At 65.3% G+C, this 136,560-nt stretch overlaps 3 protein-coding genes and 1 pseudogene across 20 annotated transcripts in view; 3 read left to right on the top strand and 1 right to left on the bottom strand.

The window, feature by feature from the left end:
- BRSK2 (BR serine/threonine kinase 2) overlaps positions 1-41,126 on the top strand; it is a 57,948-nt gene extending 16,822 nt beyond the window's left edge. The window contains exons 2-22 of one of the 14 annotated variants that reach the window (XR_004289184.1): positions 19,194-19,288; positions 20,323-20,408; positions 22,938-23,078; positions 23,682-23,798; positions 24,317-24,350; positions 24,535-24,603; positions 24,678-24,824; positions 25,831-25,862; positions 26,193-26,357; positions 26,454-26,551; positions 26,631-26,781; positions 28,447-28,512; positions 30,366-30,426; positions 31,182-31,389; positions 31,987-32,035; positions 35,419-35,542; positions 36,622-36,802; positions 36,873-36,962; positions 37,141-37,235; positions 39,433-39,480; positions 40,957-41,126. Coding sequence is in view for 11 of the 14 variants with exons in the window: in XM_032358287.1 (XP_032214178.1) it covers positions 19,194-19,288; positions 20,323-20,408; positions 22,938-23,078; positions 23,682-23,798; positions 24,317-24,350; positions 24,535-24,603; positions 24,678-24,824; positions 25,831-25,862; positions 26,193-26,357; positions 26,454-26,551; positions 26,631-26,781; positions 28,447-28,512; positions 30,366-30,426; positions 31,182-31,389; positions 31,987-32,035; positions 35,419-35,542; positions 36,622-36,802; positions 36,873-36,962; positions 39,433-39,480; positions 40,580-40,803 (2,186 nt within the window). In the remaining 3 variants the exon portion in view is untranslated. Of the gene's footprint in view, positions 1-19,193; positions 19,289-20,322; positions 20,409-22,937; positions 23,079-23,681; positions 23,799-24,316; positions 24,351-24,534; positions 24,604-24,677; positions 24,825-25,830; positions 25,863-26,192; positions 26,358-26,453; positions 26,552-26,630; positions 26,782-28,446; positions 28,513-30,365; positions 30,427-31,181; positions 31,390-31,986; positions 32,036-35,418; positions 35,543-36,621; positions 36,803-36,872; positions 36,963-37,140; positions 37,236-39,432; positions 39,481-40,579 lie in introns of all 14 variants that reach the window. The other 13 variants (XR_004289185.1, XR_004289186.1, XM_032358288.1 and 10 more) reach the window with 13 other exon arrangements.
- Positions 41,127-49,740: 8,614 nt separating this feature from the next.
- Positions 49,741-120,336, bottom strand: MOB2 (MOB kinase activator 2). 5 transcript variants are annotated; one of them, XM_032358303.1, is made up of 5 exons: positions 120,219-120,336; positions 59,487-59,647; positions 58,840-58,933; positions 51,522-51,646; positions 49,741-50,816 (listed from the first exon to the last, which is right to left on the bottom strand). In XM_032358303.1, the coding sequence occupies exons 1-5, from the start codon at positions 120,233-120,235 to the stop codon at positions 50,506-50,508; spliced, it is 708 nt and encodes a 235-aa protein (XP_032214194.1). In that variant the 5' UTR covers positions 120,236-120,336; the 3' UTR covers positions 49,741-50,505. The 5 variants fall into 5 exon arrangements, with proteins under 5 accessions (XP_032214194.1, XP_032214193.1, XP_032214192.1 ...); XM_032358302.1 differs by having other exon boundaries at positions 59,487-59,674; positions 120,219-120,316; XM_032358301.1 differs by lacking the exon at positions 120,219-120,336 and adding an exon at positions 77,991-78,607.
- On the top strand, positions 61,481-72,726 carry LOC116598886. The gene is made up of 2 exons (XM_032358299.1): positions 61,481-63,979; positions 72,324-72,726. The coding sequence occupies exon 1, from the start codon at positions 62,623-62,625 to the stop codon at positions 63,895-63,897; it is 1,275 nt and encodes a 424-aa protein (XP_032214190.1). The 5' UTR covers positions 61,481-62,622; the 3' UTR covers positions 63,898-63,979; positions 72,324-72,726.
- Positions 120,337-120,484: 148 nt separating the features above from the next.
- On the top strand, positions 120,485-122,560 carry LOC116599995 (annotated as a pseudogene).
- The last annotated feature ends 14,000 nt before the right edge of the window (positions 122,561-136,560 follow it).

The following is a 136,560-nucleotide window of genomic DNA, read 5'->3' as shown; positions in this document are numbered from 1 at the left end:
GGGCAGCCCGGGGGAGAGGCGGGCTTCGGCGGTAGCCCGGACGAGCCTGAGGGCAGCCTCCATCCCGCACGCCGGGCGCTCGCCTGAGTCTGCGGCTCGTGGGCCTTCGGGCAGGTCGAGGAACCCGAGCGGGGCCTTGTGGAGAAAGGCGCCCGCCCGCGTGCCGTCGGCCTGCCAGGGGTGTGAGAACACACCAGGGCGCCCGCAGGCCGCTGCTGCTCTGGGCCGCCTCCACCCTGCACCCGCCCCGCGCCCTCGGGCCCCTGTAGCTGCCCTGGACAGCAGAGCCTGGGGGCCGCCGTGATTCTGGGCCGTGTCCTTGGCCGGCCCGGGTTCGGCTGCGGCTGGCTCACCTGCGGGGCGCACCCACGCGCTAGCCGGGACCCTCCTGAGCCGCCTCAGCAGAGTCTCCGCATCCCTCAGGGTGGGCCGTCGGGGAGGGGCTGGCCCCCCCGGGTGCTTCTGGGCTTGAGCACTGGGGGGCAGGAGGGGCAGGGACCAGACAGGCCACCAGCCATTCCCCAGTGCAAGACGGGCGGGCGCTGCCCGGGGCAGGGTGTTCCGGGGCGGGGCTTGGGGGGGCACCGAGTGGGTGGTGGAGCGGGTGTTCGTGAGCTGAAGCCAGGCCCGCGTGCTGGGGGCGGGGAGGCCGGGTGTCCGCTGGGTGCTGCCCGGCCGAGGAGCCCGGACAGCAGGGGGCGGGGTGGGGGGGGAGCCTTCGGGCCGCCTGCCTTTTCCGCTCTCGTTGCCATGGCAACAGATGGCGGTTTGGCAGGAGAGAGGAGGGGAGGGCTTTGTATGAGGTTTGGAGACCAGCCGGGGTCCTTCAGGGTTTGGAGACCAGCCGGGGGTCCTTCAGGGCTGCGGTGGGAGCGCCCGCCACCAGGCTGAGCAGGCTCCCCAACCTGGCCTCCAGAGTGGCCCGACTGCCCCGGGGGGCGGAGGTAACCCCACTGGCAGCCTCACCCCTGCTCACCGTGGGGCCCTCTGGCCTGCTTCTCCCTGTTTCGCCCTCGCTCCTGGGCCAGAGCCCCCACCTGGACCTCCCAGCCCGAGTCAGCGGGCAGAGTCGGGGCGGGGAGGGGCCTGCAGCTGCCCCGTGGGCAGGGCTCTCCCCCCGGCCCTGGACAGGCTTCTGACCCCACGACCCCAGCCAGCTCTGGGGACACGCCCTTTCCCCTGCCTGTGCTCCTCTGCTGCTGAGAGGCGGGGCCCGGGCCCCCCTGGGAAACCACCTGGGCCCCCTGGAGCCCGCACCCCCAGCTCTCAAAGCCAGGCTGGCCCTGACCCCAGAGGCACCTTCCACCCGCGGGCTCAGCCCAGACCGCCTTATTCCCCACACGAGGGTGAGTCCGTGCGGGCGCGTGTGGGTCCGAGTGGGACAGAGCCACCCATGGGAAGGGCTCCGTGTCTCCCCTGGGCCACGCGGGCCCCAGCTGTCAGGTTCCCAGGTGGGAAGGTGTGCACCTGAGCCGAGTCCTTGGGCCTGCCACTGCCCACCCCGTGGCTGAGGAGGCCGCTGGCCGCCCGCTGAGGCTGGGGTCCCCTGGCTGGGCCACTTCAGGGGCGGGCTCTCCCACCCGATTCAGTGTCAGAGGCCCTGTCCTGCACACCCCCACCACCCCACTAGCTCCTCCCCAGAACTAGCTGTGGGTGGGGCTTGCGGGCAGGAGCTCTCTCTTCCCTGGGGTTTATCCCTTGGCCCCTCCCCTGCCCCCACCCAGAGGTCCCCCCATGGCTCTTGGGCTCGTGGGAGCAGCTTCTATGCCTTCTGCCCTGTGGGCCTTGTTGGGAAGGACCAGGGCACGTTGCAGACCTCAGGGCTGGGAGAGAAGCCAGGGTCAGAGGGGGCCGGTGGCATCCCAGGACCTGTCCTGGAGCTGCTGTGCTGACCCCAGCAGCCCATGGCCCCCCTGGGGGCATATGACCCATCAGCTGTGCCCGGCAATGTCCCCCCCCACCCCCACCGCAGCCTTCAGCCTGATGCCTCCGAAGGCTCCCTTGGGACCTCCAAGGACGGACCCATGCCCCTGGTCTGTGCCTCAGCCTGGCTGCCCTCTCATCCGCCCAGGGGACCCCGCCCCTGCCCACCTGCTGTTACCGGCCCTGCAGGCCCAGTGCTGACCCTTGGGGGCGCTCCAAGGGCGCTTCCCCAGGACTGGATTTCTCCATCAGGGGCCCTGAGCAGGCGGCTGTGGGAGACTGGCCGCTGTGGGGGGCCTCGGGCCTGGGCAGTCCCCTGGTGGCAGAGGGTTCAGAAGGCCCAGGCTGCGGGCCGGCTTCTCGATCCTTCCTTAGGAAGGAGGCGTTCGGTGATGGGAAGCACGTCACACTTGGACCGCGGAGCGCATGCGTGTGTATGTGGGTGTGAGTGTGCTTCTCCGGCCCCTCCCGCGCTCCCTGCCCGGCACTAACCAGAGGGAGTGCAGTGGGCGGTTGGAGGGGCAGAGCTGGCGTGTGTGGTGGGCTTGCCTCCCCATGCCCGGCCCCTGCAGCTGCCCTCCCCTTTGGGGTGAGGAGGGTCCCTCCGGGGACATGGCCTCAGAGCAGAGAAGCTGACCTATTCCCGGGGGCAGGGAGGGTCCCAGGAAAGCCACTGGTGGGGGCCTTCGGCTGCTGGCTCTGGGGGAGCTCCCCTGTTCCCCTGCCCTCATGACCCTGTGGGGTCTCTGTCTACTTCCAAGGCTGGGGTCCTGGCCCCGGGCGGATGCAGCCTCCCTCCCCTCTGGCTGAGGGCCTGGGGTAGGAGCACACAGGCCTCTGAGAGCAGGTGGGAAGCAGGAAGAAGGCCTTGGGTCAGCCCTGGGAGCAGCTTCCTGTCCCTTTTCTGAGGGGTCGTTTTCAGAGTTGGAGCTATACCTGCCGTGCTTGCTCCCCTGAGAAGCCGTTGGGCGGCAAAGAGGTGTCCGCTGCTCCTGGCACTGGACAAGCAGACAGATTTCAGAGCCGGTTTGGTAAAATGCTCGCTTTTTTTTTGTTGGACTTAATTTGACTGTTTCCAGTCTAAGAAAAGTATTCCTGGGAGGCGGGGGAGGGGCAGCCCGAGCAGACGAAGTTGGGGTGAGCCCACTGAGTGAGGCGACATGGGCGCCGGCCAGGCTGGGCTGGGGCCCAGGGGCCTGTGCAGGGCTGTGGGTTTGGCCGCACCCGCCCTCGGGGTCCCCCAAAGGCCGCCCAGGGCAGGAGGGGAGCGGACCTGGAGCGCCGGGGCTTGTGGAGCTGGGGCTGAGCCCTGGCTTGGCTTCCCACGCGGTTGCTGTGCCCTGCCCCCGTGTATCCCAGAGCTTACGGGAGCCTGGAGAAGGGGTCCTGAGCTCAGCTCCACAGCTGGAGGGACGAGCTGCCACCCACCCGCACCGCACCAGTGACGCGTGCTGTCTTTGGTGACACTGGTGGTCCAGGGGCCGGTGAACCTGGCAGTGGCTCTGGCCCCCCTGGGAAAGGGCAGGGATGCTCTGCTGGGCGTACTGGCTGCCGGCCCCGGCCTGGGTGGCCTGCAGTGAGATGGAGGTGGCCCTTGGAGTGGCTCAAGGACCAAGGCCAGGGGCGGCCCCGGTCAGCGCTGCAGGGCATGGGACTGGGGCCACCCCTGGGGTCGAGGCTTATCCGCAGAGCTTGGCACGGGAGTGGGGCTGCCCACCACGGCTTTGTCCGGATGCCCGTGGGGACGTGTGGGGAGCTGGCTGCAGCCCCACCGCACCCCCCCGGAGAAGGGACCCCTCCCAGGACCAGCACCTTTGTCCCACCCTGATGCCCAGAGTGGGCCGCCTAGGCCGTCCTTTGTATGGCCAGTGGGTGACTATTGAGTGCTGACCAGCGACGACTGCTTTCTCTTCATCTGGGCTTTAGTTCTCTTTTTTTTTCTTTTAATAAATTTTTTTTTTAAGATTTTTTTTTTTATTTGACAGAGGGAGAGAGATCATAAGTAAGCAGGCAGGCAGGCAGAGAGAGAGGGGGAAGCAGGCTCCCCACTGAGCAGAGAGCCCGATGTGGGGCTCGATCCCAGGACCCTGAGATCGTGACCCGAGTCCAAGGCAGAGGCTCAACCCACTGAGCCACCCAGATGCCCCCTGGGCTTTAGTTTTAGAACAACTAATGATTGTCAATTTGAAAAGAAGAATTTACTTCCATTTTCAAACAGTAAAATACCCCACGTAGGAACTGAGATTTGTACTGATCAAGAAAGTTGTGCCTGCAGTTCACCATGTGTCATTGGTTAAAGTTTTAAAGCGGAGCACAGTTCTGGGATTGGGGGGCCACGTGGGTCACCTGGTCACCTGCTGCCTGGTCACCCGCCCTGCCGCCCCCCTCCTGGTTGCACAGAGGCACCAGAACTCCTGGTCCCGGGGCCACCGTTGCTCTCAGGACTTCTGTGACTTAGCATTTACAGATCTGTGCAAGTCAGGAGTTCTGAAGTCCGTGGCCGGCGGGCACCCAGAACAAGATGGACAGAGTTCATTACTGGCCCCTGTGGCAACCCCGGGGCCCTTAGCACATGGGGTCCCTCCCCATGGCTGGGGGGGGCAACCTGGGGGGAGGAGCCGCTGGGAGGCCAGGCGGCAGGTGCAGGGAGTTCTCCTGGGAGGACTGCTTCCTGCCTGGGGTGGCCCAGAACTGTGTCCCGCATCGGTGTGGGACCGTCCCCTGTGCCTGCCGGGCTTTCTACAGGGCCTGAGAGCTCGCCGCTGGTCTCGCCAGCCCTAGAGACCCTGCGCTGGCTCTTCTTTATTCTGTACCAAGGCGCTGCCCGAGTGGCCGATCACACGTGGTCCGCACGGGCGCTGCGGCCCCTCCGCGGAGCGCTGACTTGTGTGATTCTCAGCTCCGGACGGGAGTGTGACGCGCGGAGGGGAGCGGTTGGGGGCGGAGGGAGGATCTCCGACGTCTGCACACGCGCCACACACCTTACCGGCTCCGACCCGGTCCTCTCCTGGGGGTCACAAGCGCGCGCCGGGGCCAGTCGCGGGCTGCGGGCTCCGCTTCGAGTGGTACGGCTGTGCGACAGCCCACGTGCAGCCCCCACGGCCACTCCCTGAGCCGTTCCCAGTCTTGGTGCTCCCGGAGGGGGCTCATCCCCGCATCCGGACTGGCACTCGAGGCAAAGCCCAGCGTCCCCTGCACCCCCGTGTCCCCGTGCTCGGCAGCGCGGCGCGTCCCCGGCGCCCTGGCGGGGTTTGGGTTTGTGACCAACACATTGGCCTGGCTCCAAGCGGCAGCAGCGTCTCTTCCTCCTGTCCCCGTGCCCCAGATCACACCCCGGTCTGTGCTTTAGCCGCTCCGCGTTGTCTGGCGGCCGTAGCTTGACTCTCAGAACGGACGTCACAAGGAGGGTCTCGTGATTGTCGACGTGGGGATGTCGCTCAGTGCTGGGCAGGGTCGCAGGCCCTAATTCTCTCCCTTGTCCGGCGGGATCGATGGGGCCACTGGGAGGAGGCCGCGCCTGTGCGCCTGCCCGAGGCCGGGCTGTTAGGATTTGGGAAAATCCGAGTTTTCAAAGTCCTTTGAGTGGATTCTCTTTCCTGATATCCCACGAATGTTTACATTTGTGACGCATTCCTTGTGCCACACAACTTGCTTGGAGTCCTTTGATTTTTCTAGAGTTACTAGTTGCCTTTTTTAAAAAAGTTGCACTATTTATCAGAAACTCACGTAAGCGTGTGTGAGAGAGAGTAAGAGAGAGACAAGCAGGAGGACGGGGACGGGCAGGGAAGGACGCGGACATTCATCTCCAGTTCTCCGTCTTCCTGGCGGCCCCCGAGAGTCCCTGACGTCCTTCAGGCGCCGTGTTTCTCTGCAGCAGCTGCCCTCAGGGCTGCGTGCGCGGCTCCGCTCGGTCCCGCTCTTGGTTCCGGCTCTGGTCATGAGCTCGGCCTTGTGAGGCTGGGCCCGCGTCAGGCTCCGGCTGTGGAGTCTGCTCAGGACTCTCTCTCTCTCTCTAGAAGCCACCTTCAGGGGGTTGCCCAGGAGCCCCCTCTGGGTGGGCTCCATTACGTCCTCCTCCTCTGCCGCTCACTTTGTCAGGTGACCTCCTCGGAGAAGGTACGTGGGCGAGCGGGCTTCTGTCGCGCAGCTGAGAGGACCCTCTCTGTGCACCCGGGCCCCCACGGGCAGTCCTTCGCCCCCGGCGCTTTGAGCGACTTTGGCTCCATTAACTCCTGACCTCAGGGGGACGGAGGAAAGGTGCCCGTCTGGCTCACCTGCCTTTCTCGTCTCCCCCGTGTACATTAAAGCTCTTGAGCCCACATCTGTCTCTCTTGACCCTGCCACCCTACGGAGTGACCTGTGCGGTACCACACCAGGGTCCCTTCTCAGCCCTTCCTCAACGAGCACGTGGCGCAGTTGGACGTTCTGTATTCCGCTCTGCACTTCACTGATGAAAATCCACATTTGTCCTGTCCCCACCCCACGCCCCCCCAGTGTGCCCAGCGGCTCCTCCTCGTCCAGGAGCACCCGGGTCAGCCCTCCCGCTCTCCGTCCGTGCTCGTCCTGGGGCATCCTGTCCTTGCCCGTGTGCTGAGGGTTGGCAGGGCCCGTCTTCCTCACCCTTTTGCTTACAACCTAGTGTGTCCTTTGATTTAAAGTGTGTCTCTCGTAAACAACATGCGGTCAGCCCCTGGGCTCCCCCCCCACGCAACAGTCTGTTATTACCGTAGCGTTTGGCCATTTACGTTTTGCGTAGATGTTCTATGTAGCTGCGGACACGGTGTGATTCGAGCGTGCCCTCCTCCCGTTTGTCCCGTCTTGCTACACGTGTTCCTCTTTCCCTGTCTTATTTTATGTCAAACGTGTCTTTTTTAAAGTTACTTTAATCTCTTTTTCATTCATATTTTTGCTATACGTCTTTCCACTTAGAATCTCATGAGGGGTTACTCGATGGATGTGATTCTCAGAATCTCGGGCCAGAGATCCCATGGGGAGGTCCTTACAAATGTCTTTATATCCCCTTACTTTTGAGGGCTATTTTTGCTGGATCTGGAGTTCGCACTGAGGTAGTGACCAAGCCACTGACTCCTGGCCGCAAGAAGACGGGCACGGCTGGCACTCCCCCGGGTGTGCTGTGCCTCCTTGTCGCTGGCTAGTTTTCAGATTTTTCTCTCTCTCTTTCCATTGTATCATGGTAGCAGGGGTGCGCTTGGCGTGGCGCTCCGTGTTTCTGTTCCGCTTTCACTTCGGTGAGCTTCCTGGATCTGTGGGCTGATCTATGTAATACCGTTAGGGGAAGATCATGGCTGTTATCTCTTAAAATATGTCTTCTGCTCTGTTTTCTTTCTCTCCTCTTTCCCTGGGGCTCCTGTTACAATGAGACTTTCTGTTGTCCCACAGGCCTCTGATGTGCTGTTATGCTTGGTTTTTCCTTCTTTGGCTTTCTCTGTTTCAGTCTGGGCACTTTCTGTTGCCCTGTCTTAGAGTTCATGAATCCTTTCTTTTGTGTCTGGTCTGCTCACAAGCCCATCCGGTGAGTTCTTTTAGTCTGTCCTTTACTGTGATTAAAAAATACATTTATGAGGGAAGAGGAGGGGGAGAGAGGAGAAAAAAAAATGTGTATTTATAATATTATCTTGAAATCCTTTTCTGAAAACTCTAATATTTGGGTTAGCGGTAGCCTGCTTCTAATGGCTGTTTTTTCTCTTGAGAATAGGTCACACTTTTCTGCTTCTTTATGGATGGCATCCTTCTTATTGTATGCTGGACACTGTCTATTTAAGAAGACAGTTCAACTGCAGTAGGGAGGGTTTGGGGCTTTTCCAGAATGGGCTCCACTTTTCCTCTCAGGCATTTAGGGCAGGGCGGGTCAGTTTAATCTGGGCAGGGCTCTGGCTGGGTTAAGACTGAGTGGTCACTTCTGGGAGTTTCTGGTCAGCTCTAGCTAAGTATATGGAGGGTGTGAACCCCACAGTGTGGACGTTGCTTCTTTTTATTCCCTGTTGTTTCGAATGCCTGTCACTCGTAGAAGCCCCGTGAATCCTCGCCGAGTCAGTGAGTGACTGAGGCAGTGAAACAAGCTCCTAGGATCTCACTGGCAAGGCTGTGCCCACATGTGGCTCTGCTTGCGTTCCGTGGCCGGGCAGGACTGTGGGGCCTTTCCCTGGGACGGTCTATGCCCACTGGGCCTGGGGTCTTGGGGACTTCTGCTGCCCACTCTCAGCTTCTTCCTTTGGTCAGCTGCCAGCTTCCCGGGTTATCAGCACCTCCTGGTCCACCATCCTTCCGGCCTCTGGGCAGACCCGCTGGCACTCTTCCATGGTGTGGTTCTTTCAGCTGCTGTTTTTTCCAGCAATGACTGTCGTTGATTTCCCAGAGCTCTTTCTTGTTTTCTAATCCTTCGTGTAGACTTCTTGTTTTATAGATGTAGCAACTTATTAAATCTGCGTCAATGCGGTAATCCGTAAAAGCCTTTCTGACTGCCTGTTTCTCCCAGGTCAGTTCTGTTTCTCCGTCTTGGACTCCCTCTGGTAACATCCAGTTGGCTGTTACCTACATGGAGGGGCCTGGGTGGGTGGTGAGGCTCCTTGTGTGAGAAGGAGGGATGTTTTCTTAACCGGGTCCCTCCGGGAGGGTACTCCTGCGTGCAGAGTGTGGTCAGTCTGAGGGGGGTGCGCCGCAGGGCGGGGACTGGGCAGTGAGACTGCCGGGAGAAGGAAGACTTGCTCAGGGCAGGCTTGTGGCCCCTAAAGTACAGGATTTTGTCCCAGTTTGTCCCAGTCTGTGTCCCGTTCTGGGCATGGAGAAGGGGGCGCCAGCCTGGGTTGCTCCCACATCTGCATCCTCAGTAAGTGGCACATCTGTCTCCGCAGCTCTACCCTCAGGCCTGCCCTGCGGTCCCTGGCTAAACCTGACACCTGGCACTTCTCTTGGGTCCCCTGGCAACTGGAGGCCCCATCCTTGCCCTGTCCCCCACACCTGCCCCCTGCCTTCTGTTTTTGGAGTGTTTCGAGATCTCCTTTCCACCACCATTTTTTAACCCAGAAGGTGGCACTGACAGCAGACAAACACAACGGACGCAGGTCTCTTGGACCGCAGGCTCTGGCAGCCTCGCCAGACACCTGTCCGCAGCGGGGCCTCTTCCCCACGCCCCCCCCCCCCCGCCCAGCATCTGCCGGGCTCCCTCTTTTCTCCAGAACTGCACCCAGCTCTGCCTCCTCTTCCAGCACCTGGGCCAGCGAAGTCCTCTGGGGGCCCATCTTCCTCCCTCCAGTCTCCTTGTCTCATTTGTCATGTGTCCCCAGTGGCAACACCTTTTGAATGGCACCTTATTGTGGCTTGCTGAGGAAATGCCTCTGGTGCTTCCTGAACACATGTCTGCCTCTGGGTGGGGTGGGGAGTGTCTTTGTCACTGAGCCTGGGTCTGGGGGCTTGACATGTCTGTGCTGTCTGGCAGAAGCCCAGCGTCTCCGCCCTTCTCAGCTCTGAACTTGGGAGGTCACATGGGGTGGGAGGGTCTGCGGTCCCAGGAGGGCCACACCCTCAACCCTCCAGCTGGGTCCTGGCAAACCAGTTCCTAATCCTGGGGTCCCAGTGGGTGGTCCCTGGCCACCCCCTCCAGGTGGGCGAAGAACCAAGAGGGAGCTTTTTTGGAGGAGGGGCACATGCAGTCCTCTTCGGATCTTCAGCTGGCTCTGTGCCCCAACCGTGCCAAGCCTCTGAAGGCTGACTTTGGGCTTTGGCGAGAGTGTGCCTGGCTCGACTGACTGGTCTCCAGCACAGAGAACCCCTGGCTGCCTGCATAGCTGAGCCATCCCGGCGCCAGGCCCAGACTGCTTCTGGGAGGGGCAGGGATCAGGGACAGGAGGCTCAGGACCGGCCACCTGGGGGGCCCTCATGCCGTCTTTACTTAGCACAGGCAGGAGAGGGTGTGAGGACACCCTCAAGGCTGAAGGGGCCACCGAAGCACCCACCCCACGAGGGGCGCAGGAGCCAGGTTTCAAAGCCGGTGCCCTGGCTCCGTGGCCCTTGCCCGCCGCCCGGGGCCCCCTCCTGCTCCACCTGCCAGGGCTTTTGGGCAGAAGAGCCCCGCTGTCGCGAGGGGACTGGAACCGGAACGGGGGAGGCGGGAAGGCGGGCGCGGGCGTGGGCGGAGGGCCGGCCTCTCCTCCCCTGGGTCAAGGGCAGCAGCGGGCGGGGCTCCGGTCCACGGAGCCGAGGGGGTGGCAGGCCCCCGCGTCGTGTTTGGGTGCTGTGGGTGGGAGGGCGGAGAGCTCCGCAGAGGCAGCAGCGGCTTCGGCGGGTGTGAAATATTCCAGGCCTTAATTAATTTAATTTGAGAGGTTCCTTTTCAGAGCGCGAACAGTTGTCTCCCAAGAGACGCGCGCCGCCCCCCGCGCCTGTGGGCGAAGGACACCGCGGAGTCTATATTGAGAGGAGCCGGCTGGGGCCCGCGCTCCCGCCCTGCCCCCTCCGGGCCCCCCATCGGGCCTCCTTTCCAACCTGGAAGAGCGTGCGTGGGGGCGGACCGGGACCGGCCGCGTGATGGCGGGTGCGGGGGTGTCGCGGGGAGCGGCGGCCGGCCCAGAAGCGGGGCGCGCGGGCCGATGCGGGCGGATGGGCGCCGCGCAGGTTGGGGGTGGGGCATGCGATCCGGGCCTCCCCGCCGCCCCAAACAGAGGAGGGGGTGGGGAAGCTCTGAGCCCCCAGAGGAGGCTGAGAGAACCAAGACGCCAGCCCCGCACCCCCTCCCTAGAGCTGGGGCAGGGGGCCCGCAGGCGGGAAAGGAGTTCGGGTGGGCGCACGGGAGGACCGCAGGCCCGGACGCCGCTGCTGCGGGGCGGGAGGCCACGAGTGCTCTTTGATGTCTGGACAACTTCAAAGGGGCCGCCCTCCCGGTCTGCGAGTCCGTGGAGCCCCTGGCGGTGCAGGGCTGGGGAGGGCGGGCTGGCGGCCCAACGTCTGCCAAGGCGGTGCGTTTGAAGCGAGTCGGCTGGGTCCAGGTGCCCCGGGCTAAGACCTGAGGCAACTGGGCGGGCAGAGGGTCTCCTGAAACCTGGGAACCAAACCCGCCCCCGCAGGCGCAGCTTCTGCCCTCTGCCTGCCCAGGATCGACCCTGGAAGCCAGATGTGAGTGTGGGCGGCCCTGGACCAGCCCCTGGAGAGGGGACAGGGGGGTGCTGAGGGCTTGGGGTGGGTGGCCCCCACCCTCTTCCTGGGCTCAGGTCTGATGACTGGATGTCCTTTTAGGGTGCGGGGGACAAGGGGTGCTGCCAGCAGGAGGGTGCGCGTGTGGCCCTTTATCCAAGGGAGTAAACACAGGGTGAGGGATCTAAGGTTGGATCTTCAGTCCCTGACCTTCCCCAGCCTGCCCACAAGCACCTCAGTCCGGGAGGAGGGGGAGGCTGGTGGGAATGGCGGTCAAGCAGCTGGTGAGGGACCCGTCCTGTGGCGGGAGGCAGCTGGGGTGGGGTGGAGGGGCCGCGGCTCAGCACGGCCCTGCCCGCATCTTTCACACGTGCCTGTGTGAACTCTCTCCCAGCACAGCTTCCCTGGGAGCACGAGTAACCCCCTCCCCCCTGCCTGGCCTGAAGAGGGGTCAACCCAGACCTGGTGGGACTTCCAGGCGGGGGGACTGCTCGTGGGGCCTGCACACTGATGTCATCACCCTGGAGGCCAGAGGGACCTTGCGTTCTCCCTGAGCATGGGGCTCGGAGCCTCTGGAGACTGGAGAGCAGGCAGCCGCTCCGCCCCCGGCTCCATCCTCATCCCACGCCGCTCCTGGGGGATTTTGTGAGCCAGCCCTGTGCCCCGCCGGGTCCTGGCCTCCTCAACTCTCCCCGGCTGCAGGTTGCCGCAAGCCGGGTGCTCTTCCCAGAGGGATGGGGGCTTGCTCCTCCCCACCCTGTGGAAGGAGGCGTTGTAGCCGCTGAGGGCTTACCCACACCCTGCGCCCGGTGCCCGGGACCTCGGGTGGGATCTCCTGAGATCGCTGCTGGCGCCACCCTAGTTGTCCCGAGAGCTCTATGTTCCCTGGTTTCCTGGGTTTAGAGGTTACCACAGGGCTGCGACCCCCAGAATGCGGTGCAGGCAGGCCTTGGCTCCAGGCTCAGAAAGGAGCAGGGGTGTGGCTGGAGGAGCTGCCCAGGGAGCGCTGACACCCCAGGGCACCCTGGCTCTGGTGTCCCGTGTCCCCCGCCCCCCCATCTGCCAGGTAGCCCTGAGCAGTCAGCTGTGAGTCAGGGCTGCGTTGAGCCCCGTCCATGGTGCTGAAGGGACCGGGCAGTGGCTGGGGGAGGGGCCCTGGGAACCTGGGTTCATTCCCATTAGTGTCTCCGTGGTTCATCCTGTGTCTTTGCCCAGCACCCGCCTACTAACTAAGCCTGTTGTGAGGTGGTGCTGGGGGTGGGGCTTGTGGCTGCACCTGCTGGGGAGGCCTAGGCATGGGTAGGCTTCACCCTGACCCCTTGGGCAGTGGCAGGAGAATGGGCCCTGGGATCAGGCAGGCCCGGCCTGTCTCCTCTTCTGAGAATGGAAGTGGACCATTGTAAGGATCAAGGCTTAAGAGGAGGATCCTTGGAAGCTTCCTTTCTGGGCAGTGGTCTGGCTGGAGCGGGCGGCCACATCCAGGCCTGACCATCCCTCAGAGCATGCCCTACCCCAGGGCCTTAGCACGGCCTTAGGTGACTAGATGCAGCTCATTGGGTGCCTCCCCACAGGGCTGTGCCTGGTGCAGGCAGAGCCGCTTAGGGAGGAAGCAGAATCCGCCCCCCCCACCCAGCCCCGCAGCAAATCCTGTCCTTAAATCCCTGGAGCCCTGCTGGGTTGAGAGACTGGGGGTGGGGGTGGGGCAGGCAGCAGGGCAGTTGGCTGAGTGTGGGCGTGCGGGGGGAGGGGCTCTGGTCACGGTGAGGGATCTGGAGCCCTGTGCTTAGCTGGGGTTGTGGCAGCAGGTGCAGAAAGCCCTTCTGAGTCACATCTCGTTTGAGAGGAAAGGAAACTCGAGGTAAACACTCCCATGAGTGCAGCAGGTCCTGCGCTGGGCTCCTGGGGCCGCTATGCCCCGGAAGGACGACGTCTCTTTCTCTGGGTTGTAGGGGCACATTCCAGGCTCCCGGTGTGCTGGCCACCCCGCGGAGCCCCGTCCCACGTTTGCCTTCATGTCCCCGCGACACTTCTCTGTGCCTCTAGTAAGAGCCCTGTCACTGCATTTAGGGGCTGCCCAAAACCCCGAGAATGCTCGTATCGAGATCTACAAATTTACTTCTGCAAAGGCTCCCCCCACCGAATTAAGGTCGCATTCATGGGGTCCAGGTATTAGGACATGGATGTGTCTCCTCGCGGCCACCACCCGTCCTTGCACAGTCTGTGTGTGGTCCCCAGGGGTCCCCACGTTGTCCTCGTTTGCACCGCAGTTTCCTGCCCGCGGGCTCAGGGGGGCTTCGGTTGGTGCCAGGAGCCCTCGGTGGTCACCTGGAAAGTCCCCTGTGATGCTCTTGAAAGTCTCACTGTGGCACCCCCAGGGCCCCCCACTGCCTCCGCGGGTGCCCCCGGCCCTGAATGAGGCTGAGTGTGGGGGTGAAGAGGGCATGGGGGAGAACCAGGAGGGCATGAAGGGCACCTTCACCTTGCCCCTGTCGGCGGCCTCCTGCCCAGCCTCGGGATTCCCTGCCTGCCCAGGCACACCGTGGAAGGGGCTCTGGGTCAGGCTAAGAGATAGGGCCAGTGTGAGGAGTTCCCTTTCCTCGGGGGACACCCAGTGGCAGGAACATCCCCGGCGCTGAAGGGAGAGGGGACAGACACCCCCAGGGACCAGGCGGCACTGTGTCCCAGCAGGAGCGGGACGGCCAGGTATCATCTGCTCCTCCCCCACCAGCGTCCATGCACCTGAGCGCCCCCCCCCAACCATGCACCCCACCCATGCACCACCTCCTGCCCGGGGCCCGGGGGCATTTGTTCTCAGACCCAGGGTCGGGAGCTGCCCAGCAGGCTGGGGGTCGAGACAGGCTAGCGGGGTGCCTCTCGCCATGGGAGGCCACCAGCAGGTCTCTGGGGCTGCCCACAGCAGACAGGGATGCAGAGAAAGAGGCAGACCAGACCTGCCCCCTTGTGTCCCCCGCCCCCTCCCCCGTCCCAGAGTCTGAGGGAGAGAGCTCCAGGGTGTCCAGAAGGGCCTGGGTGGGACAGGCTGTTCTCCGCACTTGCACAGGTGAGGTGAGGACACTGAGACTGTGTCTGGGCGCACCCGCCCGGGCTGCCCGGCTGTCCCTGCCTCTGGGAGGCCACCCCGCCAGTTGGTTCAGCTCCTAGCGAATGCCGGGCCGGCATCCACCTGGACCCAGGGGGTGGGAAGGCAGCGTCTTCATGTCCTGTGACCTAACAACGTCTCCCCAAAACTTGGGGGCCTGAGACTGCGAACATTGTCTCATGGCTCCCGAGGGTGAGGAATTGGGCAGCCAAGCTGGGCGGCCATGCCTGGGCTCCTCCCAGGCTCCCAGGGTGGGTCAGGCTGCACTGGCTGCAGGCCTGGTTCTTGGCCACAGGACGAGGCAGCAGGCTCCTCAGAGCAGGGATCCCAGGGAGCGGACCCCAAAAGCTCTGGTTACCACCCAGCCTGCAGGATGGCTGGTTGTTCCGCCACATCTCATGGCACACAGGCCGGCCTGGTGCGGTACGGGTGGGGCCACGTGGCTGGGAGGCTTCCAGGAGGGGGGGTCCCTAGGGGTCCTCTGGGAGGCTGTTGCAGTCCGGAGAGGCCAGTGACAGCGTGGCAGGAAGAGGCCGCAGGGGGCCCTGCAGACAGCCACTGGCCTGCACATGCGGCCTGTGCTCACCGCCTCTGCCCTCGAGCTGCTCCCAAGACCTGGGGGCGGGGCCTCTGCAGTCCCCACCTGAGTCCTGCTGTCCTCTGGGCTCAGTTCCATCTTCAGCTTCTCTGGGAAGCCCCCTGGGCCAGCTGGCTGTGGGGCCCACGGTCTCTGGCTGCCCACGCAGGTCCTGGGGGGAACACTGTGCCTGGGCCTTGCCGTTCTGGTTCCGCCTCCACACCTGGGCATGTGGGTCCTGGCCGTGGCATGGAGAGCTGCTCCATGTGAGGCCGGTGGCCAGGGCAGGACCACCTGCGATGTCTGTGGCTTACCCCAGTGCGGCTGCCGGGCTGGCTCTTGGGAGCAGAGCCTGGGAAGTTCAGGTCGCAGAGAAGGTCCAGGGCAGTGGCGGGGTGGGGGCTGCGCGGAGCAGGGGTCCAGGCGGCTCCCAAGAGGAGTCTGTGTGCTGATGTTGGGGGTGGGTGTTCCCAGTCCCTTTCCCCCTGCAATCCCATGTGCCCCTGCCTGCCCTCTCCCACCTTCTCCCGCTGCCCTGCTGTGGGCAGCCCAGCCCCGGGGAGCTAGGGCAGGCTCAGGGCCACCAGCCCTGCTGACTCATTTTCCCAACAACTGGTGTGGTGCCCCTTCCTCCCTCCTCCCAGGAGAGCCCAGACAGGAGGGGTGACAGGGCCTGTCCACTCCGGCAAGACTGTCATGTCCGCTGTGCCGGGCCCTGGAGCACCCCCCCTTACGTGCCTACAAATGGGGCCCCACAGTGACACTGGCCATGGAGGCAGAAAATGGGTCCCCTTGGGCTACGCTTGTGGTATTGGGAGCCGCTGCAGGGGCCCCAGAGGTGCGGCAGCTCATGACGGAGGAGGGACGATCTCCCATCCCCGGTGTTAGTGACCCTCGGCAAGGTCCCATGAGGGCCAGCGGCTGGACACTGTTTTCTCCTGAGATGCAGACAGAGCGTCACGCTGCCCTGCCCTTCCGTCCTGGCCCAGCAGAAGCATCCCCCTCCCCCCATCACAAGTCTCCCTTCCCAGAACCTGCAGTGGGAGCCCTCCCCCGGTCCCCTAAGTCCAAGGACCCGCTGACACAGCATGGGGGGGCCGATGTGAGCACACAGGCGGGGCCCTGCGAGGGCGCCCCAGGCTCAGTCAGCACCGTGGACAGTGGCCGTCCTTTTCCTGACCAGGCTCCTCCCCAGGGGACTCTGCTGCGTCCGGACCACAGCTCACTTACCCTCGAGCCTGCCCGCGTCCCACATCCGCTGCCCTCGGGGGCCTTCCTCACGGGCCCTGTGCGGGACACCAACTCCCACCCCCTCCCTGAATTCCCACCCTCTTCTGGGCGGGGGCAGCAGGTGGGCCTCTGGCAGAAACTCCTGGCCTCCTCGAGGGTGGGACCGTGCGGGCCGGAGAGGGCAGGGGCGATCGAAGGCCCGGGAGTCTGGACAGTAACCGACTGTGGGCAGCGGCCTTCCCAGGTCCCCACCTATGCAGGTGTTCCGTGATTTGGAGGAGAAATGGCAAAAACAGCCACTTCTCCCTTTGCTTCCCGCAGCCTCGAGCAGGAGCTGCAGGTGCCCTGTGTGCGTCCCTTTGCGGACTCTCTGGGGCCGGTGGTGTTCCCAGGTGCCTGCAGAGGCTGTGGCATTCATGTGGCCCCGGTCCACAGCCAGCTGGAGTGCGGTGGGGACAGGCGCAGCTGGCCGCGCACCTCGCAGGCTCCGGGCTCCTCTCTGCGGAGGGCCCTCGACACCCGGCCCGTGGCGGACACTCAGACTGTGGCTCTCCCTGATGGGACACCGTCACCTGCGCCCAGACCCCTGTCCAGACCAAAGGGAATTCGGGTCCTACTCTGGGGGGTCCCAGGACGCAGGGTGCTCCAGCAGGGGTTTTTTCTGAAGGGCCACGGCCAAGAAGGAGGGGAAGGTCAAGGACGAACCCCAGGAGGCCTCCACTCAGGACTGGCCCTGTAGCATCTGGGTCCCCGCTGCTCTGGGGCTGCCCTGCGCGGGGCTCGTTCAGCACGTCTCTTCCCCTGGGCAGCGGCTGGTGGTGCGGCCGCCGCATTCCCTGGCGTCCCACGGTGCCTGGCGTGGCGCTCGGTGGCGACACCAACGGAGCGACTTTCTGCTTCTGGACAGCATCCTGTCCCTTGGACGCCCGTTTATATTCCTTTTCTGGAAGCAGGATGACATTTCTCCCCACACGTCTGCGATTCCCGCCTCCCGAGGACCCGTGTGCACGGCTGTGTGAGGTGCGTCTGTGGGCGCGTCCTCCTGGCCGTGTGCCCACTACCCTGGTGCCCGAGCCACGGTTCCCGAAGTCCTTCTTGTCCAAAGACGCCCTGTCCCTCCCATTGGTCGGTGCGGGAACGGCCCGCAGAGCCGGCCCAGGGCTGTGCCCACCTGTGGTCGGGAATGGAGCCCGGCCTTTGGGCCTGGGGGGTCTCTGGGGCTCCTGTGCCAGCCGTCTCCGGCCTGTAGCTCTCTCCTCTGGGGGGGTGTCTGGCTGCCTCGTCCGGCGTCTGTCCCGGGCCCTTCCGGACTTGGAGGAGCTTGTCTTCCATGGGGTGGCCGCGTTTGCTGCTTGTCTCCCTGGCACCCCCGTCCCGTCAGCCTTGTCCCGGGGACCTGTCAGGCACGAGTTTTGCTTCTAACTCTGGCTGGTTCCTGTGGTCTGGGGGGCCGGGCTGGGGGCAGGGAGTCCTGGGCCTCCAGCCCTGAATTACAGACAGATGCCAGCAGCGCCCTCCTGCGGGGCTCTCTGTGCTCTTCCTGCTGCCCTGGAATCACAGGGCCCGGAGCAGATCAAAGACAGCTGGCAAGAGCCCTGGGGTCTGCAGGCCTCCCGGGGTCTGCGGGCCTCCCTGGGGTGGGAGCCGGGGGTGCGGGGGCTCGGTGGGCACACCGTGCCGAAGCCCAGGAGCCCATCTGTCGTTCCCTGAGTGTGCACACGACCCCTGGGCATCGCCCACGAAGGCCCACGCCCCCCCTCCTGCCCTCTGGGCGAGCACGGCGTCCTCCCTCGGCCAAGCTCCCCAAGCACACAGAGAGGCTGGCCAGCAGGCCCACCCACCCCAGCACGGGGCAGGGGCAAGAAGCCATGCTGGGAAGGGCAGCTGGGACCATGTTCCATGGAGGGACACAGAGGCCACGTAAAATTACGGACGTGTGGTCTGTGAAGGGAAGGTGTTTTCTGCACACATGACAAGGAATTCATTTCCCATAAAAATCGAGGGGCTCTTGCAGGTTGGTAAGAATCCCCCCGACCCAGGCGAAACCCAGCAGCCGGTGAGCATGACAAAGGGGTCAAGGTCACGGTTAAAGCAGCAACAGTGGGGGAGGCCGTGTCACCCCAGCACCACGGGGTGCGCATGCAGTCAGGGTCCCGACTTTGATGGAGTCTGGCTAACACAGCACGGTGCCCCTCAGTGTCCACAGGAAGGGCGTCCCAAGGTCGGGGTGCGATGCCAAGGTGAATGGGGTCCCCTGGCTCCCCTTGGGCCCCCAAGTGCTGGAGTGGGTCCAGCCATCGCGAGAGCTTTCACGTGCCTGCCTAGGAATGAAAGTCGCCCTGGGGAATGTCGCAGTCGGGGCCCAGGCTCGGGATGGAGATGGGTGTTCCTAGGCCGCAGGCCACAGAGCCGTCCACCCAGAGGTCTGGAGGGTGCTGGCAGCGGCCCGGGCGGCAGGAGGGGTGGGGCTGTGGTGGCCCCAGAGGGCCCTCCTGGCCGGCGAGGGGAGGCAGGAGAGGTGGAGGCGTGGGGCCGGCGGTCAGAACTGGAGCAGGGTGTTGGGCTCGGGCCCTGGAAGAGGGGCCACGAGAAAGAGTGAATTTGTGTTCTGCCCCGTGGGGGGCGGCCAGGGGTGGGGCGCGTGGGGCGTGGAAGGCTGGGGTGCTGCTGTCCGGGGAGCAGCCTTGGGCCCGTCCTGCTGTCCTGGAGACGGCAGTGACCAGACTCGGGGCTCCTCTGTCCAGAGACGTGCAGGCTGAAGGGAGGCTGGGGGTCGGGTGGCAGAGGCCGCGCATCCTGGGGGGAGGGGGCGCTAAGGGGGCGGGGTGGCCCTGAGCCCAAAGTCACCCTGCCTCCCCCACTGGGGATGGCTGGGCAGTGGCTGAAGTCCTGGCATGGGGGGACTCTGGGTTCCATGACCTCCAGAGCACGGGGGACTCAAGGAGGTCAGAGGGCTGGTTCCGAGGCGGGGGCTGTGCTGTGGGGCAGGGACACCGCAGGACCGACTTGTCCTGGCAGGGATCAAGGAGCGTGGGCTGGCAGACGGGGGCTGGGGGCGTCCAGCAGGAGGTGCACTGGGCCGATGGGGGTCGGGGCAGGGCTCAGAGCCCAAGTGAGGGGCCGGGGCGGGGCTGGGGTGGGGGTGTCGGTGGGAAGCAGGGAGGGCCGTGCGGGTTGGGTCCTGGCTGGGGTCTCAGGGGCTTCTCTACCCCGCAGGCCTGGTGAAGCTGGGGATCCACTGTGTCACGTGCCAGAAGGTGGCTATTAAAATCGTCAACCGAGAGAAGCTCAGCGAGTCTGTGCTGATGAAGGTGAGCCGGGGTGTCGGGAAGCCGGGCCAGCGGGTCCCCCGGACGCTGTGCCCACCCGCTGGGGCCTTGGCTTCCACGGCTTGACTCAGGAGGGGCCCCTGCCTCTGAGCGGGGAAAGAGAATGGGCGGGTTCCCGGGACCGAGCAGCCCCTCACCTGGTGGAGTCTGGGCCCCTTTGGTTCCGGATGCTCAGCAGGAAGGGCCTCAGTTCCCCCACCTGCCCGCGCGCCTGTGGGGGAGGAGCCGTCAGACCTGGCCGGCAGGGGGCATGCTGGGGGCGGGGCCCTGTCTCCACACCGGCCCCTGCCTCGAGGACTGTGCCTCCCACTGTGCCTCCCACACGCTCCCAGACATCCCCCGAGGGGGCGGGTGGGGCCCGCGTGCCAGGAGGGCGGTGACCGGCCCGGCCGCCTGCGGCTTGGAGGCTGCTGACGAGGAAGAGGACCTCGTCGGAGGGCGGGGGGGTCTCGTGTGGGCCCCACTGGGGAACCCTGAGGGCCACGCGTGGTGCAGTTGCAAGGGGAGGTGCTGCTTGCTTGGATGGGAGCAGGTCGACCCTGACCTTGCCTTGACAGCACCCGGGCCTCGTGTCCTCAACTGAGGACAGTGTTCTAGATGCCCGAAAGCGCTCCAAGCCAGAGAGTCGAGAGCTCCATGGCTGGGGCCTGGGGGTCCAACTGGGTCGCACTCTGCGGGAGGCCTGGCAGGGCCTGGGTGGAAGCACCGGGAGGCAGCCCCCTCGTGGGATGCCCCTGGGGGGGATGGGCCAGTCCACAGAGGTGCGGGCCCCATCGCTAGGCCGGCCCTCCTCCAAGCCTCCTGCTGCCCCCGTGACGCCGTCGAGGCATCCAGGGGGCATGGTCCGCTCGAGCCCCATGTCTCCCCACCAGCCAGAGACCCGTGGAGGGCAGGGCAGCGGGTGCTGGTGTCCCCCACAGCGCGGCCCCGGGGCTGCGGGTCAGGGGGGATGGGGCGGTGGGTGCGGGGAGCTGGGCAGCAAGCCCGCCCCCAGCCGGACCCCTTCTCCCGAGCAGGTGGAGAGGGAGATCGCCATCCTGAAGCTCATCGAACACCCCCACGTCCTAAAGCTACACGATGTTTATGAAAACAAAAAATATTTGTAGGTATTGCCGGGTCTGGAGAGCCGGGGTGGGGCCTCGGGGAGGGCACAGGCAGCCCCCTGGGGAGGGGGCCCCGGTGAGCAGGGAGCTCTCGGGAGGCTTCCACGCTCAGCGCTCCTGGCCCAGACCTCCTGGCCGAGCCATCGGCTTGAACCACCCAGGGGGTAGGGCTTCCTGGAGGCGGAGGCTGGCAGCCAGGGTCAAGCAGCAGGAGGCCCTTGGCCCCAGCGAGCTAATGCCACAAGCCCCGAGACTCTGCCGGGGCTCCTGGGGACTCTCCCATTCCCACTGAGCTCCCCGTCTGCTCATCCACGCGGCTGAGACCCCAGGCCGGCCGATGGCTCACCAGGCCCCTCGCCTGACCCGCTGTCCCGCCCTCCCCGGGATGCCCGGCTCCCATGCTGCTGAGCGCGGCTGACCTCAGAGGCCAGCGGAAATCTCGTGTCCCAGGCACACCTGGGTGGGAAAGCGGAGCACCCCCCCCCCGCCCCGATCGCCAGCTGTGTGGCCTCCCTGAGCTCACCTGGGCTGTGGGTGGCGGTACCCTGCCAGGGTCACAACAAGGGGGCGCCCAGCCCTGTCACTCCCGCTTGTGTGACCACAGGAGGCCCAGCCTGTGATGCCCAAGCCCTCGGGCGTGTTGGCCCTGAGTGGAGAAACGAGCAGGGGAGGGCTCAGCATCAAGCCCCAGCCCCGGGGAGGCCTGGGAGCCCGCTGGCCCAGGTGGCCGTCCGCAGCCCACTTGTCCTGGGCAATGGGGTTGGGGCACGAAGCTGGCCACAGAGGGCAGCCCCGGGGGAGCAGGGAGACTCGGGCACACGGGTCGAGGACGGGCCTTCGGTCCAAACCGCGGGCGCTCCGACAAGGGACTCACTCTCTGGGCCCCGTCGGCGGTGTCCCTGCTGTGCTAGCTGGGACCCCAGTGTTTGCGGGTGACAGGAGCCGGCTGGTCAGTACAAGTGTGAGGTGCTGGGTGGCAGGTCCCGGTCCTGGGGTCCCTGATGCTGTGGGCAGGAGGAACCCTGCCCCCTGAGACACGCTCCCGCACGACCCCCCACCGTCGGCCTGACTGGGGTCCCCTTGCAGTGTGCAGTGGCGTCCCATGAGTTTGGGGCCGGTGATGTTGGCCGCCTCCACACACAGCAGCAGATGCATCGCGTCTCACTACTGCGGGGATCCTCGTGAGGACAGACCTGGGGCGGGGGGTGACAGGCAGAGCCTCTGGCCCCAAGGAGGCCACCTAGGTGGGGGGGGGGGTCAGGAAGCCAGGGAGGGCCTGGTCAGCAGCCCAGTGCGGGGCGGGGAGGCACAGCCCAGGCAAAGGCCTGGTGACAGGGACACCACGCCCAGCACGAGGGGGATCGGGTGGCCCAGCTGGGACCTGGGGGTCCCTGCATGCTCCCTAGGACCCCCCAAGCCCAAGGCCGCCTGGGGAGCCTGCAGCTGGAGGGCAGTCGGGGGTCCCTGCCAGTGAGGCCAGCCCATGGCTTGTGCTTTGGTCGGACCCTCCCACTCAGGAGCAGGGTGGGACCCCCCGGATGGCCCCTTCGGCCTGAATCCCACCCGGTGCCCTGTCCACCTTTCCAGCCCCTGCACGCAGGCCCCCTGTACCCCCACCCCCACCGACCCCTCCCTTCCTGCACGCCCTGCTCTGGAGACGCCCCCTTCCCAGCACCTCCGCGGGGTCCTGCAGGTGTCCTCGCGTGCACGTCTCGGGCCGTGCTGTGCCCCCTGCCTCGGCGTCCCCCCCTCCCTGTAGCCGCCATCGCCCTGCGGCCCCCGTCAGCAGGCCGGACACGGAATGCCCTGCCCCCACCGTGGCCCTGGGCCCCCCTGCCAGTGACACGATGCGGCAGAGGGGAAGGCACGAAGGGGTGGCAGAGGGGAGTGGTGGGCCTCAAGGCCACTGGCCCACCGTACCCCGTCACAGCCCTTCTGGTGGCCCAGCCCCCAGCTCCTGCTCCAGTCCAGGCCACTAGGCTCTGGGGAGCTGAGACGGGGTAGTCGCACCCCCGCCACCGGCCAGCTGGGCCATGCCCACCTTTCCCGTCTGCTTTCCGAGGCCTGGTGTGAGGGCCACCCCTAGGGACCCCGGGCCCTGCCCTGTTCCAGCCCCTTGCTCACCCCATTTAGAGGTCCGGACTACTGGCCAGGCCTCCCTGAGGGCCCGAGTGTCTGAATCAGGGCCCCGCTCTGGGAGCCCGAGCTGGGTTAGCCTGGGAGGGCCTGGAACGGTCACGCGCGGGGGTCGTCCGCCACAGTGCCCCTCAGCCAGGGGCCCGGGGTGGCCCTGAGCCTGGAATTCTGCACAGCAGAGGGCTCCCCGCATGGCGGTGCCCGAAGCAGGCCTGCCAGGAGGTGGGGGGAGGGGGCTTGTGCTGAGGGTGATCGAGGCTGGGACAGGTGGGGGGTGGCGCTGGGGCGGGGTGCCGGCCTGCGGCCTCTGGCCAGTGCCGCCGTGGCTGAGTGGCCCCAGGGCAGGTGGGTCGGACCTCGTGCAGCCCCCGACGCCCACCTGTGCCCCGCAGATACCTGGTGCTAGAACACGTGTCTGGCGGGGAGCTCTTCGACTACCTTGTCAAGAAGGGGAGGCTGACCCCCAAAGAGGCCCGGAAGTTCTTCCGGCAGATCATCTCCGCGCTGGACTTCTGTCACAGCCACTCTATATGGTGCGTGCCCCGACCCCCGCCGGGTGTCCCCAGCCCCGGCAGGGTGCGCCTCCGTTCCCCACGAGGGACACCCTCATCCCCCACCAGGTCCCCCTACCCCCAGGTCCCCCCACTCCCTGCAGGTACCCCCACCCCCATCAGATAACCGCCCACCAGGTACCTCTGCCCCACCCTTGCGCCCCTCCTCTGCGCCTGGAGCGGGGGGCACGCGTTCTGTTGACCCACCCCCTCCGGGAGCGTCTGGAAGCTTCTGCTAGGTGTCCGCCCCAGGCTCCAGGAGCCCCTCCTCAGGCTTCTCGGGGGTCTTGGGGCCAGGCCACTCTGGATTGGGGGTCCCAGGTCGGCCCTGGCGCAGAGCATTAATGGTGGGGCGGCCCCAGGGAGTAGAGCAAAGCCGGCCCTGGGGCGGGGAGCATGTGGTGTGACCCCAGAGGGTCCCTGTGTCTCCGTTCCCGAGACCACAGCCACCAGGATGGTGACTTCCCATTGGCTGCCTGTGACATCACCAGGCTGGGCTGCCATTGGCCCCACACTGTGCCGATGGGCTTCTGGGGAGGGGCGGCAGCTGGGGGACTGCTCAGCCTCAACCCGGCCGCCTTCCAGCCACAGGGATCTGAAGCCGGAAAACCTCCTGCTGGACGAGAAGAACAACATCCGGGTCGCCGACTTCGGGATGGCGTCGCTGCAGGTTGGCGACAGTCTGCTGGAGACCAGCTGCGGGTGAGTGTCTGACCCCGAGGCCCCCGCGCGCCCTGTCCACGCTGCCCGTGGTCGCGGCTGCCCCGCCGGGACGGCCTGGAGCTCCAGGGCCTCTGGCTGTGCTCCCAGATTTCGCTGCCAAGGGCGATGCCGTGAAGGGACCACCTGGTGACCCTTCAGGCCAGCCCCCCCCCCGCTCCCCGGCCCGGGGAGGCGGGTCCTATCCCAGCGGCTGCCCACGCGCTCTGCGCGCTCAGCCGTGTGCTGCTTCCCGGGACGCTTCTCTCCTTTGACCGCCTGGAGTGTGGCGGAGCCCACAGCCTCCTGTGCCTCAGTCTCCCCTAGAAGCACGCAGTGGGGATTAGGTTGTGAGGGGCTCGGCCCTACCTTGAGCCTCCTGTCGGGCACCTCCTGCAGGCAGAGTGTGCCTCCGGCGTCTCCACTGGTCCTGGGGGGCAGCCCAGAGTGCGGGCGGGCTGGGGTGACCAGGGCCCACAGCCGGTCCGACCCCCGGGCCTGACGGCTGCTTTTGCCCGCAGATCCCCCCACTACGCCTGCCCCGAGGTGATCCGGGTGAGTAGCCGCCGCCCCGTCCCCCACCTCGTCACCGTCTATCCAGGGGGTTCGCCGCCGGAGCCTCGCAGCCCCCCATGCCCGGGCCCCGTCCGACCCCCGCCCCCGGCCCACCCCCCGCGCCCGGGGCCGCAGCGTCCCAGCGAGGCCGGCCGCTCACCGAGCCCCCCGCTGCCGCCCGCAGGGGGAGAAGTACGACGGCCGCAAGGCGGACGTGTGGAGCTGCGGCGTCATCCTCTTCGCCCTGCTGGTGGTGAGCCCCCCGCCCCCGCCCCGCCGCGCGCCCCGCGCGCCCCTCCCGCGGTGACCGCCGTCCCCTGCCCGCAGGGGGCTCTGCCCTTCGACGACGACAACCTGCGGCAGCTGCTGGAGAAGGTGAAGCGCGGCGTGTTCCACATGCCCCACTTCATCCCGCCCGACTGCCAGAGCCTGCTGCGCGGCATGATCGAGGTGGACGCCGCCCGGCGCCTCACGGTGCGTGCCGCGGCCTCCCGCTCCCTCCGACGCCGCCCCGCCCCCCGCGCGGGGCCCTGCCTGGGCTCCGTCCCCTCCGGGGGCAGGACGGGCGCACGCCGGGGGCCTCCCCCCTCCCCGTGCCCCTGCGGGGCGTGCGCGGTGCGCGAGCACTGGGTCAGCAGGCACGGTGTGCGCGTGCACGGGTGTGGGCAGGGCTGCTGTGCCTGGCAGGGGAGCACCGGCTAATGCCGGCCCCCGTGTCCTGGGCTCTCCGGGGCCTGGTCAGTGTGAAGGGCTCCGCGCAACCCCTGCTCCTGGCAGGTGGGCTGGGGAGGGTCCAGGGAAGCTGGTTCTCAAAGAAGCCCCCAGCTGGCCACCTCCTGCCTCCCTGGGGCTCAGTCACTGCCAGGAGGCCCGGTCCCCAGAGCATGCCGGCAAGACTCGTCTGGCTGTTCTCTCTGGGACAAGGGCGGCCCAGGGCCCAAGAGGCCACCCTCCCCCCGCCTCCCCAGCCAAGCTGTCCCCCGGGGAGCCGGGCAGAGAGCAGGGCCGGCCCCCAGCCTCCTGCTCACACCTGCACCCAGCCCCTTCCTGTGCACAGGAGGGCCGCCCTGGCCGCTTCCCCTGCCGTCCTGCCCTCCTCCCTTGACCTCCGTCCCAGAGCCCTGAGACCCCCGAGGCCACTCTGCTTTCGTGCTCAGTCCCTCTGCCGCCCAGGCCCCCCGCCTGCAGCCCCTCCGGCCCTGCCCACCTTCCTTCTCTCTCTCTGCGTCAGCATTTTCTCTTCCATCGGGGGTAGGCAGGGCCGGGGTGCTGGCCCGGAGCCTCCGGGAACACAGCCCCTCCCCACACTCTTCCCGGCCTGCACCCACATTGTCCCCATGCCCTGTCCCTGTCCCGCAGCCCCTTCCTCCCCTGCTGTCCTCTCTTGCACACTCCTGAGCTCCGTGCTCCCCACCCCGCCTCCTAACGTGGGCTCCTCGGTCCCTCCTCGTACTAACTCCCTGTTTCTCTTTCCTTGTAGCTAGAGCACATTCAGAAACACATATGGTATATGTAAGTAGCTCCTCCTCCCACACCACCTGCTTTGCCTGTCACCCGTCACTGTGGCCTGGAGGGCCTGCTAGGGAAGGCGGGGGGTGACCCAGCCCAGCGCAGGCCTGGCCCAAGCCTCAGCCGCTCCTGGCTCTCCAGGGTCCCGGGCCGGCCTGCGCTGGGCTCGGGCAGGACGCAGGAGGCGTGCAGGGGCTGGGCACAGGGAGAGCAGTAAGACTCGGAGCCCAGGAAGGGGTGGGCCCCGCCGTCCCGGCACCTCGGGGTGGGGGCGGAGGAGGCCCAGGCTGCGGAAGAGGTGGGGAGTGACCCCGCGGTGCCTGTCGTCCGCAGAGGGGGCAAGAACGAGCCGGAGCCAGAGCAGCCCATCCCCCGCAAGGTGCAGATCCGCTCGCTGCCCAGCCTGGAGGACATCGACCCCGACGTGCTGGACAGCATGCACTCGCTGGGCTGCTTCCGGGACCGCAACAAGCTTCTGCAGGACCTGCTGTCCGAGGAGTACGTCGGCGCTGGGGCGGCGCGGCCGCGGGGCGGGGCCCCCTCCGGGAACGGGCTTACCCATCCCTCTCGCTGCCTCCCCTCCCCACCCCACAGGGAGAACCAGGAGAAGATGATTTATTTCCTTCTCCTGGACCGGAAAGAAAGGTACCCGAGCCACGAGGACGAGGACCTGCCCCCCAGAAATGAAATAGGTACACGGTGGCAGGGCGGTCTGGCCCCATGCTGCCCCTCTCAGGCCCAGGCCGGGCCCTGACCCCTGTCTGCACACAGACCCTCCCCGGAAGCGTGTGGACTCCCCGATGCTGAACCGGCACGGCAAGCGGCGGCCTGAACGCAAGTCCATGGAGGTGCTCAGCGTGACGGACGGCGGCTCCCCGGTGCCCGCGCGGAGGGCCATCGAGATGGCCCAGCATGGCCAGAGGTGCGTGCCTTCCAGGAGCTTCCAGTGCTCTGCCTCCTGGTGGCCTTGCGGGCTGGGCTGGGCCTGGCCTGGCTCATCTCTGCCCCCTGGCCTTGGGGCTGCGCTAAGGCCACTGGGTGGGGCCCGACGATGCTGTGCCGGGCTGCTTGGGCTGGACTGCACTGAGCTGAACTGGGCTGGGCTGGACTGAGCCACTGGGCTGGACTAATCTGGTCTGGGGTGGGCTGAGCTGGACGGGGCTGGGCTGGACTGAGCTGGTATGGGTTAGACTGGGCTGGGCTGAGCTGGGCTGAACTGGGCTAGGCTGGGCTGAGCTGGACTGGGCTGTGCTCTGTTGGCCTGGGTTGTACGGGGCTGGTTGGGCTGGACTGGAGTGGACTGGACTTGGCTACAGTGGGGTCAGGCCGTGTTCAGAGCCACCCGGAAGGCCTGTCCCCACGTGATGCTGGCCCTGTGTTTGGGTCCCCTGTGGCAGTGTGGGGGTCAAGGACAAGGAAGGAGCCTGGACACCAGCAGGTCTGGGCTGTGCCAGCAGCGCCCCCTGGAGGAAGGAAGGGTGACCTGGTCCTGCAGAGCCTCGGCTCATTCTGGCTGGCCAGGCGGGGCCCTTGGCCAGTCCTCATCCTGGCCCTGGGCAGGGCCTGCGCGGGGAGGGACCCCGTGTTCCTGTCTAGGTGGGGGCTTGCGCCCTAGCCCTGGGACGTGGAGACCCCGCTGTGCGGGTCCCAGCTCTGAGGCTGCCCCTGGTCAGCTCAGGGTTGAGCGCTGGGGACAGCCGGGCCTCTCAAGGTATTTGCCAGCAAACGGCCACCATCGGGATAAAACTGGGCTGGTGGTTCTCAGCTCCCTTGGTGGTCCCAAGCCTCCCCTGGGGAAACAGGCTGGCTGTAGACCACCACGGCCCCTGCCCGTGGGATCTGGCACTGGAGGGGCTGGTGAGGGTGGTGGGGGCGAAGGTCTCTGCTAGCTGAGCCGCTGCCCTGACTGTGCCTCGGGTCCTGCCTGTTGTGGGCGCCCTTGTCCCCAGCAGGCCCCCAGGGCGAGAGGCTGCCTCTCCGCAGCCCACCTTTCCTGAGCCTCGCCCTGCTCTCCCGGTCGACCTCCCAGTGCGGCTGCGTGCCAACGGGGGGCCCACCGCATCTCGGCCACCCCACGTCTCTCCCTCCTCGTCCGCCTAGATCAGGGGCCGGGCACGGGAGGCCGCCAAGCCCAGTGTCTGCTCCGCCTTCCGGGCCTGGCCACCTTGGGGCCAGAGGAGCTGGGACAGGGTCCGCTGTGGACCATCCTGGCAGTCCCTGGCGAGTCCCTTCCTGCCGGCTGCCCCTGCACAGCCCTGCCGCCCCAGGCCCTGCTTCTTCTTCCGGCTTGGCCGCTTGACCCTGGGCCACAGCGGGCCGCTGGCCGGGGCTGGAGGGGTCCTCGGACTGGTGGTGGGTGCTGGGCACCTCCAAGGCCTGGCCAGGCCCCCCGCCAGCAGGTCACCAGGGTGGGGCGCGCCGTGGCCCCGGCACTCTCCTGCCCGACCTGCCCTCGTGTCCGCGTGCCTGGCCTCGGGCCGGGTAGGCCATGCCCAGCTCGTGTGGGGCTGCGCGGAGGCCCAGCCTCCCGGGCCGCTGAGTGGGGCTGCCTCAGTAACTCTGTTTTCTCACTTTGTTCCTGCTGTAGTAAAGCAGTGTTCAGTAAAAGCCTGGATATCGCTGAAGCCCACCCCCAATTCAGCAAAGAAGACAGGTATACACCCTGCCCGCCCATCCCCCACCCCCCAGCCCCAAGGACGACGCTGGGCCTGGTGGCAGGGCCGGGCCTGAGGCCCTGAGGAGGCGTGGGCTGCTGGGGCAAGGCCCGTGGCCAGCCTGACCGGGTGGGGAGACCCGCTGCGCTCTCCCTGCCCGGGGACCCCCGAGTGTCTGCGAGCTGCGAGGCCTCCTCTGCGTGGCTGCCCTCCCCTCCCCCACGCCGTGCTGCCCACAGGGGTCGGCAGGCCAGGGCGCGGCAGGCTCCCCAGGAGGCGGCAGGAAGCATGACGGTTTCTTGGGTCTCTGCATGGGGCCCGGCGTTCCCGAGCCCCCAGCCCTGTCCCTGCAGGACCCGCTGCCCGTGGGTGACGGTGGCCGGGCCTCACCTGTTTTCCCGCCTGCTCCCGTGCCTCTCCGTGCCCCTGCCTGCGCCCTGCTGGCCTCTCGCCGCCCACCTGCCCTGGCTGCTCTGCGCGCGGGCCCCTCCTTTCTGTCCCTGGCAGGTGCGGCCTGGTCAGACAGGACTGTGTGGAGGCGGCTCCCCAGCCCCCCCTTCCACTGCTGCTTTTCTGGTTTCCTTGTGCCGAGCGACGGGTGCATGGCTGGCTCAGGAGCAGGCAGGCCCCAGGCGCTGGGCCTTGCTCTTGGCGGCTGCCCGGCTGGCCTGTGGCTGCTGGGGTGGGCAGCAGCCGGGACCGATGGCCCCCAGTCCCTTCCAGCGTCTGAAAGCTTTGGACCCAGGCCTGGCTCTGGGCACTGTCCTGGCTGTGCGCAGGCGGGGCGGGTGGGGGGGCCTGGGACCAAGGTCAGCGCCACACCCTGGCTCCGTGGCTGCGTTAGGTGGTGCATTTGGAGGGTCCCTGCCATGGGGCCCCGGCCCGCAGATGCCGGAGCCCTGGTCGGAGTGGGCTCAGCGCCTCCCTGAGGCCCAGGGACTGGGCCGGGGTGTGAGTGGGTGGGCGCGGGCCCCCTTGGGGCTGGGCTGCCTGGGGCGGGCCTTCACTCTTCCTCTTCTCTCCTGGGGCTGCCTTGCCCCCCCGCCCCGCCCCATTTCCTTCCTCGAAGGGTGGCAGGTGCCAGCACCCAGGGCTGAGCGAGCATGGTGGGCCTTTCCTGAGGCCGTGTGGTGCGGTAGAGGGAGGCTCCTGCCTCGCAGGCGGCCTGGTTCCTGCCCCGCCAGGTCTGCGGGCCCAGTGGGGCCAGTGGTGGACCAGGCTCGTGGTCCCCGCCAGTGCTCACCCCAGCCTGGCCTGGCCCCAGCCCTCGGGGTGCCAGTGACGAGAGGGCTATGGGCTGGCATGCTGTGGGCAGCTCTGGGCCGGGCAGGTGGGCTGTGGGCATGGAGGACTGAGCCAGTGCCCACCCGGTGGCCCACACGCTAGGACGGGAGACTCTGTCGAGCACAGGACTCAGGGCCTGTGACAATTCAGCTTTGGGGGTTCTGGCCGGGTTCAGAGCACCAGAAGCTGGAGAGTGGACCTGACACAGGGGCTGGACGCAGCTCCCAGGAAGTACCTGTCTCCCCTCGTCCCTCCGTCCACCCAAGCCCCAGACAACACCCGTGCTGAGGGCTCCCTGGTGCCATCCCGGCCTGGGCCTCCCGCCTGGAGGAGACGAGCCTGAGACGGGCATCGAGCCACCCCACTGGGCTCTGACGGGGCCCTCCCCCGTCCTGGGAGAGGCGGGGCGGGGACAGCAGGACAGCCCTGCGTGTGGCCAGGTGTGCGCAGGCCAGGGCGGCCTCAAGGCTCTCGGCCGGGGCTCCCGGCCTCTCGGAGGGTCGGCCCGGGGGAGAGAAGCCGGGAGCTGCGGCCCCCCTGGCTGACCTGCCTGCACCGGTGTCCACAGGTCCAGGTCCATCAGTGGCGCTTCCTCGGGCCTGTCCACCAGCCCGCTGAGCAGCCCCCGGGTGAGCCCCCGCCCCGACCCCCAGCTCCCAGAGGCCCAGCGTGCACCGGCGGGGGGGGCAGGGAGGCTCCCAGAGCCCAGGCTGGGCCCGTGCCCCCCCACCTGCTGCCGGGCCCCGTGGTTGCTTCTGCTGTGGCTAACTGCACGTTCTTTTGTTTTGTTTGTTTGTTTTCTCGTCTGTTATTTGTTTTCTTTTATGGCAAATGCTCCCACCCCCCACGCCCGCCTGTCCCCGCCGGTCCTGCCTTGGGGTCCTGCTTGAACATTTCTTTCGGGTCCTCCTGGTGCTGTGTGTGTGCATGCGGTGGGGGGGGGGCGGGGGCGCTCGCATGGCGGACCCTTGGGGACCCTCGCGCTCTGCCCCCTGCCCTCCGCACCACCCTGTAGCCGGTTAGAAAGTTTGCCCTGCCCCCCCCAGCCCCCGAGAGCCCCTTCGTGGCCTGCCCCCTGGCCACGTCCGCGGAGCCGGAAGCTTGCCGGAGCGTCTCTCGGCCCGGACACGTCCTCCCTCTGCCGGCCGCCTCACGGCCCGACCCCAAGACCCAGACCTTGCCGAGCAAGGCCAAGCTGACCGACAAGCCGCTGCAGGGCACCAAGTCCAACCCGCTCCCAGCCGGCACCCAGGCCCGACACCCTGTCCCAGGGGGCCCAGGCCCCCAGCTTGCCCTGCCCCCGGGCCCGCCGGCCCTGCCGGCCTCCACCCGGCTCCTGGCCGCCGGGACTGAGCCAAACACCAAATCTGTCCCCACCATACAGGTGACCCCTCACCCCTCTCCAAGGGGTAGTCCCCTCCCCACCCCTAAGGGGACGCCCGTGCATACGCCCAAGGAGAGCCCGGCCGGCACGCCGAACCCCACGCCCCCGTCCAGCCCCAGCGTCGGAGGGGTGCCCTGGAGGACGCGGCTCAACTCCATCAAGAACAGCTTCCTGGGGTCGCCCCGCTTCCACCGCCGGAAACTGCAGGGTCAGTGGAGGGACGAGGGGTTGCCACTCTGCGCTGGGCCCCGGGCAGTAGTCTGTGTCCTCTAGGCCAGCACAGGCCCAGGCGGGGCCTCCAGATGGTGGCTCGCTCCCAGGCTTGCCCGCTGCACATCGGGGCCTGGTGGCCGTGGCCTCGGGGCCCCTCCCAGCTCCGGGGCTTCTCTTCAGCCCAGTGGTCACTTGAGGCCAGGCTCCTGGAGCCCTGGGAGGACATCCAGAGGCCAGAGTCCAGGCGGGTGGGCTGAGGGCCGTCCGCAGGCCTGTGGGACGGGGTTGTGGGGGGAGCCCGTTGCCGAGTGCCAGCTGCCAAAGCTCCATGGGCACTGCCAGGCCATCCGGGCCTGCGGCACAGCCAATGGGTGGGCGCGGGGGACCAGTGCCATCTGTCGGGGGACAGCAGGGACAGCTGGAGGCCAGAGCAGGCCTGGCCTGATTATAGCACCAGAGGCTGGGGCAGCCCCCTGGCCCTGGGCTCTGGCAGGGGCAGGAGCCCGTGGGCGTGTGGGACCGCGGGCACAGCGTTGGGGCGGGGGCGACAAGAGCGCGGCGGTCATGTCTTTTGTCCTTCCCACGTGCACAGTTCCGACACCCGAGGAGATGTCCAACCTGACCCCGGAGTCGTCTCCAGAGTAAGTGGCGGCTGCCCAAGGTTGATGGGGAGCCCCTGGCCGCCATCCCGGTGCCCAGACACCGAGGTGGCCGGGGGTCTGCGCTGGAGCCTCCCACACGGCAGGCCAGGGGGCCCTCAAGGGCTGCAGGGCGAAGCACCCCAGCCTCTCCAGGTCGTCCCTCCTCTCTCCCTGTGCCCCTGGGCTTGCCCAGGTCCCCCTCTACCTCCCGCCTGGGACGCCTCCTCTCCAGCACCCACAGCTCTGTCTCGGACACCCGGAATGCCAGGTTAGGGAGCAGGACTCTCAGTGCAGAGGGAGCTGGCTGGCCCCTCCTGGCTGGGCTCAAGCCACAGCCTGGGGCTGGCAGGAGGCAAGGGACGGCACGGCCATGCCTCGGCGGGGCTGGGGCTTGCCCGCTGAAGGCTCCGGCCTGCACGCTGGGGGAGCCGTGGGGACCAGAACCGCAGCCTCATGGCACCGGTGCTCACCCTGCTCTGGACACGGGCTCAGCCCCAGTACGGGGAGCCCGAGGAGGACCGGCCTGTGGGGTTTGCAGCCGGGCAGCCTCCAAGGAGGCCTGTGCTGGACACAACGGAGGCGGAATGTAGCCAGAAACTTGGGGGCTCGCGGGGACGGAGCGTCTCAAGGTGAAAACTTGGCGCCAGCCGAAGAGGACAAGCAAGAGCCGTGGACTGGCGTGGCGGGAGCTCGTGTCCAGGGGAGGGTGGCGTTGTTCAAGGCCAGGAGCAGCCAGGCGCTCTGCAGACCTTCGCCAAGAGGAGGGAGCTGCCGTGGGAGGCGGTGGGCGAGCAGAGCCACAGCTCAGCCCACAGCCAGTCTGGACCGAGAGGACTCGCTGGAGCAGCCCTGCCTGCTCTCCTCGCCGCGGCAGCGGCCTTGGTCCTGCAGCCCCGGGAAGACGATGCACACAGGAACCTGCTGCGGACGCGGGGCAGGGCTGGCGAGGGCACAGGCAGCCTCCGCAGAGGCCACAGTCTCGTCACCAGGCAGAAGTGCCACCACGTGGCTTGCTCTGCGTGAGGCCTGGGGATGCGGGCTGACTCTGGGCCGCAGCGTGTCGGGGTTAGGGAACCCATCCCACCGTTAGTGCCCCTCGGCCGAAACGTCCTGCTGTTGTCCCGGCGCTCGCAGACACCCTTGTAACGGGACTGTTGGGCGTTCAGGCTGGTTAGACCCCACGGCACCTGACGCGAGTCGGTGGCCCACAGCGTCCCTCCTTCCCCCTCCAGTCCCTCTGGAGGCCTCGCCGCCCCCACCCCCAGGGGTCCTGGCCAGCGCCCACTGCCTGGCGGCTGTGGCCGATGGGACGGAGCAGGTGCGCCGTGGCCCCAGAGGCCTGTGCAGCTAGTGCTTCGGCACCGCCTCCTACGGAGGGCGCGCTCGCCCGCGGCGTGTCGGGGTCCGCAGGGAAGCTCCCGGGACAGCGCGTGTGCATGAGTGTGCAGGTCTGGGGGCTGGCAGGTCTGAGACCGCAGATTCAGCAGGTGCAGGTTCCGGTTTGGGTGACGTCACAGCCCTGAGTGTGACATGTGCAGGTGGGGAATTCACGCCGTGGCGTTGAGCAGCACTTGGGGAAGCTGCAGCCTTTGCTCCGGAGGCCTTCACCTGCTTGGACGAGGCCCACCACGCCAGGAGAGTGGTCTGCTTTACTCCGAGATGCCCAGCAGCTGCCTGGATGGCCCAGCCCACACTGAAGTTGGTTGGCACTGCCTCTCTGGCTCCTTCAGGCTTCTTCCGGGCACGGGACTGCCTGTTCCACCTGGTGCCAAACTGCCAGCTCCCACACTGCAAACAAGTCGTGTTTTTGGTGCTGTTCTTTGTCAAGGGAGGAGAAGCAGGAACCCTGTATGCGGGTCCCAGAACTGCCCCTCTGCGTACTTGCTGGGCTGCAGGTGCTGGGCACGGCGGGGAGCAGCTGGACCTAGAGCGCACAGTGGGCAGGAAGGCAGGATGTGGGGGAGAAGACAGGAGGTCTGGCAGGACATGCCTGCCGTCATCCCCTCCGCGCTGTGGTTGGCCCGGGATCCCTGGGCCGAGAAGGGGCCAGCGGTGGAATCGGGCACGGAAAGGGAAATCACGTGCTTGGGAAAGCCACCGAGAGGTGCCGGAGAATCTGCCTTTACAGTTCCCCCTGCCAGCGCTGATGCCCATGCCGGGGCAAGATGATGGGCCGCGGCCCTGCTTGTGCCTCGTGGGCCGAATGGGTGTGTTCCATCGGCGGAGCCGCGGGACAGCAGTCAGGACACGTTGGCCCTGCCACCTGGCAGATGGCTCCGGGCTCAGCAGCTCTGACACCACACACTCCATGTCTCAGGTTCTGTGGGTCAGGCCCCAGGCCGGCCCAGGAGGTCCCTCCACCTTACAGAGTCCGTGGGCTGTGGTCATCTCCAGGCTCAGCTGGGTCAGGACCTGTGGCCAAGCTCCTGTAGTCGTCGGTGGGATTCAGGGCCTGTTGGCTTCTGGACCAAGGGCCGCTCCATCACCATGCAGTGGAGACCTGCTAGCAAGCAGGAGACATGGCCTTGAGTGCCATGTTCTTGGAGGTGACATCTGTCACTCATTCTGCTTAGAAGAAAGTACTGGCCTGTCCTCGCTTCAGGGAGGGGTGTGCAGGATCACGGGGCCATCTGAGGGTACCCATGCTAGTGTGCACGGCAGTGGGGGGGTTGCAGACAGCGCAGGTCAGATGCAGAGCTGGACAGGGTAACAAGGCCGGACGGAAGACAGGGCAGGAAGTGGAGCCCTGGGCACCAGTGAGGGAGGGGCTGTGCGCAGGAGGGTATACCGCTGACCTGCCCAGCACAGCACTGGGCTTTGGAACAGCCTTTGTGTCCCAGACTGACCTGGGCTGGGCAGCAGGCAGCTGAGTAGCCCCTGGTCCTCGAGGACGGGGTGGCTGGGGGGAGCCGAGGCTATCCCACCAGATGGGAGGGGCACGTAGCATCCCGAGCCCTCAGGCCCCACTGTCCATGCAGGGTCTCTCCTGTTCACTTGTCCTTATGGGTGCAGAGCTCCCCCACCAGCCCCGACCCCGTACCCTGGCCTTCCGCATTGCCCCCGCCCCCCATACAGTCCCAGGGTCAGGAGACACCTTCTTCCAGGTGGCTGCAGGACTGCTGCAAATTGCCCCAAAGCTTGGTGGCTGAAACAGAGAGGAGTAGGCCTGGGTGTCAGGGTGTGCTCTGCTGTCCTTTCTGGTGGGCACTGCCCAGGCCCAGGCAGGCCTGGGGGTACGGGGCCAGGCCGAGACCGTGGGATTAGCATTAGGACTGTAGGGTCAGGGCGGCAGGAGTCGGGGCAGTAAGCTGGCCCTGCCCGGGAGGCTTGGCTGACAGCACACCCTGACGCGAGCTGCCCTCTGCCCCCTCCCCCTCCCGCAGGCTCGCCAAGAAGTCCTGGTTCGGGAACTTTATCAACCTGGAGAAGGAGGAGCAGATCTTTGTGGTCATCAAGGACAAAGCCCTGAGCTCCATCAAAGCAGACATCGTGCACGCCTTCCTGTCGGTGAGCCTCCCGCCGGGCTGGGGACACCCGTCCCACATGGACACTGGCTGGAGCCAGACAGTCGCGGCACGGCCCCGGGCTGGGGAGGGAGGCCGGCTGTCATCGTGAGCAGCCCCGGCTGCGGGAGCAGCAGGTTGGGTGGGGACAGCTCACTGAGACAGGGAGTGAAGCACAGGCTGCTCACGGGGGCGGGGACCGGGGCCTGGACACAGAGGGACCTCTGCCGAGTCTGTCCCAGGGCCTGTCTCTGGCTCCCATGCGCGCTCCCCACCCCCCACTGGCTGCCGCCTTCTAGAGCCCCTCTGGCTCCACAGAGGCCAGGCTGTGCTCGGGCCCTGGGGGTGCTCCATTCGCGTCTGTGAGACCCTGAGCACGAGGAACAGAAAGCCCCGAATGTCTGCTTCCAGCGTCCTGCAGGGGGCCCGGCCCGGCGTGGGGTCCCCCGGGGATTCCCCCCCGCCCCCCCCGTTCAGGGCTGGGACCTGTCATGGGTTTCTTCAGCCTGGTGTGGCCTCAGCTCAGGTTCCCCAAGGGCTGGGGGCCCACGTGCCATGGCGGCCTGCTCTCTCCGTAGGGCCCCTGGTCCGGGCCGCCCCCTCCATCCCCCCGGCATGCGCCGGGCCTTCCAACTGCGAGGCCAGCACAGCACTCCTGGGCTGCAGAGCCCTGGCTGGGGTGACCCCTCCAGGGCCAGACGGCCTCCTGACTTGGTTTCAAGGGCATTTCCCCTGGCTGCTCCTATGCCAAGTGCTCAGGGGCCTCTCTGCCCATCCTGGGAGCGGCCCCTTTCCCGAGCCCACAGAGCAGTGGGTGCCAACCTCCGCAATGGCCGTGGGGCCCCTGCCTCGGAGGCCCTCACCCTGGTCCTGGCTGCTGCGTCGTGGGGTCTCCTTGACCCTGTCTCCCCCAGCCCGCTCCTCTTCCACTCTGCTCCCACGTCCCCAACCCGCACCCAAGCCGAGAGGCAGAGGTCCGGGCCCGGCCTGCGGCGGGTGCGGTGGTGCGGGCGGGTGCCCCGCACACCCCCGCCGCCCTCCAGCCCCCGCCCCCGCCCAACCACGCCGCCCTCCCGCCTGCAGATCCCCAGCCTCAGCCACAGCGTCATCTCCCAGACGAGCTTCCGGGCGGAGTATAAGGCGACGGGGGGCCCGGCCGTGTTCCAGAAGCCGGTCAAATTCCAAGTGGACATCACCTACACCGAGGGCGGGGCGGCGCACAAGGAGAACGGCATCTACTCCGTCACATTCACGCTCCTGTCAGGTGAGCCGTGGGCCGGGCGCGGGCTCCGGGCACCAGCCCTGTCCCGGCCGTGACGCCCTGTTTCCCCCAGGCCCCAGCCGCCGCTTCAAGAGGGTCGTGGAGACCATTCAGACCCAGTTACTGAGCACACATGACCAGCCCTCCGCCCAGCACTTGTCAGGTGAGCGGGGGCTCAGCTCGGGCCGCCCTGCGGGCTGGTGAGCAGGGTTGTGGCCCCTCTGATGTGGCCCCCCCAGGGGGCAGGGCCCTCCCCGGCGCAGTGGGCCGGCCCATCTCTGCACACCCAGGGAGGTAGGGCCCAGCACACCACACTGAAAGGCGCCTCTTGTCCACTGTAGAACCCCCCCCGCCAGCGCCAGGACTAAGCTGGGGTGCTGGGCTTAAGGGCCAGAAGGTGGCCACCAGCTACGAGAGTAGCCTCTGACGCTGGCAGGTAAGGTGTCTGGCCCCGCCACAGGGGCAGGGAGGGGGCTGCGGGCAGGTCCTCTGGCGAGAGCCAGACTGGCCCCTAGAAGGGCACCCCGTGCCCGCTCACACATCCAGCGGCCACTCCTGGGCCTGGAGAGGCCGCATAGGGCCCAGCACCTAGGCTGAGCAGCCAGTCATGGGCAGCCTGGCCCCGGGCCAGTGAGGGCAGGAGAGCAGTGGCCAAGGTCCTGCCTGGGAGCCAGCCGCCCTCGGGGCTCCCCCAGTGGTACCCTGCGAGGCTGTGGGCCCAGCGCTGGCTGACACACGGTGGGGCTGCCTGCTGCCCGCCTTCCCGGCGACAGGCCTGTGATGGTCTGGCCATGAGTTCCTAAAGGAGGGGCTCCCCAGCCGGGCCTATAGGGGGTCACACAGGGAAAGGGTCGGCCCAGGCCTGGACGTGCTGGGGCTCCGAGGGCCCGAGAGGGCCCACACCGCTCAGCATCTGACGGGGATTGGGCTACGTGCCCCCTGTGGGGGGGGGTGGTGGGCCTGTGCCTGGGCCGGGCAGGCACGTGCATGCGTCACTGTCCGTTAGCGAGGCCGTGGCGGCTGTCGGAATGTTGGGAAGGCACGGCTTGCCGGGAGGCCCGTGTCAGGGTCAGGGTCAGGGGCCCGGAGCACCCCATCCAGCCCGAGCCCCGTCTCTCTGAGCATCCCCGGCAGCTGGCTGGCGCCTCCGTGGGCCCCTCGTCCAGCCTGGCCCCCCCGTCCCTCACCCCCGCCATCCTCATTTCATTGTGTGTGTTACCCTGTTCTCTCCCGACATGTGCCTCGTCACCCCATGGGTAGGGCAGGGCAGGGCTGGCCCAGCAGCCTGGCCCCGGGAGCCGGGTTGGCATATGAGGCAGGCCGTGGGGCAGGGGTGGCTCCCTGAGCTTTGAAGGCGCCCATCTCAGAGCAGAGTAGGGGTGACAGAGGGAAACTGAGGCCAGGGAAGGACAGAGCTTGTCCAGTGAGGTGAGCAAAGGTCAGTGCCTGTTGCGCTGTCCAGCGGATGCCTGGGCCTGCAGCCACTGTCTGGGGGTCACAGTCTCTCTGCCCCTGGCTGGGCCATGGACAGTAACCTAAGAGGGGTCATCCTGCCCCTTAGCAGGCGTACCTCGTGCCAAGTCCCAGGCGCAGCAGTGAACGAGCTGGACACCACCCTTCCCCTGGGCTCTGCCCCGGTCCTAACCCCGTGCCAAAGCAGGGGCCTCTGTTAGCCCTGTCCCTGCAAACTCCTGGGTACCCAATCTGGGCCTCAAGCCCATCTCCCCTGCCCTCCTTCAGGGGCCTTAGACCTGGGAAGCCTAATCCAGGACGCCAGCCCATGCCCTGGCCCCCTCCCCAGGCCTTCTGAGGGTCTCCTTGGACTCTGGCCTTTCCCAGCACCCTCCTCCCCCCCCGGCCCCCCTGCTCTGGGTGCCCTCCTCTGGCGAGCTCAGTCCTAGAGCCGCTGGGAGCAGGGGGCAGAAGTGGGGGCCGCTCAGCTACCAGGGAAAGACATCTGGTGGCTGCTCCAACAGGGACAGGAGGCCAAGAGGTCACCTCCCACTCAGCGGGGGCCCCTGTGAGGGCCTTGAGGGAGAAGCCCCCAGCCTAGTCCCTGCTGGGGGCTAGGGTCAGAGACGGGAGACGGTCAGAGAAGGGCGAGTCCACTCGAGCTGAGGGCAGGTGGGAGCTGTGCAGCTGCCGGAGCCGCACAGTGGCAGAGGGAGGACACACAGGTGGCCAGGGCCTGACATTCTCGGCACCAGAACCTATGTCTGGGGCCCAGGGGAGGACAGAGGGAATGGAGGACCAGGCAGGCCCAGGACACCCGAGGGCAGGGCAAGGCCTGTGTTCTGGCTCTGGTGGCAGGACTTTTCCTCTGCCCTGAGAAGGCCCCCACTCAGTGCCCACGTTCTGGGCAGACCGCACCCCAGGCTCCACCCCCGGCCCCCCCCGCCCCCCCCCCCCCCCCCCCCCCGCCCTGCTCTGGGCTCCACCTCTCCCGGCGTTGCCCCTCCCTCTGGTGGGCCGGCCCCAGCAAACCCCCTACTCGGCTATGGCCCCGCCCCACGCCGGGCCCCGCCCCTCCCTGGGGGCCTGGCCAGAGGCTGAGGGCAGCGCCTGGCCAGGAGTCCAAGCGGGAAGACTTTTTCACACGTCTCCCTCCCTCCTTTCTCCATTCTGTGCTTCAGACACCACTAACTGTATGGAAATGATGACGGGGAGGCTTTCCAAATGTGGTAAGAACCCCCCACGCTCACCTGGGACCCCCCAGCCTATACCCCCACCTGCAGCCTGCTCCTGGCAGGGTGCTGCCCCCACCACCCTTAGGGCCATCCTGGGGTTCCTGTGTATACGCGGGGTCCAGACGTGCACACTCGTGCCTACCCAGTCCCCCACCTCTGCGAGGAGCAGCCTCGGTCACCCACCGCCCTAGGGCAGCCACAGGCCCTGCCCTAGGATCCAAGCAGGCCAGGAAGGAACCCCAAGGCTCAGAGCAGTAAAGGGTCCTCGTGCCCCAGAGCTGGCAAGGGTCCTGCGTGTGGGCTCTGGCCTGGGGTCTGGGTGGACTGCAGCTCTTGAGCAGGAGGCTGGTGTAACGCTCTCCGTGCCCTGGAGGGGGGTGACGGCGTGCGGTGCGAGCGCACCGCCGCTGGGGCCGCGGGAGTCAGGTCTGAGGATCAGAGCAGAGCAGAGGCCGCAGGACAGCGAGAACAGGCCCACCCAGGTGGGGGTGGTCAGACCATGTCTGCCCTCTTCCTCTTGCGCTCAGGACAGGCCCTCTGGGATCAGGGCTCCACTCTGGCTGCCTGCCCCCGGCCCTCCCACACCCAAGCCCTCCACGCCTGTCCACCCATCCGTCCATCTGTCTGTCTGCTGCTGACCTCTGTGTCCATGCGGTGCTGCCCGGGCTGGCCAGGGGCGGGGCTCCAAGGCTCCGGGGAGGAGCGTGGCGGGCGCGCTGGCTGCAGCCTCCCCGGCCCAGGGACGGCTCCCCGGCCGCACGCACGGAGCCGGCCTGGGGGGCCCAGGCTCCTGCTCAGCCCCGCGGCGTGCGGGCGCGGTGGTTCCTCCTCCGCCGCGGGGTCCGCCGAGGGACGGGCCGGCCCGGCCTGCCCGGCCTGCCCGGGGTGGGGGAGGGGAGGGGCCCGGCCCGGGGAGGGAGGAGGAGCGGGGGGGGGGTCCCTCCGCGCGCCCGCCCCGCCCGCCGCCCGCCGCCCGCCCGGCCGGCCGCGCCTCGCTGGTGGGCCCGGCCCCGGCGGCGACCGCGGGTTCACGCGTGTGTTCTCTCTCCCCTCCCCCCTCTTCTGTTTCTCTCCTTCTGTTCTGTGCACCCAGGCAGCCCATTGAGTAGCTTCTTTGACGTAATTAAACAACTTTTTTCAGACGAGAAGAACGGGCAGGCGGCCCCGGCCCCCAGCACGGCCGCCAAGCGGAGTGCCCACGGCCCCCTCGGTGACGCCGCGGCCGCCGGCCCGGGCCCTGGAGGGGACGCCGCGTGCCCGCCGGCCCCGGACCCGGCCCGGACGGCGCCGCCCGCCGCCCGCCGCGAGCAGCCTTAGCCCCGTAGCCGCTGCCCCCGCCGGCCGCCCGGGGAGGAGAGGAAAGGGGGCACGGGGGCCACCGCCCGCGCCGCCGCGCCCGCGCTTCCTCTCTCCCGCTGTCTCTGTCTCTGCCTGTCTCTGACGCGGCCACTGTTTCCGCTCTGATACCAGGAACTGTCCCGAAAACCTAACATGTCACCTCCACGAGGCCGTCCTCGGGGCTCCGCGCCGGACACCGGCTGACCGAAGGCAGCTGCCGCGGACCCGCCCTCCCTCGTCTCCTGCTGCCGCCGCCGCCCCGCCCCCCCGCGCCGAGGCCCCGCCCCTCCGCGCGCCGGCCCCGCCCCCGCGGCGAGGCCCCGCCCCCTCCGCGCGCCGGCCCCGCCCCCGCGGCGAGGCCCCGCCCCCCTCCGCGCGCCGGCCGGCGTGGCGGCTCCGCCCGGGCTCGGCTCCGGACCCGCGGGGAACACCGCCCCTCCCCCCCCGCCCCTCCGCCGCGCGGCAGGCCCAGGCCGGCGTCCGCCCCGCCCCACCCCGCCCCCGCCCCGCCGCCGCCCCTCCCGCCGCTCGCTCGCGTCCGCCGCCCCCGCCCCCCGCTCGCCCGGGGCTGCCGCGTGCGCTCGCGCTTGGCGACCCTTCCCGGCCCGGTGGACACGGACGCTGGAGGCCCCGGAGCCGCCGGCCTGCGCCACGGCCGGCCGAGACCAGTGTTATTTATTTGCTGCGTTAACTTATTGAGTCCCTTACTCCTCCGTCCAGGGAAGGGGCAGCGGCCGTCGGTCTGTCTGCGTGTCTGGGGCGGGGTGGGGGCCGCGGCGCCCGGAGGCTGGAGCCGGCAGAGCGCCCAAGGGGGGCGGCGGCGGGGGCAGGCCGGCGGGGGCAGCGCCCGCGAGCTACTGTAAACTTTAAAGAATTCCTGCAAGATATTTTTATAAACTTTTTTTCTTGGTTGTTTTTGGAAAAGGGTGTGGGGGTGGGGGGAGCCGCTGGGGCAGGGCCAGGTTTTGTGTTCGGGTCTTTCTATATACATGCACATATATATATATTTAAGGAACGGCGCGGTCCGCCCTGTCCCATGTTCTGTCCCGGCCCTGCGCAGAAACGACTCCAGCCCCACGGGGGCCCGGGGCGCCGTCGGGGGAGCGGGATGGCACCGCCCAGGGGCGCGCGGCCCGGCGCAGGCTGGGGACCATCTGGGTTTTGCGGCTGAGAGTGCGGGTAGCAGAAAGGCCCTGAGCTGGCCTCCCACACACAGGACAGCAGAGGCACCGCAGGGTTTTTTTTACTAAAATGACAAAAAGTTTTTAAAAAAAAGGAAAAAGTAAAAGAAAGTTAGCGGCACTCTCCGCAGTGTGTGTTCTCTGTACACAGCGAGGTGGTGGGATGCGGCCGCCTCGCTTCGTCCTGTCCCCAGCTTCTGCTGCTTTGTGTTGGTGGGCCCGGTCCCTCCAGGCCGGCGCCGAGCCCGCGTGTCGCGAGCGCCCAGGCGCCCGGCTGCCCTCGGGAGGCGCCGGGGGACAGGGCCGGCCGGCAGGTTCCGATTGCATGCCTTTGCGGTAAGGAGTCCACTTTGCTTTTGGTGTCTCCTCCGCCTCCCTCCCCCCCGCCCGCCTCCCCCCTTGTGGATCGCTCTTAGCGCTTCTGTTACGCCGCCCCCACCACCGCCCCCACCACCGCTGGGATCTCCGCACACAGACAGTCACACACCCACAGCAGCTACGCCTCGCGGCACGAGCGGGAGGGGCTTCTCCAGAGACAGAAGACACCGAAAGCAATACCTCTTGTCAGCCTTCCTCTTTTGTACTCGGGACACACGCAGACGTCACGGAAACGAGCCCCACCCAGTGTATCCCTGTCGAATAACTGTGAGCACCCTTAGTTCAAGAACAATAAATTCCTTCAGTAAAAACACCCGACGCCAGTCTCCGTCCAGGGGGGGTATGTGGGGCGAGCGGGAGCAGCTCCTGTCCCCAACACACTCCTCTGGGCTCTGCCGCTGTGGATGATACCCGACACCGCCTTCTGCCCCGGGTGAAGAGGACACACCCACCCCCGTGCAGGGTCAGGGGTCTGCCTCCACACTGCGTAGGCATCCCGGGCTGGGCTGGAGGCGGGGAAGGGCCCTGGGGAGGGGCACGGGGAGGCACTGCCCCGCCTGCTCCTGCGGGTCTGCTGTCGTCCCTCAAAGACCGTGTGGGGTCAGCCGGCATCTAGAGAATGAGCCTTCCTCCTGCCCTTGCTTGGCAAGAGGCGGATGGGGTGCTGGGACGCAGCCCTGGAGGTGATGGGCCAGAGAATTTGGGCCGGCCTCTTCCACAGAGGGAAAAGGTCCCAGCCTTGCCCACCGTGCCTGCCAGCCTTGTAGGCGGCACGACCGTGCACTGACCAGCCACTCCTCTGCTGCTGCAGCACGAAGGGCAAGTCCAGACCCCCAGGAGCCCCAGGGCCACCCAGCCCCAGGTCACACAGCAGCACCTGGGAGTCCGCCTCCCACACAGCCGTTGAGGACGGGCGAGCAGCAGCGAACCACGCCACCCACCTCCCTCACAGGCCCTGTCTCCCTGTGTGTGAAGGCGACCAGGCCCAGCGTGGCCACGGCTTGGTAGTAGGGCCTGACCGTACCCGGCTGTCTGTCTCGAGCAGGGTCCCGCCACCACAGCGCTGATCGGTGCGGCTGAATGGCTCTGGGGCAGGGGCCGACCTGCGCCCTGTAGGGCATCAGCAGCATCTCTGCGCGCCGCCCAACTACATGCCCATAGCGCCCCCAGCCCTACGTGACAACTATTCCCCATGTTGCCCTGGTGGACAGAACCCTCCCTAGAGTCCACACTCTCACCTCCTGTGCCATCTGGCTGGAGGACGGTGCTGCCCGGACTCACGCTAAGCTTGGCAGCTCGGTGGTGATGGCAGCGGCCTCCAGCTCTGCTCCAGGCCCAGGACGGGAGGAAGAGTCTGGGGACGTGGAACTGGGTGGGCTCTTCCAGGGCCGGCTATAGAGCAGCCCTCTGCTTCTGAGGGGGTGGGCGCCCAGAAGGTACTGCAGAGGGCAGAGGGGAGGGCATCCACTGTAGTCCCTGAACCGTGCGGTGCCCTGTGAGCTGGAGGAGGGGGTCTGGTGGCCTGGTCACAGGGCTGCTGGGGTCACAGAGCTGCTGGGGTCCTGGCTGCTGGCCGCGGGGGAGGTCTTCCTGACCAGTGGCTGTGCATCTGCGTCTGACACAGACCTCACCTTCTGCTGCTCGGCCTTCTGCAAACACTTGGCAACGTGTCAGCCTTAACGGGCCACACGGCAGGGATCCTCAGAGCATCTCGGTGTAGCCCACGACCTGCCAGACTCTACCTGTCGCCATCACGCCCCTTGGGCAGGAAGGGCCCGCCCGCAATCCCACTTCAGACACCGAGCTCTCTCTTGGTTGTAAGAAACAGAAACCAAGGCAAGTGAAGCCAAAATCTGCTGGTATTCCTAACACCCACTAACGTGTGTTATGTATAAAACCACCACCTGGAACTCCGTAACAGCCCCTGTCCTGAGCACTTGGCCCTGAGCCGGTCCTCACGGTATCTCTGTAAGGCAGAAACGGAAACGGGCACTTAAGTACCCAGACAGCATGCTGGCAGGTCTCGCGCCCGGTGAGGGACGGCTTCTGGGACTGACACGTTCTCAGGCCTGGCATGTTTCGGGTGCCACGGCCACGGCTGGCCTGGGGCACTGGTGAACACACCAGTGGCTGCGTGTCCACCAGCGTCACGGCGGAAGGCAGTGGAGGAAGGTGACGGCACGCGTGCCCACCCTGGGAGGCCGAGGGCCACAGGCGGCAGAGGCAGGGTGGAGACACACACGCGGGGCGCGTGCCCACGTTCTCAGCCGGCCGTGGAGGCCGAGGGCCCCGCCGGCTCTGAGCTGAGGAGCGACTGCCGGTGTCACAAGGCCGGCTTGGGGCAGGGCTGCGGCAGCCCCTGCCGCTCACGCATGTCCCGTGCCAGGGAGCTCAGCTCCGGAAGCGGCCTGGCCCTCGCTGGGTGGTGGTTCCGCCTCCCCATCCTGCCCTCCCCCCTCCCTGTGGCTCAGGGCCCAGTCTCCTCTGCCCTCACCCCAGGTCACCAGGGGTGGAATCACCAAGTCCAGTGCCCCCCCCCTCCCCTGGCTTCTCCTCCCCTCCTGCGTCCGGCCCACTCCCCACCACCAGCCCACACTTCTTCCGGTGCGATTCATCAAGGCTGGAGGTGAGCAGGGAGCAGAGGGGAGGGCTGGTGGCCCCGAGAGCGTCAGGGCAGTGACTCGGAGGAGAAGCAGCTGGGGCGAAGGCTCGCGAGGGAGGGAGCGCCTCCGGCCGGGAGCGGTCGGCCTCCGCTCAGGTGGGACTCCGAGTCTGTGCTGCTGGTCCCAGGCCCAGGAGCTGCTGCCGCTCGCCGAACCCCTCCTGGGGTCAGCCCCTGGGCTGAGTGTCTTGACGGTCATGTCCTGCGCCCCCAGAATCACCCCACAAGAGCTCTGTGGCTCATCCTCAAGACGTGTTCGCTTCCAGTTGCTGCTCTAACGAAGCAGACGTAACACACAGATTGTCCTCTTGAGTTCTGGCGGCCAAGGACTGGGTCTCACGGGGCTAAAGTCACTCTGTTGGCAGGGCCGGTTCTCTCTGGAGGCTCTGGGGGAGAACCCGCATCCTGGCCCTTCCCAGTCTCCGGAGGCACCCACGTTCCTTGGCGTGGGGCCTTCCTCCGACCTCACGGCCCGGGACGTTGGGCTGAGTCCTCCTGTGGCCTCTGGTTCTCTGGTTCCCCTTCTGCCCCTCCTCCGGCTTTAAGAACCTGGTGACGACACCCGCCCTGATCATTTGGCTTCCCAGTTAAACTGATGAGCAGCTTGGACTCCGCTCTGCGCGTCAGGTGCTGTGCTCGCAGATCCGGGGACGAGGGTGCGGACACTCGGAGGGGGGCGTGATTCTGGCCCGCGCGGACTGCCCTCTAGCAAGTTCCCATTCATCTTCCGTGGAAAAACACTCACGCCAAGCCGGGTTCCCCACACAGCAGCATCAGGTCAAGCCCCAGAGGTCACCTAAGTCACCTCAATCAGGTATGGGTGAGACTTCGAGTCCGATCCCTCGAGTGCAAAGTCCTTTCCTTTGACAGCAGAAGCGCCACACGCTTCCAGGATGCGACGGTTACAGACATTCCGGTGCCCCAAGGGAGACAAGCGAAGGAGGTGGGCACCACTGGACCCGGGCAACTTCACAGTCCAGCCCGGCAAGCGCCATGAGGGCCGCCACGGCCTGGGACGAACCGTGTGGCTGCGGGCTCGCCCCTCCGGGTCGTGCTTTCTTCTAAGGAAGTTCACCAAGGGACTCGGGTGTCCCAGCTGGCAGGGTCTCCGTTGGCGTGAGACCTCCAGGGACAGTGTGGGTCTCCTGTGTGTGTCATGGGGATTTGCTCTGTAAGAGCAAATTTGGCTTTTGCGAAAATGCACGGGGTGTCTCCTAGTCACACATGCCGTCCCCTCGGAGCATCTGCGCGACCGAGTGCACCGAGCTCGCGCGGCTTCCTCACCGCTGACGGCCTCGACCTGTTCTCTAGAGCACACTTTTTCTGACAGTGAACCTCCATTTTAGAGTTTTTGCCACTTGGGTTGGCCACGAAGCTCCCATGTCGCTCAGGGTCAGGTCCCTTTTGTTCCCAAGCTCTGTCTTCCCGCGGGCTGCCCTCGGCGAGCTCCTCGCCTGCGCACCCCGGCGACACTCCCGAGTCCTGCCCTCTGAGAACCGGACGCAGAGCTCCGCGATTTCCACCCCGTGACCCTGCACGTCAAGGGTCCCCTTTCCTCTGTGCCCACGGACACGGTCGTCACTCCCCTGGGCCCTGCCCACAGGGCCCGTCCCATTCCTGCTTCTGCAGACAGGCGCTGGCGACGGTTTCAGGCGTCCCTCAGGGGGCCTCTGCCAGGTCCCCTCCGCGCCGCCCCATGTCTGGGAGTCTTTGCTGGCGGCGTCACCAACAGCCCGGACTTCCTCCTCCCGATCGGCTGCTTCGGGAAACCTGCGCTTTTCCCGCCGTGCCCCTCGCCACTCTTCCGGTCTCCGCGTGCCTCACACCCAAGGCCACGTCTGTGTTTGCAGATGCTGGCTGTGGTGGCACCGCCCCCGCCCCCCTCCCGGGACCACAGTCTGCGTTCGTGTCCCGTCACCCCTGTGCAGGACGCCACAGAGGCAGCGGCTTAGCCCCCAGCTCCGGAAGTGGGAAGTGGGTCCCACGGGGCTCCACCCAAGTGTCAGCCGGGCGGGCTGCTCTTGAGGCTCAAGCGTGGGGACGAAATGTCCCTCCTTCCTCCAGCTTCTCAAGGTGCGGCACCCCGGCTCACGGCCCCTTCTCCCAGCTGTGGTGGCCAGGTCTTTCTCCCGCCACCCTCCTCTGCTGACCCTTGTGCTGTGTCTTGGCTGCCAGGACGGAGCTAACAACTTGGGGGGGAGGGTACAGGTCGTCTGGCTGCAGCGGAGACGCCTGAGGGTCTCACCGGAAGTTGAGTCTCAGCACTGAGCCCGGCTGCCAGCGGGACCCAGGAGCGCCACACGCAGCCACTGCACTGTGTGTGCCCAGAAGGCCTCGCCACGGCCCAAGCGGCCGGGATGCCCGGGCTCTTGCAGCAGAGGCAGCTGGCCGGTGGGGAGCACAGGGCATCGCCCTCCCCTCGGCGGCCTGCAGGCGGCTGCTCACCCTGGCTGCCTAGCCCTTCCCAGGAGACTCTCTGAGGCCCGGTGACCGGCGCTGTACCCATGGCCCCCATGTGCCTGGGGATCCCACAGCTCCTTCCCGAGTCAGAGAAACCCGACCACGGGCATCCGGGACAGCCTTCTGCAGACGCAGAGATCACGCGTGCACACGAGTGCACACTGCATCCAGACTCCATCAAGCAGCTCGAGCCAGAAGTGCCCGTGTCCTCCTGGCACCAGCAGTGCCCACCCCCACCCCCCGCCCCGGCCAGCCACAGAGCCCCTGACTGCTCTCAGGCCTACACACAGCAGCCAGACCCCACTCCTGGACACACACTGGACACGAGGCTGCCCGGCCTGCTCCCCACCCCTAGCCTGGGACTCTGGCCAGAAAGGCCAGTGGAGCCAGGCCCTGGCCTTCTGCCTTCCCCCAGGAGTGCTCCCTGGCGCCTCAGGTCATGGGGGACCCCTACCTTTGACTCCGACAGCCAGGCTTGTGGTCAAGTTCCGAGGCCTCTACTTTGGGCGCACATGCCTAGAGAAGCAGAAGGACCTGCGGGGGAGGCATGGGGAGGGGCCGGGGCCCACACAGCCCAGCAGGCTGAGGTCACAGTGAGACCCAGACAGCAGAGGGGGAGAGAGCATGACAGGGACGACAGGGCGACCTCAAGGTGGCGTCGGGCCCAGGCCTTGCTCAGGGAGGGGCTATGACCTCCCTGCAGCCCACAGAGCCGGCTGCAGCGTCTGGGGAAGCAGCGGGGCAGGGGGTCCACGCTCAGGTCAGAGGAGCCCACCCCTGTGGGAGTTAACATCTGCTGGCCTCAGCGGAGAGGTCTCCTACCCCTGGTCACAGATGCAGTGTAGATGCTGCGGACGTGTCCAGTGATTGGGGGACAGAGGGGTAGGATTCCCCATGACCCGGAACTCCTGACCAGACAAGGACAGAGGCATGAGCTCCAGTGAGATGGCAGCAGGCCCCAAGGGGTACAGTAGGGCCCAGGAGCCTTCTTGCAGGGCTCAGAGCACGAGTGAGTTCAGCAGACGATGTGGGTGGAAGCTTCTAGAATGGTGCACGTTAAAGTCACGATGAAACAACTCTGATGTCTGCCTTCCGGTCCAGGGCCTGAGTCAGTGGGGTGGAGACCGGCTGAAGCACCAGGGGATTTTAAAGTCACCCCCAGCACACCACTGTGCAGCCAATGGGGGAGGTACTCTGGGGCAGGGAGGCTCGGGGAGATGGTGCGGGACCCTGGGGGACAGGTGGGGGCCAGGACACGGAGACAAGGCACTGCAGGGCGCCTGCACTTCGTGGCTGGCGGCAGGACTGTCAGGGGCGGTTCTCAGGGCAGGAGGAGGAGGAACCATCACCAGGAGTGCAGAGAAGGTAGGCGGGTCAGGGGCCACCACAGGCTGGGAAGACCCCCATCGTGGGCAGCAGAGGTGGGGGGTGGGCTCTGGTCTCTGGCCAGGGCTGGGGCTGGTGATGGCCCGGGACGTGGAGGAAAGCCCCAAGCACGTCTGGCAGCAGCCGAACTTCAGGGCCAGATGAGCGGCGGGAGGACAGGAACAGGACCGACCTGGTGCGGTGACAGCGAGGGCGGAGGGCGTGGGAGCCGCGAGAGGAGGCAGAGATCAGGGCCCCCACCTTTTCGGGCTATGTGGGTGCTGGGGGGCGGTGAGCACGACAGCCACCGGCTGTCCCCGGGCAAGAAGTCAGGGCAGGAGGGCAGGACCCTGCCGGACGGAGCCTCTCGTGTCTGCGCCCGCACAGCGCCTAGAAAAGCCCTGGCTTCGGTTCAGGGGCCGCCCCACCCGGCCTCTGTACTGCCCCCGCCGCTCCCGAGCTTTCCTCTCTGCTCACCCCTCAGACCACAAGGCCCAGGCCAGGGCTGGCTCCTGCAGCAGAGCCCCCGGGGCCAGGCTGGCCAGGGCTCCCCCAGCCTGCTCCAGCACACACTCTAGGGTCCCTGCCACCTGCACGGGAGGGCACAGCACACGCAGAGTGGTCAAGGCTCCCTGGAACACGGGAAACAAGACAGGTGTCCCTTACCCTCAGCTTCCCAAGCCCCGCAGGCCACGTGAGGACACAGGTCAGCAGGGCAGCCTGCGGCTGACCCTGGCAGGAAGAGCCCAGCCCAGGGTGGCCAGGAGGCAGGCCATGGTCCCAGCTGTTCGGCCAGGCCACCCTCAGTCTCGCACCAGCCCTGGCGCCCTCAGCACAGACCACCGAGACGCTGAGCACACACGCAGGCACTAACCTGAGAGAATTCTTTTTATTACGCCCGGACAGGTGCGCCGAGCAGGGACACCCAGCCTCCCACCAACAGCCGCGTCTCCACACAGGCCACCCGCCCAGGCACCTCGGTCCTAGGCCCAGCTAGTCCAGGGGCCCTCGTGAGCAGCGGGCCAGGAGAGAGGGGAACACGGGCCACAGGGTCAGGGCCGCTAGGGGCACCCCTGGCCACTCTCTCCACCCGCTCAGAGCCGCCGCCAGCCAGGATCCAAGCAAGGCCAGGAGAGAGGAGGTCTGAGGGGGGCTGGGGAGGAACCTCTGAAACAGCTCCACCCTGGAAACCAACCAGACGGAACCCAAGTCCCTCCTGGGAAGGGGCCCCAGCTCTCACTGGCGTATTTCTCTCAAAACAGCAGAGTCCCCGGGGCAGGAGCGGGGCGGGGAGGCAGGGCGGGGGCCACACGGAAGACCAAGGAAAAGAAAGCCGCGCAGGAGAAGGAAACTCAGACCAGCAGTCCCATAAATGTTTGTTGAGCGAATGAATGAAATCCAAAGGTCCTTCTTGACAAGCGGCACTCATCCGTCCAACAGGAAAACCCCGGCGGGGAGCCAGTCCGACGTGCAGCCTGCCAGCATCTGGGGAGCCCGCTCTCGGCACGCCCAGGCCGGGTTGGGGGGCGCGACGACCTCTCAGGCCTCCCGCCGAGCGCACCCAGTGCGTACGCACACACGCAGCACACGCACCTCCGTCTCTCTGCACACGTGCGCGCCTGTCCAGCCGGGGGCTCACCTCTCCTTCCCGTGGTTCTGTGCCCCAGCGCCCCCGCCGCTGGCCCCGGCCCCCCCGCCCCCGCCGCGGCCCCCGCCGCTGCACAGCACCTCCGTGAGGTCGTCCATGACGGCGGTCTCTTTGGGGTCGAGCAAGTTGAACTCCCTGGCGAAGAGGATGAAGTGGGCGTAGAGCGTGTTCAAGTGTCCGTGCAGCTCGAGGGCCAGCGTCTCCTTGAAGTGGGACCAGTAGATGTGCGCCAGCACGTGGAACAGGTACTTGCAGATCTTCTTCACCAGAGCCTCGAACGAGCTGGGGAATTCTCTGCCTGGGGGGGAGAGCCCGCGGCGTCAGCCTGCCCTCCGCTCCGTCCCCCCCGCCCCTCGGGGCCCGGCTCCCACCGGCAGGAAGGGGAAGGCCGGCAGGACCGGCCGGAGGGTCCTGCAGCCACTCCCTCCCCACTCAGCAGCCCACTGGCAGGCAGTGAGTGACCTGTCCCCCGGGGCCCCGAGAGCCGGGTGTCTGCTGATCTGCACGGGCCACCTCTGCGTCGAGGGGCCCGTGACCCTGCCATGGGCCATCCGAAGCTCGGACTCGGCCCCAGGGTCACATGTGCTTCCCGGACAGACGCTCTTGGGCCTCTACACGGCTGGCCACAGACGAGGACGGAACCAAGGTGCACGGGTGCCTCCTGCTGGCCGAGCACCGTCCGTGAGCTCCGTACTGGCCTGGAGCCCCGGGCAGGACCCGCCCAGGTCGGGACGCGAGGCGGCTACTGCTTGCTGCCTGTCAGACCCCCGGTGAGGGCTGCAGCGGCCCCGCTGTACAGGGGCGGAGCTGGAGGCAGAGGCCAGAGGTCCCAGAGCCTGGCATGGGTGGGGTCTGGACCCAGCCTGCGCTAACCCCTGCCAGAGCCCACCTGCCTGGCTTCAGAGCCAAGGCCACACAGCCGCCCCGTCCCGGAGGTCTGGCCCTGTCGCGTCGGCAGCCGCAGCCGCCCAGCACGGAGGAGTGCAGCCGGGCAGAGACGTACCGTACTTCGTGGGGAACACGTCCTCGTCCGTCACCAGCTTCTGCACGGAGCTCATGACAAAGTCGACGTACTGGGGAGCGGTGCACTTGACCTTCTTCCCTCGCTCGTCGTACCAGTAGTACTGTCTGTGGGGCAGAGGGACCCGTCACGCTGTCCCTGCAGACTCCCGCGCCCCGCCTCCCCCGGCCACCAGCAGGGGAGGCGGAGCAGGTGCCCAGGCTCCCCCTCCCAGAGCCCCCAGGGGCAGACACACCGCTCCCCAGCACTGGAGACCCCCAGCTGCGTCCCACAAGGGGCTGCCTGCACCGACTCAGAGCAGCGTCCAGGTCAGAGCCTGCCGTACAGACACCAACAGCAGGCCTGTCCGTTCTCTCCCCGCGTGGCCGCACGCTTCCTTCTTGCAGAGGGACGCACGTTTGTAGGCCGTGGAGAGGCACGGGTGGCGCACTCTTCCCTGCTGTCCCTCCTCCTCTGGGGGTACCGCTCTGACCTGTCAGCTGGGCCTCGGCCCTTGGGAACCCCACGCCCTCCAATGGCCAGTCTTCAGGGAGGACAGCTGGACCACTCGTGCGCAGATACCCGGGAGCTCTCACGTGTGAGCGCCGAAGGCCCTCCTTGCCCAGCGCTTTTCTCTCCAGCAGAACGAACCCAAGCGCCTGGTGGGCACCCACCTGGCCACCCCTCTGCTCCTGCAGGCTGGCTCACCGAGGGCCGGACCCGGAGCCACAGGAGGGCGGAGAGCCAGGGCCGGGGGTGAGGGAGGCCGAGGGACGTGGTGCATGTGGGCGTGGGGCCGCACCGGGGAGTGACTGAGAGGCCTAGACCCCGACGCTCTCAGCCCCTGCCCCAGCCAGACGACAGACAGACATCCACACGGATGTCTCGCTCTGTCCGGCAGCGCCACAGCCCCCGCCCTTCCTGGCTTTACTTGGCCCCAGAGTCAGCTTGCACTAGGTTCCCCCAAACCTCCACAGCCCACCCCGCTCAGGAACCCCGTGCCGGCTCAGCGTACCCAGCCTGATTTCTTGAGTGGACCAAGTACCCCTGCCTGGCATGAGGGCCGGCCCATGCCCAGCACTCTGTCGGACCTGTCCCCAGGACAGTGGGGGTTCCCATTTCCCACGGTCAGCCTGACCCTGGCCAAGGCCCTTGGGACAGTCCACCACCGCCGCCGCCTCTGCTCCAGAAGCCCGCCTCTGTCTAGCAGGAGCAGGCGCTCTGCCTGGCCCCGGGCGGGGTGCAGGGCCCGCTGACGAGACCAGGAAAGCACAGCCTCCACACTAATGGACAGGCTCAGGGAGGAGGCCAGCCCTTCGTGAATAAGGGGATAAGCGGCCCAACTGCCACTCGGAGGCAGAAGGTCTGGGGTGTGACTTTGCAGAAGGCAGACCTTCCCGCTGGACCTGCTCTCGGGCTGCTTCTGGGCACTGCGGCGCACCTGCAGGGAGGCCGGGCTGCCCAAGAGCCCGGAGCCAGGTGCCGCACAAGGCCCAGGAATGTAAGTGGGCAATGGAGCTGAAAAGACAAAAGCCCTGAGAAGCGTGCCTGACTCCCGGCCTGCCCCCAGGAGGTGAAAAATCCATCAGCGTGCCCATCTGCTGGGACACCTGCCCCAGCACCCCCCACCCCACCACAAGGAGGCTCTGCCGGACCCTCCTCCTGCCCGCCCAGATATCAGCACAGGCCGGGTCAGATCACCTGAGGACACGAAGACAAAGCCCCTTTCTGTGTTTCTCTGGACAGCCCGAGGGGTCCCCGTGCCGGAGGCGGAGCCCGGTGTTTGGGGGCCGGGCTGAGGCCCACATCTGCTGTAAGGTCCGTGTCTGCGGCGGGCGCCAGACGCCTGCCCCACCGACCCCCCCGTACCGAGGACAGGTGCCGACACACCAGGCCACAGGGACCAGAGGGCCAGAAAACACAACCGCAGCCAGAAACTGGGACGCGTGTCCCTACCACGTGCAGCCCAGAGAGACTAGCTCCTGAGGGACAAGGACTGCCCCTTCTGTCTGAAAAACGAGACACTCTGCTGTCAACATCCCTCTTGTTTTCGTTTTTTGCGATGGCGCAGTACAGGGGCACTTGGGCAGGCAGTCCTTCCGCGTCACCCACCCAGGCCCAGGAACTCCGGCCCACCCCGACACAGCAGGGAGGGCCCCTGGGGAGCACCATGGGACATCCTGAGCCGGGCTCCGGCTCCAGCCGCGTCTCGGTGTGCGCCCCGAGGCCCTTCCTCCTCCAGCGCAGAGGGGCCGGTGTGCCCAGCCGTCCGCCGGCCGGAAGACACCGGGCTCACCGCCAGTCCGGGGCAGCCCTGGCTCAGGCGACTCTAAGTGCCCCTGGGCAGGGCTCTGTGTGAGCACAAGCTCTCGCCTCTCTCAGGCAAACGCTCCAGATCGGCAGTGCCGGGCCCCAAAGAGGCCGCCCGCCGCCGTCGGCCAGGCTCGCAGGTCACTCCGCCAGCACGGGGCACGCCGTCCGCCCGGGCCCTCTCTGCTGACCCGTGCGTCTAGCCCGGGCCCGCCGGCGACCACTGCTGCTGTTAGGGCTCCTCATCTGCGCTGGGCGCCCGTGCCCTCCCCGGTGTGTGACTGGCCTGCGGTCTGTCTTCCTCCTCCGAAGGCGCCCTCCTCAGAGCCGAAGTTCCGCGGACTGCGCCCAGCCCCCTGCTTCTTCCTCCTCGACGGCGGGCCTTGCGTCACGGCCGAGAGCTCCTCACCCAGCCGTAGGCCATGAAGATCTCCCCTTCTTTTCTTCCGAAAGTCTTCTGGTTTCACAATTTAGAATCCATCTGAAGCTAATTTTGGCATAAAGTGTGCGGTTTGGGTCAAGACTCACTCTTCTCTCCCTGGCGTCCGGAGGCCCGTCTTCCACCGCACTGGTTTGACAGACCAGCCTTCCTGCACCGGGGCTCTTTGGCATCTCCGTCAAAACCAGACGGCCGCCTTTGTGCGGGTCTGTCTGCGGAGCCTGCACGGCGCCCTGCTCCGTGTGTCCGTTCCCCACGCATCCCCGATCGCCGCGGCGTGCCCACGACGGCGGCCGGGGCGCGGAGGCCTGCAGCCTCACGGTTCTCTCCTCAGCACTGCTGCGGCCCTACCAGCGGCCGGGCCCGTCCGCGCACCGTCCGCGTCGACTGGTCCCCGCCTGCAAACGCTCTGCCGGGATTCGGACCGAGGAGGCAGGAAATGAGAAGACGGATCCCAGGGAGCTCACACTCGGTGCCCACAAGGGCCACGCGCCCCCCGGCTCTGCGGGCCTCCCCGCGGCTGCTCCCTGGCCCCTCGCCCACGGCGGCGCGTGGGTGCGTGCTGGCCCGGGTTTATCCCTGAGCACTTCGTCCTCTGTGGGGCTGTTGTAAATGGTGCAGTTCTCTTAGTTTGGGGCTCCAAGTGTGCACTGCTGGGGGTTTTCTACACAGACAACCGTGCCGTACACAGTAACGGGGGCACTTCTAGTTCTCCCCTGTGGATGCCTTCTACTCCTGGTTTCTTACTGGACAGCGCTGCCCATTTGAGTGAATTTTGCTATTTTGTTCTTACCAAGGAATCAGTCCATTTAAACTGCCCAACTTATGTATGCAGGTCCATTTTACGTATGTTGGTACGTTTTTTTTGGTACGTTTCCTTAATATCCGCTTAGTATCTGCGGAGTCTACAGTGACGTCCCCTTCATTCTCATCCTGACATCCTGCTCCGTTTCTACCCATCCGTCTTGCGAAAGACCCATCAAATTCCCTGAACTCTTCAAGAAATTGGCTACTGGTTTCACGGGTTTTCCTGTTTCCAGAGATCAATTTCAGGGACTCCTACTCTACTATTGCTTTCTTCCACTCTGGGTCTATTGTTCTTTTTCTAGTTTCTTAACGGAAGCTGAGGTTCCTGATTTGAGATCCTTCTCCTGTAACGAACACGTAACCCTACAGATCCCCTCAAAGCTCCGCCGTGTCTCACAAATTCGGGTGTGCTGCATCTCAGTTTAAAACATTTCTCATTCCCTGGGACGCCTGGGTGGCTCAGTTGGTTAAGCAGCTGCCTTCGGCTCAGGTCATGATCCCAGAGTCCTGGGATCGAGTCCCACATCGGGCTCCTTGCTCCGCAGGGAGCCTGCTTCTCCCTCTGCCTCTGACTCTGCCTTCCACTCTGTCTGCCTGTGCTCGCTCTCGCCCTCTCTCTGACAAATAAATAAATAAAATCTTAAAAAAAAAAAAAAAAAAGAAACATTTCTCATTCCCTCCGAGACCTCCATTCCGACCCGTGCGTCATTCCCAAGTCTCGGAGATCTTCCTGTGCCCTTCCCGTGACTGATTCTAGTTCACCCCCACGACGGCCAGGTAAGGAACGCAGTAGCACCCTGACCCGTTCGAGTTTGCACAGGGCTGTCCTGTGAGCCGGGATGCGATCTCCTTTGCGGACTACTCACGCCACGTGCGCTTGAGAAGGACACGGCCTTGGTGGTCAACAGTGAAATGCACCCAGCCCAGCCGGCCGACGGTGCGACTCCGTCCTGTATCCTTGCGGACTTGTGAGCGCTCTGCAGCGGCTCTGGGCAGACGTTCACTCCTGCAGAGCGGGGCCCCTCTGTCGGTGGTTTCACGTTCCTGGGTCCCAGTTCCTGGTGACAGGCGCCGTCCAGAAGCAGACCGGCCCCGCCTCCGGGCGCGGCAGCGGAGGCTCTGCGTGATGTGCGGGCGCGCCACGCCGCCACGCCACCCCCACCCACGTTTCACAGTGGCACACGGTCAGCGGGAGAAAGCGGGTACAGGCAGCAGGAGACCTTGAGAAAGACCGCACTCGCGTGACTGATGACGGCACGCTGCTGTAACCGTCCCGTTCTGTTACCGGTCGCGAGTGTTAACCTCTCTACCTGATTTACCGATGGAACTTGACCGCAGGCCACAGGGTTTGGTGTGGTCCGCAGAACCCGGCTCCCAGCGGGGGCCCTGGGCGCACGGCCCCGCGACCGGCAGCCGACTCGGCGACCTCTGCCTTGCACTCAGCACCTCTGTGCTGCTGACGTTTCCGGGAATTTCTGGTGTGCTTGAATTTTTTACCGTCCTTCATTTACTGTTTGGCCCCTTTGCTTCTCGTCCCTTGTAACGCCTCTTTCCTGCCTTCTTTTGGGTTATGTGCTCCTCTTCCCTTTCAGTTTACCGACTGCGACTCTGACTGCCCCTTCTACACAACTCGCCAGAGGCCGCTCCGGAGTCGGAATGCACACCCCACCTGCCTTCCCGCCACGCCAGCCCAGCCCGCCGCCATCTCCTCTGCTGTCACTCATCAGATGGCTCAAAGCACTCGAAAGGGACAGCCCCTACTTCCATCCCTGCTGCTCGTTCTGGACGGACGGTCCCGGTCCCCTTGCTTGGGGACCCCTTGCAGAAGCAGGTCTGCCACTGTGGATGCTTTAAGTCTTCCGCCATCGGAGCAATGTCCGTATTTCAGCCAAGCCCTGAAGGACATGTTTGCCGGAAGGAGGACCAGGCCTGATTGCTCTTTACTGGCAACACGTTAGAAATGTGGCAGAGCTTCCTTGTGGCCCAAGGGTTCCGATGAGCACAGCAGTCACTCACCCATGTCCTCGAGGGCTGGCTCTGCTCCGGGAAGGCCTTCTCTTTGCCCAGTTTTGTTATGACCCGCCTGTGCATGGAACTCAACAGTCCGTCCTACTTGGAGTTCACTCAGCTTCTTGAATTGTATGTTAGCGTCTGCCAAGCTTGGAAAGCTTCCAGCCATTATTTCTTCAAACACATTCTCCATGTAGCCCTTTCTTGTCACCTTCTGGGCCTCCCAACACAACCCTCTGGTTTCCAAGTCTAGGGCCCAGCAGGGTGGACACAGGTCTCAGCCCCGCTCCAGGCCCCAGGCACACATGTTGGTCCTGGGGCAGCTCGGGGACCTCTGGCAAACCTGACTTTTTCTCTTCACCTAATTTGACATCAAACAGCTGCTAGGAAGGCAGTAGAGCATGCCAGGCCCTGGAAGCCTCGAAGACCCTGTGAAGGCAGCTGCAGCCAAGAAGAACGAGAAGTGGGGGCTCAAGCTCCCCAGATTCCATCTCACACCGAGCTCTACGCACTTTCAAGGAGTGTCTTCTCAAGCCTGGAGATACTGAAGGACACTGGGAGCAGAGACAAGCTTCCCACTGCCTGCCCTACGGGCCACCTCGGACTCCGCTGGGTCGGGCACAGCCAGCAAGCGTCCTTCCGAGTGTGCCACACACAGGGCAGCTCTAGGACACGGTCGCCGCTGGCCTCCAGCATCTGCAGCGGGGCGCTCTGCTCTGCTCTGCCCTGCTGAGGGCACTTCCCTCCCCCAGGCTCACCTGCCCCGCCCTCCCGGGTCATCCCTGGCTGCGGCCAGTGGGGACACATGTAATGTCTGGGCTCCCATCAGTGGCCCTTTCTGGGTGACAGAGTGGAGTTGGCTCTCCAACCACTGTCTACATTTGCTCCCACAGGACCTGGCCCTGAGCTGTGACCTGCTGGGGCCACAAGAGTGCGGCCTGGCGGGGCTGAGACCTCCGCGTGCCTGAGCTGGAGCCGGGTCTACGCCTGGGGGCCTGGCCGGCAGCAGACTTTCTACGCAGCAGGGGCTAGCGGCTCCCGCGTGCTAGCATCAGCCCTAACGATAAGAGAAGGTGTGAGAAAAGGGCTCTCATGCCGTCGCCTCAGTCCCAACAGCCCCAGGCTGAGCCCCAGCAGCTGGCCTTCTGTCTGCAGCCGCCGTCCACCCCTTCTGCGATCAGAGGCCAGTGGCAAGCCCATGCCGTGCAGTGGCTCTCCCGCCCCCGCCCCGAGCAGCAGCTGCCGCCAATCCACCAGGGTGCCTCGAAGCCCCTGGGGTTCCTGCCTACTGAGGACACAAGTGTGCACAAGCTTCCAGAGGAAAACGAACGCATCTGGGCCCATGGAAAACTCACTGAGAAGGCATCCCAGCTCCAAAAAACCAGCCAATGGAGAAAGCAACGAGTGGCCTCTCCACCCAGTCCCTCGCTGTCCCCCTCCTCACTCCTTTGACACCGAGCAGGAGCTCTCGGGAAAAGCCATCCTGCAACCGGACAGCTAGCTGAAGCAGGGAAGCACCTGTAGCTTCCTGACGTGCCGTGGTCTTAGGAAACCCACTGAGGCACGTACTGCGGAAACACCCCCGCCCCAAGGAGCTCAGCCACCTGCCTCTGGCCGGCTGGCACCCCACACCCCAACAGACCCTATACCAGAGAGTGCCTCCCCTGTCTGGGCTCTTCCCCACAGGGACAGGAGGGGCCGCCGCAGCCAGGACCCTGCTGAGGAGACCCTGCGGGGGTGCCGTGAGTGACTCACGTGTTGCACACGGCCATCGTCTGGCACGCCTCTCCTGTGCAGAACTCTGAGATGGTGCTGTACTGGAGGTTGACGTGGTGGAAAAACGTGGTGGCTGCAAGAGAACAGAAGGCCTGGGCATGAGAAGCCAGCACTGCGGCACCGTTCTGCGTCCCAGTGCCCTGCGGACCCACGCGAAGCCGGCACACACCACAGACCAGAGACGCACGTCCCAGTGCAGAGCAGTGGCCCTGGACGCCGGCCACTGGCCGCTGTCGTGCGCGCCGGGCATGTGTCTGCGTAGCACCAAGCCGGGCAGAGAGCCAGCGGCCAACCGGAGTCCCCTCCGCGAGGGCTACGGCAGGCAGCCATGCTGTGAGCGCCGAGCCCCAGGCCTGCCCGGTGGCTGGAGTTCAGGTCCACTCTCCCCTCCCACAGGCCGCAGCCTTCCCACGAACTCGACACTGCCAGCCCTGCAGCCACACACCCGCTCCAGACACTCCCTGGCACCGGTGGCCCAGCCCTGGCCCGGCCAGGACCTGCAACGGGTCCTGGTGTTGGGGACCCTAAGCACACTGCAGGGCCGGCCACCGGCTCCAGGGAGTCCTCGGTCGGGTGACGGCCTGCGGCCCACTACGGTGCCCTCCCCGACCCGGCGCCCCACGCACTGTTGCTGGCCAGCCACTCGTTGAGGTCGATCTCGCGGGGCAGCACCACCAGCTCCTTGAAGCCGACGTCGGTGATCCTGGACCGGGCGTACTCTGGCTCCAGGTACATCTTCTTCTCCTCCGCGGCGGGCTTCTTTCCGTTGGGCTTTGCTTTAGACTTCCTGCCGGAGACAAGGCAGCGGGGGTCACTGCGTGGCAAAGACAGGCATGGAGGCCACGAGCTGGATCTCAGGACGTGAGCTGGGCTGTCCCTGCCAGTGGGACAACCGGGGCTCTTTCTGAGAGCCCAGGAGACTCTGCTCCCAGCGGGCCCCAGGAATGGAAAGGAAGCTGCTCTGCCCTCCCCCGCCATTGTCAGGGGCCCACGCCCCGACTGGCCGAGCTCCCCGCGCCACGACGGGATGTGGGATGCGGACACACATGCCAGAGGCCTGATGCCACAGGGCTACACACGGACGCCAGGACAGGCAGGTGGTTCGGGGCCCACTGAAGGGGGGGCTGGCAGCCGCACTAGTCAGGCTCCAGCCCCCACACGTGACACTGCAGACACCTTGGCCCGCAGGCTGCCAGGTGGGACACAGGGCCGAGCTCTCCAGGCCCAGGCTCCCCGCATCCTTCTGTGCAGCCGACCCCCCGCCCGGCCTCAGAGAGGCCTCGCTGTGTGCCCCTGTGCCTGGGACTCCCCTGCACGGCCCCATCCTGCTCACCTGGGCTCTGCCCCAAGCCCACAGGGCAGGATCCGGGCGGGGGCGGGGAGGTGGGCATGAACCAGGCATTACAGAGATCGCAAATGACCTCTTTGCACCAGAAGTTTTTTCTGCTTACAAAAATAGTTGTTTTCCACAAAAATACACTGTCATACAGAAACAGAATGGGCTCGTTATAGCTATTTTTACAGGACTAAATACATATTTCTGAAACGTCTGTTTTCCTTCAAATCCTGCAAACATCAGTACCTATGCCCCATCAACCAGAGTTCTCGGGGCTGAAGGGCCTCCCCGGCAGGGAGCCTTGGCCCCAGACTCGCCTCGTGCCAGCCGCTCAGAGGCCAGAGCCAGGGCCGCGGTGTGTGCAGCCTAGTTGCCCAAACAAGGTAGAACGTGTCCTAAGAGGGAAAAGTGGCCAGGACAGTGGCCCAGAGCCCACGGCTGGGAACACGGCCCAGGCTGGGTCTGTCATAAGTCACTGAACGTCACAATGGAGCCCACACTGGGAAAATGGGCCCAGACACTGGATCCCGTGGAGGGCCGTGTGTGGACATGGCCCTTCCCAGCAGCAACCGCCCAGTGTGAAGGAGCAGGGGGAGTCCTGCCATCTGGGGAGCAGCTCAGAGCAATGCTGTAACCCTCCTGTACCTGCAGGGACTCCCCCTACCGTCAAAGGGTTAGAATTCGGTTCCTGGGGGAAGTTCGAGAAACCGAAGGAACATGCCTAACAGCACGAGTCTCTTGGTTCTCCGTGGGACGACTCCGTTTTGAACGCGACAAGGGGACCCAGCGCGACTCGCAGAAACAAACCGCAGGTCAATACTGTCAGGACATCCTACTGACCAGAAATGCCACCTTTGGCTATAAATTCTCAAGGAGGTGTCCTCCCCGCCCCAGGAGCAGACGCTCCGGGGAAGCGTGTCCGTCTTCCCCCGGGGACAGGATGGGACAGATGGAGGCCTCGGAGTTCCAGCAGACGCGTCCTTCAGAGCCCCCTCGTGCTCCACGGCTAGGAGGGGCAGGAGTGAGCACGCCCGCCCCACAGCCCAGCCGCGCACACGACCGTCGGGATGGCCGTGAGGCCGCCCACACACCTGGCGGGCTATGGTCGGGGTGCTGGCTGGGCTGGGGGGCTGGGGGCAGGCAGGCTGAGGACCTGGCCTCGGGGCTGCCATACTTGGCCGGGCCCCACACGCTCACACCCTCGGGGTCTGCAGCGCCCGCGCAAGGAGAAGCAAACCGGCTCACCCCGGCCTCCGTCTCTGGCCCGGCGGCCCAAATGTGAATGCTCCGCGGGTCTCAGCTGGGGCGCAGCCCGCTGTGGCCGAGCCGGACACGGCCGTCCTAAGGACTCCGGGCACCCGGCTCCTTGTGCTCCTTCCCCGCCCTTGCTCCAGTGGGGCCAGAGGTCTCTGCGGCTCCCTGACCCTGTCCTTTTCGTCTGTTTGGAAATGTTGCTAGTGGTTTACTTAAGAGAAACAGGAAGGAAAAATGCTCCCCGAATGCCAGGGAAATGTTTTCCATCAGCTTCTCAGCAAATCTTCTCCTTAAAAGGCGACGTGTTCTCAGCCTCCTGGTGCACCACCGGGAGTGGCCAATGCCATGCAGGGCCACAGTGTCCTGGGGACAGGGAGGGGCCGCATGCGGCCTGGGCCGCGGGAGCAAGCGCAAGCGCGTGACCGTCGCTTCCGCGCTGTCACACACACCCGCAGTGAGGACACCGGGGTCCGTCCGGCTGGGCGGGACTTGCCACTGGGGACAAGAGAGGACACACGCCTCTCAGGGCCCTGTGGCCCCTTGGACAAGACAGCAAGGCTCCGACCCTCCCCAGAGCACGCAGAGGAAGACTGGGCCCTGAGAGGGCTCAGGAAGCCCGGGGGCTCTGCCATGCCCTCAGATGCTCCACCAGGAGGCTGGGCGGCCAGTTCACTCCCTGCCCCCTACCCTTCTCCTGACCCTGGTCTCTGCTACTGAGTCGCATGCCGCCCTGCCAGAAAGCCTGAAGTGGCCTGGAAAGACGATCTGTGCCCACAGCGCCAGGCACGAGGGACCAGCCCAAGGGATGCACCTGCAGCCTGCGCCGGTTCTGCCCTGCTCACCCCCCGCTGCGTCCAGGCCCCATCTGACCCCCGCCTCCCCACCTGTGCTCTAGGCGCACCCCTGCCTGTGCCTCCCCTCGACTCACACCTGGCTAGGACCAGCCCTGAGCTCGCCACACATGCTAGGCCTCGACTTCTGGGTCGAGAGGACTCTACTATCACACGTGTGGGGATGCGGCATGAGGGGGCCCGGGCTGAAGACGGCTGCCTGACCTCCTCTTCGTCCTGCTGTCCAGGAGCCGCGTCAGCAAGTGACGTGAGGACCACGCAGCAGAACCAGCCTATGGGCAGCTGGTGCCGGAGCAGCAGCGGGAACTGGCACAGGACAAGATGCCACTGAGGCCACACCAAGGCCCACTTGGGGACTCTGCCTCAGGAAGGGTGTGGCACCCTTGTGCTGGCAAGTCCATTTCCAGGAAGACTAGGAGCCCTGGAAGGGCGTGGGCTGCGACGTCTGTGATCAGAAGGCCTCCGTCTCCCCACCCTTCTCCCCCGCTGCTGTCCGTACCTGTTCTGCAAGCAACGGGGCAAACAGGCAGGTGCACACCAGGCCCACCAAGCTGGACTTTTCCAAGCTGCTTCCCCCAAGCTCCCCTGTCCCCATCATCCAGGGAGGGCCTGGGAGCCCTGGACCTCTGTGCAATCTGGAACGGGCCCCTCTCCCAGGCCAGCCAGTGCAGATTTCCGCACAGCCTGGTCACGGGGTCTTCTTTCCTTCAGTCCCACAGGCAGGCAGTGACGATGGGCACTGACGCAAAGTTACAGGCCCGGGCCCCTGTGTGGGAACGGTCTTGCAAACCCTGCCACACGGGGCCCTCCCACCCCAAGTTCTGCCCTGGCCGCGGCAAACCATTTGGCCCTTCTGAGGGCTGGAAGTGGCCCTGGCCCAGCCCCGTTCCTCTGCCCTCGGCAGCAACAGGCCATGTGATGCCTGTCCCTGTGGCCACATCGGGGGAGAACACAAGATCCCATGCACCCCACCCCACTGGCACTGAGCTCTGGAGCAGGCTCTGTCCAGCCACGGCCCAGACGGCTGTCTGGGGGCCGCACGGCCGGGCTCCTCCTCTCTGGCTCTCCCCCTATACTGCTCACTGGGACCCCCAGGGTGGCAGCGAAGGGACTGGATGGTGGACACAAGGCTGTGGCCTGCCACAGGGCCGGCTGGCACCCTGGGCGGGGGCGGGGAGAACATGGCCACAGGCACACATAGAGACCTCCCAACAGAACCCTGCGCGCCACTCCTGGTCGAACGGGTGGGCTCCGAGGCCAGACCAGCCATCTGGGAGGGGCCCAGGCTCCACGGAGAACATCTTTCTACTGTGTCCTCACCTCACCCTCCCCTCCTCCCAACACCTTTACCACCTCCGCAGCAGTCCCCACGGCCCACACGTGCTTGGCCTGACACATACCACCAGTCCCACCGGGAAGGCCCCTCGGGCTGTGAGCCGGCACCGCCACAGAACCCACCGTGTGAGCAAGGGGACACAAGGGCGCAGGAGTGACGCAGCCCGACAGCCACAGCAGGGGTCTCCCCTAGGGAGGCAGACACACCAGGAGAGAAGCACCTGCCAGGAGCGCCGGGAACACTCGAGGGCCCCGTGCTGACGCTCCCCACCGAGAGCCGGCCCCCACAGGCAGATGTGGGGTGCCCCGGACCCACGCTCCAGGAGCAATCGGTAACTGCCAGGTCTGGAACATGGGATGCCTCCTCAAGGTCTCGGCCACGGTGGGGCAAGGGGCTGGTGGTCCCCAGGCACAGAGCAGAGCCAACTGCGCCCAGCGGGGGGTGGGCCACACTGAACCAGGAGAACCCCCCTCCGCCCCGCCGCTGCCTTTCCTCAGAGTCCTGCTCGGCCTTCTGTCTCAATCTGGCCCCTGCGGTGCCCCCGGGACACTGGCATCCCAGGACAGCGGGGGTTCTGGCTGTAAAGGAGGCAGGGCAGACGTGGGAGGTCAAGGGAAGCACGGAGACGCCGCGTGGCAGGAGGTGGGCAGTGAGACGCGCAGCCCCGCAGCCGGTCTGGAGGCGGCCTCACTGGACGGAGACCAGAGACCCGGGGCGGGGGAGCAGGATGACGAGGGGCGCGCGGACGCAGGAACGGTGGACGCATGGTGTGCAAAGGCCTCAGAGACCGTGCTCCACGGCAGCAGAGCCCAAGCTGGCGGCAGCCTGGGAAAGGAGGGGCCCCCGGGGCGGGCGTCTGAGGACTGAGCACGAGCAGGGTCTCCACGGTCCTGGGCGCAGCCCGCCGCTCCCCACATCAGGCTAACACAGGAGGGAGCACCTAGGCCCGGTCCCGACCGGCGCGGCCGTCTGGGGTGGCAGGCTGGGTGGGGCAGGAGCTCCCCCGGGTCCTGTGCACAGGCCCATCTGCTCCCCATGGGGCTGCCGGGCCCGAAGTCCAGGCTCTGCAGGGACGTCAGACAGCCCTGTCACCCAGACGGTCAGGGCACACCCGGGGCCCTCACCAGGACCAGACATCACCCTCAGCCCCAGGCCGAGTGAAAACACCAGGGCTTGGCACCACTCCCGACCCCCAGGTTTCCGACGCAGTGGGCCTGAAAACCACTTCGGACACGTGGAGGTGCCCGCCTGTGTCGCGTCCTTGCCACTCTGGTGCCCTGGTGTCACTCTACTCCCTCCCGCTGCACAGCCTCGGAAACCAAAAGCTGGGAAGACACCCCCCATGGGACCCCCATCAAATCCCCACAGGCCACGGCCAGCGGGTGCTGTGGAGAGGGGCGCGCAGGTCATTTCTCGTCTTGGGTTAACTGCCTGGCGGTCAGCACCCCCAAACCACCAAGCTTTCATAAGCCCTTGTGTCCCTACACAACGAGACCCGTCGAGACGGAGGACGGCAAGGCAGACTGAGAAAGGTACACGGACACCGTGGACACAACGTGCACACCATCGGGTGCTGCGCGCCCCGTCTGACCCCCGGCCAGGGCCGCAGCGTGGCCACCAGCCTCAGACTTTCACTTCTCCATCGGCGAAGGACGCGGTCTTCCTCTGGCACCAGGCTGAAGCGTCACCCGCCCTGAGAAGTCCTCTCGGCACCCTGGTGAGAGTGGCCTGGGTCGTCCCCTGCAGCGACACGCCGACGCCCGGCCAGGTCAGTCTTGCCTCTGTCCTCTGCAGAGCCCGCTTTCGCATTCGCTCTCTCCCACCGTGCACATGCGCACAGGACACGCACCCACACCGGCACCCACGGTTCCAAAGCTCACAAGCTAACGTTACGGAAGGACAGCTCAGGGCTAACAGGTGGGGTCTCTGGTTTCTACTCGGAAGTCACTGTGAGTCCTCCCACGTGGCACGCAGGTGACCGGCTGTGGGGACGGATCCCGGGGAAGAGAAGGGTGAAAACCAGAGGTGCCCACGGTCAGGCGGAGGCTCATGGGTCGCCCCATGCCGACCACCAGCTGGGCTTGGCTTCCCCACTCAGACCGTCACCCAGAGGCCTGCCCAGCTTGGGTACAATCAAAGACAGAACTGGAACAGCAAGAGACATTCCCTTTCCATTTTAAAAATGATGACCCGCTGTTCTCAGGCCAACCTAAGAGGTTCGTACCGCAGGAAGCTGGGTCTGAGTCTACACCGTGACCCATTCCGGCACGGGCTCCTGTCAGCACGGGTGTCCGGCAGCCCCTCCGAGCGCCCCGGCACAGCACAGGACCGCCCCCTTCGAGGGTCAGGCCAGCCTGCTGCTGCCCGCCACCCCCACACACTCCCACCAGCAGGCCACGCTCGCTCCGCCAGCGCCCGAAGCAGCTTCCACCCAGACGCAGAACCAGCACTGGAGAGAGTGTCTCCAGACCCCTCCACAGGTCAGAAAAAGCAATTTAAAAAGCTGTCAGAAACGGCCCCTAGAGCAGACAGCTGTGTCCCATGGTCAGGTCTCTGGACAAGGCTACTCAGGGACAGTTTCCGGTCATCCCACCTGGGGACAACCGGACAGACACCACGCTGGTCTGGCAGGCCTGGGAGAGGGCAAGGCAGGACTGCCGTGGTCACAGACATGGCTAACCGCGAGGAGGGAGCCGGCTCACCGGCGGGCCCCTCGTCCTCCCCAGAGCCTGCAGGGCCGCACCCCCTCTGGGAGCACAAGCTCCGCCACGAGCGACAGGACACGAGCACGGGACGTGCCGGCACTCAGGGAAAGCCTGGCTCCAAACAAAGTTCCCGTCCAAATCCCAGGGCTCCCCCGCCCCGCCCCGCGGCTACACGCCGCCCGCAATTACAGCCACTGTTCCCCAGGCTGAGCCCGGGCCGGGACTAGGGACCCCCGACCGCCCCCGCCGCCCCCGCCCCGTTCACCTGAGCACTTTGCCAACAGCCTGAAGCACCATTTTGCAGCTGAGTCCGGCTTTGGCGGGCTGGCTGAGCAGAGCTCGGTCTGTGGGGAGACTGCTGGGATCTCCAAGCATGCTGGGGCAGCGCAGGGACCGGCAGGGCAAGTGGGAGCCGGGGCGGCGGACAGCCTCCCTCCTCCGGCTCCTCCCTCCTCCCCTCCAGGACACCAGCCAATGAGGACACGGCGGGGGGGGGGCGGGGGGGCAAGCAGCTGCTCCTTCTGCAGGCGAGGGCTGGCCAAGTCCGCTTAAATGAGGGAGTGTCTCAATGGCCTTTTCAAAGTGGCGCCTTGCGGGCACCATGTGGGATGAAGGCCACTGCCCAGGAGATGGCTGGGAAGGACCCATCGGCGAGGCCCAGGGTGGCACCACATGGCCCTTCTGACAGGGCAGGCAGCAGCTCTGCCCCAGGAGCTCGTGTGGCCGACACACACCCCTCGCCTGACCCCAGCCGAGCTGAGACAAGACAGCGGCGGGGCCGGGACGCCGGGCTGCAGACAGACAGGCTGGCCGCACGTCTGCGAGCACAGGCCAGGGCCCGCGGCCCACCGACACTCACAGGCCCTGGAAAGACAAGGCTGGCCGGCTCCCGGGGCGTCCCGAGGGGCAGTGAGTGGGCACTGGGCAGAGGCTACTTCTGAAGAGCAGGTCTCCACAGAATGCCCAGAGCGCCTTCCTGTGGGGCTGCCAAGAAGCCGAGTGCCCAAGGCCTTCTTTGCAGCCGTTCTCGACCCGGGAGACCGTAGAGCACAGGAGGGCCCGCATCTGGAAGAGGACGGCGCTCCGCTCAGCCCTGGCTTCAGTTCTGACCACAGACAGTGATGGCCCGGCCCCACGGGCTCCTCTGAGAAGCCGCACCCAGCACAGAGCATGGCCCAAGTCCGCCGGGCTCCTGCGCCCGTATGCCCAGCTTGGCTCTGCCCTCCATCCCACAAAGGGCCCTGCTGACCTTCTCATCTGTCCAAGTTCAACCCAACTCTGCAAGGGCCCCCAAAGCCACGGAAAGGACAGATCAACGTGTCACAGCAAAAGGCAGCCTCTGCCCGGCACAGCCGAGGACACCAGCAACAGAGCTCCAGTCACCGGGGAGGCAGGACAAGAGAGGCTCCTTCTGTCCCGGCAGGACACTGTCCCCAGGGCCAGCCTGGGAGTCTGCATGACCTCAGGCACCCCCTTCACTTGCTGCCGGCCCAGGGCAGACCCACTAATGGGATGGCCACACCTGCCCTGGCGAGACGGAGTCCCCCGGGAGGGGAGGACTAGCCTGGGGGGCCGCAGCAGAGCAGCAGCAGGTCGCCCGGGCTCACCGTGTTTCACGGCCTGCCCTGCGATCAGAACCAGCCATTTCTCCAGGGAGCCCTGGCCCCTTCTACTGCAGAAGATGAGAAGCTGACAGCCGGCTGCCGGGCGGTCCCCTCCTTGGTCCCCGGACAGCAGGGAGACGCGTGTGTGCTCACCTGCCGCCGCAACACGGTGTGCACACGCTCATCCCGACGCCCCCGACGGACCCATTACCCGCGGGTCACTCCCGCCGCCTCCCCCTGGCCTGTCTAGGGCCTCCCCCCTCCAACAGAGACACCTCTGAGGAGACACAGGGTCTGAATCACTTAGCCAAAACCAGTCACGGCAGAGGGAGCGCCACACGGTCAGGCAGGAAGGCAAACGGGCCCGGCACCCCGACGAGTGGCGCGGGAAAGCGCAGGCTTCACTGAGCAGCACATGGGAAGGGCTCTGTGGCGGAGTCCAACGACACAGAAGAAGACACGACAGGATGAGCAGCCCCCGACCGTCGAAACAGCCCGGAAAGACGCGCACAAGTGAGGCCGTCTCAGCAGTCAAGTAACTTAAGATCGGAAGAGAGGGGCGAAGAGCTCGCAGGCCGAACCAGAAATGAGCCCCTGAAATGCAGGCGCGGTCGGAAGGGACACAAAGCCAACGTGGCAGGGAACACAAGAGAGAAAGGAGTTCTTTGGATCAAAAAGGAATGAGGAGACATTCGGGTGCGTGACGGCAGGGCGGCGGGTCCCGGGCGGACCCCTCCATCACCAGCAGCTACAAACTGGGTGAATCACAAAGCAGTGGGCGTCAGATGCTGGACAGCACGCTGGTGGCTCGGGACGGCGCCCGAGAGCAGGCGACCCGAGGGTGAGCCGCGAGCCACCGTGTGCCGGAGGCTGGGGTGCGGGAAGGCGGAGCCATGCAGGCCCCGTGGCCTTGGACAGAGGCCAGGGTCAGAGCTGGGGCTGCTGGGACATGCAGGGCCGCGTACCAGACAGCTGGGCTGCTGGCCCGGAGAAGGGCCTCCAGAAAGAAGGACGGAGCCAGTTAAGCCTCTGACCAACCACTCCGACAAGGGCACGCAGGGCCCCCCACAGGGCCTGGCAAAGAGCAGGTACAGGCAATGGCAGGCCCTGCCGCCCCCAGAGCAGACACGGAGGGCATCCACAGAGGCGCCCGCCCGCTGCCCTGGAAGCCGCGTGAGGAGCAGGGCTGCGGCAGCCCGGAGGAAGGTCTCCCCAGAGCTGCCCTCGCCAGGCCTCACCCAGCCTCCAAGGGGCCTGCTGAGCCAGCCGCAGAGCAGCCGCAGGCCGGAGCGGCACGGCACTCTGCAAGGAAGGGTGAACAGCCGGAGCTCTGGCCACGCTTGCCGCCACCCATCTGACACGCGCGCACCCACGCACGCGCACAGGCACACAAAGCAGCAACGAACGTTACCATAACCGGGAGAAACGAGAGCCTGAGCAACAGACCCGACGCAAGAGCGACGCGGCACGTGGCAAGGCCTTTAGGCCACGCGACGATCCAGGGGCCCGCGGGCGGGGACCACCGAGTGTGGGCGGAAATGACACACACAAACTCTTGTACAAACGTAAGTTCCCCAAATGGACAAAAGAACAAATAGGAAGGCTGAATTTATAATTAAAAACCTTTCTACAAGGAAATGCCAGAAGCAGGCGGCTTTGTGAGTGAATTCTACCAAATACACAGAGGAGTAATACTGGGGGCGCCTGGGGGGCTCCGTCCGCTGACTCTTGGTTTCGGCTCAGGTCCTGACCTCGGGGTCGTGGGATCGAGTCCCATGTCGGGCTCTGCACTCAGTGCGGAGTCTGCTTGAGGGTCTCCCTCTGCCTCTCCCCCCACCACCTGGACAAAGACAGGGAGAGAACCATTCTTACACACACGTTCTCAGGAGACAGACGAGGAAACAGCACGCAGCCGGTCAGGGCGGCTGAGGAAGAACAGCACGAGGGAAGATCAGTTACAGACTGCCCCGCAGGAACGCGGGTAAAACTCCCTAAGAAAATACTAGCGGGTGCCTGGGGGGCTCAGTGCCCGAGCCTGAGCACTCAGCCGCTGCCTTCGGCTCAGGTCATGGTCTCAGGGTCCTGGGATCGAGCCCCGCATCGGGCTCTCAGCTCAGCAGGAACCTGCTTCCTCCTCTCTCTCTGCCTGCCTCTCTGCCTACTTGTGATCTGTCAAATAAATAAATGAAAACTTAGAAAAAAACCACTGGCAGAACCAATGCAGCGACGTATAAAGGAGGAGCATCAAAACCAGGAAAGCTCCGTGTCTGGAGTCTGAGCTCAGCTGGCACGTGAGGACCGGGGAATAGAACCCACCACATTTCCAGACTAAAGGAGGAAGAGATGACTCGACAGGACATGGCAAATCGTGCGCTTATGCTCCCAGCAGGACGGACGAGAAGGGAACCTTCTCAACGGGAAAAGGGCAACCACCAACAGCAACGACAACGTCGCAAGTTAAGGGGCGCCTGGTGACTCCGTGGGTTACGCGTCCGACTCTTGATCTCAGCTCAGGTTCTTGATCTCGGGGTCGTGCGCACAAGCCCCAAGGGGCAAAGCCCGGCACATGTCACCACGGAAGCTACCAGACTAGCAGACAAACACGAGAAACTGCGGGTCGGCAGAGAAGCGCAGGTGATCCACCCCCAACAAGACGGGCTGACATCAGACACACCCAGCCCCGAGCGCGGGTGAGAAGGCAGGGCACCCGCATGCTGCCACGCTGCGGCCGAGAGCAGGACCCGGCACAGCCGCCCAAGAGCACCGCTGGCAGCTGGCCCTAGAGCGGAACCCGCCATCCGCTCCAGACCGGCAGGCCCGAGCCCGAGCACTCAGCCAACGGCAACGAAGTGTGCTCACGAGGGCGCGCCGGGCGCTCGCGGCGGCGCCACCACGGCAGCCAGATGCCGCGAACAAGCGCGGAGTCCACCACCGGAGGAGCCGACGGATTCTGGGCTGTTCATTCCACAGACACGGCTCCGCCCCCAGACGCCGGACGTATCCAGTGAGACGCACCCCGCGCTCAACCTCAGACACCAGGTGAGGGAAGTGCCAGCAAGAAGACGGCAGGTCCACACGGCTCCATTCATACGAAGCTCTACAAAAGGTGCAGCTGATCTTCGCCGAAATCAATCCCTCTCAGGAGGGGGGCGGCAGGGACACCGGGAGGACAGAATGTTCCGGGCTGGGGGTTGAAGCACAGGGTGCTCGCATCTGTCAAGACTCAGCTAACGGCACACTTGACATCTGCCTGGAAATTATCCGCCAATTTGAAAAGACGAAGTTTTTTAAGAAGGGAAGAGAAGGCATTTTAGCGAAAGCAGCAGGTGACCTGAAGACAATGACACGGCGCAGGGAACGGGCGCACACGAAGGCACAGCTGCCCACGGGGGACTCACCGTCTACCAGTGCACTTGGGACACGGACAACTCCCTGCACAAGACAGCTAGCTGCGGGGGAAGCTGTATTTTCATCAGACTCCGAACAACACTTTCCATCAGGAGCCACTGTTACAGACGGAATGCGTGTGGCCAACCGTTCCTACCTGCCAGGGGCTGGTGTCTGGACTCGGGGCCTCTGGGAGGCGATGAGGGGCAGTGAGGCCGTGGGGTGGGCCCCACGATGGGATGGGTGACCTTGAAGGAGAGAAATTGATCTCCGCCCCCAAACCCCCAACACCTAAAGCAGCCAGGACCCCATGAGACTAAGGGTGCTGTCTACGCCGCCCATCCATGATGTCCCGTGCTGGCTGGTGGCCTGAGCGAGGTCGGCCAAGTTTGCTCAAAGAGAAAAGGTGAGCCGAAGACCCCAGACCCACCCCAAGTGTCTTCCAAGTGGAAGTTCTCAGCTGGGGGCGATACTGTCCTAGGGAACACTGGGTACCATCTGGAGACACGGGCTGAGGCCAGGCAGCCCCCCGCCCTCCCCGACCATCGCCGGCCGCACCTGCTGACCGTGTGGAGGTGAACAGGCCTGCTGTGGTGCGCACAAGGAGCTCGGGCCCGTGGAGGCTTCCCAAGCGCTCCCAGACTAGCAGCAGCATCTGGAAGCTGCCTGAAATGCCAGCTCTCAGGACCCCCAGCCCCACCAGCCTGCGCACTCTGCACTGAAGCCGGCATGTGGGTGAACAAGCTCTCCAGGCGCTTCTGCCACAGCCAACGGCGCTAAGGACGTCCACGGAGCCGACGACACCACAGCAGCACTCCGACTCAGGCGTACGAGGAAGGGGAACGGGAAGACGCTCTGGCCTAACTTAACACGTCTCCCGTGAAGACGTGGGACTGGGGGCTACACGAAGCTACCTGCAGAAAAATATCAACACTTAGAAATTACAATTTATCTTTTCTTCCTAATTTTTATTTAAATTCTCGTTCGCAGGCATACAGCGCAGTGCCGGGTTCCGGCGCGGAATTCGGGGATTCCGCACCGACAACAGCCAGTGCTCGGCGCAGCCGGTGCCCTCCCGGACGCCCACCGCAGCCAGCCCGGCCCCCGCCGCCTCCATCCGCCTCACGGAGAGTCTCCCGCGCTCGGCCTCCTCCTGTCTCTCTCCCGTGCCCTAAGCTCATCTGTCCCGCCCGTCGCGCTCCACACGAGTGAGCTCACACGATCGCGGGCTCTCTCCGGCGGACGTCCTTCCACGGAGCACACCCTCGGGCTCCATCGAGCCCCGGTTCGGGCGCTGTGCTCGGCTCGGCGTCCGCTCGTCCCTCGCCCTGCGCTCCTGCCCCCGCTCACGGCCGTGCGCCTCCTGTCTCAGACCGATCAATCGCTCGATCAATCAACAAGTAAAATCTTTATTTGAAAAGCCTCTCGGGCTCCACGCACGTCACCGCGAACGGCGAGCGGTCGTGCTTTCTGACGGCCGAGGGATGCCCCGGACATACGGACACACCCCGTCTGTACCCACTCGTCCGCGGAGACGGACGTGGACCGTCTCCCTCGTCCGGCTGCTGTCGACAGCGCTGCTGGGAACGCTGGGGCGCGCGAGCCCCTCACGGCTTCTCTCTGTATCCTTCGGGGGAGTCCCCAGCCCGCGACCGCGGGGGCGGCGGCAGCTCCATGTCCCCTCCCCGAGGACCCTCCCCGCCACGTCCCCGCGCGGCTGCCCCAGCTCGCGTCCCGCCCGCAGGGACGAGGCTCCCCTTTGTCCGCGTCCTCGCCGACGCCTGGCGTTTCCCGACTCGCTCCGGCCGTTCTGACAGGCGCCACGTGGCGTCTCGCTGCGGTTTCGATGCGTTTTCCGACGCTGAGTGAGGTTGAGCGTCTTTTCCGTCTCTGTGGGCCGTCGGGGGTCTTCTTGGGAAAGTGTTCGTGTCTCCTGCCCATTTCTTAACTGCACTGTCTGCTGTCTGAGGGCTGAGTTTGGGGAGTTCTTTACAGGTTGTGGACACGGACCCTTTACCGGGTGCGTCACTTGCAGACACGTCTCCCGCTCGGGAGACCCCTGTGGTCCTGGCCACTCTCCTCTGCTGCGCAGAAGCTCTGCATCCTGACGTCCCGGTGGTTCAGTTTTGCTTCTGTTTCCCTGGCCTCCGGGGACTCGTCCAGCAAGAAGCGGCTCGCGACCAAGAGGTCACGGAGGGAGGGTGCTGGGGCGGTCCTGCTAGGGCTGTGACGGTTTCCTGTCCACGTTTACGTCTTTCATCCATTTGTATTTAAAAGATCAACATTTCGAAACAGTCTTCTTTTTTATCATAGCAAAAATGCACAGAAATGTACCATCTTCACCAGATCAGATGCATTAAGCATGTTGTGAAGCCATCCTTACCAAGGGTCTCCAGAACTTTCCATCTTCCCAAACAGAAACCTTGTCCTCATGAAATACCACCCCCCAGGCCCCATCATCTACTCTCTGTCCCCCTGAGACACCGATCCCCATCCCTCCCCTGGCCCCTGGCACCACCGTCCACTCTCTGTCCCTGCGAATCTGGAGACACCAGGGACCCCATCGGGGTGGGATCCTGCAGTATTTGTCCCTCTGTGTCTGGCCTATTTCACTCCTCACCACGTCCCCCAAGTCCATCCAGCTGTGGCAGGTGTTCGTGTGTCCCTCCGTGGGACCGAGGGACAGACTGGTGGTGTGGATGGACCACGTATACCCACGTGTCCATTGATGGACGTGGGGGCTGCTCCCGTGGGTCAGCAGCTGTGAACACGGGCGTGCAAGCGTCCACACGCATCCCTGCTTTCGGTTCTCTGGGTGCATAACTAGAAGAGGAACTCCCCGATCACACGGTCATTCCATTCTCAACTTCTGCAGGAACCGCCACGACGTCTTCCAGCAGCTGCTGCCCGGCTTCCATTCCGCCGACCGTGCGGGGTGCGGGGTCCAGCCTGCACGCCCTCCCACACGCGGGGCTCCGTTCCTTGTGCTCCTCTTGTGGGTACGGTTGGTGTGGGATGGGCGTGGGGGGTGGGTACGGCCGAGAATGAGCCCTACGGCGTGGAGAGGCAGACGAAGAGGAGGTCCTGAAACACCCAGAAGACCTCCTGGGCTCTCCACACTCACACCTCTTCTACGTCGTCCACTGAGAAGGCCAAGGAAACGCGGCCAGCTCAGAAGTGGAGAGCCTGACGTGCAGGCTGCGGCCTCCACACGTCGCGGCCCTGCGCTAGCCAGGCGGGCTCTGGAGTTTGGGCTCCAGGGGTGCACCCTGCTCTCTGGGGAAAGGACGCAACGCTGTGTGCGGCCGGCCGGTCAGCATCACCGACTCAGAGCTAGCCTGGAGACATGCCCTGGCCAAGGGCGGGGCGGCTGACGACCTCGGGAAGGACAACCACCCCATGGCTTGGAACACAGCGGTGTGTGAGTCCCGATGCAACGCTACTTCCCACACAAACACTTCATGTTCACCCCTGGACGCCAGGGCGGCGCAGAAGCAAATCCGCATCGGAATTCTGAAGGCCGGCCAGTGGAAGGGCAGGCAGCATAGTCCTGCTCCTCCAGGGGCCTGGCTAGTTGGAAAGGGGCAGGTTTTCCTTCCGCGACTACTCCGTCGACCACCGGGGACAGGAGGCTGCCGCGTGGCCTTTGTAACGCCTAACAAAGGAGCGATTCTGGGCAGTGGTCGACAGTCCCCAAGCAGGTCACAGACGGCCTGAGAGCACAAGCCTCCCGCTGGAGAGACGCCGCCCCCCGTGAGGAGTCTTGCTCCCCGGATGAGAACTCCGTCCAGCTAGTGTCTTGGGACAGCCGACGACGGACAGGACACACGGGGGAACGTGCTGCACTGTGTCGCCGGCATGGCGGGAACAGCACAGACGCCGCCGGCTCTCCTCGGGGGGCCACAGCGGGAGAAGAGAAGGGCGTGCGGACTGAGGGACTCGCTGAGTCAAGTCTGCAACCGAGGGAACAGTGCTGTGCCAACGCCACCGTCTGACAACGCAGCTGCCCACAGTGTCACCACTCAAGGGCTGGCCGAATGGGACACCGGCTTCTCTGGGGCACCTTCTTGTGAGTTTATGATCATTTCAAAGTACAAAGCTACAAAAGAGAATTATAAAGCCCGTCAGCGAACTACAACACGTGGACCTCCTTGAATCCAAGCAGTGAAAGGCGTCGTAAGGAGCTAGAGAAACACGGATGCTGCCCGGCTGTGTGATGTCGTGGCAAGGCCTGCTTTGACCTGCGAGCCGCGCTCTGCTCAGGGAGAAGCGGCCCTATCCTGTCAGGGCACCCAGAGTCGGCTTCCGAGTAGCTCCGATGATGGGGGGGAGGACAGGCAGATTAGGGTCACACTGGGTGTGAATGCAGAGAGCGAGCCCAGGGCCCCTAGGTCCACTGAAACCTCGCCCTTAACCACACAGTCGTGTCTGGACGCAAATTCTGCCTGCAGCCCAGACCCAGGCCCACCTCGGACACGTGGGCTTGCGGCGTCCTTGGCAGCGCCCTTCCTCAGGGCACGGGGCTGCCCTGGAGCGGCTAATGCGGCAAAGGCATGACGACACGTATGGTGCCACACACGGTGTCGCAGAGCCCGTGTGAGTGTGACCTGTGCAGCAGAGTCAGGCCCCCAGGACACCCCGGCTACCCAACCGAGGCAGGGCTCAGCCAGGTCCGGAGCGCCACGCTCTCGTCCCCAGCGACGGCAAGCGCGTCCTCCTCCGTGCATCTCCACAGACGGCAAGGGCTCTGGCTCTGCACGCGGGCCTTCCGAGGGGACCTGGGACACACAGGCGCGCCCCAGGGTGAGGGTGCCCCCGGGCTCCTCCAGGCACCACGGGCTTTCACAACACACGCAAGGAGGGCTTGGCGGGGCACACGTGTACCTTCAGAGCGAAGTCTACGAACGAGGATGTGTCGGGACTTCTCCTGAACTACTGGGTGGCGGGGAGTGCTCTGCGGCTGAGACCGTGTCCCGCCTCCTCACACCCAGGCCCGCCTCTGCTTGGCCTGGGGAAGGACTTCCACTCCTCCAGAGGAGGCACGGGGGAGACAGGCGTCCTCGGGAGCTGTCCCTCTCACCCGGTGTGTCGCGGGTCTTCTCCTCACGTGTGCTCCGCCGCTGGCCCTGCACGGTGGCAGGCTGGAGCCCCACCGTCCCGCCAGGCCTGGTACTGTATCAGCAGGCTGGCCGGGGGCGTGTGGATGGAAGCTCCGTGGGGCCGCGGGGGCAGGCAGCGTGCACCCCACCCCTACACACGTCACACCGAAGGAGCGAGCAGAAGCAGGGCTTGCCCGACGTTAGGGCTGCCCTTCTCTGCCAACAAACGGGCCACCGCGATCACACACCGCAGAAAGCGAGCCGGGGGAAATCAGAGCAATTTCAAACCTCGCTTGGCTTTGCGAAGTGTCAGAGAAGCGTGCACAGAAGTTCAAAACAGAACTTCCAGTCGGGGCTTTCACCCTGGTCAAGGTGCAGTTAACAGGGACCGGATTTTACCTCCTGCTGAAAACAAGACACTGAATAACACCTGGGACAGCTTTCAGGACCCGAGACGCCAGACAGCAAAGCACAGCGAGCCTGGGGCAGGAGCACACAAGGTCAGTCCGCACCACGGGGAGAAGCCCAGCGGGGCCCTGAACTGACCAGTCTCCGCCAGGAAGCCGGGGAGGCCAGAGGCGGAGGCGCAGGGCACCCTAAGAAGAGAGCTGCGCGGTGTGCTGTGGGCCTCAGGGGGTCCTTGGCCAAGCACTGGCCGGGATGCGTGTGGGGGCGAACCACCTGGAAGGGGTAGAGGCACAGTCCTCGAGGCGCATGTGGTGCGGGAAGAACCCCTCTGCCACTAGCCAGAGTGGAACACCCAGAACCAGGCGTCACGCGTGATACTCGAGAAGGTCTGCGCTGCAGCGAGAAGAACCAGCTCCACGCGGAACCGCGCCGCAGCCCCGGGAAACCAACCACACAGACGAGAACCCAAGAGGAGCAGCCACTTCCACAGCCAGTGCACGGAACACGCCCGAGAGCAGCTACAAGCGTCCAAAACCATGCAGCACCAGCGAAGGCGGAGCTCACACGCCGCCGCGTCCAGCCGGAACCGCGCCTTCACGGGAGGACAGTGCGAGCCAGAGTGAAGCGACCAACCGAAAAGGACCCCAGCGTGGCCGGACAACAGGAGGTCAGCGCAGCGGTGCCCCCACCCGCTCCAGACCCCGCAGGGGACACTGAGCATGTCAGGGAGGCACAGGGAACTTGCTTTCAGACCCACATTGACCTTCCGGACGCACAATCTATAGCGCTTTGCGACGAAAAGCGCTTGGGGTGGGGCGACAGCCCAGCGAAGGCAGCAGGAGCGCGGATGAAGGGACCCGAAGACACGGCACACGGGGCTTCCCCAGATGGAACCGGGGGACCTGAAGCGAGCGGCAGCCCCCACCCCGTGAGCCCGCGCGGCCCGGCCGGCTGATGCTCGTGGGACACCCTCCGACAGCGTGTCCGACAAGGGACTTGCATCCGGAAGGTGTGATGCCCCCATGACTGAACGAGACCGAATCCCGTAGAAAACAGGCAAACGGCCCGAGCAGACCCTCCTCGCCGCAGAGCAGTCCGCACAAAAAAGGCGCTGGTGGCTGCTAGGCCCCGAGGAAAGGCGGTGTGAGACCCCACGAGCCAACGGGCTCGCTCCCTTAGAAGGGCGACCGCAGAGCCCGCGCGCCCAGGCTGACGAGGGCCAGACTCCAGGGCTCCCGCTTGCAGCCGGCACTGGTACTGGTGGGCGCACTGCCGCACGGCACGACCGACACATGTAAACACACACGTGTCGTCCGGCCCCGGCGCTGCGCTGAGGAGAAAGCGTGTCTGTGCACCCCTGCACACACACACGTTCCGCAGCTTCGTCCGCATCAGCCAACGTGGGGAAGCCGCCCTCACGGCCCCCGGCCGGGGGACAGATGGGCCAGCAGAGGCCTGCCCGGGGCACGGAGTCCCACCGGAGGACACGCGGGAACGACCTCCGACATACACAGCGGGGTGCGACCGCAGACCCGTGCGGAGGGGATTTCGCTACACGAGTGGCCGGAAAATGTCACTGATCCATACGGAGAGGGGCCGGCCGGGGTCACCTGGAAGGGGGTGACGGGGACGTTCACTTCCTGGACTGTGGAGAGGGCTCCGTGCGGTGGGGCACACACGTGTACACGTCCAGGACCGGCCCCGTCCCGTGCGCGGCCCGTGGGCGTCACGCACGGCAGACGCCGGCGACGCCCATCACACGTCCTCGCTCAACCCGTCCGAACGGCCACCTTAAACCCAGCCTGCACCTCCAGTGCGGCCGCTCCTGGGTCCTCCGGAGACGCACGCTCCCCGCCCCCACCCCCCCCCCCGCAGGTCCTGGATGCCATCCACAGCCCGTCGGCAGGGCCGCCCGCCCTCCGAGGGGAGGGACGCTCCCGTCGCTCACCGCAGGACCGCAGCGGCCGAGGGTCTCCCGCCCCCCGCCCTGTGCCCTCCAGTCTGTCTTCTCTGTCCCACGCTGCTGCCCCGGCGCTCACTCGCCCACACAAGGGCTGGGTGACAGCACAAAACCCACAGACCTGTGTGAAAGGGGCCACATCCCCTAAAACACCCTCCGACCCAGGAGAGAGCGGATGGTGGCAGGACACCCGTGGGCCACGGCGCCTGCCCGGGCCAGGGTCCTCAGGGGACATCAAAGTCAGCGGACTCCAGCCGAAGGCAGCAGCGGGCCCAGCGCCAGGTGGTGTCAGGGCCTGTGATGCCTGCTCCGGCTCGGGCTCTGGGACCTGGACGCAGCCCCAGCCCCAGCCCTGCCAGCACAGCTGCTCCTGCCTCCACCGAGTGCTCGCCCAGGAGCCCGGCTCCTCTCCTGGCTCCTGCAGGTGGCCTCTGCCCCCAGTGTCTCACCAGGACCGGGGGCGATGGGGCCCAGGTGCCCCAGGTGCACTGCCACGCCGAGCCTACGGCACGCAGATGTCCCCTGGCACAGCAGCCGGACCCCAGCCGGTGCCTGTGCACGTGCACGGCTCCCTCCGTGACGGGGCACACGGGGTGGCCACCACAGAACAGGGACTGTCTGCAGATGCGGTGGACACCAGGGGGCGGGCGGGTGCTGGGGGGGCGTGTGCCGGGAGCACCAGTCTGTGCAGGGCTGGGCTGGGCTGGGCTGCCCCGCAGGGCGTGGCGGCTCTCCCGGCTCCCGGGACATGCCGGCTCGGGGAGCTGGGACACGTGCTGCCTCCTGGGCGCTCTGTCCGAGCCTGCGGGGTGCGGCTGGCGCGGCGGGGGCACAAACACAGCGCGTGTGGAGAGAGGCGGGCCAAGGAGCCCGTGGTTAAATAAGGAAGTGAGGACAAAAATAGGTCTTTCTGACGCGGTCATCCCGGAGGAGACCCGCACCCCATCCGGGCTCTGCTGCCTGCCACCGGGAACCCCAATCCCCGCCCTGCACACAGACACACGCATGTGCATTCCGCTTGCCACCTGGCTGAGGCCCTGCTGGCCACCATGAAAGCCTGTCCTTTGCGGGACTGCCACAGCCAGGAGCCTTGGGTGACCACCACAGGCAGGAGGGCCTGACATCCAGCCCCGGGGGGTCTGGGAGCAAGCGGCGGCCTCCCAGGGGCCCGTCCGCACACCCCTCAGACTGCACAGCGACTTGGACGGGAAGGCATGGGTGCTGCTTGCCAGTGTGGGGCCAATGGCTTCAGCCCCCAGCCCCAACATGACCTGCAAGGTCCTGGGGACATCTGACCTTGAGGTGTGAACACTCCTGACGTGCTCTCCACGAGCCAACACCTACCACAGGCAGTGGACACGTGGCCAGGCTGAGGGCGCCCGAAGGCCGAGCAGCGTGTGACTGTGGAGGCCCCAGGCGTGCTGGGGTCCCCGGCTCCCACATACCTGCTACGCAGCCTCAGGCCAGAGTACTGCTCCCCGGGAAGCGGGACCACCTCCTCAAGGAGCCTGTCCGAGGAGCGTGCAACGGCTTCCAGGTGGTAGGTGTCGGGGGGGCACGGCCCACGCGCACAGGCTCCCTGCATCCGGGTCCCACACTCACTCAGCAAAGCGGCACCCGCGCCCGGTGGGGCTCTGAACACACGCGCGTCGACGCCAGCATGCCGGGGGGGGGGGGGGGGGGGTCCGGGTGTGTGAGGGCTGACGGAGGAGGGGTCGGGAGGGCCAGGGAAAGAAGCGTCTGTGCAGGAACAGCCCGTGCAGACGCCGGAAAGGAGCGTGCGGAGGAGAGGCCCGACCCCCAGGAGCGCCGTGTGGAGAGCACGGAAGAGCCGGGCCGTGAGGCTGAGGCCTGGACTGTGCCTGAGGCACATGGGAACCCCTGGAGGGTGGAAGAGCCGTGGGCAGAGGACTGACTTGTGTGGGCTGGGCGGGCAGGCGGCCGGGTCACGGCGACAGGACGAGAGGCAGGGGACAGGGGCTGTTCCGGACGGAGCGGAGGCACGTGCAGGGCTCAGCTAACAGCGCCGCCCCCTGCTGCCACGGAGCTGCCCAGAGGCCCTGGGTGACCACTGATGCTTGCACTATCACCTCGGGTGACATCTGTCACTGTGCGGAGAACTGAACCCTTAGCTTGGTCCAGCGTCCCTGACAAGAGCCCCGTCCCACCCTGAAGACGGGGAGGCAGCAGCCCCCACCCCAGGCCCATCCGGGCACTGACCGGCTGAGCGATGTCCCCAGAGCTCGACAGCGTGCTTGGCCAGCAGCGCCTCGACATGCCCAGCACTGCGCGGTTCCAAAGGCGGCCGAGCCCCTCCACGGGTGGCCTGACCCCCTAGTGCAGAGCCCGTGCCCCACGTACCTCCTTAGGCCCAGACAGCTCAGGCCACCCCGGCCGGGGGCCCCGAGCCACCAGAGCTGCCTCCCTGCTGTCCCACTGCTCTCTGCCGCACCCGGGTGAGCAGAGGCGGCGCCCGAGAGCCTGGCCGGCGAGGACCTGGCCAGCGTGTCGCAGCCATGCCTCACACACCTCGTGCCTGGAGGCAGCGCTCTCAGGAAGAAATCCAGAACGGGCTGCTGCCCACCTGGGCTCCACAAGAAGGAAGCGCCTGCTGAGCAGGACTTTGGGACAGGCGGCTCTCCCTCCTGGTCCTCGGAGAGCCTGTAGGGAAGGTGGCACCTCCCAGGCAGAGAGCAGAGCTGAGAACTTGAGCAAACAAACGTCCTGCCCTGGACCTCGGTTCTAAGGACCACAGAGGCCTTCGAAGCAGGCGGATCCCACCGTCGGCAGCCAGAGGCAGACACCACGGCACAGAGAGGTGCCGCAGGCAGGTCAGCAGTGCGGGCTCCTCCCCAGCCTCCCCCAGAGCACAGACCAGGCCGGCAGGAGGGAGCAGGATTCTGAGAAGAGCCGGCCCCGGAGAGCGGCTCCTCGGACATCCTCTCCCGCGGCCGCAGACCTGGGGCCCTGCTGCCTTCTCAGTAAATAAGGCAGACGCGCTCTTCAGTTTGGGCGCCGGCATCGTGGAGAGAACCTTCCCGGCACGAACAGTCAAGCTGGAACGCCCAAACCTCCCCAGGGGCCCGAAGGCCGGAGACAGGACGACGGTTGTTTTAAATCCAGATCAGCGGGCCCAGCGCTGGCTCGCAGACGGAGCCCCGGCAAAGCAGCGGAACGCCCCCATGCCAGAACTCTGCAGACGGCGCCCACGTGCGCGATCTCAGCAGGCCCTCCTCGCCCAGCCAGGTGACCAGAGCAGACACTCTCACGCCCCTTTCGCGTCCAGAAAACTGACGACTACGACGAGCCACACAGACCCTTAAAGACACACAGGGCAGACGCCGGGTGCACCAAAGCCAAAGTGTTTCCGCAGAGCCCCAGGCGAGCGGACGGAGAAAGCTGTCCAGCCGCCAGTCCACCCCCACGCCCACTGCTTCTCCCTGCCTGAGCCGGGCATCTGGACCGTCCGGCCCGCACACGGCCTCCTCCAGGGGCCACACGTTGCAAAGCCGAGTGTGTGTATACGTTTGCGTATGCGGGCACAGGTGTGTGCACTTGTGACTGTGCCTGCGCATGGGCTGTGTGTGTGTGCGTGTGAGAGTGCATGAGTGGTGCGTGTAGTATGTACGAACGTGAGTGTATGCAGCCGAGTGTGCATACGAGTGCGTGTGAGTCGTGTGAGTGTGCGTGCGTGTAGCTGTGTGCGCGTCTATGTTAGCTGCGTGTGCACACGTTGATGAGTGCACGTGTGTGTGCGCGTGTGCCTGCATCGGACCACTCGGCAACCGTGCTTTCTTCCTAAGGCTCACCCCTCACCTCCACAGCCCGTGCCCCCTGCACTGCCGGGCCACGCCAGCCCCGACCACACTGTGAGAGCAGAAGCTCACGGCCACCTCGGGGCTACTGCCCACCTGCCGTCCCTCGACTCTTTCTCCTGACCTGTCGGGTTCTCACTCGCCAGCCCCGAGAGACGCCTCCCCGCGCCAGCACATCAGCCCCCACAGCTCATGCTCTCCGCTAGCACACGCAGCCTGGCACCTGGCTTACTGGTCACGTGCCCCGCGGCCACACCGGGACCCACGTCGGGAAAGCAGGGTGTCCCGATTTGTGAGTGGCCATGTCCCAGCACCCGGAGCGCGGCGAGGACCTTCCTCACTTCTCCCGTGAACTGTTTGAGTGGCTGTGACTCATCTTGCATCTTCCCAGGGAGCTCTTTACACAACCGCAGATAGAGTCCGATGGCGGACACAGCTCTGGCACCAGACGTGCTCCTGACGGCCTTCTGGCTGAGTGAAGGTCACTACATGCTAACCTCACCCTCTGTCGCCGCGCCTGGCACAAGCAACACAATTTCCTAAACACCGGAGGAGCTCTGATGTCTGGGCAAAGCTCAGGGGCCCGGCAACCAGGCTCCTGGTTGGCTCAAGGGTTTCCACTGGTGACGGCTCCACGTCCAAAAAGGGGTGCAAAGCAGTTTCAGGGAATGGAAAAGCACATGCAGGGAAACGGCTGGGGTCAGACCTCCTCTCCTCGCCTCCCGGCTCCGCCACGTGCACAGCTGCCAGCTCGAGAAGGACACAGAGACAGACGGGTGCTCGCGCCCACCCTGGATCACTGCCTGCCTGACCCCGGCCCCTCAGGAGCTCACATGACATACATACGCCAGCCCGGAAAGTCTTCTGGAAAGCAGCAGGAGCAGGACCTCAGTGTCCCACGTACAAAGGCCAGCTGCCGACAGGGCAGTCCTCGGAAGACAGTGACCAACGAGCAGGACGTCACCAAAAGAGAGGTTGAGCGCTGCCGGCGGAGCGGACGGGACGGGCACTTCCGGACCAACACAGTCCTCCCAGCTCAGGCGTGCACCACCTGCGCGCCCCAGAAGGTCTCCCGCCTCCGCGGGACAGACGAAGACCGATCCGGGACGGCTCACGGCATCGCTGTGGGAAACAACCCGAGCGCCCAGCGGCAGGCAGCTAAGCAAACGGTCTTGTCTGCGGAAGGGGCGCCAGCTCAGCCAGGACAAGGAACCGCGTACAGAACACACAACCGGGACGGACCCCAGAGCACCCGTGCCGTGACAGGGCAGAGCCCACGTGAGTCTGTGCTCCTGCGGGCACGAATCCCAGCAAGCACAAAACAACCGTGCTGGGGAGAAGGGCAGTGGTGGCCAGGGGTGTGGGACCCGGGGACATTGAGGGTTCTGGACCGTCACTCGGGGGGGGTCTGACAGCTGCACACGTCTGCTAGAACCCACCAAAGCGCACACTGTAGACCGGCGAATCCTGATGAGTGTGCGCACGTAGCCATCACGCTCATCGCACATGTGCAGAAAACATCCCGTGCCACCAAGGACGCAGGAGCTCCCGCCTGGGACACCAACCGCGGGTCCCACACACAGAAGGGAGACGGCAGGGAGCCACGCCCCAAAGAGGGGGCAGCGCTGTGGGGTCCCGACCGCCGGCGCATGACCTAGAGTCGGGGGGGCGGGCGGGAAGGGCTGCGAGGGCCTCTGCACGCTGCCCCTTTCCGGCCCCGGACGTCGTGGGCGGCATGTGGTCTGCTCATCTGAAAGCCACCTGCAGGCCACTCGCAACCACACTCGCCCCACGCGCTCTGTTGTGACCAACCGTTCACACGGAGTGTCTGGGACACCCTGTCTGCACACAGGGCGGCAGCTCCGTCTTCTCAGCCCTGTTCTGTGCGACCCCGCACAGGCACCAGAGCTTCTGCCCATGGAGGGGAAGGTCGCACTCGCCCAGCTGCCAGTGAGACCTGCAGAGAGAAGCCGCCAGCCAGCCGGACCCCCGTGAGACCCCTCCCCGGGGCCGCACCCAAGGGCCCAGCAGCCCCCGTGGGCACACACAGCCAGGCAGGGCCCACCCGCTGCATCAGGCTCCTCCCCTGGAATGAACGGGAACCTTCCGCGGCAGGGAGGCTGCTGCCCCCACTCGTGGAAGCAGCTGGGGCGGGTCCCGAAGAACGCTCCTTCTGTTCTTTCGGACAGCGGATGTCGTGGCGGTCACCACCCGCGTGGGGTCACAGAGCTAGCGTCGCCGCACAAGTAAAAGCAGGCTGTCACCCAGCAGCAACCACTCGGGGAGCCTCGTCAGCAGTGGGAGCCGCACGACTGACATAGCAGAGGAAGGGCTCTGGGTCGGGAGGTGGTGACTGGGTGTGGGGCAGGTTTTCTGTGGCCAGAGCTACTGGAGCAGGGGCTGACACAGTGTCCTGCGGCCAGAGGTCCCCACCCCACACTGTCCAGGACACAGAGGACGGAGTTGCCATCCTGCCCACAGCGGGCCAGGTCCACTGAGCCAGCTGGCCCTGCACACAAGTGGCCAGGGTCTGTGATGTGGTCAGCATGCACCAGGCCACCAGGTCCTAACTCTTCGTAGGCTGCCCTGAGACCTCCCTGTGCACACGAGAGGCGGAGGACAGAAAAGAACAAGCCACTGGAGTCCTGGGACTCGGCGTCCCCACCCCATCCCCATCCCTCTGCCACAAGGGGCTGGCGCTGGCTGGGAGGGACGCCTGCATGCAAGCCCACGGCCGAGCAGCGGCCCCCGCCCCAGCGCACCGCACTCCCCCTTCAGCTGTCTGCACAGCCCATGGCAGAGATCTGACACGGGGTCTGCTCCGGAGCCGTTGCTTTGAACGCGCCCCCCCACCCGCCAAGAGGGGATGGGCACATCCGGAAAGGGAAGCTTATGTCCCTGCTGGCCCAGAGCTCAGCTGTCCCGAGCAGAGAGCAGGCCCTGGACGGTCTTGCCGCCGCAGCCTTGCTTCCCTCCAGCCCCAGCAGCAGAGGGAGGAACCCGAGACGGGGGAAAGCCCCAAACCCATCCCGGCTGCACGCCAAAGGGGGCAAGGCCCAACACACGATACCCACCCCCTTTGCACTCTGGCCACGGAAAACAGGAGCAGTGACAGCCTGGCCCCCTTCTGAGGATCACCCTGGTACTGGCGTCGAGTGGGGGCCACAGCCGAAACAAAGACACGGGGGTGGATGAGGGCCAGGGCCGGGCCTGCGCCTGGGGCCAAGCGGGGCTCAGCCTGCATTCCTCACACACTTGCCCAACACCCCTGTAAACCAGGCTGCGGTGGCCAGGGAAGGACCTCTGGGTGGCAGATGAGGAAGACACGCAGGGGTCAGGCTAGAGGTCAAGCATCCTCCTGGAGCCCAGCACCAGGGCAGCCACGGATCACCAGGTCACCGGGAAGCAGGTCTGAGGTCAGGCCGCAAGAGCCGGCCGGATGGGCAGAGGAGGTAGGCTGTGGCCCACACGGGGCCGGACGCCAGGATATTAGCGCACATCCAGAAAGCAGAGAGACGCTCCACCACACCCCCAAAACCGCTCTGTTCCAAGTTCAAGTCAAGCCAAACTGCAAACAATGAAAGTGGCTGTTGAAGCCTGCCTAGTCATCCCACCTGGCCCCTGGCCACCGCTGGCCACAGAAGGGCAGGGGCGTCCAGACCGCGTGGCAGCCGCCTCCGGCAAGTCTTCCCTCCTGACCCCGACACTGGCACCTGCCAAGACAAGCACCGGCTGGCCGGGGCGTAAGCAAGGTGGCCTGCTCGCGGCAGGCTGCTGGGACCGCTGACTCGACAGCGCCCTCTGTTTAGGGCACCAGCCCTCCCCTGCCCACCTCAGGGCCCAGGTGAGTGCCAGATGGGCTGTTTACAAAGAAGGGGCAGGCGCAGCAGCACGGACTCCCCGGGACAGTGCGTGGGATCAGGAAGGCCGGCCGCTCCAGGCAGGTGGCCGCCTCTCTTCACCCAGTAGCCTCCCCAAGCCCAGGCTGCCTAAGAACAGTGCGCCGTGGGTCCCGCCACACCGCCCCGCCCTCCCTGCTGGTACAGAAGCCTGGGCTGCGAGATTTCGCCCAGGCTCAGTCCAGTTAGGAGACTCAGAGGCCACGTGGGAGGGAGCAGAGCCCAGTGAGATGCCGCCTGTGCTCCCCTCTCCCAGGGCCCTTACTCCCTCGCGCCCCTCCCCCCTCACTCCCCGCATTGCACTAGCCTCCCCCCTCCCTCCCGCAGGGACTGCAGCACAAATGCTGCCAAGCTGGCCCCCAACCCCAAACACGGAAACAGAAGCAAGAAACAGCCTTTCATGAGAAAAATACCAGAGAGAAACGGGGGCCCCTGTATATCACGGAAGGACGGAGAGAAGCTTCCGGAGATGGATGCACCCGGAGACAGGCATGGGCAAGGAGCCCAAGGGGGTGGGGACAAGCTCTCCCCCACAGCACCCCAGGCCCATGGTTGCCCCAGTTAGTGAGCCGAGGGTCAGCCTGCCCCTCACAGCCCTGCACAGCGCAGCCCGAGAGCACCGCACGCCAACAGTCTGGGGAGGATGCAGGGCACTGGGAGGCACCGACAGCTTCACGCGGCAAAGCCAGCAGCACCTGGAAGCAAGCGGCGCCTGGCTTACCCTTTTAATAGGAGCCTGAGGTCAGAAAGCCCCAGAACTCCACCCCTGCGAGGGCACTGCCAGCAGGCACCTTGCGGCCGAGCACCGGCCACGTCCCGTCGCGGACGTGGGGCCCGAGCCTGACTGCTGCAGAAAGGAAGACTGAGGCTGTGCTGCGCAAGGGGCCCGGGTCCCCTCCCCTGCTCCCGCTCCCCACAGCACGGTCCGCTCTGACTGCAAGCTCTGCTCTCTTCTCGGAGACGAGGAGGACAGCGTCAGGTGCGGGAGGGAAGCCAGAGCCGGACGCGCCGAGGCACAGGCTTCCCAGTCCGCAGGGGGAGGCTCAGAGAAGCCGTCGGGGAGACACTGGGCACAGCGAGCCGGCTTGGGGACGGAGAGTCCACACAGCAGCCTGGCCTCCTGCCCTGGTGCCGCCTCAGCCTTGCAGCCCCCCAGCCCCCCCGCTGGCCCTGCCCCAGTCCTCAGAGGGCTTGCCTGTTTGTCTCCCTTCTTCACGTGAAGCCCCCAGGACCCCAACTGCGGTGAAGGCTCATGGACTCTCAGGGGTCTTCGAGGCCCCACGGGAAGTGTGTCCCTGCCCAGTGCCCACCAGGCCAGCCTGGCTCTGGGACACACACAGACGGCCGCCTCATAAACCTTGTCTTGCTCCGTCCTCAGCAAGAAAGAGCCTCGGGAAAGACTCCTCGCTCCTAGCCTGAAGGTCACCTGAGACCCTCAGCCCTCCAAAACTCACGGCACCCCGTGGACCTCGCTGCGTCCACGTGAGCCCGGTGAGAGCGGGAAACGGGCCCGTCATCTTCCGCACCCACCGCGTGGACAGCACTTGGTTCATCACCAGGAGCGGTGCTAACACGTGCTCCTGCATGACCCGACTCCCGACGTGCAAATCAGAACCGGAAATCATCAAGAAAAGCACGGCCACCCTCCCCCCACCAGGGCAAGGAAAAAGCCATCCACAAGCGGAAAAAAACCCCCGATGAATGGTCAATAATCATCAGAAGAAAAGACCAAGTTCTCTAACGCGGAAGCAAACCCACCGAAGACAAGAGGAGGTTTCTGATCAAGGTCAAGGACAGCCGGTGCCAGGGAGGCCCACCCCCCACCACAGGCCGCCTGACAAAATGTTCCGGAACGCACGACGTGAAGACCCTGGGACCGGAAAGTCTACTTCCAGGAATTTATCACCGATACGCAAACCTCAGAACAGCTTACAAAGAAAGAAACACAAAGAAGCACCGCTCAAAACTAAGATGCTGGAAACTGCCTCCGCCCGCGGGGGCCCGGCGGGTAACACACGGTGGCCCGGCGGGTAACACACGGTGGCAACACGGCCGCGGTGCGTCTGTGCGGGGCGCGCACTGGCACGGGTGGGCCCCGGCACAGGGCAACTGGGCGGGGCCAGAGGTGCCACCCAGAACAGCTCCTTCGCGGCAAGGTGTGACGTGGATTTCACTTCTTTATAAATTAATGAATTATTAGAATTTCCCATATAATCAGAAGAAGAAAAAAGCTACTATAATTTTGGAAAAAGTCATACATGAAAACAGCAACAAGAGTGATTTTTCCCCATGTCTCCAAATATTCAGTTATCTTGCTTTTATGATGAAAAAAATGTCCCTATGTACATCCTAATAAAGAATTTTAATGAGACGCAGCTGAACATCTGGCAGGTTCCCATAAAGTGAAACCCGCACTGAGTGCCCCAGGACAATGCCCTTCCTAACTATCCCCAAGGGGCAGAAGTGACGGCCACAGGAGGACCTTGACAGCACTCAAAGGCGCTCTGGCCACAGTGGGAAGGCGACCCCGGGGCCACCAGCTGCAGAACGCCGAGAGGCTGCCACACCTTAGCCTGCTCAGCACTTGAGAGGAACCCCTAACCCTAACCCATCCCACGCACTCACTGCTACATGCACGCAGGGGACCCTGAGGCCCAAGGAGACCCGACCGGCAGCACCCAGGACAGGCTCTGTGGGTGTGACACAACAGGGGCGGCTGTGGAGGGCACAAGGAGGTGGTAGCCAAAGGGACAGAAATGCTGGCATCAACCCACGCCTTTGTCAGCTCTCATCCGACTGCCCTGGGAACCTGAGAAGTGGGCAGGTATGGATGCTGCGGCCCCACAGCGCCACCACCACACCATGGGACTCGTACACACATAGCTGGGCCTCCGGAGGGCTGACCCAACCCGCTGACCCGAGCGCAGAGCACACGGCAGCCCCCAGCGTCCGGGGGGCTTCTGTTATAAGCACCCTGCAGGGAACTCTGGGGTTGTGGGTGAGCCTCCGTCTGCTGTTCCTGCCTGTTCCTAAAACACGCCTTCGGAAACTACGCGGCACACACAGCGCAGGAGAGGGACAGGAGGGAAGGAGCGACAGGCGCCCCGACACCTCTCTCCCAGATCTAGGTCTGATGCCACTTTCTGGAAACCCGAAGCCAGGTATTATTCACGAGGGAAGCTAGGGGTAGAAGAATGGGGCCCACCAAGGTGCAGAACTGAATCAAGGCCCCCAAAGGGGCCCCAACTGCCCTACGTTCCCCATGGTTTCCTGCTGCCCTTCCCGGTGGCGAAGTCACGGCCCTGTCCTTCTGCCGTGGGCAGGTGTCCCGCCCCGGGGTGCCCGACTCGGACCACGCCTGCTCCCCAGCTGTCCACAGGGCTGCCCCTCCTCCCCTCAGCACCAGGTCTTCTCAGAAGCTTCCTAAAGGGGGGGGGGCTGGAAGTAGTCCTTTGCTTCCGAACCTGCGTGAGAAGGTCTGAGAAAACTCGCATCCGAACCCCGCAGATGACTGATGGCTTGTCTGATGCGAAGCCTGTGCTGGAAATCCTTTCTGGTGGTATCTTGAAGACTATCTTCTCATTTCCGGGTTGGAATTTGTGTTTGGATTCCTGGTGTTTTGTTCTGTCTCATTCTCTCTGCCAAGTTCTTGGGATCCTTTCTTTATCCCGGTGTTCTGAAATGTTGTGGGAATGGGGGACACTCCCTGAGTGGGGCACCGGGCCAGCCTATTCGATGTGGACTCACAGCCTGGAAACAGGCTGCGCTGCTTGGGTGACACCCTCCTTCTGCTTCCGCTCCTTCTGGAAGGCCCCTGTGGCCGCACGCCCCCTGCGCGGGCGTGGACGCAGACATCCTCACCTCGCACTCCCGGGGTCCAGCCCTGGCTCTCTCTCTACTTGCTGGGAAATGCGCCCAATCTTACCTCTTATCCCACGGCCTCTCGGTTGGCTCCTGCACTTCTAATATCCAAACATTCTTTTTAGTTCTTTGGATGTCCCTTTCCTGGGCCGTCTCCTCGCTCTGGGGCATGCAAGCTCTGGCCCGAGACGAGGGGTGCGCTGCCTCGTGCGCGCTCAGAGCGCGGCGCCTTCCCCTTCCCTCCCTCCTGGTCACGCCTCACTCCGCGTGTCTGCGCACCCCCAGCTGTCCGCTCCCACTCCACAGGAGGCACGGAAGAGCACAAAGATGGTCCCAAGGGCTTCACCGGGGCCACCTGGCTCCCTGCTGGGAGCACGAGGGGACGCGCCCACGTCAGGGTCGGCAGCTGCTCCTCTGTGGCCGCTTAGACTCCCCCTTCTTCCGCCTGGAGGGCAGCGTCCTGGAGACAGACCAGGAGTGAGGAGGGGGATCTTGACACCATGGCAGTAGGATGTCCTCAAGGCTTTCTGTGCCTAGTGGTGCCCAGGACAGGGCCTGTGACTCATGCCCTGAGCAGGGGTGCAGGTGTCCAGCTACTTCTGAAACACCTCTCCAGACCTCCAGCTACCTCTTGGGAGGTGCCTAGACTCCACCCATCAGGAACCATTCCGAGCTTCCTCAGGACGGCTGGCTCCCCGGCGGCCAGCTCTCCGCTCTACTGAGTCTGCACCCAATCTGCCCACCGTCGTCCCAGCTTCCAAACCCGGATGGTTCCAGAACCACCTACTGCCACCCCCCCATCTTTGTTTCTGAGGGCTTCTGCCTTTCCGGTTTCCTTGGCTCTCACTTCAGTGGGGCTGGGGAGGGAACAGGGTCTCCAGGCAGAAGTCCAGCGCATCGTATGTGCACATCAGGGCCAAGTGCAACCCCGGATGCAGGCAGGTGACTCCTGGTTCCTTCCCTTGAGAATCCACTAGGTCTTCCCACCCCCCCGAAGACAACGCCCACTTCTCTCTGCATGTGAGAGGGCAGCGGTGGGGCTGAGCTGGGCCTGGAGGCAGCCTGGCGGCTACCGGCCCCATGACCATCCCTGAGTCCGTGCGGGCCCGGGGTCTCTAGCACACAAAGGAGCCCGGGGGCACGGTCAGTCCCACTCATCGGTTAGCAGGACGTCCCACCTGGCTCAGGGAGATTCAGAGAGGCAGCCCCTGCCCTACTAGGATGCCACTGGACTCCGCGGTCGGGCCAGCCGGCCTCAGAAGCAACGTGCCCTGACGGCCTCTCCCAGGCAGCCCAGCCCCGGCCCGACTTCCCAGCCAGCCCCTCAGGATAACCCCTCCGTCTCATACCCCCAGACAGTCAGAAAGCCATGGGCTCAACCTTGAGGGTCCGTGAGTTGTTCCCTGCCCCCGGCCATGGGCCATACACCCCAGTTCCCGCCCAAGTTCTCCAGACACTGCTTCTCCATGCAAGTGAGTGCGCCCTGAGGCCAAGGGCAAAGCCCAAGTCGTCAAGCCTGTGGGGACTCAACCCGGAGCCTGGCTGAGGTTGCTAATCCGGTCTCCCCGAGGGGGTGCAGGCAGGGAAGGTGCGCACACGCCTGCTCAGAGAAGGGGGCTAGCCCCCCTGCCGCTGCTCACGTCCTATACCTGCGCGGAGCTCCGAAACCACCTGGAGCAGGCTTGGGTGGCGCAGAGGGGACCCCGCCCCACCTTCCCACTGCAGCCGCAGGCAGAGCTCCTGGTCTTGGCAGTTACCTGGTCCTTGGCCCCAGGCCCTCAGGGGAGAGTGGGCACAAGTGGACAGTAAGCTTCGAATAGGGCTACCATCTTCAGGAGGAACCTTGAAAAGCAAATACTTAACTCAAGGTCAACCGTGTGGCACAACCCCTCCTCTTGCTGCCCCCTTTGAAAGGGACTCAAGTACTGGCACCCATCAGGGCCACATGCAGCTAGTCCCGACCACACGCCTGCTCTGCAGAGCTCAGAGCCCAACGGGGAGCCCAACGCAGACACAAAATGGACACGTTCCCCTGAAGACCACCCCCTGACAGGCGCTTCGAGGCAGGAGGTGGGCAGGGGCTGCCTAGAATCTCCAGAACAAAACTGGGGGAGGAGGGGCTAAAATAAACCAGGTCAAAAGTGCACCAGTGAGGACAGAAAAGATCTTTTTCAATTAGCAGAGTCCAAGACCGAACCACGGGTGCCCCTGACACTGGCCAGTGGGAGTCCGTGACAGTCGTGGGACAGCCGATAAGCCAGCCTCGCACGGAGTCCTGCTGGCAGCAGCACGCCCTGAGGCCTCCCGTCCTCGGGACAGGGGTGCGCCCGGAGGCAGGCTGGCTGTTCGCAGTGCCATCCCCACCAGGCGTCTGGTCGGTGCCAGGCTCACGGGGCAGGACCCTCGGGCTCCCGGCAGCCCACAGCAGACATGTGGGGCCGCGGGGCACGGACCAGTAGTAACACACGCGCGTACACGTGCACACACACGGCAGCTCTCGCTGGCACTGTGAGCCCGCTCGTCTTCATGGGGACCCTCTGGCCACCGACCCACCTGCGTGGTCCCCTGCGCCCTCTGGCGGACACTGGCTCCTTCCACTCAGCTGCTCCTTCCACTCCCTCCTCCTGCTCCAGCTCCCAGTAAGTAGTCCCCGCCAAGTCCCACCGCCGGCCGCAGGGTCTGGACCCACTTTCTGCACCGCACATGCAGGTGTGCAGCTCAAGCCTGCGTCCAGAGGTCTGGAGGGCAGGTGGGGGGGCAGGGGTCAGCCTGCCAGAGGCCTCGGCGAGTGGGCACGTGGGTCTCCAGCAACGACTCCCATCTCTGGGACGCCTTGCAGTGCGGCCCAAGGGAGCAGATGCGGCACTCGTGCGGGGGCGACCACAGCTCCCAGATGTCCCCGGGCCCAAGAAGGCTGGCTGCCTGGCGAGGGGCTGGTGGGGAAAGGCCCCAAACACGCCATGCTCGGACGGTCTCTAAAACCATCAGAACTGGCGTGACAAGGGAGAGGGACGGCTCTGGCAAGCGAGGCTGGGAGAGGAGACTGGAGTCGTCCTGCCACACGGTGCCAGGGCAAGGCAAACAGAGGGCACCGAGCACGAGCTGCTCCCCCGTCTCGCCACCTCCGCACACTCCCTCCAGCCGCCCGGAGGGAAGTCCTCTGCATGGTGACCGTGACTAAACGAAAAAATAAGAAAATCCTCTTTCTTGGCAGCGACCACACCAGTCAACACGGCCCTCGGAGACCGGAATGAGCAACTCAGCGGAAAACCTACCAAGACTTCTGTCAGAGGAAGACCTAAAACTAGGCTCGGCCCCACCGACAGAGACACGCGGACGGCAGTGGAATCACGCTGCGGCGGACGGGCAAACCCGGCCGGAGCGGGCCTCGGCCACCGCGCGGGACGGGGTAACAGAATGGGAGAGAACGTGTCACCAAGGGAGCGGACAGCAGTGACGCCCCTGGTAAAAACCCAGCAGCAAAGACGGTGGGCCAAGACGGCCCGTGACACGGCTCACGCCGCCCACCTGACCACCACCCACAGCAGCAGCACCCCCGACCTGAGCTCGCCACGTCACACTCACACGGGGGCGGGGGGGCACGTGGCACCAGAAACTGTCCGGAACAGTCGCCCCATTTTTGTTTCAAACGCACAGGACCAGGGGAGAACACTCCATGCGTGCAGACGGAGGGCCTGAGCGCCCGCGAGAGGGAGGCGGGCGCGGGGAGGAGGGATGGACGTGGGGGTCCCCTGCACCGCTGGGACGTGACCCGGAGCCTCCCTCTCTAAGAGCGCGCCACACGGGCCGAGCTCCCGCGGCCGCCCGGACGGCCTGAGGCAGGCACGGGGCCAGCGCCTCGCACGGCCTGTTCTCTCCTGTGCTGCTCAACGACACAAGGAGAAAGCGCCACGCGAGGAAGACAGCGGAGACGGAGACGTGCCCGGCAGGGAAGCCGACCCGACGAGCCCCCGCCTCCTGCCCTGCACAGCCGAGTTCCGGGAAGCCCCGGCTCCACCTTCCATGAGGTCCGCACACCCGCTCGCCCATCCCTGCCCCGACACACACCAACACGGCTCTTGCTAAGGCCACGCTCAGCCCCGTACCCTTCAGTCCGGCCCAGTGAGTCCGGCTCCCACGCACCAAGGGATCCCCACAGCTCCTCCCGGCCGAGCGCCCGGCTCCTCGAAGCCCAGCCCTGCACCTGCTCTGCGCCTCCGCCCTGCCTTCCCCAGGCCCAGCTTGCTCCTCTGCCCTAGCACACGGACACACCAGGGCACCTCCGACTCACCACGCCCTGAAGAACAAGAGGACAGGCCCGCCCGCGTCTCAGCAACGAGGCCACACCCTTGTCCCTGCGCCACCTGCGCCCCATCTCCCCCCGGCCCCAACCTGAAGGCCATGGTCACTTCCCTCAATTAGTTCTCAAACCCGACCGGGGGGCCTTGGGACAGGCCGCAGCACGGCGGTGCCAGGTGCAACTCCAGCACCCAGACCTCCCCGGCCCTCAGGCAGCTTCCTACCCCCTCCGTGCCTGCTTCTGTCACCTATCCAACGGGGTGACCACGAGAACCCTGAAGGCACGCGCTGAGGGCAGGAACAAGGGCGCCTGCCGCACGGTCCTCCCCGTCCCCACCTCGGTCCCCCAGGCGGGTCCTGCCACCTGCTGGGGCCCTGACTGGCCGCCTCCGTGAGGTCCGAGCAACACAACCCTCTCCCTGCGACACCCAGCAGTCGTGGGAAAACACAAAGGGGCCACGCTAAGCCCCTCTGAAGGCTTTCTGATGTGCGTAAAATATGCCTCGCCTCTGAGAGGCCAGCCTGAAACCTGTCCCTCTGGACTCACGCCTCCTGTGTCCCTCAGAACTCCCCTCCCCCCAGTGCCGAAACTTCACTAGTGTAAGGAAGCATATTCCCTCAGGACCACCCCCGCCCCAAGGACCCTCTGGCAGCCGGGGCCTCAGTGGGGCCCCCGCCGTGGGGAGGCCCCGTCCAGCACGGTTCACGCAGCCCCTCTGCGGCCTGCACCTCTGCCTCGAGATGGACACCATCACCCCTCCCATCCACAGCGGGGTCTCGACTGGTACCAGCCACGGCCGGGGTGGAGTCTTGGCCCCAGGAACCCCGACAAGGCCCCTCTCACGGCCCACTCCCTGCCTTGGGGAGCACCAAGGACGGCTCGGCCGGCAAGACTCGCCACACAGACCGGCGGCCCGGGCAGTGAAGGGACGACTTTGCCAGCCTGGCCACCCATGGGCTGATGCGTAGCAGCAGTGAGGCCTGGGCGGGGCTGTCGGGGACGGGCAGTTCGGCCGACGTCCATTCCGCCTGCCCGGCCTGCTCTGCTGTCAGGGACACAGCCAGGTCAGCTACACAGTTACCAGCCCACATCCCTGCCTCCAGGAAACGGAGGCTTCCAGCGATGGAGACAAACACGGAGAACTCGGGTGCTCTCCGGTTAACACGTGCCGTGGAGAAGACAGCGGTGAAGGGACGGGCAGCAGCGATCGGGGCACTGGACGGAGAGTTCACTGGAAGCAGGAGGTCAGGGACAGTGTCCTGGTGGGGGGACATCAGCACAGAGACCTGAGCGATATAAAGGGACAGGCCACGCAAAGGTCTGGAGGAATCGGGAAGTGCCAAGATTCCGGGGCACAAAGGATCCGGCCACGCAGGAGGCAGGAAGCCAGCAGGCTGCCACGGGGCCTAGGCGGCAGAGCGGAGCAGGGGGTGAGGGCCCGAGAGTCCAGAGCCGCAAGCCACCCCGGGAGTCTGGTGCAGCAGAACCCCGGGGGGACCCTGGAGGCAGAGCCACAGCCGACGTGCTGCCGCAGGAGGCCCCCCGGTGCCCAGGCAGAGAAGCAGCAGGGCTCCTCCAGGACACCATGTGCACGGCCAAAACACAGTGGGCTTGGGGTACGCCTTGGCAGCAGAGCCGACCTCACAGGGCTTGGAGACAAAGAAACCAGAGGCGCACGGCAGCGGCTGAGCAGGCCAACGAGCGGTGCCCGCGGAAAGAAGGCCCACCGGGCACCTGCGGCGGGGAAAGGAGGAAGGAGCTCGCTGTCGGACGCGTGGGGTCTGGGCCAAAGACGGGCCACCCAGATGGGGACACGGGTGATGACACAGGGGGCCGCAGACACCGGACAGGAACTCGGGACATGTGGGAGGGAGCAAGCCTGGTCCAGCCAGGGCACAGGCATAGCCCAAGAGGCCAAGGCTCACGGTGGCAGGAAGAGAGGGCGCCCACAGACGTCCACCGCAGTACTCCGAAGAGCCCCAAACGACACTCCTAGAAATAACCCCGAGCACCTTGCCACTGAATGCCCCGCAGAAGCAGTGGGCAGCTCTGGCTCCTCTGGCCCCCGACAGCTCGGAGAGTGACAGCAACCCTTCCCTGGGAAGGTCCTGCCCAAGGCGGAGATGGGAACCGTGTCCACCCAGCACGTCCTGCTGCTCTCGCCTCCCCTCATGCTGGCCCTGAGCAGAGGCCTGAGGCTGAGCCCTGCTCCCCAGAGGCCTTCCCAGCAAGGCCTCTGCATCCTCAGCACCCCCGAAAGGAGGAAGAGCTGCCCCCGCTGCAGAACAAGACATGGCTTGGCGCTGGGGCCACCTGCGGCCGCCTGCGGGGACTTCCCTGCCCAGAGGGCCGAACACCCAGGCATCGAGCGCCCCCACCGCGCTTCCAGGCAGGCACCGCATACATTCGGGGGGAAGGCCTGGTGCAAGGAGGGGTGACAGGCAAGACTGTCCTGCTTGGGAAAAGCCTTTGCTCTTTCGGGGAAAGCTGACTCCGTGACAGAGAACCACATGTGCACACACAACGCGAGGGCCACATCTTCTCACGGAAGTCCTGACTCTGATTCCTAACCACGGCCTCGTCACTCAGTCCCCACAAGCAGAGGAAATGCAAGGCAGAAGCTGCCGGGCCCGAGGGTCCAGGGTGAGCTGCCTGGGAAGGGGTACAGAGAGCAGGGGACACGGGAACCCACATCCTGCCTCTGCAGCCCAGCAGCAACCAGGGACTGAGGTGAAAAGCCCAGGTCCCGGTACTTCAAGAGCCAGCGCCCCCCTCGCCCGGAGTGAGGCTGTGCTTGGTGCGTACCCTCCCCGCCAGCACTGGCTTCAGGACTGCCACCCCCACAGTGGCGGGGGAGCCTCGGTCCACCCGACCAGCCCCATGGCACAGATCACTACCTTGGCAGCCCTCCCAGGAGGAGGAGCGCACCATGCTTGGCAGGGGCACAGCCCACACGCCGCGCACACGCACGCGGTGCGCACCCTCCATGGTGCGACACACGGGTCGGCTGGCGACCTCTGGCGAGTGCTCAGCACAGCCCGCTGACAGGGCCGTCCCCCAACGTCCCCGTGTGTCAGGAAACAATTCTGCGTGAGTGAGCCTGCGTTTTCTCACATTTTAAATGCATGTCCTCTCGTGTGATTTTTTCTTCCACTTTCTTATTTCAAAATGGAAAGGACCCCGGAACCGTGTTTCTCATACTACGAGCGGAACCCACTAACGCGGGTTGTAAAATTGCCTTGGCGGGTCAGATCTTTCAGGGGAAAAAAAAAGAACACAGAACAGAAATGATCACTGGCACGTGCCCCAGGCCGGTCTGTCTCACTCACGCACACACATGCCGACACACACAGACGGGCACAGACAGCATATTCTAAGTCACTTTATAAAATGAATTTCATGATCACAAAGTTTCAAAAGTTTGACCTGGAACAAATGGTCACTGTGTCCGGCCTCTCACGTGGGACAGTCTGTGTGGGACACCGGGCCTCGGCGACGCCGGCCAGGACTGATCTGCTGGGAGGTCTACCTACCGTGGGAACCGCGAGGCACCCTCTGCGGAAGAGGCTGGTCCAGGGGAAGCAGCCGCGAGCACGCGTGGCTCTGCCACAGTCCCGAGAAGGCGCCGCCGCGTCAACAAACACAAAGCCACACGTACAAACAGAACCGACGGAAAACGCTCTCCGAGCGCAATGCAGTTAAGTGTGTCCACCGAACCAGGGTCTCCGCAAGCTAGCCCTGAACTTCAACCGAGCGTTGCTACTTTCAAAGCCGCGTCTCAAATTTTGCTCCAGACAGTTACTGGAAGCTTCACCGACTGGAAGTTCTTCCAAAACGTGTCCTACAATGCAACGCCCAACACCCCCGAACTCCCAGCCCGCGCTGCAGTCGAGGTGCCCGGGGGTGTCCTGCCTGCTTCTGCGGCGGCCCCCAGCATCACGCCGACTGCATCCCCAACCCTGGAGCCCTGCCGACCCAACAGGCTCTGGCAGTTATGAGGGAAGTTAGGAGAAGCAGTTAAGTGGGGAGCCTGGAGGCTCCGGAACCACAAGCTCGGGGGAGGAATGCTACTCAAGGCCCAGGCCGCTTCCTCCCGTGTCCCCGGACCCCCCAAGCGGTTGTCAGGAAGCACAACACTCGCCTTTCATTCGGGCGGCCTCAGCTCAGTAAGAGTCTGGGATCTGCCACTCAGTGCTTTGGCATCTGGACGTGGGCACCTAGGACAGCCGCTCTTTCTGCCCTAAGCCCAGCACCCAGCTCCTGGCCTCCCTGGATCAAGTCCCTTCGGATAACCAAGTCTGGCCCCTAACCCAGGTGATCCTGCCGGGCTCTTTCCCCAACACAGACGACCGGAAATCCTGGGGCTGCAAACCCGGGGCCCCTTCATCAGGTGAGGGAGCGGTGCTGCCAACGGCCACCCGAGCCGAGCAAGACAGGGAACTGTTCACACGCACCGGAAGGAGGAAGCTGGGACAGGAGTGGCGAGCCAAAACCCAAGAGCAGGGCAGCCAGGGGACAGTCACCCAGGGCTCCACAGCCACCAGGACTCCTCCCCTGTCCTGCAATGCCCCCGCGGGCCAGAGGAAGACACTGCCTTGTGCTGCTGTGCTCAGAGCGCTCACGCAGAAACCCACGGGGACTATCGCCGGGCAGACACACCACGGTCTGTCCTGCACATCACACTGTTCAATAAATAACCGGCCAAGGATGTTCTGACCACGGTTATGCCGCCACACCCAGCCAAGAGCCACTCAGAGTCCACGCCTCACTCCCTGGCCCAGAGGCCAGCCCGGGCCCCGGGAGGCAGTGCTCTGGACTGGAGTGGGGGGCAGAGCCGTCCACTCGACCTTGCTGAGGAGCTACGGTGGGCACTGCTGACCTGCTGAGAGCAGGCCGCCGCTGGGGACCGTCTCGGGGCCGGCGTCTGGACTACAGTTACACAACGGAGCGGCACCGTGCCACGGGGGGAGAAGGGAGACCAAGGCTTTCTGAGTGCCGGGGGCCAGCCACTGCCGACAGCAGGTGCCCCCGGAACGCGAGGCGAGTCCAACCGGGGAAGGAGCCAACCTGGGAGGCAGGCGGCAGCCCCCAGGCCCTGGGGCACAGACAAACCCCAAAGCAGCAAGGTCGGACGGAGCAGAGCCGTGTCACAAACGCTAACCACGGCTTCCTTCCCTGTCGGAGCCCGGCTGCAGGACAGAAGCCCCGGCTCGGACAGAAGCAGCGAGGAGGCTAGTCCACACAGCAGAAGAGGGGACCTCCAGCGCGCACACAAAAAAGGCATTTGGGTGCTGCCCCACACCATGAAAACAAAGTTTAAAAAGCCCACCGAACAGGAAGACCTGCTTTACTTCACGGAAAGAGGTCAGCGGAGAAGGGCGGTGACGGAGCGACCGGTCACCGAGGGGCGAGGGAACGACTAGGGCAGAAGGGACCCTCTGCACCACAGGAGCCCGTCCCCAAGACGAAATGTAAGCCCCAACTTCAGAACGACTGTCCTCCGGAAACTCCAAGAAGCCGTGAGCGATCTGTGCTGACGCGTGAGGACCAGAGAGACTCCGCGCCCGGCCGAGGGCTCCACAGCAGAGCCGGCCCTCGCGGCTCCCTCCGGAGGCCCACGAGCAGCGGGAGCGCCCGGACCCCACCACCGAGACGGCCTCCAGCGGGAAACTCTTCCTGAAGCACGCGGAACTGTAGACCCTCCAGGCCGCTCTGAGCAGGTGCGAGGGAACCACCCCTGAATTCTGAGGGCGGGTAAACCGACAGAGAATCAACGCTCACCCGGAACTTCCTAGGCTGATCTGGGAGACCCTGGGGTAACCAAGCCACCGACGGGCGGTCTGTGTTCAGAGCGCTGCACCGCAGGCTGCCCGGACACCGGCATGTGACTTTTGGCGATGTGTTTAACCCCCTGCTCCCTCCCTCTAACCCAGTGAGGGACACCAAGTAAACAACAGCCCGTGCCCAGCTCCAACCTCAGTGGCGCACAGGGACCACGGGAAGGCTGAGCTCCGCAGAGGGAGGTCCTCCGGCCGGCGCGCAGACTCGGGATGCCTGAGGTGTTGTGAATCACACTCCCTCCCTGCCCGCGGCCACTTTTATGAACAGAGACCAGACCCCACGAGCGGACAGCCTAGGAGGACATCCCTCCGCTGGGCGCAGCACCCTCCTGGACTGCGGGAGGAGGCGGCACTCCGCGGCCAGCCGGGGCATCATCCGTGCATCTGTCCACTCACTCTGACGGGGTTCAGGGTCTGTTTCTGTCTGCCCAGCATCATGACCTCGGGGCACTGTCCCCAGTCACCTGGGATGGGTGAGCAGGCTGGGGGCCGCAAACCAGAGCTTCTTCCACTGAATGGCTGCTTTGATGCCCCAGAGCCTGGGCTCTCCGACACCTCTGCAGGGGATGGGGTGAGCCCCCTCCACGCGGGGGCAGGTGGAGAAAGCAGGCAGCCTCAGGGTTCTTCTCATGAATGCCCCACCCAGAGCCCATGCCCTTGGGCGCTCCAAGACAGATGTGGTCAGGCAGACTGCACTCCCTGGGCTCCCTGGCAAGAGGCTGGGTGGACGCAGCGGAGGAGGCTGAGACAGCCCTGTGCGTGACACCCACGGGACACGCACCGCTGGGCACCTGCCCTGGCCAGCCCTAGAGACCCTGGGACACGGCACCATGGGACTCACTGCCCTGCGTCCAAGGAGACGGCCAGCAAGTGGAGCCCGCAGAGGAGAACAGAGCCTGGAGAGAACCCAGCACCCCGTGGGACCCGAGAAAGACACCAGGGCTGGGACCTGGAACCTTTCTGTCCCGGGCAGCCTTGGCCACCTTGCGGGGGAAAAGGATGACAGGCTGCGGCACTGACAGAGACGCTGCCCCAGGAGAGGGGGAGGCCACCAGTGGGGCCCGCCAAGTCTCGGGATCTGTTGGGGGAACACCACAGGGCTTCACACGAGCCTCGGGATTTGTTTCCGGAAGGGACGTCAGAGCCCAAGTTCACCTAAGGTCACAGCGGGAAGGCAGCTCGCTGGAGTGAAGACAACTCCTACAGGTCCCAACGACTCCTTCCACGGTCGCACACGCCGCAGACTCGGGCACCTCCAACGTCACCGCTGCAGGGTGCAGCACGAGAGCCAGCGGGGCGGCAGGCGGGCAGCGAAGGACACTCGGGGCGCCTTTTCGGCAGCTGGAAACAGCCCTACTGAGCGCCGCAGGCGTGAGAAGCCAGGGCCTTACTGGCTGGTTCTCATGAACAAAGGCGGCTTTACCCGTCTCTTAAAGGACAGCCGGGCAGTGACAATCGCGCAACACACGTGTTTATTTGGGAATACCCGCTGCTTTGTAGGTTATGCTGCCTGTGAGCCCACAAGCAGCCACCAAACTTCTCCCCCAAGTCCCATCCATTCTCTTTTCCTTGCTTCCAGGAAGGGTCTGGTCTCTGTGGCCTCAGGAGCTGGAGGGTGGACACGCACGCCAGTGGGGCTTTCAGAGGGCAGGCCGGCTGGGCGACCCCCAGAGACCCGGCTCTCCGGGCCCGCCCCCGCCCAGGCTCTGCTCCATGGGCCTCGGGGGCTGGGAGAGCGCGAGTGAAAGCAGAAGCAGGAGGTGCGGCAGAGGGAGAGGGAGAAGCGGGCGTCCCGCCGAGCGGGGACCCTGATGCAGGGCTCGGTCCCTGGACCCTGGGATCATGAGCTGGGCCAAGGCAGATGCTTAACCGACTGAGCCCCCCAGGCGCCCCACACCTGGAGTGTTTCTTACCCCGATACCGCATCACCCTCACCTCTGCCTTCTCCCTTCCCTGCGACTCTCAGCGGTGACTTAGGTCCTGTCTCTCAGCGACACTGAGTGGCCAGAGGCACGGACTCTTAGTGCAGTGCAACCAAGCACCTTCACGAGAATATACATTCCATCTTATCTTGGGTCAAAGAAGCAAGTCACTCTCAAACCGTTAAGAAAAGAAAATGTATGTATACACACATGCATGCGCGCACACGCGTGTGTGTTGGGGGCGGAGGCGCGGGGCGGCGGGAGGGAACCGGCGAGCAAACCTGTGCAAGGCTGGGAGTGTGGACGAGCACACAGGGGACACGGAGACAACGTCTGCCGCTCCGGACCCTGAAACTGCGGCAGACAGGAAGGAAACAGCAGCAGCTGCGCGTGGGGGAGCAGATGGCTCCCAGAGGAGTGAGAGTCTCCCGGACAGCCAGGTTCTCAAAGCAACACCAGAACCAGAACCAGAAGCCAGCGGATGGACATCGAAAAGGGGCTGGAAGAAAGTACGCGAAACCGCGCTGTGCAGCGAAAACGTGTGTCAACGATGAAGGCGGACCAGAGGCCGTTTCAGGCCGACGGGGACGGGGAGCTCCTCGCCCGCGGCCCACACTGAAGAAAGGAAACGGAGAGGATGTCCTTCAGGAGGGAGAAGACCAGACGCACAGAAACACACGGAAACCTGGTAACCAGAGAACACACACCCCGAGAGAAGCCCAGCGTGCGAACCAGAGCCGACGCGTGCACGGGTACAACACACTGCGCGCGCGAGCGCGTCTGTGAGTGCACACAAGTCCCGAGACCACACGAGGGTCCGGTCTGAGGTCTGGAAGCCACGGGGGCGGGGGGGGGACGGGCAGGGAGACAAAGGGGCTCATTAGCATCAGACATTGAGTTTAGGGTCTGCGCGGTAAGTAACCTCTAAGAGAAAGGAACGTTGCCTGCACAGCTTCCAGAATGGGGATGAGGGTCAGGACGCAGGACTCACAAGAACAAGAGGCGCCCGGGGGGTGTAGCTGGTCAAGTGTCCTACTCCTGATTTCAGCTCAGCTCACAATCTCAGGGTCCTGAGATGAGGCCCACGTCAGACCCCATGCTGGGCGTGGAGCCCGCTTGGAATTCTCTCTCTTTCTGCCGCTCCCCCCAAAAATTAAAGACTAAAGAATAATAATATACAAATTCAAACAAAAGGCAGACGAGCAGCGCTGCAGGCAGGCCGGCAGGGGGAAGGTCTGCCCACACACCTGGCTACCGCCATACACGTTAAGAGGAAATGGGCTGAAAGGAAGGCCAACCTGTGTGCCGCCCACTGGGGTGACCATTACAGACCTACGAGGTCGGCCACGTGCAGTGCCCAACGTTGCGGCAACCCCCAGAGGCTCCCACCTGTTTCCTGCCCTTCCACAAGGTCTGGCCGCACCCCCTTTAGTCCATGCCACATGCCACACATTTCCCCAGGGCGCTGGCCTTTTTGCTCTTCTGGGGCTATCTTCTGATGAACAGAGCTTCTCGGTCTTAATGTAAACCAAATTCTCTTTTCCTCTATGATCAGCACTTCCTGGCCCTATTTAGGAAAACCGCTCTTAACCCAAAGGCCAAGAATAGCGTCTTCTGTGCTATCTTCCCGAACAGCGCTGTCCAAGAGAAGCACAGCACAAGCCACAAAGGCCAGCCACGTCTGTAATCTCTCACTTTCTAGCAGCCACATTAAAGAGTAAAAGGAAAGAGGCGAAATGAATTTTAATAATTCTGTTTGGCCCAAATTATCATCCTTTGAAAATGTGACAGAGGCCACAAACACGTCGCACGTTATTTTTTTCGAAGTCTAGGTGTCGTACGCTTCCACGCACCCGAAGCGCTCGATGAGCGCGTGTGGCTCTAGAACTCTGACACCGACTCTCCTCCCGGCCCCGGTGTTCTCGGTACGGTACGACCTACGGACAAAGACGTTTCTAATGCACGGCTGCGCAGCCGACCCTGCACGCTTCATTACAAAGACTCTGCACCTTCCCTTTTCCTCTGGAGGACAGGCTTGCCAGAGACCTTCCCTTTAGCCCTGTGGTCAGCGCGTCGGACTCCGGCCGGAGACCGTCCCCGGCGCGCCAGCGGCCGCCCCCGAGCTCGCAACATCCGCTCCTCCACGTGCTCTGGCTCGGACCGCCCTGCGGGGACACCTTCCTTTCTGATCTGTGCGTCCAAGGCTCTGTACTGCTCTCTGGTCTACACGCAGCCCACACGTCTCAACAGCTAGCATCTTTGTTATCTTCAGCTAACACTATTTTCCGCTGTCCGTTACGCATCATTCTTTGTCCCCCAGGTCCGTAAAAGTGTCTATCCTCCTCATGCCCAAACACAGGGAGTCGGCCTCTTGGTTGCTGATTTCTGGTTGGGTTCCACTCGGACCAAGAACACGCTGGGGACGGCCGCAGCGGGCGGAAACCTGCTGAGGTTTCCATCAGTCTGTGCTCTCCCCTGAGCACTTCAAGAGGACGTGCAGCCGGCGCTGCGGGGCTCCCTGCTCGATCGGCTGGAATGCGGGAATCGTGGCTCCCGCGGACCTCGGCCGGCTAGCCTGTATGGTTAGGGTGCGGCGAAGCTGAGCTGCCGGGACCAGGACCCGCCCTTCCCAGGCATCAGTGCAGGCGGGGGTGGACTCAGCCTCCCAACACCTTCCTAAGGCCCCAGGCCAGCAGGGCAGCTCCACATCCTCCCCAGGGGCTGTCCAGGGACCCGGAAGGTAGGAACAAGAGCGGAGGCAAAGTCAGGACAAGCAGTGTTTTTCCCTAAAATTTTGTGTCCTTTTACCAATCTCTTATTTCCCCCAGCCCCTGGCACTTCTCTATCACTCCGTTCCCGAGTTTGACTTTTCTCTTTCTAGATTCCACTTCTAAGCGATGCCATGCGCTGCCTGTCTTTCTCCATCGGGCTTATCTCTCTTAGCACAACGCCCCCCAGGGTCACGCACGTAGTCGCACACCACGGGATTTCCGTCTCCGCTAAGGCCGAAGGGCATTCCATTGTGAAGAGACACCACATTTCCCGTCGAGCTACACAGGTCGCTTCCGGACCCGCCTGTTGACAGTGACCCCGGGAACAATGATGGGAGCACAGGCGGGTCTTCAAGATCGGTTTTGTTCGGGTAAAGACCCAGAAGAGAAGATGCTCGATCATACAGTAACTCTGGTTTTAACTTCTTGAGGAAACTCCACACCGTCTTCCCCAGCGGCTGCACCACTGACACCTCTGTGGGCAGGACGCTGTTCCCCACCCTCACCAACACTGGCTGCCGCCTGGCTTCTTTATGGCCGCCCTTCCGACGGGTGTGAGGGGACAGCACGGTGTGGCTGTGCTGTCCATTTCCCTGATGAGTGATGACAAGCATCTTTGTAGGTACCTGTTGGCCATCTGTAGGCCTTCTTTGGCGGACACGCAGATGGGAGACCCTCCGGGCCACGAACACCGCGTGAGCGCAGTCAGGGATCTCACCTGGAAAGGGCACAGCAGAGGGCTGACCAGGCTGCAGGGAGATGGAAAATTTGGACAAAGGGTCTTTTAAGCAGGAGTATGATATGATCAGCTTTCTGCTGGCCTGTGGAAGATCAGAGTCAAAGATAAGAACAGGCGGTCCCTAAGCCCACATCTGGGAGGGCCCAGAGCCCCACGGCCTGCCTGAAGGGAGTGCAGCAAAGCCATGGCCCCTGCCAGGTTATGCAGTCTAGGCCGGCCCCTGGACAGGCCCACAGCTGGAGCCACGAGGTGTGTGAGCAGCCGGGACAGGGCCTGCATGGGCACGAGCTCTTGGCCCAGGCACACAGGTCAAAGAGCACAGTCTTCGCCCTAGACCCCTACAAATGTCATTTCAGGGGACATTTTATTATTTTCATTACAATTCAAAGGACTCAGAGTTCTGGGACAGAAAAGACACGGAAAACCGCGGTGCTCCTGCGGACGGCTCCTGGCAGGGCCACCTGGCTCTGGAGGGCGGAGTGGCCCCGCCACGACTGTGCTCCCAGCTGCTGTGTTACCAGGCGCACCCTGAGCCGTAGCTACTGTAGAACCGGCACAGAACGCTGACAGGACAACTGGGGACATTTACAGGTACCGCGTCTTGACCCTACCTACATCTGAGTCCCTGGTCCAAAAACAAACCATCAGAACAGACTCAAAGTCCAGCACCCCATGGGCCCTGGCTCTGGCCCCTACACTACAGCCCACCCCCACTGCCTGGTCCCAACCTCACTCTCCCAGGGGACAAGCCCGCCCGAGCCTGGCACCTTTGTCACCTATGGCACTGCAGCTACCAACTGCTGCAGGCTGAGAAAAGGACCTGGCCAGGGGTGCACAGGGCCGGCCACGGAGGAGACCCCAGCCCCCCGAGTCCCGCACAGCAGCACCTGCTCCTACGGTGCGATCACCACCAGGTGCGGTAGGAACAGGTCCCACGGGGGCCCATGCCGGAACGTCGCCCCAGCTGGCATGGAACCACGGGCCTCACACACGGGTGTGGCTGCAACTTGCGGCCCGACACCAAAGGCCCACAGGCACGCTGCCGGCAGGAGGAAGGGGCGGCACCCAGTCCAGGGGACGGCGGCAACAGCGCATCCCACCACACTGAGCCTGCCACCAGCCCAAGCCCCTAGCTGGCCCTGACCCACGGGTCCCTGCTGTGCTGAGAGGAGCAGGCAGTGTGCGCCACGCAACGGGAGGCAGACGTGGGCCAGCAGGGGACACGGACCGCAGGACCCCTCGGGTCCCGTGGCCTGTGCTGCTCCGACGACAGTGCCCCCAGCCTCGGCCAGATGCCAGGTACAATGACCGCGAGCGCACGGCTGAGGCGCTCCATCCCGGGAGCACAGCAGCTCCCCAGGTCTCCGTCTGAGAACTCCCTGAATGACCCAGGGCGCTGGCGCAGAGCGGGGGAGGACCTGTTGGGCAGGGGGCGGTCTGGGCCCTGGTGCCGGCTGGCACAGACCCATCTTCGGAGGCCCCCTGCACCCCCTCGTCCATCTCAGGCCCCAGTGGTCCAGGGCGGAAGTCTGAGACAGGGCTGGGCAGGGCCCCGGCGCCCCAAGAGCCATGTGAGCCCCACCTACAAAGGCCTCCTCTGGCGCCAGCAGCAGGGCAGTGGGCTGTGCCCTCCCACCGAGCCTCAGGAGAGAGGACACCCTTTGGGGAAACCGAGGGCCCCGGCCACGATCCTGGTGACAACTCAGACCTCAGGGGCCAGCAAACCAAACACTACTCCTTAAAACCGTGAGTTCTGTGAGGAGGCCAGAGGGGAGGGAAACCCATACAGAGCGCAAGCCCTGTCCCCAGGCCCCCACCCCCGTGCCCAGCAAGCAGAGAGCCCGCAGGCCGCCGCCCTGCTCCTCGCAGAGCCCTGAAGACAGAGGGGCACACCTTGGGGCTGACCGTCCGCATCGCTGAACAGCAGCTGCTCTCCGTCGGCCTTGGAGGAAGCACACCAAAGCCAGCGAGGTCACAACAAGACAACACGTTTGTTTTCACGTGAATTATAAATGCCAGGAACTCCTGACACAAGTCCGCTGAGCCCAGCACTTCTTCAGCCAAAAAGGTAGGAGGCCTTCCCAGCAGGAACAATAGAATGTACTTGAAAACAAGGATTTTAATTACAAAGCGGTTCAAAACCCTAGCAGGCGACGGGACGCGGGTCTCCACCCTGACAGCCACGAGCAAACCCCGAGACCAAGGCACAGGAGAGAAGCGAGCGCCCTCTGCCCACCACCAACACAGAGCTCAGGCCGGGGGCCGCTCCCAGGAGGCAGGGTGGCAGCAGGGACAGCCCGTGTGCGGACAGAGTGACCCCCGTGTGCCCTTGGCGGAGCACATCCGTCTCTCTGAAACCAGGAAACTGGGTTACAACAAGGCCCGTGCCCACCACCCACCAGGCACCCGCTACAAAGTCCGCCCCAGCCACGACCATCCCGCAGGGCAGGAGCTGGGACCCGGGGGCCTGAGGCACAGGGGGCAGTCGTGATGCCTGAGACCACGCGGGCTGCCGACACTCACCGGGCCAGCTGCCCACCGGCAGGCACAGGGCTTCCCGGGGCGGCCTTCTCCCTGACCACACCAAGGACGACAGAGGCTACCAGGGGTCTGTGGCAGAAGATGAAGCCCGCGCTGAAGGGGCAGCACTCGTGACAGACTTTATTCCGGGCGCGGGAAAGCCGGTGCGGCGCAAACGCCCCGCTTCCCGGCGGGAGGGCCACAGTCCGGCAAACAGGTACTGGCCCCAATCTCCTGCGGAAGCCACAGTGCTCGGCAGCATGGCCGTGTCACGCGCTCAGGAAAGCGCGGGCAGCCTCCGGCCCCGCACTCTCTGCCCTGGGCCACTCCCCAGCTCACCAGCCAGGAGGGAAGGTCACACCACCCAGAGCAAGAAGTAAACACACTTCAGGAGCAGCCGAGAGGACACCAGGCCCCCGGGGGGACTCCTCTCTGCCGCCCATCCTCAGCCGGAGGGCAGCGCTGGCGGGGGAGGGCCGGGCTGGCGGCCTGGATTCCTTCCCAGCCCTTTGTTCACTCACCCCAACCGCCAAGAGGACAGGTGCCGAGGCACTGGGAAGAGGGCTGGGGGGTGGGGGGCTCTCGGCCACTGTGTGAGCCGTTCCCAGGGATCCTCCTGGGGACTGCTCCGAGCCAGAACTGCTGTCCACCGAGCTTCCAAGCGGACCCCCAACTCACCCAGCACCTCAGAGCATGAGAAGTCCTTGAGGGGCACTTTGAGAAACCCTGCTCTGGGGTCCCCACATCGCCCCCATGCCGCGCTGCCTTCTCGGTACTCTGCGGCCTCAGCGACCCAACGCGGCCCGAGCAGGCCCTGGGCAAGCCTGGCGCTCCTGGCCAGCTCCTGGCACCGACGTGAATGGAATTTCTTCCCAGAGAGCGCACCTGCGGCCTCAGCGACCCAACGCGGCCCGAGCAGGCCCTGGGCAAGCCTGGCGCTCCTGGCCAGCTCCTGGCACCGACGTGAATGGAATTTCTTCCCAGAGAGCACACCAAGTGGTGCACACGCTTCCAGCAACACGTGTGCGAGTGCATGTGCGAGTGTGTGGGGCGGTGACGGAGAGACTATGAGAAGACACGAGATGCTGGGAAGATCCCCCCACGCCCGCCAGGAGGAAAAGCGCAGGGCCAAGCTCTGCTGTGCCCGCAGCCCTCCCCAGGCTACGTCCCGGAGCTGCCACGCCCAGGGACTGGGGCTCGCTTGGCCCGAACACACTCACACCCTGCGGCATCCCTGGTCCTCGGCCAGCGCTCTGGTCTCCCGGCACAGCCTGGACTGCCGGGGGATCTCTGGCCGGGCCCGGTAGGGCCACATGCGCACTCCGCCCAGCTCGCGAATGCACGCCCTCAGGAAACACAGCAAGAAGCAGGGTCGAGGGGGGAGTCCCACCGGGCCAGTTCGGGTGTCTCTCCTACTCTTGCTCCTTTAAGAACAAACTCGAAAGCTTAGTACTTGGGATCACTACCCCTGGAGTACACGGGACTCAGGCCGGTCCTAAGAAAGCTGGGACGCTCGTGCACAGCGAGCAGACGGGTGCTTCCCCGAGGACACAGGGCCCCGCGTCCCAGAACACCAGCTCCAGCCCTCTGCAAGGGAGCGTGTACTGACCAAACACCCGTCCTTACTTACCGAAGTGGCAAAGATCTTCGTCACAGGAGAGTAACGCCGGCAGCTGGTCACAAAACGGGGGCGAGCGCACACCAGCGCCTGAGGAGCGTGCGGGCTGGAACGCCTCCAGGAAGACCCCCCTCCGGGAGCCCACCAGTCCCCTCCCAGAACTCCTGAGGAAATGCCAGCGCGGGGCAGCGACTGACGTGCAAGGATGCTCAGAACCGCCGTCCGCCGGGAGGAGACCCTGAACACCCACCACGGAGGGCGAGGGGGTCACGCACATCCGCGGGCGGCCGCTGACCGCTGGGCCAAGCGCACCCCGTGCGACACCAGCTCTCCGCGTGAAGTCACGCTCTCTGGGTGCTGGGATCACTCACTTTTTGGTGTCTGCACGTCCCGTGTTTTCCTGTTTCTACAACAGACCTGTGAAACCAAGTTCCGCGGGCGCAGGCACCCTTGAGTGCTCCCTTGCGCCACGCCAGCAGAGCCACGGAGGAAGGCCCGCCGGCGCTCTAAGGCAGCGCCGGACAACACGAGTGTCAGTGCCGCTGTACTCAGGGAACTTCAGAGCGTTTAAGTCAGGTTCTGGGATTCTTCAGACTCCCTGGACATCCAAGCGGACCTCCACCCTCTCATGCACTTTGGAGGTCCAGTGCCCCCTGCAGCTGCCCCCCCACTCTCTCTTCTCCGTGGGCCTCGAAGAGCGCTCTGCATGGAGGGGACAGTAAGGACTCCAAAGGGTGCGGTCCCTGCAAATGACAGGTGCACGTGCGTCCACTCTGGCGGCCCCGGGCACAGCCCACTGAGACGGCCGCGCAGCACAAGGAAGCCTTCTACCCATCCACGTCTCCCCAGAGCAGCCCAACCCGGTGAGTGGCAGAAATGCACCCACACTGCCGTGACAGGCCTGGTTCTGCAGGTCTCTGCCTGCTGAGCCACACACGGGACCGGCAATCACCTGCGTCTGCGGACAGCAGTCAAGGCCAGAGTCACCTCCTGTGACTCATGGCCGTGCGGTCTCGGCCTGGCCCAGGCCGGCTTCCTGGCACAAGGCTGACTCCCAGGGCTGGGTCATTCCCACGGGCGGGGTCATCCTGGCACTACTTCCTGGCCTCCACCCACCAGGAGCCAGAAGCCCCACCCAACCCTGCAATGTGTCCAACCAGAACCTCCACAGCAGGTGACACCAGTCCAGGGAGAGACCCACCGCCTGGCAGCCGCTCCGTGGAACGCCACTGAGGGCAGCGGGAGCATCCGTCCCTTCATGCAGGGACCAGGTCCTGGCTGTGCCAGTGCACCGGGCCCTGGGGAACCCGGAGCAGGTGCGAGTCCGCCCCACCCTTCAGAGGTACAGCCTGGGGGGCGCGGAAACCAAGCTGGTGTTGCCAGCTCGCGCCAGCGGTGTCAGAGGTGTGCCACCACACAGGGTGCGTCTGAGAAGACAGACTGCAAGCCCCAGAGACCCCCCAGCACACGCCCATCCGTCCCAGCAGCCAGAAGGGACCAAGGAGGCCCCAGGAGCTCCCCGTGCAGGGCTCCCCACTCTCTCCTCCCAACCAACCAATGACCCACCCTCTCCCACCCTCCCCGGCCACCCCGGTGCCAGGCACCTCCATGTGGGCAACCGCAACCATCTAGAACCGCGGCCGCCACACAGTAAGGGAAGGAAAACAACTCACTCCCACTGCCTCAGCGGCGAACCAGGCCCAGGAGGGCAAGGACCTTAGAAGGCCACATGCTAGGATCAGCACCAGGACCGCCCCTGCTTCCCACCACCAAGATCAAGCCGCGGCGACAGGAGCACCCAGCTGTCTCCCACTGGCCTGCAGTGCCCATGCCGCTGGACCCGCCGCTGGACCTGGGGGGCCCACTCGGTAAACATCACCTCCAGGGCACCCCCTCCCACCGCTCCTGCTGGGAACACTCGGCTGATGCCCCCAGCTCTTTGAATGGGAGACCGTCGGCGTGACCTATCAAGGGGGTCTGCTTCGGTGAGCCACGGTTAAGCAGAGACAGGAAGCATGGCTGAAGGGGTGAACCTCCTGGAAGGGGAGGCCTGCCCCAGGGGCTGCTGGCGGGGGCTTCCAACCCACTGCGCAACTATCGGGGGAAGGCTGTGTGCTCCGACGCCTGCTGCCAGGTGGGGTTTTGTAGTCTGTACTGACACCCCGGTTAGTCAGCCGTCCGTGTAAGGCTGGCTTCAGGAGGCGTGCGATCCAGGGCCGACGGCACCTCCCAGGCCAGCACCTGCTCGGCCTCCCGCCTTCGGCACCAGGCACATACTCGCCGCTGAGAAGGCGCAGACCCCAGGGAATGAGCAGCTACGGCCTCACGCCTCTGACGGCAAAGGCTGCCGCGCCTTCCCCGCCCTGAGTCCCACGGCATCAGGACGGGCCTGGGGCAGGGAAGCCAAGGGACGGCCCAGCAAGCAGCCCCAGGTGGAGGACGGAGAGCAAACGGGCTTCCCCAGGGCCTTTCCGACAGCAGTGGGGCCGTCCCAGCTGGGTGCCGGCATCCGGCGGGGGAAGGCAAGCCTGCGATGAGCAGGTTCTCCCAGCTCGGGGAGGGGCAGGCCACTGAGGGACGGTGCTGTCCGCTTGGGGATGGCGTCAGGCAGCCTCCAGAGACAGCCAAGCCCCAAGACCCCCGCCCTCCGCCCACAGGCACCCTGAAAGTCAGACCTGCCACAAAAGCCCTGGGCTACGCTCCGGGTGCCAACCTTGCGATCCCGGGAGCAGCTGTGCCCACAGGACGGTGTGGCCATCAGACGGGGCTCTCCTTAGGGACCAGGACACCAGGGCTAGCTGCACACCAACAGCAGCTGTCCGAGAGCAAGCAGACGTGACAGTGACCAAGTGACATGCTGGGCGACAGCCCCACCCTAAGGGCTGCAGCGCCACGGTTCCCAGTGAGGACACGCGGAGAGGGACGGCGGTGCGATGGTGACAGGGACGTACCTCGCACACACCAGGCCCCGTGTGCAGGTGGCCACGGGCGCTGAGCCGCCGTGGGTGCTGTGCACACAAGCCCCGGTGGGGGAGCGGGAGAGCGAGGACCCCCACCCCACGCCCACCCGGGGCCGCACAAAGGGATCAGAGGCCAGGCTGGTGCCAAGCCCCCCGGCGGCTGGGGGAGGCAGGGCCCTCCACGGCAAGCCCGAGCCGCGCCCGCACTGTACGGGGGCACCTCACAGAGTCCCCCAGCCACGGCTAGGAAGGGGTCCCCTGGCGCCATGTTGCAGATGAGCAAACCGAGGCTCAGGAAGCCCTAACGGAGCTGCAGAGTCGGGACTCAACCCTGAGGCACGTGGTCCCTGAGCCACAGCGCCCTAAACGCCTCTGCGCGGGAAAGCCCAGCTGGTCTCCCGACAGACCTCCGGGCCGCCCGTGAGGACGGACCCAGCGTCCCCCGCCGCGCGCTGTGCTCTGCGGGGGGGCCGGCAGCCACCGCCCCCTCCCCGCACGGGAGACCCCTCCTTCGAGGGGCAGAGTCCGTCCCCTCGCACTGTATCAGGGTGGCTCTGTGACTCGTCTGGCCGACACAGCAGAGGGGACACTGGTCCTCGACAGCTTCCGCCGCGGCTCCGCTCTGGACCAAGGCCAGGCGAAGAGCCCCCGCGGCGCCTCAGGTGTGGCTCCTGCACCCACGCGACGGCGGCGCTCGCCTCCCCGTTCTCGCACCCGGGCACGGCAGAGCTGTCCAGAAGCGCTGAGTCGTGGTAAGATTATAACAAAACAAACCCAGAAGCAGACATAAGGGTCCAGCTCATGAGGCTTACAAAAAAGTCAGAGCATTCTTATCACGTGTTTTATGCTGCAAAATATGGTTATTTATTAAAAAAAAAAAAGTTTAGGGACATCAGAGTGGCTCAGTGGGTTAGGCGACTGCCTTCGGCTCAGGCCATGGTCCCAGGGTCCTGGGACGGAGCCCCGCATCGGGCTCCCTGCCCCGCGGGGACTCTGCTCCTCCCTCTCCCACTACCTGCTACTCTGCCTGCTTGTGCTTTCTGTCAAAGAAACAAAAATTAAAAACAAATTCATGCTAACACATGCTGGGTTTATTGTTCTTTTCAAATGAGTTAAAGAATAGTTTTCAAATCTCTTTTCTTCCACTTCTATTACGGTAAACACTGACAGCTATAACCGTACAAGCTCAATAATTTTTAAAAACGTGAGGGGGTGTTGAGACCAAAAAGGATGAGAACTCTGCACCGGAGTCCACACGCAAAGGGGCTCTATGGGGCAACGGAGGCCCCAGCCAGCAGCCTGCAGAGCTGTCCGAGGCGGCAGCCCTCCTCTGCAGCCGGAAGTGCTGGGTTCATTTGACAGCAACAGACACGATTCAAAGCCCGAGCTGAGGCTGCTCAGACGGGCCCCAGAAGAGAGCCACGTTTATCTGGCACAGTGGGGCCAAGTACGGAGGACCCCAGGACTGGAGGTGGGGCACACACCTACCACCCGCCGGAGCCCCCCACACTATTCTTGCGCGTGAAACCGGCAAGATACGCGGGGGGCTCCAGCTGCGGCCCTTGGAGGACACGGCCCGTGACCAAGGGGCTGAGCGCTCCACTGGGTGTGGGCAGGGCAGACGCCGCCCCGACAGCGAGCTCCAGGGGTGCCGCACCCTCGGAGAGAACAGTCCGGGAGCCCAGGGCCGGCCTGGCGGAAAGGCTGGAGGGGAGAAGAGAAAGACGGCCACAGCCCTGCTTCCGGGCGCCAGCCGGCCTGCTGGGGGGGCTGCAGGCCCAGGTGGGAGCTCTGGCCTCACCCTACACAGAAGTGCTCAGTGAACACCGAAAACTGCCACCATTCCTCGACATACCGGCAACATGCCAAACCAACAGAAAGGTGCCATACGGGTAGGTCTGGTAGGTCGCGACCGCACGCCGCACTATCCCCGGACGAACCGGGAACAGTGACCGGAAGGAAAAGAATGAGCGTCCCGCCCCAGCAACGGCGCACGGTCGGCTCTTTCGAGCTAGCACGGGAAGACCCTTCAAAGAGAAAGGAGCCAGAAGGTGACAACGTGAATGCGGCCACAGCCGCCCGGTCCCACGGAACAGCCCACAGCCCCCACGTGGCCTGGACACCCCACCCACCACCGCCTCCTCCTCCTCCAAGCTTCCAGGTTCGCTCCTTGCCCCGGCCGCTCCTACTTCCACGCTCCCGGGGGTTCTACAGCGCCGCGCTCAAGGCGGACGGGCGTGCCCAGCCGGCAGAGATCCTGTGCGAGGGAAACAAACACGGGGAGACAAAGAGCGGAGGCGCTCCCAGCACGTCAGACAGGAACACGCGCGCCGCCTCCTCTTCCGGACAGGCCGGCAGCCGCGGGAGCAAAGGCACACGTGAGTCACCAGCGGGGACCAAGAGCAGCTCCCTGACCAGCTCCCAGGGTCCAGGTGCCCGAAAAGTGCAGAGAGAGCATCACCGAGCACCTGTCGCCACACCAGCACGTTCACCACAAAACCAAGAGTGGGGGGTCTGGCCGTGTCTGAGTTTCCAGGACCACCGCAAGGGCGATGCAGGAAGTGCTGGGACAGCGGGAACACCAGCCCAGGCGCCCCCACCGAGACCACCGACACCCACCTTCCCAACACACACGGCCACGGCGGAGGCCACGGCCCCCTCCCACAGGAGACCTCAGAGCTGACGATGGCCCCGCAGTCCCCGGGGAACCCCTCCCAAGCTGCGACCAGCTGCTGACAGGGCCTGCCAGCCAGCGTCCCCGTGCCGTCTGGCTCTTCCGGGGCCCCGGGCGGTGGTAAGAACAGCAGAACGAAGGCCAGAGGCAGGACCCCGATGAGGGTGGACCCAGGCCCGCCCGGGCTGCAGACGTCTCAGACGCACTTGCTACCCTGCCCAAGGCTGGCAACACTTCCCGCCCAACCCGTTTCCCGGCAAAGCATTTCCGCGGCACCTCCAGTGAGTTCCCATCCAGAGGCACGACTCTGAGGACACTCTGCACAAGGCTCCCAGGGGACGCTGCAAGCACAGGGACAGATGAGAGATGCGGGGCTCCCGGGGGCACAGAGTTCGGCCCACGAAGGGGTTCATGGGACCGCTGCTCTCCTCAAATGGAATCTGGATGCAAATCAGGCCCAGGTCCTAAGGACTGCCTGAGTGGGGCCACTGGCACAGCGGCTGTCCCTAGACGTGTTCCACCGTCACAGCGCCCAAGGGGGCGGACAGCTGGAGGACGCTTCTGCCGCTCAGGCCTCCACGCCTTTGCACCGGCTTGGGCCAGAACCCTTCCTAGTTCCTATCTGGAAAATTCCTACACTTCTTCCCACAGGAGCCAATGCGCACCCCTGCTCGGAGCCACCCTGCCGGCCTGGCCTCCCCACCTCCAGCTCGACCTCATTCACTCCTCCACACTCCGTCCCCCATGTCCGTGGCCCTCATGCCAGCCTCAGAAAGCAGACACTATGCGTCCTTGATCTTGAGCTCCAGACTCCGGACTGTCACTTGGCGATGAAACGGACTGATGGCAGATACGTGCACAACACGAACCAACTTTTAAAACGGTCGCTAAGTGAACCGGCTACAGAAGACCCTGGGCTGTGACCCCATCTGTGGGAAATGCCCAGAATCGGCAAAGCAAGAAACACAGAGAGAGAGAGAGAGAGAAGGTCCATCAGTGACGACCCAGGGGTGGGACAGGGAGTGACTGTTGACGGACGCAAGGCTCCTCTGGGCGGATGGCAACGTTTGAAGTAAACTGCGTTGACAGCTACACCACCCTACGATTTTACTAAAAGTCACCTAATTGTTAGACTTAAAACAGTAACCTGCGTGGTATGGAAACTACCCCTCAACGAGACGGTTGGAGAAAAGTCCAGCGACTCCAGCAGGTTCAGTCAGGGTGTCCTTACGGTCTGTCCGTCCCGGGCAACGTCCGCCCGAAGGCAAAGTGCAAAGAAAAGGCCCCGAGCGCCCCGCGGCGCGCCCGCACAGGCCCGTGCGCAGGGGGTCTACCTCCTCCGCCCAGCACGAGAGCCCTGACGGCAAAGCCAGGCCGGCCAGAGAGCCCCGAGCCATCCAACACGCCTGCCCGCGGACCAAGAGCGCCAACCCGCGACGTGCGCCGCGCTCCACGGCCGAGCCCGGAGGCAGGTCTCCAGCAGAGCCGGGCGCTCCCGGCCACGCCGCGCACCCACCTCCTCACTGCTCCAGGGCAGCAGCAGCCCCGGGCAGGGGGCCCGTGTGCGCCTGCCCCCGCCACGGCTGCGGGCCCAGGGCGGGCATGTCCCGGCAAACTGCTCCCCGCCGGCCTCGCCCAGGACCCGCGGGCGGGTCGCCCTGCTCCCCCTGACTCCGAAGTGGGAGGAGGTGCATTTCCTCGTCTACATTCCCAGAAGCTTGGAAGCTTCTGGACTGTGCGTTCTGCTGGGTCAAAGTGAAGCGGCACGTCTACCGTCTGCGCACCGACGCCTGTCACTGCTGGTAAGCACGAGCGGAAGTCCCCGTGCCACACGGCCTCAGGCCACGGGGAGTGTGGAGCAGCCCAGGCGGCGTCCCCTCTGGAGCTCCCGTCCTGCCCAGGGCAAGGGCAGCATCCTGTCCTCGGCTGTCCAGAAGGGAGACAGCCAAGGACCAAAGACACGGCCACACCGCAAGGACTGACCCTCTCAAGTGAGAAATCACTCTTTGTAAAAAGAAGGAAAAATTCCTGCAGGCCAGTTCCAAGCCGAGCAGAGGGATGTCGGGAAGCCCGAGCTCCACGTCCCGGCGAACTCCGACAGCAAGTCGCAACACGCCGGCGCTGCTCTTGGCTCCCCCGGGCGGCTTTCCCGCAAGACCGCCCTTTCCTCAGACAAGGCCGCCCGTGTTACTGTGCAAAGCGCTCTCCTGACGGGAAGTGTTCGGGCTCTGCTCCCGACAGCGGCCGGCAGAGAGGGCGAGAGCGGTGCCCGCTACGACAGCGGAGTCTGCCCGCCGCCGGACAGGAGCCCACGCAGAGAAACTCTTCCGCCAAAAACAAAGAACAAAGTGTTAAAACCTAAGAGGAGAACCATGTTCCCAACTACCTGGCTGACCGCGAGCTGCGAGTTAGCAGAAGCAAGCACGCTTCCTCGTCCAGCTGAAAACCATTAAAGGGTTAAGGCCAACTGAAGCCCCAGCTGGTCACACTACAGGTGCCTGCGGGGTGAGCTCCCTCACCTGCGGGCACTGGCACGGGGCTGGGCCTCCCTGCCTCCAGCACACACAGCACCCGGTGGGCGGGACAGAGCGCTGGGGGCTCCCAGTCGGGGCTCCCAGGCCGCCCCCCACCCCGGGCTAACACCCTGAAAACAGGCTCTTGAGAAAAGTCACTGCTTGACCACTGAAATCCTGTCACTTCTGTTTAAAAAGGCTGGCGGACTCACAAGTAAGGGGCTGGGCAAGAACTCACAGTCCGCCGTGTGCGCTGTGCCGGCCACGACAGTGAGAAACACACAGAGATCACCACACTCCGTCCTGACCCCTCTTTGGGGGCCTCCAGTGTCCGCTGGAACGACTCCAGAGCCTCCCAGAGCTCTGCCCCCGCAGCGCCCGTGGAAGCAGCAGCGCGGGCCGCGGCCCTTTCCCAGCTGTCTTCCTCCAGCACCGGACCTGCCCGCTCCGCTCGGGACGGGAGGGGAGTCCTGCGCCGACCTCTCCCAGATGACCTCTCCCAGATGACCGCCTGCTTCCGAAGTCTTGAGGAGGGCCTGGGGAGCCAGCCCCGGGAAGCCCAGCGGCGGGGGGAGCTTGGGACACGCACAGTGATGGCACAAAGCCCACAACGCCCCGAACCCAGCCAGTTCGGAGGACTGAGCGCTGCTCGGGTTCCGGCGCGGAGCACCTGCTCCTCCGACGGGGACCGTGAGAAGTCAGCGGCGGGACGACCGTCAGCGCCTCCCGCACGCCCCAGGCTTGGGGCGCAAAGCACGGCCGGTTGGACCCCCCGCAACACCCCTCCGACGCAGCGGCCCTGCGGGGAAAGGCAGAGCGCGGCTGGGCTCTGGCTGCTTGGCCTCCGGGCTGCGCGCCTGCGGCTACAAAGGCGTCCAGGAGGCCCAGCTGACCGAGCCACGACTCCCCAGTGCCGGCCGCGTGCGAAGCGCGTTCCGCCGCTGCCTCGGCTTCCCCTTCGAGTCCTCCCACACCGTCGCCCTCACGCACGGCTCTGACAGCGCAGGTCCGGAGAGGTGCAGCGGCCACCGCAGGGCCCAGGGCTCACAGCGGCGCGGCTAGGACAGCAACGTGTCTCCCCGAGGCCGGCAGAGCGGCGGCCCCGGCCACGCGGGGCGCTTCCCTCCGGGCTCTCGACGCATCCACCCCCGTGGGCTCCGCGCCCCTGGCTTCCCTTCCGCTGGCCTCCAGCCGACCCGCAGGCCCGGACGGGTCCGACCCGCCTCCGCGGTCGCGCCGACGGCCCCCGCCCCCGCCCCGCACCCGGAAACCACACGTCCGTCCGACCGGGCGCCTCCCTGCCGGGACCCGCGCGTGCGACCAGCACGTCCGCCCGCCCCAGGCCGACCGCAGCGGCCCCGCACGCGCGGCCCCAGCGCCCGGACGGCCGCCCCGCCCCGCCCCGCGGTCGGGGAGCAACGCGGGCGCCGAGCGGGGACGGAGGAGGACCCGCCGACGCGCCGCCCTGGCCGCGGCGCAGACGCCGCAAAGTTCTGACAGCGGGTCCCCGAGCAACTTCCCGGCGGCGGCCGGGCTCCAGCGAGCCGCGCCGCGCTCCGGGGGACACCGCCGCGGCGGCCGGCCGCGCTCCGTCCGGGCTCCGCGCTCCGCGCTCCGGGCCCCGCGCTCCGGGCCCCGCGCTCCGGCCCGCCGCGCCCCGCCGGCCCCGCAGCCGCGCCCCGAGCCCCGCGGCCGGACGGGCGAACCGGGGCCGCCGGCTCCTCCGCTCGCGGCTCGGGACGGCGCCGGCCGGCGCGCAAGTTCCTCCTTCCGGAGCCCGCTCCCCGCGGCGCCCGCGCTGCCCAGGCCGGCGTCCGCCCCGCTCCGAGCGGCTCCCGTCCGCGACCCCGTCCCCGAGGAGACGCCCCGCGCCCGCCCGGCCCCACGCCCTCGCCCGGCGCCGCCCGCAGCGCGCCCCGCGGCCCCCACCGCGGCCCCGGCCCGCCCGCCCGGGCCCCGGCCCGCCCGCCCGGCCGCCCCGCTCACCCCATGAGCCAGTCCATGGCTGCTCGGGGCCCGCCGCCCGACACGCTCGGCCCTCAGCCCGCGGCGGCGGCGGCGGCCGGAAGTAAACACTCGCTCGCGCACTCCCACGCGCGCGCCGCGAGCGCCGCCGGAAGTGACGCGCCGCGCGCCGCCTGCCGGGAAGCGTAGTCCCGGCGGCCCCTGCGCCCCTCCCCCCTCCCCCGGCCCCAGCCTGGATCTTGAGCGGGTTCCTCCTGCCCCTCCTCCGCTCCCCGCTCCCGCCTCCACCCGCGCCCCGCGCCCGGATGTCCTCTCACACCCCGGCCGAAGCCCCACACTCCGGGATGTCCCCTCATGCCCCGATGTCCCCTCAAGTTCCGGATGTCCCCTCATGTCCGCATGTCTCCTCACGGTCTGGCTGACCTCTCAGACCCCAGATGTCCCCTCACGCCCCGCTGGCCCCTGCCCCCGGGCCAGTGTCCTGGCCTGGCCTGACCCCCGCACCCCTGTGCCCGGCGGGGCCCCCCCTCCCCCGCAGAGCTGCTCCAGAGCTCCTGCCCCCACCTCGCCTTCTCTGCAAACCTGGGGCAGGGGTGGGGCGGGAGGCTAAGGCGGGAGGGCTGTCGCGGGCAGCGGCCCCCCAGGCCTCTGGGCACCCCCCCCCGGCGCCCCCAGCCCCTGCCGCCCCACAGCAGAGAGCAGCCCGCGCACCCGCGGGGCGCTGCCCAGGGAGCTCGTGTGTCGGGGGCGGGGGGGGGGGGGCGTCGTGCCCGTAGAGGAGCGAGCCTGGGGGTGGGGGTCCGACCGCGAAGACGGGCCCAGCGCCGGCTGCGTCCTGGTGGGGGGGGGGTCCTCTGGGCCGCGGGGCATTGGGGGCTGTGCGGGTCGGCTGCCCGGTGCTGCGACCCCCAGCCCGGGCAAGGGCCCTGGAGAGGCCGGGCGCCCCCCAAGGAAGGGGCTCCAGGGGTGCAGATGGCAGCGGGGGGCGCCCCGCTTGCCGTGACCCCAGCACCGCTGTCCTCCCGATGCCTCGGAAAGGGGGGGGAGTCCCGGGCTCAGACCCCTGCCCCCATGTCCTCACAGCTGCGCTGGAGCCTCCGACCTCCCTTGTCCCCCTTGAGTGCCCGAGAGGTCCTGATGCTGGGGGCCCACGACCTTTGCCACCAGCAGCCACCTGCGTCCCGGCCCAGGCCCAGGACGGGCTGAAGAGACCTGGCGGCACCTGTCCCCACTCCGGGAGCTGCAGCGCACAGGCGGCTGGGCCTGTGCCCCCAGGCGGCCAGCGCCCTCGCCTGCCCAGCCCCTCCTCCACCTGGGACAGGGTCCCTGGGGACGGAGCTTGGGCGGGTCCCACCGGCATCCGGCTGCGACTGTCCGTGAGCGCCCACCCGTGGGCCGCCTGGGGCTGGGGAGTGCTGCGGCTCGGCGCCTCCCTCCTGCCCCCACGGAGGACCGGCGACCCACGTCCCCTCCAGGGTGTGCGGCTCGGATCTCTGCTCTTCTTGTCACCAGCGGGGTGACTTGGGACCCGTCGTTTAGTGACCCTGTGACTCTGTGTCTGCGGAGAGGTGGGGAGAATGATGCTGCGAAAAGCATGGTTGTGAGGACCTCGGTGAGGTCGCGGGTGAGGGGACAGGGAAGGAGCGCGGGCCTTCAGGAGGGTGACCTCCCGGCTCGCGGCCGCTTACCTGGGCTCAAGGTTGGTGCCCTTTCCCCTGACAATGGTGCGTGGCTGGGCACACGCCACCTTTTGGCTCCATGTCGCCCTGTCCCTAGTGGGCGGTTCGGGTCCCCATGGCCTGTGACATCTCTGCCCTGGCCCCTGGTGGCAGGGGAAAGGTGCATCTCAGAGAATCGGGACTGATGTTCCCAGAGGATACGGCGTTGCTCCCGAGCCCCGGGGCCCTCCCATCGGTCCCCCCAATGACAGCTCGCCGCCGTCCGCGTGCTGACCCTTCTGGGTCTGGGGCCCAGGAAGGGGCCGTCTGGTCTGCGCTGGGCTCGTTGGACGAGAAGAGCACACGGGGAGTCAGTCAGAGATGGGAAGGAACCGCCTGGCGTCCAGACCCTCCCTCTCCCCTCTGCCGTTTTGTTCCTCACCCTCCCCACTTCCTCTTTGGGGGGGGGGCAGGCAGAGTGGAGGTTGTCGGGGCGGCTTCCAGGAAGTCCTTCCTGTCCACCTCCAGCCCCGGTCCAGTCTCCTGGTGCCTGCTGAGAACAGGCCAGCGATGGCCGAAGATCTGGCAGCCACGTTGGGCTGTGAGGCTGCTGCCGGCCTAGCGGAGAGCGGGGACTCCCGTTCCTGCCACCGCTCGGGAAGCCCCTCGGCCGTCCTGAACTTCTTGCCTCTGGACTTCTTTTAATTGAAAGGAAATCTTGGGATTCCTGGGGGCTCCATCTGTTGAGCGTCTGCCTTCAGCTCAGGTCATGATCTCGGGGTGCTGGGATCGAGCCCCGCGTCGGGCTCCCTGCTCGGGGAGCCTGCTTCCCCCTCCGCCCGCCGCTCCGCAGCTTGTGTCCCCTCTTTCTGTGTCTGTCTCTGTCGAATAAATAAGTAAGATCTCTGAAGAAGAAGAAAAAAGAAATCTCGATTAAGTCACCGTTCTTCCCCGTTTCTGTTTCCTGAGACTGAAGGTAACTGCCCGATCGCTACGCTCACGCACACGTACGTCTTCTTCCTGGTGTTAAGGTGACGACGGTGTAAGACTTGTCCTGCACTTTGCGGGGGTATCGTGACATTCCCAGACCACTGAACTCTGGAAATTTCTCGTGGGTGGGTCCAAGTCCCCGAACTGGCAGGGGGTACCTCCCTCTGGCAAGCAGGTGTGCTTTATTAGTGTCCAGAGCATCGCTAAGTCCGGGGTTCCGTGGCCCACGGGCAGGACGTCTTCCGCACGATGGAGTGGGGTGAAACCCCAAGGCCGGCCGGACGATCGGAACCGGTGTGGACTGAAGCCTGGTGGAAACCATCAGCGGCGACCCGACCGGTGGCATGTTGGTGGGGGGGGGGGGAGGCGCACCCCGGCCTCGCAGAAGGACCCCGTGCTGCTCCCAGCATCGCGGTTTCTGGGACGGGGCGGGGCCGGGTCTGCAGGACCTACGCCCGAGTAGTCGGTGCACGGCTCACCCCAGGAAGGGCATCGTGCCCAGAGGAACAGCCGCGCGCGCAGTTGTGCTGTCTTTAAGCTCGCGGTCACAGACGGTCCACCGGCAACGTGCCTCCTTCCCCAGCACAGGCCGGTTCCCGTCCTCTGTGTGCTCAGGTCTGGGGCGGTGGCGCTCCCCTCCGTGACTTCTCCGGAGACGAGGTGCTGCTCCGAGGGGGCGGGAGGTGGAAAGGCAGCGGGGTCCGCCCTTCCTTCTTGCGGGGCTGTCCCTCATTCAGCAGGAAGGACGCAGCGCCAACTGGGAGCCACACACGCGTCCGGTGCAGAGCATACGGTGGGGAGACGGAGAAGACGAGGCTCTTCCCCACGGAGCTCACAGGCGGCCGTAACCTTACATCGCCCGCGGACCAGCGAGGGAGAAGCAGGAAGAAAGACACGTAACACGTCAGACCCAGGAACACCGATGGCAGGGACGGGGCCTGCTGGCCGCCTCCTCTCCCCACGACCTCAGAGGGGGCCTGACCTGTAAGGATTACATCAGGCTGAGGACCCGGAGATTGGGGGGGCACCTCAAACGGGACGGCAGGCGCCCATATCACAAGGGGGAGCCGAGAGCCCGGAGGCAAGGCCGGGAGAGGACAGCCACCTCTGAGCCTGGGCCCCGTCCTCACCCACAGCCTCGGAGGAACTGGTGCTGCAAAGATTTGGGGTTCTGATTTCCGGAACTGTGAGACAATACATTTCTGCTGTTTCAAGTCACCGGGTTTGTGTTACTTCGTCGCCAACAGTGGCTCCCCATGCCCACCTCCTCCACCAGGCACCTGCCTCCTGCCCAGACTCCAAGGGGCTGTGCCAGCCGGGTGCTCCCACCCTGGGAAACAGGGCTTGCTTTCCGGGGGTCCTGCAGGAATCCCCCAAGGAAATTGTCCTCTGTTGTGGGGGGGAGGGTGACACTTGGGCACAAAGGTGACTGCGTGGCCAGGACTCAGGGGAAAGATGAGTGTCTGTGCCAGGCCTGACCGCCCTGCTGGGTCCTCCCCCTCCCTCACTGCCAGCGCTGTCTGGACTGACCCTGTCTCCCCACTCGCTCCCCGCCCTCCAGCGGGGCCCGCCCCCCACCCTGTGGGTCCGGCCAGAGCGTCCCTTCCCTGGGCTCGCTGCCCTGCGGGAGGCCTTGTGACACACACTGTCTGCAGCTGGAGAACAATGGATCCCTCTTGCCTCCTGTGCTGGTCCCGTGGTACGATCCCAAGTAAGGCTGACAGTGTGGGCCAGTCGCGCCGGGGCAACACGGAGGGCCAGCTGAGGGTCAGCGTGTGATTGTCTGAGAAGCCTGGGGGTCTGCTCTGGGAAGGGCGGGGAGGGACACCAGTCCCCTGAGAGCTTTGGTGGTTGATGGCTCCCTTGTCTCTCCTGAGGCATCAGCAAACACCCAGACCCCGTGGCGTGTTCCCGCAGACCCGGGGCGTTGCCCCCGCACACCTGTCCGGTCCCCCAGCAGACCCGGGGTTGTCCTTCCCCATAGCCCCGCAGTGGCCCTGCTGCCGCGTCCGCGCTAGCTACATGGCACCCCACTTGGGCAGTGATTTGAGGCTCTTAGAGAGGCAGGGACTGTCCAAAGTCCTTCCGCAAGCTGGGGGTTGGGGGTGGGATTCCAGAATCGCCCGCTCTCAAGCCCACCAGCTTCCCGCTAAGTCCTGCTTCCCAGGGGCACTCTGGGTCCTGTGAAACAGCAGAAGTTGACCCCTCAGGGGAACCGCCGGCCCAGGGGCCCCCTCCGGGGCAACCTCACCACGGCTGCCTCCAGAGGCCCAGACTCCAGCTCCTCCCCGCAGTGAGAGCAACAGGCCGCTTTGGGGGTGCCGGGGGGTGGGAGCCGTGCCCATCGGGCAACTGGGGCTCAGGGCCAAGACTTCGGGAGGGCCGCTCCTAACCCGTATCCCCTGGGATCACTTCCGGGTGCTGACCAGCCCCGGACACCAGGTTCCTGCAGGTGGGGGCCCTCGGCTCCCCGACTTAGAGGAACGGAGGGTCTGTCCACCTTGCAGCCCGGGGGCCGCGGAGGCCGGCTGCTCCTGCCCCTGCGTTTCTCACCTTCCCACCGCACACCTGGCATTCCAGGTGCTCCCTCCTCCTCCTCCTCCTCCAAGCCTCCCTCCCCAGAGCTCGAAGATGACTGAAAGCAGCCAAGGTCAGAGCTCGAGCCAGCCAGGACCCCCTGAGAACCGGTGACGGTGACCGTGCTGCAGAACTCCTCCGTGCTGAACCCGCGGGCGGCCGCTGCCTGCACAGGAGGAGGGCCTCTTCCGTTAACGACGCCTGCTGTTTCCTCTGCGCCCGCAGGCTCATCGTTGTGCTTCCGTTCAGAGGCTGGGCCAGCGCCTGCCCTCCGCCGTCTCCCGGACACAGGCTGGGGCTCCGGGGACCCCTGTGTGTGCAGACTTAACCTTTCCAAACACCAGCGCGGGATCTGAGCACAAAGCACGTGGCTTAAAACAACAGCCGTGTATCCCTGACGGTCCCGGAGGTCGCAAGTCCCAGGCGGGGTGTCGGCAGGTCTCGGGGAGGACCTTACTCGCTGGCCTGTAGGCACCTCACGCGCTCCGGTCTCTGCCCCCTCTTCACACCGCCTTCTCCCCACAGGGGTCTGCGTCCGCTTCCAAACTGCCCTCGTTTTACTCGGATGCCAGTCGCTGGATGGGCCCACCCTGATGACCTCAGCTCACCTCAATGACCTCTGCAGAGACCCCATTTGCAGATAAGGTCACATTCACAGGTACCAGGGATTAGGACTTCCACAAGTCATTTTGGGGCACAAGATTCAACCCATAACAGGTGTGGTTCCTTAGTCCCATGACCCACAGCACATACGACATGCTTTAGGCGGGATTTAGGCGGGACTTGGTACGTCCCCAGAGAGCTACAGGTCTGCCAAGTGTCGTGGGTCTATGTGGACTTGTCACGAATGAAAGCTCAGGTCCTGGGGTGGTCGTCAAGCTTCTTTCTTAGGAACAAACGGCTAAGGCAGAACTTGGAGCTGTCCTACGCGTTCCCAGCCTCTTGGCTTTGCCCTCGCTTGAACCTCCAGGTGGGATCTCCAACGGCACGGGGCATCACCTCCGCTCTCTCTCGGCCTTCACTGCGGGAGAGGAGCTCCCTCTTCCCAGGCCTCCGCAGCCGAAGAGAACGCACCATGGGGAGCCTGTCCAAGCTCCATGGCCCTGACTGTCCTGCTGGCTTCTCTCCCACAGCAAGGGACGGTTCCATTTTAACTGCTCGCCATCCAGCCCGGGTCGGCAAGGAGTGACTTCATGAACCTAAGTGTCTGCGTCTAAGTTTCCACATGTCCTGTTAGCAAAGGGCTCCCGAGACCAAGATGCTCTCCCTCTGATTAGTGCTGCTGAGGACCCCAGGCCCAGCGCTGCCAGGTCTCCTACTTTTCCAAAGATGAACACGTGAGCGTTAGGAACGTGTCCAGCTTCCATGAGCACTGGGAATTGAAGGACACCTTGACCCCCTGCGTGGGACTGGAACCCGGGGCATCCACAGAGGAGTCTCAGGCGGGTACAAAGAGCAAGGAGGCCCTCATCTCGGGTCGTGGGGCTGCCTAGGTGCCTCTCTTGCCTCACCGTAGCCTCAGCCCCGGCCCTGGGACCCACACTCCAGACCCGAGTTCAGAGATCGAAAGTGGGCAGGTGGGAAGAGGCTGGCCTGCAGACTGCGTTCCTGGGTCAGCCTCCCACCTCCCTGGAATCCTACCTCCGTCCCGCTTCCGGGGGTGGGGGGTTCTGGCTGGCCTGGCCTTCCCGGGGTTGTGGGGAGATCCACCCCACTCTCCTCCTCTGGGGATCCCTCCTGCCCCTACCCCACCTCCTGGAGGTCCCACCCTGTCCTCCAGGGGAATCCTGCCTCCCAGGGGGGGCCCACCCCACCTCGTTTCCTGGGGGAATTCTGCTCCCCGGGATCCTCACCTCCACCCACGTGGGAGGGTTCTGACCCGTCCAGAGGCCCGGATGCCGGATACTGCTGGGAGGAAGCCCCATATTCTCCACTTCCAGGCAAGGAGCGGGGTCGTCCAGGGGCTAGAGGCGCCCTGACCCCAGCAGGATCCTCCCCCAACAGCCAGAGCTGTTCTAGGACAGGGCCCAGGGGAGCCCTGGCAAGAGGAGAAATCAAGAGCAGTGGGATTTCCCAGGCCAACCTGTGAGCCACTGTCCCCAGGCCTAGTAGGAAGGGCCAGCGGCCTTCTCCACTGTGTCCATCTTGCCTCTCCTGAGGACCCTCAGAACGGTCCTTCTTGATGCCGAAGAGACCCCCGCCAGCCTCCGCCCCCACCGCAGGTGGAGTCTGCTTACTTAGCTTGTGTCTTAAGGAAACAACTGCACAGCGTCGCCTGCCGGCCACACCTCAGAGCAGGAAAGTCCCTCTCCTCCTGCGTTAGGAGGTGCCCTTCTGTCCGGGCCCACCGCCCGTCCCGCTGCCTCCACCCCGTGGGGGGTCCCCCACTCCTCCCCGGCTCTGTGCTGCCGGCCTCCTAGCAACCCCTTCTGAGGTGCTGGCCCAGGCTGCTCTCTTCGCCTTCAGGACAGAACCCAACCCGTAGCAGCTGACCCAGCCCCCGCCTTCTCCCCACACGAATCCCACTCTGCACCCTGGAGAGCACCGGGCCCGGGGCAGACGTCTGCTCAGTAATGACTTGTGTTGCCTGAACTGGTCGGCTCTCTCACGTCACAGGACTTTGCACGTGCTGATCTTCCACCTGCAGTGCCCTTCCTTCCCGAGAGCTCCGGCTGCTCCCTCAAAGCCTCTGTTAAAAGCCCCTTCCTCTAGGCACTACTTCCTTCAACTAGTGGCATTCCTTGCCCGGTCACGGGAACTGCTGAGGTCACTGTGGCGGCATGCCGAATGTCCCCGGCCACTCATCTTCCATTGTATTGGGGGGCTGGGGGCACTTTGGGGGTGAAGGGTCTATCTTATGCAGATCCTCAGCACCCCGGGGGGGCTGTAATACGTGCTAGTAAGTTGAAAAAAAAATCACAAAAGGTGGGAGCAGGAAAGTAAGGCAGCCATGTTCTCTCCCTGCCGCCTCCCACAGACCCACACGGAGGTTGCGGGGGCCGGGGCGCTTCCCTGGGGGCTGGTGCAGAGCTGGCCCTGCTGTGCTCTTTAGGAGGCCTGGGGGAGCTGATGCTGAGCCCACCCCCAGCAGCCCAGAGCGGGGAGCCAGACTGGCCAGATGATGTGTGGCAGAGGCTATCTTGGTGGGAGCCTTGGGCCCCGGGAAGGGCGCTGTGGAGATGAGCTGATGGTGACTTGGGGGGTGTGGGGGCTTAGAGGCGTTGGAACAGCAGGGCCCGGCTCTATCCCCAATTCCAGCCCCGGTTTGGCCATGGGGGGGGGGGTGGCCTCCTGTGCGGACACCTCAGAGGGGCCTTGAAAGGCCACCCTTGGCCCCTCTCCCCTGGGTAGGGTGGGGTCCCCAGAAATGTCTGAGGGGGAAGAAGAGGGTAGGCAAGGTGTTAGGGACCACAGAGGTCTCACACCCTTCCGCCTACCCCTTCCAGGGGTTTTCATGGGACCCCTCCCCAAAACCTCCCTTCCTGGGTGGCTTTGGGTTGCAGCCAGCCAGCAGAGCCTGAAGGTGTCTGGGGTCAGGGTAGTGGCCGCTGGGTCACCGACACTCTCTCCCCTCCCCCATTCCATACAGCCCTCCCAGCTCCAGTCCAGGGGTTGTCTGAAGAGGGCCCTGGGCAAGTGGCAGTGGAAGGAGCAGGCCCGGGAGGGAGTCAACTACCCCTAGCCAGCTCGGGCCCCTTGACCCCTCCACCCCATGGGTGGGAGCCACGAGCCTGGGGTCCCAAATTCCAGATCTCCCCATCAGTTGGCACGGCAGACCCTCTGGAGGGATTCCTGGGCCCTGTCCCTCCTTAGAGTCAGACTTTGTAGACCTGGGGGTGGGGGGCTAGGGATCCGCACATAAAGATGCTCCCAGGTGATCTGGAAAGGTGGCCAGGTGAGAAGCCTGGGGCCAGATGGCCCCTAACGGCTTTCCCTGACTGACCTCGGGACTGCAAAGTCCCCAGTCAGCCGTGGAGAGGCTCTGCAGACCCAGAGCCACAAAGCCTTGTGTCCAGGGCAGGCGGCTGAGCAGGCCTGTGACAGAGGGCTGAGGGGCCTCCCTGACAGGCATGAAGTGTGCGTGGGTCCCTTCCTCTCTCCCTCCACTGACCCTTGTCACATGCTGAATGGTGTCCCTCCCACAAACGCTGTGTGTGAGTCTGAGCCCTAAGACCTCAGCATGTGAGCTCAACTTAGAAATCAAGAGGCGACATCTGGACCCAGCCACACGCAGGAGCACCCCATGCGGGGATGGAGGCAGAGAAGGGGTCTCTCCGTTTCAGGTCCTGCCGGACAGCAGGGCGCAGACCCCAAACAGAGGGGACAGGCGTGCATGTCCTGTCGCCTCAGCGATGAGGGGACTCAGGGAGCCCTGCACCCAGGGCTGGGGAGGCCAGAGAGGGCCTGCGGCGCACGGGCAGACCAAGGGAGGGGGCAGTTGCGGGAGGAGAAAAGGTGCTTTGTAGACGGCTCTGGGAGGAGGGCGGGTGCGCGAGAGAAGGGGCAGAGTAGGGCGGACAGAACCGTGCGGTGAGAGGCGCAGATGGGGCAGGCGGGAGTTAGGGACAGTGCTGCGGGGGCGAGGGCCAAGGTGCGGGGCAGAGGGCACAGCGGGAGGTGCTGAGAGCCGGGACTGCGGACGGCGACCAGCAGCTCGGCGTACCCCGGTCTGAAGGTCGGGGAGGAAATCCGACGGCGGGTGCCGGGCCGGCCGCGCAAGGGTTCCGCTGGAGCCCCGGGTGGGGCTGACCCGCCCGCGGGGCGTGAAGACCCACAGCACGTCTCGGGCAACTGAGGCCGCGGCTGGGCCAAGGGAGGGCCTCAGGAGGGGCAAGCGGGGGCCGCGGGCGCCCAAGACCGCGGGAGACCCGAAGCCGCGGCAGGGGGGCTGCGCGGGGCTGGGGTTCGGCCCGCGACCCGGCGCCCCCCCCGATCGCGGGCGCGGGCAGCAGGGGGCGCTGCCGGGCCGCGTCTGCGCTCGCGGCTCGGGGCGCGGCGGGTCGGCCCCGCCAGCCCCGAGCCCGGGGCGGAGGACGCTCACCGCGACCCTGGCTGGGACTGGACGGCAGTTCGGGGCGGGACGTTCGGCCCGCCCTGCCCAGCAGACGTCCGGCCGCCTGGGGTCAGGCCGGGGCCTGGGAGGGGTGCGCGATGGCCTCGGGCTCCACGCGGAGCAGGTGCTCGCCGCGCGCCCTCCGCTCCCGGCCGGCCCGCGAGGGAGCCCGAGGGAGCCCGAGGAGCCCGGGGAGCGCGCGGGCGCGGCGCAGGGCCGGTGAGGGGCGCCGCGGCGGGCGGGGCGGGCTCCTGGCGAGCGGCGCACCCCCGCACCCAACGGCCCGACCCTCGGAGCCCGGGCGGGCCAGGCAGTGCGGGCGCGGGGGCGGTCAGAGCGCGGCAGGGGCGCCGCTCAGGGAGCCTGGAGGCCCGCGGGGCTCGGGGCGCGCGCACCTGGGCTGACGTCACCGCCCGCCCCGCGGCCCCGGCCCCGCCCCCGCCCGCGCCCGCGCCGGCTGTCCTGCCTCCGGCGGAGCGGCTGCCTCCTTGTCCAGCGGGGTCCCGGGGCTTTGGGGAGGGCGGGGCCAGCCACCCGCAGGGGGAGGCGAGGGTCCCAACGTCCCCTCCCCCATCCTGCCCTAATGCCCCCAGTCCTGCCCTTCCTGCCCTTCCTGTTAGGGCTGACTCCGGGGGGACAGGCCTTATCAGCGGCGCCCGGGCCCCTCATTCATCAGCCCTAAGGCCTGCCGCCCGGCCACCAGCCTGCCCGCTCTGTCCCCAAGACCTGACCCTCCAACAGCGACCAACAGCACAGAGCGGTGCGCCCCTGCGGGGAGTGTCCCCAGCAGGAACCTGGGCAGAAATCATGGGGACCGTGGGGGTGCAGGGAGGAAGCCCTGGGTTTCTCCCTTCCACCTCGGGGCCGCACTGTGGGGCCCTTGAACCAAGTCTCCGAACTCCCAGATAAACAGGTGGAGGAGAGAACAGATATCCCTCCCCGCACCCCAGGGCCGGCCCATCAGCGCCAGCGTGTCCTGGGCCGGCGGGATGGTGCCACTGAGCCGAGGGGATGCTCCTGCCGCACCTTGCAGCTACGGGGTTGCCTAGTGAGCCCCCTTCCTGCGCAGCCTGGGCCGGCTAGTCTCAGTCCCTGGGAGGTGTGTGGGGTCTGCTGGAGGGCCAAGAATCTCATCCCTGCTAGGCATCCAAGGAGGGGCCATCCCACTACCTGAGACTGGGGGGGGGGGACACACTGTAGGGGGCCCGTGTCCCCACCCTTCTTAGTCAAGGGCCAGCCCTCCCGCCCTCAGTCACTGCCCCTGCACTGGGCCAGCAGGGTTCTTGACTACACCCTGCCCCCAGCTGTTTCTGTGAGCAAACACCCCATTGGACGGGCTGGGTGGGGGTGGGGGCACTCCAGGTCCTGGCTTTGTTTTCGGTGCTCTGGCCTTTTCTCCTCTCCATGGGCTCCAGGAGTCCAGCCGCTTCCCTGGTCCTCACCCGCTTCTATTTCAAGCTCTCCTTGGCTATTTATAGCAATGGCCGCCAGTTGCGTCAGACTGAGTCTGGCTTAGCCCAGCCCCACTCCAGGGGTGCCACCACCCCTGCGAGCGGCCATCTATCTGTCCTGTAGGGTCCCTGGTGCCAGGTGTGTGTGTGTGTGTGCATACGCACACACGTGCGTACGCGCGCCCACTGGGTCAGGCAGATCGCTCACTGGCTGGGGCTCAGAAGCGGGAGAGGAGCCCAGGGAGGCCAGGAGCTGGGTTAGGGGAGGCAGCCCCCTAATTCAAGACCGGGGTCGGGGAGGGGAAGCATCTTTCCTTTCTGTTCCCAGAACAACTGGCTGGCTTGTCCTGAAGAAGGGCCTTTGCCACTCTGATTTCATCTTTGGTATTTGCAAAGAGCCAGGGAGAAGGCTTCCAGAGGGCTGCCCAGGGCTGCCCACCGTGGCCTCCGCCTCTGGCCTCTGGAATGAAGGTCCCTTATGGAACCCAGTCTGCTCTGGTCCTATCCGACTTCAGGGAGCCCCCCTCTGCCCACCCCTTTCCTTCCTGAGATCACCCCATTCCTGGCATTCCCCGGGAACAGGGCGGGGGTCGTTGGAAGATCTGCTCCGCTTTGAGATGCCGGAGGGGCTTCCCAGCGAAGCCCCACCCCTGACCTCAGTCTGCCCTGTGGCCCAGGTGTGTTTGGGTAAGAAAGCACTTTTTTTTTTTTTTTTTAAGAAAGCACGTTTGTCTTTTCCCCAGCCTACCAAGACCTCCTCAGGGCTCTGGGCACAGCACTGCCATCTCAGCCTGGTGCCCTCTCCCTGACCAAGCCTAGCTCTGGTTCTGTCCTTGGGGTGGTGTCCTCTGTCCTCCTCCTCACCTCCATGAAGCTGCCAGCACCATCGCCAGGGCCTGGCCTCTCCTTCAGAGATGACCTTGTGTCTGCAGACCCCCACTGCCAGGGCCAGGGATAGATCCTGGGACTGCCTCGCCTGCCTAGACCCCAGCCCCCTGACAAAAGCATGAGATCACTCTGGGGGGTCGGCTGGAGGAGCCCTGTCCCCTGGGAGGGGGACCTTGGCTTCCACCCCCCACCCCCACCCCGGGAAGCTCTGCCGGCAGTGCCCCTGTTTGTGCTGGACCCACCAGCCGCTGTGCCCCTTTCTGCAGAGCGGGACACTCAACTGCCAGTCTGCATTTTCTCTTCAGACCCTTGGAGGCCCTGTGACTTCTCGGAAGGACAGGTTTTCGGCAGAACACATGATCCCTTTCAGCCCTCTGTTATCCAGAGCCAGGCACCCCTCCCACTGGACCTCACCTTGGCCAGAGGTGGTCAGCTTCCGCCTGGACCCCGTCGTGTGCGGCCCCACCTCCACATTTCTCTGTGGCTCTGGCTGCAGTATCTCCTTGCAACCCATGTTCCGGACCCCCAGATCCAACCTGGCCTTCAGAAGCCAGCCCCTCACCCCAAGCCTTCCTGGGAGCCAGTGGCTTCGTGCTTTCCTGGCTCTACGCCCCCTCATGTCTGAGCCTTGAGTCTCCCTCTGTGCTGGAAGGGGAGGCTGGTCCTTTCCAAGACACCTCCAGGGACTGCTCAGCTGGGGTGATCAGAGCCCAGAGATCAGAAACCGAGCCCGCCCCAATTCTGCCCCGCTTCGAGGGAGCTTGCAAAGTCAGTTGCCCTTGTTTAAAAAAAAAAAAAAATACAACTGAGTACATTTGAAGACCTAACTGGCTTTATTCCAAGACTCATCAATTGGGCAGCACCGCACCTAGCAGGCAGGAGGGGGCTCCGGGGAGTCACGCAGAGTGGAATGTTTTACAGGCAGCAGGGGTGGAGGGGACAAGCAAGCTGGAAGACGGACAGTTTCAGGAAGGTCACCTTCCCTTGGGGAAAGCTGGGCTATTATCCTGCGGACGACCTCACCGGTGCTGGCCAGGAAATTCCAAACCGACTGCGCTCCTGGGAGGGGCTGAATCTGCAGTTAGGGGAGGTGTGAACTCTTGCTTTGCTGGGGGTGGGGGGGCTTCGCACAGGTGACTCCATTCTGAGCCCGCTGTCTGTCTTCTAGCCCCTCCCTGGGCCTTGGAGAGGGTTAACCGGGTCTCTGCAGTGGTGCCAGCTCTGAGCCCGCGGTTTATAGAGTGAACAGGTACTGATCACTTTCTCTCAGCGGGACTGGGTGCCCCACACGGTCCAGTGCTGGGACGGAGGTAAGCACAGGCCTGTAAGGTCAGGTAGAGGAGCAGGAACGCACCAGCACTACAGACCGTGTGAGTACCTCCCCGCCTTCCTTCCCTCCCTCCCGCCTTCTCCCGGCGCCCGCCCGCCTCCCCCCCCCCACTAACCCACCCGCCGGGCCAGCCCCCCAGCTCCTCATCTAGCCACACGTCTACGCTCTCGACGACCTGTCCACCAGCCGGCCACCTCATCCTCCTATCCACGCACCGCCATCCGCCCATCGGCTCCCTAACCACCCATGGGCTCAACCATGTACCCCCGCCCCCCGCCAGCCCTGGAGCCTAAGTGCTTGGCAGATGAGCGTTTCTGATTGCTAATGGAAAGGCCTGGCATTAAGCTTCGGAGTGCCCAGGCAGTCACTTCAAAGACACCCATCTCAAATAGACACATTGCCAGAGCTAGATGGAGAGAGCCCAGCTGCCCCACCCAGAAGGTCCTGGGCGGCTACTCTGGAACCCTCAGCCCCCACCCCAACCCCCGAGTTAGAGACCGAGGTCCATGCTGCCTCCCTCACCTCTCCCCACGACCTTGACCTGTGGCCCCAGATGTGCCTGCGCCCTCCAGGGCCTGTGAGTCAGGAAGCTTCCGCAGAGCCCCCTGATGGCTCTAGGTCAAGTGTGTCCTGTCATCGTGAGAAGGACCACCGGGGCCCGTCCAGCCACGACATTGGCCCCTGTGGGGAAAGGCGTCTAGTGGCCCCCCACCAGTAGTGCGGGCGCACGGGAGGGCCCAGGCATCCCCAGCATCACTACTCACAGGCTGAGACCTACCAGAACAACCCTTCACTGACAACGTACTCGCCCATTTGAAACCCACAGAGAGCCTAAAGCTCTTGATCAAGGGGGTCCGGAGAGTGAGAGGCAGAAGCAGGCAGGATGCCCAGCGTTCACGGAAGAGCCCCTGGGACGGTGCCTGGCTTCGTTGTCGAGAGCAGGTGGAGGTCAGCCCGCGGGTGTGCAGGCCTGGCCTCAACACCTTCTTCCTCCGCCCTTGGGCCAGGTGACCTCCCGGGGCCTGGGCAACTTGGGAGACGGCTTCCCCCGACCCCACGTGCATCCTTCCACCGCTCCCAGGGTCCTTTGGCCTTCTGTGCCCTTGTGGTCTTCCTGGGAGAGCCGCCACCAGCCTGCCTCCTACAGGGCCAGGGGCTCCTGGGCCTGGGGAGCGGGAGGCGCCACCGCGGGGCCGGACACAGCCATTGGCTTTCTTCCACTCCCCGGCTTTAGGGACTCCACCGGGCTGCCAGAGTTATAAATAGATGTTCTTGAGCTAAAAATAGCCCCGCTTTAGCGACAGCCCAGTGCTTCTAGTGTTCGGCCTCTTGAGGGCTTCTAGGGATGCTGGATTCAAGGACCCTGCCTCCTGCCACAGCCCCGGAGAGGGGCCCGCTGAGCCTGTCTCCTGCTTCCACTCCTCTCCCAGGCTCCTGGAACACGCACACCCTGCATGCGTGTGCAGGCACTCTCGTGCATGTGAGCTCCCATGCACGCGTGCACACGCAGAGGTCTGGCCCTTGTCCCGGGTTTGGCCTACCTGCCGCGTGGACCTAGGGAAGTGTCCCTAGAAAGAAGCAGCCCAGAGCCCCAAGGAGGGTCCGAGGCATTGGCTAGAGGGGAGTAGGGCTGGGCCGTATCTGGCAGCCCCCCTGGAGCGGGGGAGAGCCGTCCCGGGAAATGACCGGAAGCAGGAGTCGGGCCTGGCACACTGTGAGCTCAGCGTGCAGAAGCCGTCGCTATAGTAACAGCCAGCATCAGAGTGACCTGGAGAAGTCCGGTCTGGAAGTCTGTCCCAGTAGAGTAGTGCTGAATGCTCTGAGCTGTGCCTGTCACCACACCAGTGGGGGGGGGGGCACTAAAGCTGGTCCCGCCCTCCGGGCTGCTGCGGCTTGAGGGCTACGTGCTCTGGCGGGAGTCCGCGCAAGTGCAGGTGCAGGCTTAGGTGCAGGTGCAGGTGCAGCTGCAGGTGCAGGTGCTGGTGCAGGCGCAGGCGCAGGTGCAGGTGCGCGGCCGTCGGGAAGGTTGGTGGGCAGGGCAGGGTGACTTCAGGGCGAGGAACCCAGGGGCCGGGGACAATAGTGGCTGAGTCCCCTGGTATTCCACCAGATGCCCTTCTGGGTCTTCGGTCCTTGTGGCCACATGTAGCCCACGTGTTCTTCCAGCCAACTGCTGGAAGAAAGCCGGTCGCCAACACGAGCAACCGTCTGCCAGCAGAAGTCGGGCGGCGTGCTCAGCGCGCGTGGAGGTGTGCGGGGATGCGCCGTGTCCGTGCTTACACTGAGGAGGTGGCTGCGGGCAAAGCCCCGTTTTGATTGGACAGAGTTGTAAGTTTGTAAAATTTTCACCAGCATGTGACAACAAACAAGGGTGTTCCACGTTGGAGGATGCGGCCAGGGCCCCTTCCCCACACAG

This window comes from Mustela erminea, chromosome 9 (genome assembly GCF_009829155.1).
Source record: "Mustela erminea isolate mMusErm1 chromosome 9, mMusErm1.Pri, whole genome shotgun sequence".
Classification (NCBI taxonomy): Eukaryota; Metazoa; Chordata; class Mammalia; order Carnivora; family Mustelidae; genus Mustela; species Mustela erminea.
Note: the sequence above shows the minus strand (reverse complement) of the source record. Positions and strands in the feature narration are given on the sequence as shown.

Bases quoted from the DNA above. Each gene is read 5' to 3' on its own strand.
- LOC116598886 (XM_032358299.1), top strand. From the start codon at position 62,623: ATGCCACTGAGGCCACACCAAGGCCCACTTGGGGACTCTGCCTCAGGA.
- MOB2 (XM_032358301.1), bottom strand. From the start codon at position 78,232: ATGCGGACGAAGCTGCGGAACGTGTGTGTGTGCAGGGGTGCACAGACA. The intron at 58,934-59,486 runs GTGCGTGGGGCG...GTTCTCTTGCAG, and splicing joins CGAGTGGCTGGCCAGCAACA to CCACCACGTTTTTCCACCAC. The intron at 50,817-51,521 runs GTACGTCTCTGC...TCTCCCCCCCAG, and splicing joins CGTGTTCCCCACGAAGTACG to GCAGAGAATTCCCCAGCTCG.